We start from the raw sequence: 144,179 nt of genomic DNA, 5'->3' as shown, positions 1-144,179 counted from the left end.
AACCGAAGTATGAACATTAATGATCTATTTAAGATTCACTGTCAGAAATATTTCAGGCTGACAGAAAACCATCTAATATTTTACGCTGGTATATTTTAGTCATAGATGATGACATAACTTCAACTGATGTGTCAAGCACAATATTTAATATTCTTCTGGGAAGATTATTTCAAATTATAAATCAAAATCAAAATAAACAACAGTGCTTCGCTTGAAAATCATAAATATCCGCCAAATGTCAATGAAAGGTTTATTATACAGAAGACAAATATTGATAGATTGAGTGGCTTGTACATTTGTTATAGCTATTTTCAAAACTGTCCATTCCTAGAAGACCCTTGATGTGATCAATAAGCATATTAATAGGGCAGCCAAGAACTGTAGGAAAGCTTTTTTTTTTTTTTTATTTTTTCACCTCTACTACTCTCTTCTACACTTTTTGTTATAAAGTTTTCTGTTTCCTATTTGTAATATATTTCAAGTAGAGACTTAAACTTCTTATGGCCTAAAGGAGAAACAAAAACTTTTGGAATAGCTATAGTTGTAATGGTACAAGGCGGAAAACAGCTGCTTGCATCTTCTCTCTTCCCCTAAACATTAAGGCAAGACCCTATTCATGTTGATGAGGAAAAAACAGCTCAAGCCTCTTGGTAACTCTATGCTGTCATTGCATCTCATTGCAAAGCAGACAATATTTATGCTTACATTCTGAACAAGTAAAAGACAGCCTTTGATAAAAGATCTCAGCATTAGAATTACTGAATTGTCCAATCTGTGTACTGTTGATCTTCATCACTTCATTCCGATTTACTTTTACCCTATGATAGAACAAAACAAATAGTTATTGGTGTAATCCTCTCCCACTTTTTTAATCTGGTAAAGGAGAAATGGATGCCCTGCACCTCTTAACTCACAAATATACAAATTATATGGTATTAAATTGCATTGATTTTGAAATAATGTTAATAATGCAACATGATTCATATAACTTAAGAGGCTAAGGGATCACATTGTTGGCAACACATGAAAAAGTTAATGTTATTGTTGGGGTCCAACAGAACCTCCACTTGAAAGTACCTTTTTCCAATTGATCTTGAATTCTCTATATTCTCTCTATGTACAAAAATGAAAATGATTAGTTTGCACATATGCTTTAGGCAGCAGTAGGGTATATTTCATTATATAATTTTCATAGCATTGATGGATGAGAAACAGAGGTAAAATGCCAATAGTACTACAAGAGAAGTAGCTTTATTATAGAATAAAATTTCATATGAATCCTGTGAATGAGGAATTCAGTGTATATGTCTATATATGTGCATGTGTCTCTAAAATGATTTGAGTGAACCATAAAGAAGAACACAAAGTAGACATATAGCATGCATATAAAACATTCCACCCCTCCTCTCCCAGGCTGGAGAGCAAATGCATGTTGTATCTATCTACCTGCCTATGTTAAAACTGTAGTTTCACTGGAGTCATCATAAACAGTTTTGAGTGTACTCTAGTATAGTGGACCATCTTTATTCAGGTTAATAAATTATTCACTCACAATTGGTTGGGTAGGGATGGTGGTAGAAACTTAACTAGCCAAGCTTCATCCTAAGTCTCAGAGTTACCATTGACAATGGATGATCCTTCTTACAAAGCAAAAAGAGAGAAAGGTTAGTGCTTGAGTAAACTTCCACAGATAATATTTTTCTAGTTTTTCTTTGAGACTATGTATTTGGATCTATTTTGTGCTGTATGTATGCCCTCTTTCCTCTCTACATGAGGAAAAACATAATTATCTGCAGGCTGTTTGTTGAAGGAAAGGGGCTTTTGTTGTACACCTGGAAGAAGTTACATGTATGAGGAGGAAATGTGGAGAGTTAGGAGTGGATAGGGACAGCATCATAATAGACTTCCGGACTAATATTTAGAATGAATAACCCTCAGTATGGGAAAGTGTTAGATAATATTAAGCTCCAGTAACAGTTGCTTCTTGCCACGTTGATCTCTGTTATGTATTTGGCCAGCAGAATCAATGGCTATGTTTAAACATTTCCGTAGTGCAAAAAACCTTCTCATTCTAGGAAATTTCTGTCTGCAGGCCAGCTCCAATAGAAAGCCACACCAGGGGAGCTTTTAAGGGGATTTTCCTCTAGAACAACAACAACAAGAACTCCATTAACAAGAATTAACTTGCTTCTGAGCCAATCCCAGAATAGACTGTTTCATTTTAATACATGAAAATGTGCTTAAATATAACCTGGGATTTTTGAGGGTTGAACATTTAGTCTTAACCACTGCCCTGCTGGCCAAGAGCTGTGTTAGTAATGAAGATATTTCTGTGGGAAGAAAGGAGGTGTGATAATTGTGCTTCTAATTGAGTCTAAGATTAGAATTCAATGCACTTTGGCTGGTGTAAACCTTAGCAAACACGATATTAGCATTTCCCTTCATAGACAACCTATGATCCAGTCCTTTAAACACATAATGTAAGACAGGTGGACCACAGGTACAATTCCACACCAGTTATTTTGGAAGAAGTGGGCTTTTCTGTTCGTTCTAGTGAAAAAGTATTGAGATGATGAAGTGCAAATGCAATCTGTTCAGCATATGTGCTTTAGAATTCTTTCATGTTATAAATAGAACAGAGATCGTTTCTTTCACCCGGATTCAGTAGCTGAAGTAAAACATCTTGATTCAGTAATTAACAATAGCTCACAACTAAATGTCTGTGAGTTGCTTTGCATTCTCTTCTTTGTAAAATGGTATTTTTTTCTTCCTTTCTCCTCTTATTCTTCCTCTTGTTAGTTCTTCTTCTTCCTTTGAGCCACTGCTTTCTACGACCCTTCACTTTCTCCTCCTCCCTTTTCTTTTTCTTTTTTTTTTTGTTGAATATCAGTGGAAACGTGTATGAGGGAGATTATATACACAGTGCCTATGGTATTTGAAACACCAATGTTAGTTAGAGAGTCTATTCATTTTCTAGGGCTACTGTGACAAATTACCACACACTTGATGGCTTAAAATAACATTCATTTATTAACTCATAGTTTCTACATGTCATGAGTTTCTGCAGGCATAGATATATCCCAATTTCAGAAGTCAAGTGCGCAGGCTAATTCCTGTGATTAGTCTCACAATACAAAAATCTAGGTGTCAGCAATCCATGCTCCCTTCTGGAGACTCTAGTGAGCATCCATTTTCTGATTTATGCAGGTAATTGGCAAAATTCAGTCTGGGCAGTTGCAGGAATGTGGGCAGTGTGGTTTGTCTTCAGCTTCCGGAGCTGCCTGTGCTTTTTGGCTCATAGCCTGTATTTCTAAAGACAGCAGTGGGCGGGAGAGTCCTTCTCTTGCCTCTTCTTTCCTGCCTCTTCTTTTGCCACATCTCTCTCATCTACTCTTATGCTGTCTTTTTTTTTTTTTTTTTTTTTTTTTTTTTAACCACCCCTTCCTCAGAAGGGAGAAGGATGGAAAGTGGGTCTGGAGGAACAAATGGAAGACATCTAGCATACAATATTATCTCCTTTAAATAATTACTGTAAGGAACAAATGTTTAAAATGTATGTAAACCACTTCCATTTATAAAGGCAGTTGTGATTACATTGGGGTCCTACTGACAGCTCGGGATAATGTCCCTAATTTAAAGTCAGCTGATAAGCAGCTTTAATTCCATATGCAAACTCCCCTTGTCAGGTAAGGTAACACATTCACAAGTATAATACTGGGAGATAAAGATCATCTGGAAGAAAATCCTGGCTATTATACTGTATTCGTCTGTTTTCAGGCTGCTGATAAAGACGTACCTCAGACTGGGAAGAAAGAGAAATTTAATTAGACTTACAGTTTCACCTGGCTGGGGAGGCGTCAGAATCATGGAGGGAGGTGAAAGGCACTTCTTACGCAGTGGCGGCAAGAGAAAAATGAGGAAGAAGCAAAAGCGGAAACCCATGATAAACCCATCAGATCTCGGGAGACTTATTCACTATCATGAGAACAGCACAGGAAAGACCAGCCCCCATGATTTATTTACCTCCCCCTGAGTCCCTCCCACAACACAAGGGGAATTCTGGGAGACACAATTCAAGTTGAGATTCGGGTGGGGACACAGCCAAATCATATTATACACTAATCTTGTTTTATTGGCTTAATGACAGAGCATAGGCTTTAGGAACCAGACAGGTAGGAGATGAGTTTATAAACGTTCAGGGAAAATTAAAAAGTTTAATCTGGTCTCCTTTACAAGTCTGTAGCTAATAGAATGCCTGAAAGCAAAGCTAGGTTTTCTTTTTCAAGACTTTTGTATGTGTATGTGAGTGTGTGTCCAATTCGACCTATGAATAATTACTTGAGTTCCTCAAATTTTACTCAGTAGTGCATGACTCATTTTACTTGTGCCTGAAAAGAAATTTAATGTCTTGTTTCTGGTTAATCATTACAATCCTAGAAGAGCATTCATGATACTTTCAAGAATGATCAATTTGGGGTAACATGACTTTCCATATGCTCACCAAATTGAATGTTATTATATGACATACATAAGTCTGCTTTATACAATATACAGATCAATTGAGCTTTAGAAAAATATAGCTGTCAAAATCAGACATGCAATTATTTAGAATAATCAACATTAAGCTTAATTTTCTCACTATACACTTTTATAGTGACTTTTTAACAAAGGCATCATTGTATTGTTTCATATTCTTTGCAAGTAGTTTAATGACCACATAAATCTCTTTAATAGCATAATATTATTTTCTTATCCAGCTCTTTACTCTTGTACATGTTATGGTTTGCTTTTTTTTTTTTTTTTTTTTTAGTTTTCTTTTAAAATGTCAAAAGGTATGCTATGTTAAATCTCATCTGCAGGCATTGAGGTTTTTCTTTTCCTTCGAAAACATTTTTTTTTCTTTACTTATGATACATTTTAATATATAAGATTATTTGAGGGGGAATGATACATACTTTCTAGTTTTCTTTCAAAATATTTAATCAATATTATCACCAGTAATATAGAAGAATATCGATTTCCCTATCTTACTGATATATGATTACCATTTTTTGAAGTTTTACCTATTTTGAAAAAAGCCCCTTTAAGTATGATAAACTTTATATTAGATAAGTTCCTGCTCTTTAATATTATTTTCATGAGGTTTTCTTGTTTTTCTGTTTTGTTTTGTTTTCATCAGGATTCTGGGAACAGAGACAAGAGTAGATGGTTTCCTTGGGGAATTTTATATAAATATCTGCCGTGGGCTAAAAATAGTTACACATCCCAAAGGAAGTTGGTCAATTCAGGCTTAGAAATGACTAAACTGAACAATGTTAGTCACAGCCTGAATTATTAAAGTACTATCCTTTATATAAAAAAGATGTGCTTGACATTTTTTCAGCCTTATTCTAAAAAATGATGTTGGAAGGGATGAGATAATGTCTCTAAAAAGCTTTTGATTTATGATGGAAATAATCACAAAAACTACGCTATTATTGTTTTGTTTTAAATTTAGCCAAAACGAAATATTACATAGGGATTTGTTCCTCTGTTTGATATGAAATTAATAAGCCCAACTTCTTTTTTATGTGTTCTCCTCTCAAAAGTATAAAAATAGTAAAAAGTAATTTTTAAAATTAGTAAACCAGGCTACAATAAAATATTACCTTTTTAATCAATTTATTTATATATTAAGCATTTATTCTATATCTAAAACATAAACACATTTAAATACACTTCAGAAACATTTATTTAACATTTATGATAAATGTTTCTGAAGTGTGTTTAAATCTTCACTCTCAGCAAACTTATCATTTGTCTATCTATATAGTCTAGTGTGTATGGTTTTCCTGAAGTTTTCTTTTTAACTAACTTGTTAATTTTAGTATAGTTTTATCTTAACAGAACAGTTGCAAAAACAACGCAGAGATTTCCCATATACCCAATGACAGATGCAGGAGGCAGATAAAGGGGGTACACAGAGAATCGCTGACCCACCCCACAAATGTTCACATCATATCCATTTGTGCAGATGAGGGAACCACCCAGAGTGTTGTATGAACATGTCCATCATGGATTGGGGATCTGCCTGTGCACCGAGATGATGGAGTGGAGCCATGGGAGGATCACACCTTGTGCAGGAGAGAGGAGCCTGGCCTCTTCAGCTCATGTGTGGTGGCCTGGTATTCAAAGTGTAAGGTGGTGGGAACCCATTGGCAGGACTCCCTCTCACTTTGCTGAGTGCTTTCTTTCCTTTTTCCTTTTCACCCAATAAATTCTGTTCTCCTTACCCTTCAATGTGTCTGTGTGCCTAATTTCTCATGGTCATGACACAAGAACCAGGATTTAGCTGAACTAAGGAGCAAAAGTTCTGCATTACCAACACCCAATCTCTCCTATTGTTAATAATTTACATTAGTATGGTATATTTATAACAACTAATAAACCAATGTTGATAAATGATTGACTGAAGTTCATACTTTATTTAGATTGATTTGGTTTTTGTCTAGTGCCCTTTCTCTGTTCCAAGATCCCACCCAGGTTTCCACTATACTTTTAGTAACCTTATCTTATTGGGCTCTTAACTGAGACAATTTCTTAGACAGTTCTTATTTCTGATAACCTTAACAGTTTTGATGAGTACCAGTCAGGTATTTTGTAGAATGTCTATCAGTTGCTATTTGTCTCATATTTTTCTCATGATCAGACTGGAGTTGAGGGTTTGGGGAAGGAAGGGAGTCCACAGAGGAAAAGTGTCATTTTTATCACATCACGTCAGTGGTATACACTATAATGTGATTTACCACGGCTGATGTTAATCTTGATCACTTGGTCAAGTGTCAGGTTTCTCCAGTGTAAAGTTGTTCTTTTCTTTCCCTTTCCATACCATACTCTTTCAAAGGAAGTGACCCTGAGTATCCCACTGTTAAGGAATGAGACTTATGTTCTACCTCTTTGAGAGTAGAATAGCTACATAAATTATTTGAAATTATTCTGCAAGGGAGATTTGTCTCTTCTGCACCATTCATTTATTTATTCAATTATCTCTTTACATTAGTATGAATTCATGGATATTTTATACTTTGTATTATAATCCAGTACTATTTTATTTTGTTGCTCAAATTGTTCTCTGACCCTTAAGAACTCTTTTCAGTTGGCTTCTGTGCACCTTTGACATATTTCCATAATTGTGAGACATTTTTGTTATTTGAACACTTTCTTACTTTTGCATGCTACGAGATGCTACTCATCTTGTCTATTCTCTGCCTCAGCCCTAGACTCTGCCATTTCTTCAAGCAACCCTAGAACACTTAATTAGAAAATAATATTAAAAACCAAGAGCTAGAGTGTAGGTACCCTGGAGTATTTTTGATATCTAAGTCTGTCCTACAGGCAGAAATTCTTAAAACTTTATCCCATGTGTACTTTGATTAAGTCCCAAGAGTCTCCCTCTGATGAATGTTTCCAGGTTTGTGCAAATACAGGATAACAGTACTCAAGAGTGTGATGGTGGTTTTATCATCTTCTGACACTGCTAGCCATGAATATATACTGGTGAGTCATATATGTATCATGTCCTAACTTTGTCATCTTCCCTTTCTGAATCAGAACATGGATTGTGAAAGGTAAGACTGATTAGAAGAATGAAGGGCTAAGATTGCTGACTAAAGACTCTCTCTCAGCTCTCACCCAGGCACTTCTCTCTGGTGCCAGATACCAGAATATTCACAACTTCTAGTGTTGGCCAAACCCACAAAAGAATGGCCACAGTCTACACCATTTATTTTATTGAACAAAAATTGATTGAGCATTTACCATGTAACAAACCCTATTCTAGGCACTGTGAACACAGTGCAGAAAACAACAGAATAGTGGGCCTCTGTACCCAGAGAAATGACATTCTTATGGTGAAGACAGGCAACAAACAAGTAAACAAAGACACATGTAAGAGACTTTCAACTAATGGGAAATATCATGAAAAGATAAGGCAGTGGGGGTATTTAGATGTTCAGGAAAGGTGATTTCTAAAGAGATGGAAGTGACAGGAGATTTCAACCAAATGAAAATCTTACAGATGAGAGTTTTGGGAAATAAGAAGAGCAAGTACAAATACCTTGAGGCAGAAGCAAGCTTGATGTGTGAAAGAAATATATTAAGAGTCATTGTGACCAGAGAAATAAAGAAATATGAAAAGTGGCACAAAAGTGAGGCAGTAAAGTAATATAGGGCAACTGCATATGTGGAACTTTGAAATCTATTCTAAGGGTGGTTGGGTACCAGTGGATGGTATTAAACAGAGCATGATCTAATTTGAGTTGGCTGCTGCATGGTGAGGAAATTATAAGTGCGCAAATTTGTAGCTATTATAATTTACCTATCACTTATACTGTCTGTTCTCTTAAAAACTTGTAAATCAAAAAGGGACTGAGGCACATCTTATTGATTGAAGGTTTATTTTTACCAAGTCTGAGGATGCACCTAACAAAAAGAAACACAAGTCACAGTAGGATCTGTGACCTGTGCTTTTTCCAATGACGGTTTTGAGAACTTCAATATTTAAAGAGGAAAGAGTAAGCAGGAGGGGAAGAATAAAAAAGGAGAGTGGGTAGGCAATGATATAAGTAATTACATTCCTGTGAGGCTCTGATTAGTGCTCAGCAAATCTACATTTTACATGTGAGAAGAAGAGAGTGGGAGGATTTATTTTGTTTTGCCCAGTAAATCCACATTTTACATAAGATAAAGTAAGCATGTGAAATTAAAGCTGTTTCAGGACAAAAGAAAGTCAGTTTTTGCATGATTCAGTTCCCAAGCTTAACCTTCTCTTTGGCATAGTTAGTTTGGGGTCCTAAGATTCTGTTTTTCTTTCACTAACTTTACAAGTATCATTTTAATCATTACTTGAAATAATACTATGAGGTAGATGTTAATTATCCCCACTTATATTCTAGGAAATTGAGCCTCAAAGAGATTAGAAATGTAAATAAAGACCATCTAGCTAGTAGGTAGTAGAGCCAATATTCCAACCTTACTAAATTTCACAGGTTCAAATTTAAAACAAAAAAAAAATGTAATTAGGCTAGTTTAGAATTGCTATATTCTGTTAAATGTTGAATAAAGAATGTATTTAACTTGTGATCTAAAATAATTTTAAGACACATTTAGCCAGTGGTACTCACAATATTTTAATTCTGCCCTCATTCTAAACAACTTTTACTCACAAACCTCTAAGATAGATATACGCAGGAAGGAGACAAAATAGTAAATTGTTATTAGCTAGAGTGTTTTCTGAAATCCTAATGAAAAACTTGAGTGAGCTAGATTGGGCCAAATAGAGTCCAGAATCAAATATCAGAGGTAATCGCGCGGGTCTGTATAAAGAAAGAAAGAGGAGTCATTTTCTTGTTGGAGTTCCTTTGACCTGACTATACTATGCCCTTTCAGGTGGGAAAACTCATTCATGGAATAATTCATCTTATTCAGGATTACTGCTCACCACCTAATGGTAAACATCTAAAAGGAGGCTTTATAGATTTTATAGGAGGAAGACAGAGGATAGAGACTATGTTCTTAGATAATGTGGACAAGTCCGTATGGCATCCTTCAGCATGAAGACAGTTGTCTTTACACTGACTCATAGGATTGGGGCTTATGTTAAATACATAAAACTTGGACTTTCCACATAGTTAAATACATTTTGCAGACTGATGCACATTCATGTATTAAAGACTCCAAGATCCTTGTAGTAAAGGTATCACTTTCCTTTTTCAAACCATCCCTTACACATACACACACACACACACACACAATGAGAATATTTTCTTTTCTACATGGCACCTATTAACATTCTATTGGAAGGGAATGCTGTGTACCCACCCTGAGAAATCTTACCTTATATCACCCTATATCACTGAGGGCACCACCCAAAATCTGTCTCTTGGGGTTAAAGGTAATTCCCATTAAATAACACTTTCTCCAGCCAGTGCCTATTTTGGACAGTAAGATAGATCTGATGGTTTTGCATTCCAAGAGCAAACTCAGTATTTGTTAATATTGATTGAGAAATATATTGCATGCAGCATGAAAATTGATTAAATTCTCGAAATTTCCTAACAGTCTTGAGCAAGAAAAGGAAGAAAGTTGAGAGAGTGTGATCACTATAAGACTGGCACAACAGGGCCATAATAGGTTTTTGCTCTGGGATGAGAAGTGACCTCAGAGAGAGTGAGAGAGAAGCAATTTCAGCCTTAGATAAGGTAGAGAGTAGTAATTCTCCCAAATTTACTGTTGAATTTTCTCATTTCATAAAGAACTTTCTTCCAATTTCTAAAGATTAAAGAAATGTTACAAAATAATAACTGAGCAAAGTTCTCTTTATATATAAAATACATATATATTACATATATGTATGTTTTAAGAGTCAAGCAAATTAAAACAACAAATATACAACGTTGTTAGGAAGAGTAGCAACTGAGCAAGAATTGTATCTTTAGCCATTATTAGTTTGGAAAATAAGAACAATGGACTCTTACCAAAAGAAGATGTGTGACATTCCAGCAAAGTACAATTAATTAAATTAGAATAGATGGATTGTCATGATACCAAGAAAAAGATGACTATCTGAAACAAATTTTTATAACCTTGTAAACAGAAATTTAATTCTCGAATTTCCCTTGTAAGGTTAAACTACATTGAACTTTCTGATATGAGATCTAAGAAATATCCCAATTTTTAACACAGTCCGTCATTCGAAAATGATCTCTTACATTACCTAAACAAACTGAATGAAACATTTATATCCAAAGTTATTATTTGAATTTCTGAAATAAAATAGTGTGTTTTCTGAGGATCATTTTTCTTAATATAAAAAGAGAATGTAGGCTGAGAGCGGTGGCTCATGCCTGTAATCCCAGCACCTTGGGAGGCCGAGGCAGGCAGCTCATGAGGTCAGGAGATCGAGAACATCCTGACTAACACGGTGAAACCCCGTCTCTAGCAAAAATACAAAAAAATTAGCTGGGCGTGGTGGCGACTGTAGTCCTAGCTACTGGGTAGGCTGAGGCAGGAGACTGGCGTGAACCCAGGAGGCAGAGCTTACAGTGAGCCTGATTGCTCCACTGTACTCCAGCCTGGGTGACAGAGCGATACTCCATCAAAAAAAAAAAAAAAAAAAAAAAAAAAAAAAAAAAAAAAGAATGTGAAGAAGACTATAGAGTTTTACTAAAATCTCAAAATTCCTTTTCTTTTTCTTCCTTCTAGTCTGTTTATTATTATTTTTCTTTCTAAACATAGTGAATTTGTAAGAATCTCAATAAAGTTAAAAATACAATTTCCATGTGGAATGATAATGCTATAAAAAAACTGAAAACGAAAATACAAAATTCTTCTCAGAAATATTTCTCTGTTCATCTGCCCTCCATCCTCGCATCCTATTTTTCTAGCCTTCTTTTTTTTCTTAATGTAAGATTCAGGGGTATATGTGCAGGTCTGTTACATCTGCACATGTACCCCCTGAATTAAAATTAAGGAAAAATTAGTATATTGTAAGAGGTATATTATGTGATGTCTCTAGCTTTTTCTTTTTTAATAAAGTATTATGACAAGTAAAATCTTATTATAACAAAGTACATGATGTTTTCTGTCTGATTTTAATTCATTAATGGTTTATGTGAAAATAGAGGGTGAGTGACTTTCAACCTTTCATTCTCCTGCACTGAAATTGAAACTTAATGTTATATATTGACCATTTTCTAAAACACTGTGGTAGTTCTAAGTTTATGACACACACTATCTTCGAATACTATTTGATGCTCTCATTTCAGTATTTAGATCTTCTGGATTCATAAGACTACCTGGAAAACTGAGAGGTTAATATAGTGTATATAAACAAACTGTAGCACACACATAACTTTCATAAGACCTCTACTATGGTGATTTTGAATAACGTGTATATAATATATGTGTGTATCTTTATACTTGCATACATGTATATAAATATGAACTTTTAAGATTATTTATTCAACATATAGTTATAGGACAATTCTTAAGCAACCAGTATATACAAGTGTTGTTTGAGGTACTGAATGTCAACAAAAGAAACATGAAACTGAGTTGGGGAAATTGATCTTTAAGGAAACATAAAATTAAGTGATGTGTGCATGAGAAAAACAGACCAGTCCTAAAATCAAGAATTTTGGTTGCAATCGAATAAGAAAAATGGAAAGTAAGAGTGGAAGAGCCAGTGGTAACAGTAGCATTAGATTTATGAAAGAATTTCTATGTAAATATTGGAGTGCTGTTAAAATGATGTTCCAGGGTGGTCCAAAGGAAAATAACCAAGTGAAGCAGAATGTAATCAAAACAGAAGGCATATCTATTCTATATTAGGAAATGGTCTTGGACATATGCTTATACTAAGAAATTGGATGTGATTTAGAGTTTACATATTATTCAACAAGAAAGTTGAAGAATTTCCACTTTGCAATTGCATGAAAAAGCAGAGTGAAATGATGAGCTGTAAAAGACGTGTGAGAAAAGAAACAGACCCCAAATCCTTGCTGATTTGCTCCACTGGGATAGGCCTTGACTAACACAGCGAAAGCCAGAGTTTCATGCCTGTGGGGGTCTGTTAATTTTTGTGTACTTCATGGATACAAATTTTGTCCCTTTCCCTACAGTCATTTTACAAACTCATACTATTTGTTACACAATAGGGAAAAGGCAAGTAAAGGTATGTAAACCTAGAGTAATGATGTGTCAGCAGTTTTATTATTTTATACACAAGGCAAAATCATATTATTTTTCTATCTTACTTTTTTATCAAAGGGTATCAGAATAGATTCTGGAAAAATATTGCTAATATCTGAAATTCTAAATGTAATTTAAAAATATTTTTTAGTATTATATACACTATTTTCTGTGGTACAAATAGCTTGTTTTTTTTTAATTACTTTTCCTAATAAGAATATAAGAATTTTTATAAAGAAATCATTGGTTTAACATTTCTAGATATTGAAAACAAACATGTATTTGGTGTTTTTCATGGTTGTAAAGTATACTATATGATTTAATCAAACTGTCTCCTTCTACTTTGAAAGCAATATTGAAATCATATTAATTCATTAAACTGGTAGTTTTTCTGTTACTCCAATTGCAGAGAGTGAAGTGGTTCTTAATTAGATTTAGTAATATACCAAAGCAGACATGGACCCTGACTTCAAAGAACTTACAGTCTAAGTGATAAGAAAGATCTTCATTAACAGGTTTTTAAAAAGCACTATAAATAGTGTCATAATGTAACATAGTAGAAAACACAGCAAAGGAAAGGAACTGGATGGTGTGTATTAGAGTGACATAGAATATTTTGATATGTAGTTATTCTCCTTATACACAATATATTTATTTACATCTGGCCAAGTACACATATAAAAATATAATGAACACGTAAGAAGATAATATGTGTCATGTGCATCTTGTTTCAAAATTAAAACTTTTTAAATATTAAAGATGATCAAATATTAACATGATGCTGGCATCTATGCTGAAGTTTCTAAGGGTACAGAATAAAGCACATGCTTACTTAATAATCTAAATTTTATTTTACAGCAAAGAACTGCATCAACTTCCAGTTCATAGTCAAACGCAATTAAGGTGCTGCTTGCAATCTGTAAAGTTTTATTGCCTGAGTCTTGCTTACCTGGAGTTCCACTTATCTGTATTTCACAAAGCAAACATTGAAACAGTTCTGCTGACAGTTTCCCTGCCTAGATCTGAGGGACTGATGAGGCAGCACCACTCCTGGCAAAATGCTTGAGTTCTGGCACTTCTGTTATTCTGTCTTCAAGACCCAATCAATATTCTCTAATGTGAGGAGACACGCACTGCTGCTTAAATAGCAGTTGTAAACAAAGAAAAGTTAGTTTTGTTTTTGATAAATGGTGTGAAAATATTCTCTCTCATGAATCTGCAAATATTGACATGCAATAAATATATTACATATTACATATTAAAATATGCTATTTCTTAGAGAAGCTTTAAATTAGTTATTTCTAAAAAATTCAAAACACATAATATAAAAATTTGCCAATAATCAATCCATTCCATTACTAGGAAAAAAAGTGCAATGCTAACCATCTCTCAGAAATGATGGTTTCTTGATAATGTACTTTAAGTAACATTTTAAAATAAACTCATATAATTAATTCTGTTGAAAAAGTAAGTTTACACAATATTTTTGCTTCAATACCTAAAAATACTGATAGTAACTAAACAACATTACTGTAATTCATCTGAAACATTGGAAAAGAGGTTGAAAATTATAGGTTATAGATTATATTATTTTATTTGTTAAAATTGCCCCCAAACATTTCATGTCAATTCTACTAACAGGAAGAAAGTTGGCCAGGTGCAATAGCTCATGCCTGCAATCCCAGCACTTTGGGACGTAGAATTAGGAAATCACTTGAGGCTAGGAGTTCAAGACCATCCTGGGCAAAATGCCAACTTTACTGCAAATATATGCTTGTAATTCCAGCTACCTGAGAGACTGAGGCATGAGAATCACTTGAACCTGGGGGTGGAGGTTGCAGTGAGCTGAGATAGTGCCACTGCACTCCAGCCTGGGCAACAAAGCAAGATCCCATCTCAAAAAAAAGAAAAATCAATATTCTTTTTAAAAGCTGTATAGAAATTGATATAGTTGTGTACTCTTCTTATGATTTGTTTCTATGTAGTAATTGTGTCTTCTGTGTTTCTGTTTATTATATATAACATCTTTGGGAATACTCAACACTATTTTGAACTTTAAACTTCGAACTTGTTACTTTAGATTTAAAAAAATACACTATATAAAGTACCCAAAATGAACAGAAAAAATATTATTTCCACATCCTTTGGAATACTCACTGTAGTATGGTACACATGTATATTCTTAAAGACTGTTTTAATTAACTTTATTATTTTTTTCCACAACTACAATGGCTCTCAGGACACTAATTCATGATTATCCTGAGTGCCTAATTTTAGAACTCACATTACTGTAATACATACTCGACTGTCTTTTTTTTTTTTTTTTTTTTCTTAAGCAAACATCATTTTCTAAGTGGAGTAACAAATGTTTTAAGATGATAGGGAAAAAAATGCCAATTTTGGTTTTGTAGGAAGATTTATCTCTATACTTAGTTACCTCCACTATCTACTCTATCTCTGTTGAGCACAATCAATTTATTTCAGATCCGTGGTTATTGTTGCAGTACAGTGAAGCATGACAGTGTAGAATGAAACACTAGGAACAAAATGTAAAGGAGACCCGACAAATAAAGACTATAAATGATAGGTGGTCATGCATAGATGCTGTGTGATGATATTTGCATTTTAAGTTTTTTGCTTCAATATATGACTTGGCTACCCCTACAAAAATTACTAGATCTCATTTTGATCTTGCCTATTTGTTTACAGTGCAGCTAAAGAAATAGTTATGTAGAAATTTTTGTTAATGGGAAAATAATTCTATTATGAAGAAGTTGGATATATGGGACCATAATTGCAGGCTGAAATTTGAGGGAGAATGTGATGTACTCCATTCTCTTCTGCGTCAATAGATTAGATTCAAGAGTTTGGCAAGAATCATATCATGTAGAATGTGGCCCATCAAGATTATATTGTGAAATTAATGGGAGCATTCCCAGAATTTTATGCATCAAAAAGATTATATGACACTTTAGGAAGATCAATCTGACTGTTTTGCAGATTAATTATACAACAGCCAAGATGGTGCAGAAACTTGTTAAGGGACTATTACAACAGAGATTTTAAAATGATGGTGAGGCCAGGCATGGTGGCTCATGCCCACAATCCCAACACTTTGGGAGGCCAAGATGGGAGGATTGCTTGATGTCAGGAGTTGTAAAACAGTCTGAGCAACATAGCAAGACACTGTCTCTACAAAAATAAAATAAAATAAAATAAAATAAAATAAAATAAAATAAAATAATTTTCTGGATGTGGTGGGACGTGCCTGTAGTCCCAGCTACTTGGGAGGCTGAGGTGGGAAGATCACTTGAGTTCAGGAGTTTGAGGCTGCAGTAAGCTGTGATAGCACCGCTACAGTCCAGCCTGGATGACAAAGCAAGGCCTAAAAAAAAAAAAATTGAAAAAAAAGATGGTGAAATGAACTATAGTAATGGCAATAACATCAGCATATCCTGTAATTAAGTTACTCTTCCCGTCTTCATTTTACTGATATGGAAGGTGAGAGACAGAGAGGTTAAATAACTTACCCACCATTATGCAGGCAGCAAGAAGCAATTGTGCAGGTACCAACACTTGCACAGAGGGAGTTTGAGTCCAGAGCCCTTTATATTATACTGTTTTTCTGATAGAGGATAGAGATAAATAATAGATCCAAGTGAGATTTGTCAGTAAAATTGGCAGGAATCGGTCACTAAAAGGATACAAAAAGTGAGAGAAAACCACAGGCTATATGTGTAGATTTTGGAATCATCAGCATCTACCTTATTGCTAAAACCAGGGAAGATAAATAGAGAACATGTGCAGCTTAGAAAGAAAACAGTATCTAAAAATTATATCCTAGAAAACCCCAAGATTTAAAGTCTAATAGAAGAAGTGGAGCCCATAATGATGATTAGGCCAGAAGCAATAATGTCATAGAGACTAAGGAAGGATAAAGTTTCAAGGAGAGTGCTGCAAACAGATCCAAATTCTACAGAAAGTATAATAAATACATGGTGAAAACTGCTCATTGTTCTTTGAGTTAATAACAGGCAATTCATCAATGACCTTGCAAAATACAACTTCTGGGTGGTAGTTGAGGTTTGATTTAATTAAATCTAATAAAATCTAGTCATAGGCTTGAAACTGAGCCCTTATGAATTCTTTATTTTTATTTTTATTTTTTTACTATTATACTTTAAGTTCTAGGGTACATGTGCACAACATGCAGGTTTGTTACATATGTATACTTGTGCCATGTTGGTATGCTGCACCCATCAACTCGTCAGCACCCATCAACTCATCATTTACATCAGGTGTAACTCCCAAAGCAATCCCTCCCCCCTCCTCCCCATAATAGGCCCAAGTGTGTGATATTCCCCTTCCCGAGTCCAAGTGATCTCATTGTTCAGTTCCCACCTATGAGTGAGAACATGTGGTGTTTGGTTTTCTGTTCTTGCAATAGTTTGCTGAGAATGATGGTTTCCAGTTGCATCATGTCCCTATAAAGGACACAAACTCATCCTTTTTTATGGCTGTATAGTATTCCATGGTGTATATGTGCCACATTTTCTTAGTCCAGTCTGTCACTGATGGACATTTGGGTTGATTCCAAGTCTTTGCTATTGTGAATAGTGCCACAATGAACATATGTGTGCATGTGTCTTTATAGCAGCATGATTTATAATCCTCTGGGTATATACCCAGTAATGAGATGGCTGGGTCATATGGTACATCTAATTCTAGATCCTTGAGGAATCACCATACTTCTTCCATAATGGTTGAACTAGTTTACAATCTCACCAACAGTGTAAAAGTGTTCCTATTTCTCCACATCCTCTCCAGCACCTGTTGTTTCCTGACTTTTTAATGATTGCCATTCTAACTGGTGTGAGATGGTATCTCATTGTGGTTTTGATTTGCATTTCTCTGATGGCCAGTGATGACGAGCATTTTTTCATGTGTCTGTTGGTTGTATGCATGTCTTCTTTTGAGAAATGTCTGTTGATATCCTTTGCCTAATTTTTGATGAGGTTGCTTGTTTTTTTCTTGTAAATTTGTTTGAGTTCTTTGTAGGTTCTGGGTATTAGCCCTTTGTCAGATGAGTAGATTGCAAAAATTTTCTCCCATTCTGTAGGTTGCCTGTTCACTCTGATGGTAGTTTCTTTTGCTGTGCAGAAGCTCTTTAGTTTAATTAGATCTCATTTGTCAATTTTGGCTTTTTTTGCTGTTGCTTTTGATGTTTTAGACATGAAGTCCTTGCCCATGCCTATGTCCCGAATGGTATTACCTAGGTTTTCCTCTAGGGTTTTCATGGTGTTAGGTCTAGAGTGTCAGGCTAGAATAGAAAGAGTGTAACCACATATGCTAAAAACAGGTATCACGGAGGAAAAAGAAGAGGTTTGTTGGGAGAGAGAATGAAATAACAGGATAAAGCAGGTAAGGAAGTATTGAGTCATAGTTTGAAAAATAAGAGAGATATAGAAGATCTAGAAAGTGGAAAATAACTGATAAAAGGACGATACACTGAAGGAACCAAAGGAACCATGACATCTGAATTATCTGAGACACTTGTACTGCTGAAATTTATACCATATGGGATTGGTCATACACTGTGTCTTCTCTCAAGGATTTATCACTTTTGAAAAATAAATTCCTTTTCAGTCTTTGTACTGTCTCTTTGGTGTCTCCAAACAAGGTCTATCCTGAGAGATATTTTTTTTTGTGCAGAGAATAGCACTGATTCTCTCTCTCTCTCTCTCACTCACTCACTTTCTCTGTCTGTGTGTGTGTGTGTGTGCTAAAAATGTGTGCAGTTATATGAAAAGAATTTAAATTGTGAATGAGGTGCTGCATTTTATAGCATATCATTTAAAAATAATAATTATTTGAAGTCTGTTTCCAGAGTTATAATGGTTTGAGCCACACTGTTTTCTAAATACTCAAATTTGGTATGCAGCTTTATGACAGGAAGTTGGCTTTCAGAGCAGGAATGTATGTAAACAAAGAAATGTGGCTCACAGGAAAGTTTAGCTAAATGAAATCCCGAAGGCTGCCTCCATTCTGAGCTTCTTTCTGTATCTTGATTATTTGCAGATGCTTTGCATGAAGCTAGAGATGAAACCCAATAGTTAACCTCCCTAAAACTCCCAAGGCAATTCACAGTTAGCCCTGAGTGTTGACCAGCTAAACTAAACAAAGAGAAGGAAGTAGGAAATTTAATGCCATCCTGCTTCAAGATGCATGAAGTACTTTTTTCTCTCTCAGGAATCAAACCTCAAGACTAAACTTTTCAAAAACAGAGTAAAAAAATCAACTAATACAACTGCCTCGAATCATCACTATAAACATGAAGAGTTGAAAACTATTTGTTCCTTTGACATTATTACAAAATCACATGCCTGCTGAGCTTCAAATCCTATTGTCTTGCTCAAAGTGCACAGTTCTGCCTTTCTTGGCTGTAAAAATGCTAAGATGCCGAGAGTTATAAATTGTCTTATATAATAAGTCATGGAAACTTCACAGCACAAAGTAGATAAAAAAGAAGAGAAAGACATTTTTGTCAGCTTGAAAACTCCATCTATATGAATGAAAACAAAACATTACCTAATTTCTGCCGTGATACCCAATACAAAGATGTAACCCTAGTCTCTTGAAATCTAGTAGCTGCTTTATTTTTTCCCAAGCTAAGTAATTGGAGGGAAGACTCAGGAAAGTAAAACTTACTGTGTTACATTTTTGGAACTCTGGTTGTAAGCACGCCTTGTGCTAATGAAACAGTAGAGAAGCAAACTGTGGGAGAGCATGCTGGGAGAGGCCCAGCAGATGGGCCGGGGGCAGAGGCCACACTCTCACTTCCCAAGCAGTGTGGGATAGGATCCTGCGGGTGCCCACCCTAGAATTAACCCTAGCATGGATGCAATCAGGATCCAGTTTTGCTGAGACTGCTGCAGAGAGGATTTGCTACTTGAGACCATACACATCCTGGAGTTCTGCTGGAAGAACATGTGTAAACTCTCAAGAAACTACCAATGCCCAAGTCCACTGCTCAGAGTGAGTTGCCATATCTCTACATTGAACCTGTAAACAAAATACTAGAACAGTGGGGATGGGCAGTGGGTGGGGAGAGAGAGTGGTGTGTTGCTGCTGTCAGATAAGAAAGGATCTATGTTTTCCTTCTCTTTCTCTCCTCATCAATAACTGAGAAGCTGGTACCAAGAAAAGAAGATAGGAAGAAGTGTGAGAGCCACATCAAACCCATCCTATCTTGCAGCCATTCAAACTTCAGCTAATAGTTAACTGAAGGAAAAATAATATATTTTAATATATTAAAAAAATTTTAAAATGAATAGAAATGAGTACAAACTAAGATGAGACTGAATAATTAAAAGTGTATGAAAGTAAGGAGATTGGGCCAAAGAATTATTAACAAATACAATTTTTATCCACCAATAAAATGAGCTTCAATATTGCATAGACATGGACAGTTACTGAAAACAAAAGCAGTTTTGTGTTTATAACCAGTGATTTGAGATTGTTAAGTAAATTCATTACCTAAGACATCTCAGCTTTGGAAGCAGTGGCTGAAACTCCTTATGGTATCTTATTTTTTTGTTTTCTATTCATTGACATTGAAAATAATGAATTCTTTAGTCTCAGATAGGTAATGCTTTTCTATGTCTAGATATTTCCTGAATTTTCTGCGAAAATCAATATGGATATTATCTCTTAAAATTAATTGTGCTGCATTTCTCAGTGTCAGTGTTGCAGATTTTTCACTCCTGTTGTCCGGCAAGTGGAAGGGCATGTTATAGCTCTTTTACTCCTACCACTAGGGAGCTCTGGGTTCTTGTCCCATGGCAAGGAAGACTAAGGCATGCAGACAACCGACAGTGAGCAAGGCAGAGTTAGATTCATTAGGCAATAGAGAAGCTCTCAGTAAAGAGAGGGTTCCAAGCTATGAAGCTGAGTCCAGGGGTTTTTATGGACTGGGAAGAGGGAGGAATGTGCTGACTGGTCTTAAGCCCATCTTGGAGAAAGCACCTCTCAGAAAGAGGTATGATAGTGAAAAGAACCAGTTGGAAGCAGAGGTAAAGGCTTGGCCCAAGACTTTGGCCTAGGACCAATCAGGGGCTCTAATGAAGCCGTGACTGGGACCTTGGCCCAGGACCAGTAAGGAGCTGGAGTGATGATTCACTCTATGTAAATGAAGATTCTCTCAGCAGCCAGTCACAGAAAGGTAGGCGTATTTAAAATAGGTGAAAAGCAGTAGACTAAGGCAGGTCAAGGAGACAGAAATGTGTCTAAAAAAGAAGTGGAATTTGTTCATCTGTGTTCACAGAGGAAGCGTTTCCATTCAAAGACACAAGCTCACAGTTTGACTTTCAGGCTATTCTTGGTTTGAAGGAGTTTTACCAAGGACCCACCCTAACTGCCTGCTTGACCAGTTTCTTCCTTCCACCTCTCTCACTAACACGTTCAGAACTCTCAAAGCCTTTGAGTTTATTGATAGTTAAGACCTCATACTCCACTCACTCTGCCACCCATGAATTTATTTTTAGTTCTATTTGCATTTGAATAGAATAGCATGTATACACACATCTACACAAATGCACACATACTCTCTTTATTCCCCTCTCTCACATGCAGACACACAGTTTTAATTCCAGCTTTCCCCTATAGTGATGTAGTCCTTATAGTACAAGGGGGTCCATATATGTGGTATCGTGTAACCTAACCACAATGAGCAGTGGCCTGGCCTGACATTAGGTGTGCTTTTTCTATTAAGAGAAAACCCTACCATAAGAAGAGTAACAGCCACTGCTTCCTTACTGAGAAGAGGGCTTTTTCTATCTGAGCCAAGTTTTATAAAATCAGGTAATTTTTCATCCCTAGGAGATATTTTTTCTTAGAAACAACTAGAATATTTAAGATTGTATAATGATCAATCAAATTTGAGGAAAGTGATCACATACTGATCACAGCAGTGGCTACAGATGTGGGCCAACAAAGCTTAGCCTCAAATCTTTGTTTTGGTTTAGATGACAAAAATGTCAAAACAGCATTTGTTATTTTAATTCTTTTGCTAGAAGAAAATAACATTTCATTTCTAGATGCTTTAAGTTTACTAAGCCAATAATTATCTAAAACACGTATTTTAGTTTTTTCATGTGATGGATAGATTTTTATTTTTATTTTTGGTAACATATAAACATTTTTTTAAATTTAATTTGAGCATTTGTAGGTGAGTTCTTATAAGTAAGAATGTCGTAATCATGTAGACTTTTATTGTGAGTATTTTCATCTCCACTAGTAAAACCTATGGAGAACAGGTGAATTGCTAAAATTGGAAAATAGTAAGATTATACATAGAGTGTAATGGGGGGAAAAGGCAAATTATTCTAACTGAATATTTATATTCAGATAAAAAATAGCTAATAAAACTGAACATGACCATGTAATTAACTCCCACAATACCTTGTGCTGTTAAAACTAAGGCCTAGGGAGAACTTTTTTTCTGGGGTCACCCACTGAAATAGAAAGCCAATTCTCCTCCTTCCATGCCCCATGTTTTGTTTTTTTTTGGTTTTCTTTTTCCCTGGATTAAACAGCAAATCATCCACTGGACCTGGCTTTTTAAAAGTCTGCTGGATTTGTGTATTTAGTGAAGACTGGGAGGTTTTCTGAGAAGGAAAAATAGCCTTATAAAACCATGAACATGGCTGTGGAGAAGACGTTGAAAGTAATGATAAGTCAGGGTTCATACTGGGAAAAACAAGTAAAGAAACACTCTGTAAATTCTAAGTGTCCTTGCGTAAATATCACTTAGGGGGCAAAGTGGACTCACTGCAAATTCTTGAAAAACATTCTTCTTTGGAATCAGAAATTTGGCAGCAGGATTTTTGGGTCTTGGAACTGAAGCATCATTGAATAGTGAGGACTGGAAATGCTATTTGAGTCATCAGCATAGAGGAAATATTTAAAGCTGTGAAAATGTATGAACTCTCTGGGAAAGTGAACTTAAAGGGTCGTGGGTAAATACATGACCATAGAGAATCTTATACATATGGGATAGTAGGAGGGAGAGAAGAAATCAAAAGGGATAGAGTAGGACGAAAACATAAAAACTGAAAAGGGACTCAGGTTTGTGCAGTGTCAGAATAACAAACGAAGAGATTATTTCAAAGAGGCATCTATTAGGTTGAAGTGGTGGAGAATTAAAATAGACTCTTGGATTTTGTGAAAAAAAAAAAAAAAAAAAAACAATTGTGAGCTTCCAGACTCAGTATTTTCAATAAACTATAGCTTTTCAAATGTTTCAAAGAGGAAAAGTGAGTTAAAGTATTTTTTATTCTTTTATTTATTCAACAAATATTTGTTGAACAGCTACTCTATGCTAGGCATATTCTATCGATGCTTTTCATGTTATATATGACCAACCCCTTGGACAATCTCCCTCATCCTTGAGTTTTCCTGCATGTTTTTGTCTAACATGTGTATAAACCTTCCCTTTCATGTTATTCAATGATGCTATGATCTCTTTGGATCATTCAGTGAAAGAAACCCTCAGACGAAATGATCTTAGGTGATTTATATTTTTGGAATGTATTTTGGCCACAGTTGGGAAAACAATACTTAAGTATCGTTATTAAATTCCTGTTAAATTACTTGGAAGTACAATTGCTTTGGCTTGTGAGAAAGTTTTCATTTTTATTTGTACAGTTAGAGTAAGAATTTTAGAATAGGGACTTTGCTGTATGTCTTTTATAATCTCCTTTTTTGGTTTGGTAAAATATGACAGACTAGTAGCACAAGAAGCAAAGCTCAATTTGCATGAATATTCCTTTAACTCCTGGAACAAATACCTCTATGCAATGGATGCTTCTTAACCTCCAGGTCAATGTTCTTAAGAGACACTAAAATTCTTTTGAAAAGGAATGAATAAGAAGACACAGTGTGTTATCATAAGGAAGGGTAATTTTAAATATAACCAAGATGATTTTGCTCACTTTGTCTTTTGGTCCAGACTCTTAAGAGACTTAGGCTGGGCTTCTATGCCAAAGAATGTTCAATTTATTTACTCATTCCATAACAATTTATTGAGCACCTACTAGATGCTAGCTAATGAGGCTAAAGAAGTGGCTTGGAGACACAAGCTTATTTTTTAACGGCCCTCATTTTCTTATTTATTTATTTATTTATTTATTTATTTATTTATTTATTTATTTATTTTGAGATGGAGTTTCACTCTTGCTGACCAGGCTGGAGTGCAATAGGGTGATCTTGGCTCACTGCAACCTCCGTCTCCTGGGTTCAAGAGATTCTCCCGCCTCAGCCTCCTGAGTAGCTGCTATTACAGGCATGCGCCAGCCACACCTGGCTAATTTTGTATTTTAGTAGAGACAGGGTTTCTCCATTTTGGTCAGGCTGGTCTTGAACTCCCGACCTCAGGTGATCCGCCCACCTCAGGCTCCCAAAGTGTTGGGATTACAAGCGTGAGCCACTGGGCCTGGCCAATGGCTCTCATTTTCTTTCTTTCTTTCTTTTTTTTTTTTTTTTTTTTTTTTGAGACGGAGTCTCGCTCTGTCACCCAGGCTGGAGTGCTGTGGCCGGATCTCAGCTCACTGCAAGCTCCGCCTCCCGGGTTCACGCCATTCTCCTGCCTCAGCCTCCCGGGTAGCTGGGACTACAGGCGCCGCCACCTCGCCTGGCTAGTTTTTTGTAGTTTTTAGTAGAGACGGGGTTTCACCGTGTTAGCCAGGATGGTCTCGATCTCCTGACCTCACGATCCGCCCGTCTCGGCCTCCCAAAGTGCTGGGATTACAGGCTTGAGCCACCGCGCCCGGCCTACTCTCATTTTCTAATGTGTAGAGTTATACAACAAATAACTAGTTTGGGGTATTTAGAATGAGTATTAAGGAAAATAAAGAAAGATAAGGAGATAAAAGTAAAGTGTGTAAAGTGTATATGGGGCTAGGTGATGACTTATTACATATACAGTGTGGTTAGCAAAATAATCTCTGAAGCAGTAATAGCAGAGCCTGGACTTGAATGAAGACAGCAAATGAGCAATGAAAAAACAATCTGCAGAAAAAAGTTCCATAGAGAATAAACAGCCCAGCCTGGCCAACATGGTGACAGTCCATCTCTACTAAAAATACAAAAATTTTCCAGGCATGGTGGTATATGTCTTCCAGCTACTTGGGAGGCTGAGGCAGGAGAATTGCTTGAACCTGGAAGGCAGAGGTTTCAGTGAGCAGAGATTGCACCACTGCACTGCAGCTTGGGTGACAGAATGAGACCCTGTCTCAAAAAAAAAAAAACAAAAAGAAAAAAAGAAAGGAAAGGAAAGGAAAGGGGAAAGGAAAGGAGAAAGGGAAGGGGGAAGGGCAGGGAAGGGGGCAGGGAAGGGGGCAGGGAAGGGGGAAGGGAAGGGGGAAGGGAGAAGGGAAGGGAAGGGAAGGGAAGGGAAGGGAAGGGAAGGGAAGGGAAGGGAAGGGAAGGGAAGGGAAGGGAAGGGAAGGGAAGGGAAGGGAAGGGAAGGGAACAGCAAGATAATGCCCTGCAGAGGGGATGAACCATGGGCACATTAGAGAAACCAGAGACAGTGTGGGGAGGTAGTGATAGAAATCAAGCTCAAGAAGTACTAAAGTCTAAATCATTAGGGCTTGGTCATTAATTGGGATTTTATTCTAAGGGTGATGAGAGTTCACTAGAAGGTTTTGAATAAGGAAGTGATACTATCCGATTGTAATTTTAAAATATCAGAGAGCTACTTCGTGTAAACAGAAGTGGAACAACAGTTAAAGGAGAAGAATCAGTTAAGAGGCTGTTACAGCTGTATAGGAGACAGTAAATTGGAACAAGGTGGTAGCTATCAAGGGCCTACGTTGTTAAAGTCAAGATGGCCATTATAATCAGTAGTAAATTGAGAGCACAAGCCTATTTTGGGGGGGCATAGATTTTATTACAAATAATAGCAGAGCAGGTTTTCTTACTTCAATGTGGTGGTGATTGGGCCAAAGCAGAAAAAGAACTATAATCTTTTGGACATGGGTTATCAAGTAAAACGGTGGGGATGTTGACAATGGGAGAGGCTATGCGGACATTTTCCACCTTAAACAATTGCTTGATTTACGATTTTGCAACTTTAATATGGTGTGAAAGCAATACACATTTAGTACTGTCTTCGATTTGTGGTGGGGTTAAATCCTGATAAACCCAGGCTAAATTTAAAATATCAGAAGTTGAAAATGCACGTTAGACTTACTGTATTCAACTTAGGACAGGTTTATCTGGATGTAGCCCTATCCTAAGTTGAAGAACATCAGTACATGCGTAGGGCAGAAGTCACATGAGAAATCGCTGTACCTGCCGCTCAATTTTTCTGTGAATCTTAAACTGCTATAAAATATAAAGAATGTGTGTGTGTGTGTGTGTGTGTTCATCAAATTTTTCTTATTTTAACGCTAACCAGACACAGAACAATATGATTTCAGATGATGAAAAAATATCAGTAGTATTGAGTAGTACTAACACATCTTGATTTTACAGACCTGAAAAAGAAGGACCAATGTTGTAATGTCGTCTTTTTTTATTGCATCAACTAAGGATATTTTAAAACAATAAGAAGATGTTATTGCTTCTAAAGTTCATTTATTTAATCGAATTGTTCTCCTTTTATTACAAATTTAATCCATTATTTTTATTTTTCTTGCTGTTCATTGGACAAATAAAAGCTTCATCTTCTTGCCCCCAAACACTGATTACTTGGTTCCTAATACTTGGTATATTAGTTTTGAAGTCAATTTAGTACTTGCAGTTACTAATAGTATTGCTTTTACACTTTTTTTATACCAAAATTAGGGTTAACAGATAATATATGGAACATCCAGTTAAATTTCAGACAAACGAGAGTTTAGTACTGTAAGTGCATTTCCAAATAGTCATAGAAGTACTTGCATTTAAAAAATTTTGTAATTTACACAGAATTGAAATTTAACTGTGTTCTGTATTTTTACTTGCCAAATATGACTATCCTAACCCAAGTTATTTCAAGAAGCTCTTATGTGCATTTTCCTTTGTGGTTTACTCTGAATTGCTTACTGTCCAAATGTATCTATCTGTATTGTCACCAAGAGTATATATATACACTACAATTTTTAGACTCCTAAAAAGATTATTATCCTCATTCCTCAACCAATCTCAGTTTCCTTATCAGCATTTTCTAGTTTAAAAAGCATTGCAGTGGCTGGACACGGTGGCTCACGCCTGAAATCCCAGCATTTTGGGAGGCCAAGTGCCTCCTCACGAGGTCAGGAGATCGAGACCATCCTGGACAACATGGTGAAATCCCGTCTCTACTAAAAATACAAAAATTAGCTGGGTGTGGTGGTGTGCACCTATAATCCCAGTTACTAGGGAGGCTGAGGCAGGAGAATCGCTTGAACCTGGGAAGTGGAGGTTACTGTGAGCTGACATCATGCCACTGCACTCCAGCCTGGCAACAGAGCAAGAGTCCGCCAAAAAAAACAAAAACAAAAACAATAACAAAAACAAAAACAAACACTGCAGTGTATTTACTGGAGTGAAACCATCTTAACTTCTAACTCGTGTCAGTGACAGGTACAATGGTGCATATGAATTGACGCATCTGAAGCCTGTAAGTCAAGTGCTACAAGGAAGGGCATCCTTAATTCTTTTTTAAGACAAATTTATTAGTAGTTTGACCAAGCTAGCACTTGGAATAATACATTCTCTTTTTTCTTGGGTTCTGTGTCCACATCATACACCTCCTGCAAGGCATGAAATGACTAGGTGCATGTTCTTAAATAATTGAGATGCAGTGAGTTTTCTTCACTCATGTACACATGATTATTTTTCCATTGCTCTTGGTATTGCTTTGAATATTTTTCTTCCTCACATTAAATGCAAATACAATAGACCATTTGGAGATATTTCCAGCTAGTGAACAGCACGAGACTTACAATTCTTGAAAAGAAATGCTTCTAATCCAAACCCACTTCTGCATTTTTATGTCTGATTCTATTTTCTGTTTTAAAATGGCATCTTGAATGATCTTCATACAGAAGCAATCTTTTTCCCTATTCAAAGGTGCTGATTTTGCAGGAAAGGAGAAAAAAGGCTATTCTTTAAATTATACCTTTCATCAACCTGAAATAAACACGAGTAGTCAGTCTGAAAGTCTTTTAAAAGAGAGAGACACAGAGCAAGAGAAAGAGAGAAATTTTATTTCCTTGCAGTTTGCAGATGTTAATTACCCTGAATATTGTAAAGGAAGCTGAAGCAGCTGGCATGGATTTTTGACAACCACATTTACATTGTTTATAAGAAACTCTGTCTGGTAAACATGGGTGTTTTAGATGCAAAGAGAGATTGCGGCATCTAAAATCTGAGAAAGAAAACCAAAAACGTTGGGTATGCTCAGAGAGTGTGCAGTAGGATGCAAGGTCATTTATAAACAGAATGAAAATCAGACAGGTCAAGGCCAGGCCTCTTGAACAAACCTTGAATATTTACACCATGTTCAATGTGTGCAAATCTTGGATGAAACTCATTATAGAGATCTATAGAGAGAAAGGCCCAGGTATATCATCCTAAAAAGAAAATATTAATATAAATTTCTAAAATCCTTATTCAGAAATGCCTAAGAAAGCAAAGGAATTTTATGGAAGATATTCACCACCAACGAGAAAGTCACACTTCCAATCCTCCAGAATAGATTACATCTGATTTGAGAGGTAAATCTTATAGCATATCACTTAATAGTTTATGAGACATTTATTATATTGATATACCGTATTTACCGCTTGAGGAACGTTTGCTTTTTTAATTCATATTTTCCTAAAGAAATAGAATACCATGAGAAGAGACAACCTACTATGATGCAAGATTGTGCAATAGAGGAGACAGAACTTGGGTTTCCAGGCACCTATTTATATATGCCTTATAAATGTGTGTCGAGTGTCTACTCTATACAAGACACAAGTCATAGATGCAGAAGAGGTAATGGAGAAAGCTTATCCAATTGTGTAGAGTTCATGGTCTCGGGGCCGATCAAGTGGAGGTTTAGTACACTCACTGTGACCTTGTGCAAGTTATTCAAGTTCAACCTCAGTCTGTTCTTAAAAAAAAAAAAAAAAGATAGATGTATAACATTCATCTCAAGTGATTTTTTTAACTCTCAAAATCAACTTTATTGGTATATTCTTTTTATACAATATAAAGTTGGTCTTTTTGTGATGACTTTTGATAAATGTATATAGTAGCATGACTGCCAACACAAACATGATACAGAATATTTGGATTTCCCTGAAAAGTTCCCAGTTGCCACTTTGTAGTCACTTCTTCCCTGAAGCCCAGTCCCTGGCAACCACTGATCTTCTTGTCACCGTAGTTTCATCTTTTAAGAATTCATATGGGCCAGGCGCAGTGGCTTACACCTGTAATCCCAGAACTTTGGGAGGCTGAGGCGGGCGGATCAGGAGGTCAGGAGATTGAGAGCATCCTGGCCAACATGGGGAAACCCCGTCTCTACTAAAAATTAGCTGGGTGTGGTGGTACGTGCCTGTAATCCCAGCTACTTGGGATACTGAGGCAGAAAAATCGCTTGAACCGGGAGGCGGAGGTTGCAGTGAGCTGAAATCATGCCCTTGCACTCCAGCCTGGCCACAGAGCAAGACTCTGTCTCAAAAAGAAAAAAAAAAAAAAAAAAAGAATTCATATGAAGGCAATCATCTATTACATACACATTGGTGTCCAACTTTCTTCACTTAGAAAGCGTTAAGAATCTACCCTTGTTGTTTTGTGTGATATAATTATTCCATCTTATGGATATTCAGGTGTTGTTTTGATAATTAAGCAGGAAAATTTAGGTAAAGGCTAGTGAACAGTTTATATTTGGTAGAAATCATTGCATGAGTGTTAACTATTAAATAATAAATGATTCTGGCTTTATTTTCTCTCGAGATTTAAGGAATGATACCATATTCAAGAAGTAAAACTTTGGGCTAATGCACAGAAGCTTTGTTTATAAATAAAATGAAAAATTTGAAAATTTAGACATGATCTAGAAAATTTGAGACTGCCCTTGATTCAAATAGCAAGCATGTTCTTTAGACTGATTTATCCAGTCACACGTCTTGTCTCAATTCTATTTTCACTCTGTGTGTGTAGATAATAGCACATTTAGAAATATATAATCTCCAAGGGTCAGTTTTTATTGTCACAGACATGACAATTTATGCTGTTGCAACTTCAGCAATCAAAGATTCTGTTAATGGCATCATAAAACTTGGCACACCATTTTTTTTTTTCTACAGGGAAGAAAATTAAGAAACTTAATTTCGATATATAAATGGAACTCAGAAAAGTGACCACAGATAAATCTAGAAGCTATTTTCAGAAAGAGGTTTTATTTTCTATGTCTTATTGACTAAGAGCATATGTCTCTGAAATTAACTCATTTTTTATGTGTGATCAAAATCCAAAGCAATATTCATGTTATGGTTTTTATAATCCCCAAATTATATAGTCTCTTCTGTGCCTAGAACTGGGAGGCTAACTTTGGTCAGAGAGCTTGATCTGTAATGTTTTTCTAATTCAAAAGAGAATGTACACTAGCTCAGAGTTTGGAATTTGGATTTGGATTTTGCTTCTGAGCACTGGTGATCAGGATTTGCAGTTTGCAACCTCAACTCTCAAATAAATCCAGGATTTATTATTGAGATCAGTAGACTGCCTGCAATGCAACCCTTAGGCTTGCTACTTACACTTAATACTACTTAGCTGAAAACAGCTTAATCAGAACCTGTGGGAATGCCTTTGCCTTTTGTATGTTAAAAATTTACTCCATCATCTATTGCATTTGTGCCCCCAATATTATTTTGCGTGTTAGTTTTACCATTACTGTTATTGATTATCAGAAGTCTTAGTCCCAAATTTTGATTTTTAACCCTTCATATACTCTCCTCTGGAGACAGCTGATCGTTATTGTGTACTGGCTACAGCATTAGTGGAGGACCTGCATTAGAGTACATGTGTCCTCTTTTAATCCCATCTCCTCAGTGTATAAAAGAGAAGAGGAACATCAGTAGGCTGAGCAATGGCTGTCATTTGCATCAAGGAAGAGAGCCAGCATTCATTTTTCATTTCAAGATAGATCCAGTTCATCTATTTGAAAAGCTCCTATTAAAAGGCTTGTAATCCAATGCTTGCAGCTGATAATAATATAAAATAAAATCATCTTCTTCACTCTTTCAACACCAGCATGAAGAAGTGCCAAGAACTCGTCTCTCATTATTGACATTATCATCAGGAACCAATGGGAGGGTGGCGGTGGTATGTTTTTTCATATACTTCATGCTTTTATAATTTTCTTTTGGCTCAGTTTGTGAATGCTGGAGGTGAGTTGTGAACAAACAGCCTCAAAAAAGCATAATTACTATGAAAAAACTGATGGGGAGACAGAGATCTCGTCTCTACAACACAAACTATCTCCGTAATGTAAAACTCTTGGAGATGGCTTGCCATGATGCATTTAATTAGCAAAATAGTCTATCATTCAATTTCCAAGGACATTTTCTATGAATATATATTGTATTTTACTGTCATTGTATTTCTTTCAACTTATCATCACACTTTGTTTTCTTATTTTTTTCCACCTCACATAGGATAAATTTCTTAGGGAAATCAGTGGTAAGTGGCTTTGAAACTTTTTTAGTTTCATTTTACTATGACTATAGTAAAAGTTATATTTTTACATTACAATTGGATATGCAGATATATGCTTAAATTAAATAAAGTTAAACATACAAGTTAAATGAAAGTTAAGAAATAGCTTTACAAAACAAAACTTACCCTAAGCATAAGTAATGCACTCTGTTATTTTTATATTCTATTCTATTTGTTTTTGTTTTTTTTTTCTTAAACGGGTCTTTATGACCTACTATATTGATCTCACAATTCACTAATGTTTTGCAAACCATGTATTGCAAAACACTGATATAAGTGATAACGTTTGTATCATTCAACAGATTGGTAGAATCTATGTAGACTTGCAAAATTTGAATTCATACTTTTAAAACATAGCCCCTCTATAATATATATTCTGTCCTTATTTTAGTAGGAAATAAAAACTGTTAATTTTTTTTTACTGTTGTCACATTGATATGTCCATGTGAATACACATACAAACACACATGCAATGTAAATTATATATGTACATGTGTGTTTGAATTCATTTGGATGTTTTTTATCATATGCTTGTATTATGCCTATAAAAATATAAATTAAAATGAATAAATTGAGCTGGATTACTTGTAAACTTCTGTTTAGTTTAAAAACCAAGCATTCTATTACTTATCTTCAGTAAATTATAACCATGTAGTTGTTTCTCTAGTGGAGGTAGCAGAATTGCCCAGCTCAGTGGGCTTTTTTTGGGGGGGGTGGGGCAGGATCTTACTCTAACATCCAAGCTGTAGTGCAGTGGTGCAAATCACAGCTCACTGCAACCTCTGCCCTCCTGATTCAAGCAATCCTGCCACCTCAGTCTCCTGAATAGCTGAAACCACAGGCGTGCACCACCATGCCTGCTGCGCTTTCTCTCTCTCTCTTTTTTAGTAAAGAGAGGGTCTTACCATGTTGCCCAGGCTGGTCGTGAACTCCTGAGCCTAAGCCATTTGCTTTATGTGGCCTCCAAAAATGTCAAAATTACAGGCGAGAGCCAACATGCCTGACCTCCACAGGCTTCTTCTTGATTACTATCATGTGATGCTTAGGGTTTGTATTTTTTTAAATATCCAGTCAGAGCTAATTTGTAATGGTTTGGAAAAGTGCAAGCTTTGCTAGAATCCAGCACATAATCTCTACTTAATGTCTAGCTAGTAGCCTCTAACTACTGCCTTAACATTATTTTTTTAATTTCTTTCTTTTGCTCCGTAAAGAGACCCATGCTTTTTATTTGTTAAGTCTGAAACTTCTTTATATGACAAAGTGAAATGTGAACCATTATACACAATACTTTCCTCTATTGCATTAATTTATTTTTAGTTTTTATGTCTTTGTTTAGAGATTTTATATATTTTTTAAGCTTTAGGTTCACAGCAAAATTAAGAGGAAGATACAGAGTTTTCCCAAATTCCTCCTGCCCTCACAAATGTTTAGCCTCCCCCATTATCAACGTTCCCCACAAGGGTAGTACGTTTGTTACAATTGGTGAACTGACACTGACACATCATAATCGCCCAAAGTCCACAGTTTACTTTAGGGGACATTCTTAGTGTACATTCTATGGGTTTGGCCAAATGTATAGTGATATGTATGCATCAATGTAGTATCATACAGAATATTTTCATTGCTCTGAAAATCCTCTGTATTGCATCTATTGAACCCATCCCCCACTCAACCTCATCAACCCCTGATCATTTTAGTGTTCCCATCATTTTACCATTTCCAGAATGTCATTTAGTTGGAATTATGTGGTATTCATTGAATGAATAAACTGTAGGACATTTTGGTTGTTTCCAACTTTTGGCAATTATAAATAAAACTGCTTCAAACATCTATGTGCAGACTTTTGTGTGGACATATTTTCACTTCCTTTCGGTAAATACCAAGGAGCACAATTGCTGGATCATATAGTGAGATTTTGTTTAGTTTTATAAAAAGCCACCCAACTGCCTTTCAAAATTGCCATACCATTTTGCATTTCCGCCACTAATGAATGGGAGTTCCTATAACTCCACATCCTTGCTAGCATTTGGTGTTGTCAGTGTTTTGGATTTCAGCCATTCTAATAATTATTTTAATTTACATTTCCCTGATGACATATAAGGTGGATAATTATTTAAAATGCCTATTTCCCATCTTCTTGGATGAGGTGTCTGTGAAGGTCTTCGGTCCATTTTTTATTCTGGCTATTTATTTTTTAATTGTTGAATTTTAAGAATCTTTGCAAATTTTGGATAACAGTTCTTTATCAAATATGTCTTTTGCAAATATTTCCTCCCAGACTTTGGGTCATTTTTTTTGTTGTTGTTGCTGTTGTTGTTGTTGTTCTCTTGACATTGTTTTTTGCAGAGCAGAAATTACAGTACATTAATTTTTCAAGAACAAGTATTAGTTAAGAGATACTAAAATGTGGTTAACTCTTAATAATAGTTCCAATACATGGATAAATTTCCCTTGTATGTTCTTTTAAATACCCTTTTTCAGTAAGTGATATGTAATTGAAAGTAATAAAAAGCATCATAAATGTAAAACTCCTCTTAATCTGTCACTGCAAACTCTACTTAACATTTTGTTCCCAGAAGTTTTGATGTAAAAACTTTCAGGTTTTCTTAGAAATTATACTTTAGACATGATGGATAAGATGTCTCTATTAAATTGGTTGATCCCTATTCAAGGCCTAGAATTTTTTGTTTGACCAAACGCATATACACATACAGCGATATGAACTTTGTGTTTCTGTGCTGTATTTAAGCCTGCTTTAGACATCAAAGATTCTCATTATACTGTTGTGAACTGAACTACGGAGCTAAAGAATAGCCTTTTGTTGGGACAAATGGAGCTTAAAAGACATAGCTAAGTGGTTATGCTTTGCACTGTGAGACACCAGACTTCATATTCAGTACCATGAGATGGTCTTTCAAAAGCCTTCATTTCATGTGCCTGTTGCAGTGAGATAGCTTGTCTCACACAGGTTAGGAAACTCCTTGGAAGTTGTGAGACTGTTAATGTACATACCCATACCTCTCAGTCTGTGAGAGTAGAGAAATTAAGTCCAATTGGAAATGTATATTGAATATTTGTTCACGTAAATGACTTGAGGGTAAAGTTTTGAATCACTGCTTTTATAGCATTGGTTACATGAAAACTGTGTGACAGGCTTGGAAGTCTGAAAGAGCAGGAGAGAGGCTAAGCACACACATATTGTGATTTTAGAAATCTCAGGGTATGCTTCTCTATCTCTTTATATAACTTTAAAAAGTTCTTATATTTACTTGTAAATTCTTTATATACCACATTAAGTGATGCATTATTACTCATAAATCTGTAAACTACACCAAGAAAAGAATAACCAAAAACTAAAATAAGCTAATATGTGCTTAGCACTAAACTGCCTTGTTTGACAAAGGAATACCTAAGACTGGTAAGATGTTTGTTTTAGTCACGAACAATTCACCTACAATGGTGATTCTGTCCAAAATGAAGGGGGTGTGAGAAGGAAGTTGTAACAAGAATTCTAAATTGAGCTACTTTAACTTTTTAAACACATCCCAGAATTTGCTTAACTACATTTTCCTTTCCAAAGCATTCGTGCAGATGCCAAAGGCATAAATAAGCTATAATAGAGTTTGAGACTCTATAAGTGTATCATGAAATCAGGAAGAGTGTCAATGTGGATTCAAACCTTCAAGTGTTAAAAACTTGGAATTGTATGATTTCACTTATGATTATCAAATCTAATAAAATAACAGCTGTCATCTAATTAATTATCTAATTAATTAAAATGATGTTCATTAAATTATTGTTATATTTCAGTCATGACCAGTTATGCATCTGTTAGGAAAATAGAAACTATGCTAGGTAATTTGAACAGAAGAAGATTTAATGCATAAATGTGGGGACTTAGAGAAATCACTAAAAGTCTTAAGGAAGTGAAAGTTGCGATGTGAGTGGGATGTCACAAGGTTTTAGTCTGGGTGCCTCACTTTTGTCCTGGGAGTTAGAAATGTGCTACATCCACCCCAGCTTAGAAGTAGGAAACAGGTGCCAATGACAGAGCTGACCAGTAATCTCAAAACTGGGTGTTGGAGAGGGGAAGTGGAGTTTGTCTGGCTGTAATAAAACTTCAAATCTGCCAAAGCCCATATGCCCACTGATCTCTGCAGCTAGAACGGATGCCATCAGGTGGCAGCGTGGTTGGCCTGTTTGTGCTTGGTATAAGAAATTTACCAACTAAAGCAATTACTCTTAGAAATATCCCAGAAGAAAATTCACTAAAGCATTATCTATGTCATCTATGTTTTAAGAGTAAATATTTTGGTCAATAATGTAGGAGCAAAGTATCTTATCTATGTTGTAAGCGAAAATATTTTGGTCTATGATGTATGTTAATTATTTTAATTGGATGGAAAACTCTTAAAAGAGTTTTTTATTACTATATAACAAATTACCACAAACTTAATAGCTTAAAACAACTCATGTGGTATCTCACAGTTTCCATGAGTCAGGAGTCTGGGCACAGTCGAACTGGGTCCTCTACTCAGGATCTCACAGACCACAATAAAGGTATCAGTCATCATTGATTAGGCCAATGGCTAATGTGAGGACTTGACTGGGGAAGAATCCACTTCTTTAATTGTCGGTAGAATTGATTTTCTTGCCAACGTAGAACTCATGGGAGCTTGCTTCTCTTTTTTTTTTTTCACTTTAATTTTTGGAGATTGCTTTTTTAAGGCTTCTCTGAACTCAGAGAAAGCCTAAGCTTGCTTTTAAATGGTTCACCTGATTATACGTCAGACCCACCCCAGATTAAGGTTCTTAATTACATTATTTAAACTTTACCATATAAAGTAACTATCATAGGAATTATATCCCATGAGTCTGCCCGTGATTCATATTCTTAGATTCTACTCACACTTAAAGAGAAGAGATTATAAAAGGGCATGGGTCACTGTGGATCCTTTTAGAATTCTGCCTACTGTAACTGTTAAAAGTGAGATTTTACTTTACTGGGATTTTCTGTCTCACACTGAAGGACACACCCTTTCTAGGGTTTTCTTCCCCACCATTGACTTTATTAAATTTTTAGGATAATAAATTTCTGAATGAGAGATTATAAGAAATACTACTTTTCTCCAAAGCAGAATGATAATTTAGATTAGTATACTTTAATTCCAGAATCTCAGATTACATTATTCCAGAACTAGAAGTTGCTATAAAATGCACCTTGCTATTTTCCATTATTAAAAAAATAAAGAAACTGAGAATCAGAATCAGAATATGGATTGTACATTGTCATGGCAAAAATGTGGGCATCTCCCTGGGTAAAACTGGGAAGTATCTATTTATTACAGAAATAAGGAAAAAATTCAAGTGGTTTCGAAAATTGGGTAGCATAGGATTTTAGACTCACTGATTTAGGTAACATAAAGTTATCACTTGACTGCTCTGTCCTGAAGACTTTGGAATGTAGGTTGAGTATTCCTTATTGGATTTGCTTGGGACAATAATTATTTTAGATTTTGGAATTTTTGGATTTTGGAATATTTGCATATATACAATGGGATATATTGGGGATGAAACCCAAATTTAAACACAAAACTCACTTATGTCTCATATATATGTTACGTAAATAGTGAGAATATAATTTTATACAATATTTTAAATTATCTTGAGCATGAGACAATGTTTTGAGCATGAAACAAAAAATATTTGTTAAAAAAATAATTTTAACAAAATTTTACTGATTTTGAGCATGTGTATATTGAATCATCATAAGGCAAAGGTATCCCTATCTCAGCCCCCCATGGGGACAATCTGTGGTTCTTTAGCATCACCATCATTCCTGACTCTGAATTTATATGCTGCTGCTAAGTAATCACTTTTGTATACTTACATACACATAAATAAGTACTTAACATTAAAATGTATGATATACCATTAAATACAGTGAAAAAATAATGTGTTCAGGGTAAGTAAGCAGCACAGTCGCATCACCAGATGACTATATCAGCTGTTAAACAACAGCAGCAACAAACAACAGCAGGATCTCCACCTATGATGCTGTGTTTTGATTAAAAGGTTAATGTACACTGTATGTTTTCAGGTGAGAAGAAACATCAGAAGCAGTTGAGAGACCAGGATGTGGGTCCTCAAGGGATGAACAGAAGTTCTTTTTATTATTATTATTATTATACTTTAAGTTCTGGGGTACATGTGCACAACATGCAGGTTTGTTACATATGTATACATGTGCCCTGTTGGTGTGCTGCACCCGTTAACTCGTCATTTACATTACGTATATTTCCTAATGCTATCCCTCCCCCCTTCCCCCTCCCCACAATAGGCCCCAGTGTGTGATGTTCCCCTTTCTGTGTCCAAGTGATCTCATTGGGGATGAACAGAAGTTCTTTCGGATAACATTTTTAAATGTTTCCTCCAGAGTTGTCTGCCTCATTAACAATGGTTCGCGTCTCAAGAGTCTCTCTTCGATTTTACACACATGATTTGTTGTTCTGCTATAAATGCATGCGGCTCTAGTCCTTCAATAAGCCCACAACACATTTTTGCCATGTTGCCTATAGATACTTTTTCTGTAGTGTTAACAACATCACCATTATCATCACTATTGTCACCATCACCTTGATTCAAAGCCATTTCAGCCATTTCACCATCAGTCAATGAATGAATAATTGAAGCCTCATAATCCATGTTAGAAACTTGAATACACACTTCTTTCAGATTACCAATAGAGTCTAAAGCAGGGGTGTCCAATCTTTTGGCTTCCCTGGGCCACATTGCAAGATGAATTGTCTTGGGCCATGCATAATATACACTAACAATAAGGACAGCTGATGAGCTAAAAAAAATTGCAGAAAAACTCATAATGTTTTAAGCCAGTGTATAATTTGTGTTGGGCTGCATTCAAAGCCATCCTGGGCCTGTGGGCTACAGATTGCACAAGCTTGTTCTACAGGTGTATCTTTTACATATATGAGGAGGTCAGACATCATTTTTTTTTCTCCCTTGACATACAAAATCCTTTGACGTCAAGACCTTGTTTATCATTACCACTGAACATAGTCACAAGCCAGAGGTTGTGCCAGGCATGCACAACTGTCCTTATTCACTGTGTTCCAAGTATTGGCAACAGCATAGATGGCATCTTTCTTGCTAAACTCCTTTTGAAAACCTTCCACACACTCACCCTGTTCACTGGTGCTAGGCTGCTGTTCAAGAAAGTGATTTTACATTTGCTCTTCATTGATCTAAGGACACCCTAGTCACATGGATGAATTATGAAGTCACATTTGGGAGAAATTACGTGGCATAACCATTAATTTTTATGAGAATTTCAGCTGTAGGATGAGCAGAACAGCTGCTAAGGAATAACAAACTCTTTCAGTTATCATCCAGCCCAGCTTTTCTGCATGAGCATGAACCACTGGTAACAATATTCATGAAACCATTTAGAAAGATGTCCCTGGCTAGTCAGGCCTTTTTGTTAGCATAATAAGAGACTGGTAAAAAATTTACTCCTTGAAAACAATGAGAAAGAAAACTTTTGCCTGTTGCAGCAAGTTTATAGTAATACGAATACATGGGTGCTGCATTAACATATTCTAGCACAGTTATTTGGCTGTTCCCATTTTTAATTACTGTATGGACTCTTTTATCAACTATAGTCCATGTCTTTCTGGAACAATAATCCCAATACAGCAATATTTTATTAGCCAAATAGCCTTGTTCTGGCATCAGATTTTCATCATCACAACCTTGGCAAACTTGTCAGAATTTATCAGCAGCTTTGTGATGAACAGACGTTTTATTGTCACAAATCTTTAAAAATATAATGCTGCGTCTTTTCTTAAATATCTGCAACCATCCTGTTGAATGTTCATAGTTCCCTTCAATTTTCAGTTGATTGTGATAGATCTGTGTCCTTTTCATGATCAGCATACCATCATATCATATATTCACCATTTTGCTGATGGATCTACTCTTTTAATACATGACTGAGATCTTCATTTTTATTGTTCTGCAGTGCTGTCCTATTTTTCATTAACTTCTGTTCATCACTTTTAACATAGAACATCAATAGTTTATCCTTTGGTTTCTTTGAGTCATCTATGGTGGACATTCCATCACCATACTCTTCTGTAAGATGTTTCACACTTACACTGCTGCCCAGTGTTTTTCCAGCATCTTGACTTTCTGTGCTATAAATAAACATGAATACTTCCTTTTGTATATCACTGTTACCAACAGGGGTATCTGCAAAACTTTTTAATGTTTTCAGCAATATCGTTACAACATAGGGATGAAAGTAATCAAAAAACAAACAAAAAACAGTGAGTAATTCACGTAGGTCTTGGCCCCATGTGAGGTATCATGGGGAACTTACCATTGGGGCATTTGGCCTGCACAAATGTCATTTTATTACCCTTTGTGGGTGTGCTTATATGGGGGAATCTGGGCATGAATGGGAAAGATATATGACAGCTAAAGGGGGCTGAGAGGATCTTTTTTTTCAAGGGGATGCTGAATTAAATGTGTGTTGTATGCCTGAATTTGGACTGTGATCTGTCACATGAGGTTGAGTGTAGGATTTTCCACTCATGAAGTCATTTTGGCACTCAAGAAGTTTCAGATCTTGGGATATGTTGGATTTCTGATTTTCAGATTAGGGATACTCTACCTGTACCAAGAAGTAAGGCTTTTAGTAAGACCCCTGATCAAATGATCAATCTCTAACTCTGCTATCCAGGTTCTATTAAATGTCTAGCAGAAAGGAATCATCATTATAGGATGATATCTTAAAGAGACATATTACCTATTTATTCAATTATTTTAGACATACAACTGTCTAGAAAGTTTTATCAGCTCTTTAGATGACCACAAAATTACTTTTACTTAATTACTTTGACCTATCCTCTCTCTTACCAGGTTTAGGTCTTTCTGTTTCCACAGATCAAGGTAAGGACTAGCGGTTTAGGTCCTATTTCTGTTGCTGTTGTTGTTTTTTGAGAAATGGACAGAATTCTGCATATTACTTATTACTTAGTACCTCTTGAATACTGCTTACCCTGACTAACTTTTTTTTCAAATTTAAAAGTTGGCAAACACACACACACACACACACACACACACACACACACACACACACACATACACCCCTCACACCCCAAGTTCCACAGGAGAACTGGTATATTTTGTTTCTCATAATAATGAGTTATGATAAACAGCATTTTTCATCTTTGTCTTGGCTGGCAGAATAGTTAGAACTATCATCATCTTCCTAGGATGAGCCACTGCCCTGATTTGCCTGGAATTGTTGGGTTTCTTGGGACTTGAGACTCATTAGTAAAACCAGACAGTTTCAGACTAATTGGGATAGTTGTTTACTTCTTCTTATAAGGGGAATATATGTTTGTCTTTGAAATTTAAAAAATTATACAAAAAATAGAAAAAAATGTAAATAAACAACCTAAGTAGGAAATTCTATTTGACTGATTGGATTAAGGAGCCAGAACTGAGGGTAAGAGAATGACGAAAGGAAAGAGTGTGAAAGTCATTGATGTTGATGGGGCAGCTGAAGAACAGATGGTCCCTTTATGTGCCATGTAGAGAAAAGTGGGAGACATAGAATAAGTGGTAGGGGAATAAAAGAAAATAGTTTAGAGAATAGGAAAGAAAACTTCTATTTTCATGATTGACTAAAGCTCTTCTATTTCTTTGTAATTTTTTTATCAATATTTTGTGTTTCTAGATAATTTTTTTTAATTTTTAAAACTTATTTTCATTTTTTTAATGGAGACTATCCACTTTTTAAACAGTGTTAAAAATTAGTCAATTATGTATTTGCTATGTTAGGAGAAAAAGTCTACATTAAGATATTAATCTACAAAGTTTTGGCCTGAGTATTGTCAGAGTAAAGTGACAAAGCTCTGAGTAGAGATGTTTTGGTTGGAAATGGTGCAGAAAGAATTCCAGCCACTGCTACATATTGCAAAGTACCCCCTCGTGCCCCTGCATCACCACTTTCTCAGCCTGTACTAAGCCAACATATTGTTTTTCTGTCCAAGTAATTTTCAGTAACACCCACAGAATCCCCAGCGGTGACTGCATCTAACATAACACCTGGCAAAAATTCAACTTAATGTGAGCAAAATGGCATCATAGAACACATGCTTCTGAATAAAAATCTTGCTTCAAATTCAGAAAAAGAGGAAAGGAAATAAAGAAGTCCATGGTTATGAAATTAAGATGTCTTTAGCCACTAATTCTAAGACAAAATAAATAACGACAACATGCATATTTTATAACACGGTTTCAGCATCACTAAAAAAAAACAAAATTATACAATTCTACCCAGAGAGCATTGTGATAGCAGTGTGATAGCAGCAGACTAATAATTAAAACCAAGTCTCTTTAAAATGAGCTTGTTCTATCAAATTCAAGAAACATTTAAGAAGTCTGTCTTAGGTTTCAGGAACTGTGCTAGCTCCTTTCATTTACATTATTATTTTTAACCAGATGAATTTCACCAAACATGAATGTCTTATAAGTTTTAAATTTCCCTTTGTATCATAACATTATTTATACACTGTAAATTCACCATTCCACTTAGTTTATCATTCAATGAATGCATCATTTTTTGACAAAGCAGAGATATGAAGGAAAAGGGAACTGAAATTTGCCAGAACAGTTATACCATTTTGCTCAGTTTCTGATTTATTAAATTGCTCTGTCACATGGAAAATTCATCACCTAAATGTAGATTTTTCATGCACAAGACTTGATGCTCACAAATCCCATTACTACATAATAGGATCAATGAGGCCTCATTTGAAAATGTGCCCCCTATGGTCTGAGCTGAATCTTGTCATGTGCATTGTCAAATGAATAGTCCCGCTGTTGGCTCCATCTCCACAAGCTGACAGCTCAGACTTGGCTCTGGTATAATGTGGTTTTTTGTTTTGTTTTTGTTTTAGGTAGAGTTCTTAATCACATTAAAAGCTATTGTAATTCCCTGGCCAATCAGACAGCTTGCTTTTGGTGTGGCTATTCTTTCTGAGTACGAATGCTTTATGAGTAATAGACTTCCATGACATTGGTGAGATGACATTATCCTGGCAACATAGTTCCTTTTGTCCAACATTTGATGCTGCCTTCTTCACCATTTATAAGTCTGGAACACATAGGAAAGTGGTCAAAGAGTGGGAAACAAGAAAACTTTTTCTCCACCCATTATTACTTATGATGTTGTTCTATTTATCCCGTACTTTGTGAAAGCCACCCTTAGTATCAACCCACTTTTCTATTTCTTATTTTAGAATGGGGGAAAAAAAAACACTTTAAAAGAGTAAAATCTGCACTCATGTTATGCTGAAGTTTCATGTCAAGTATAATGATTAAGAAAATGGCCTATGATGTTAGATGACTCTGGTTTTGAAACCTGGCTCTTTCTTTCATTACCTGTATTACTTTAGAAAGCCACGCAAAGTCTCCAAATAGGAGTTAAACATCTACACTGTATAAATAATAATAAATATCTACATCCAACATGTTTCAAAAAGTCAAGAAAATAATGCAAGATGACTTAATATGCCTGTCACATATTAAGTGCGATCAAATGATTGCAATTATTTTTATTAGAAGGCATAGAAAAGTAATTTAGTTTTTTATGCATCTAGAAAATTAATAGGTTTATTCATTATTAATTACATTAAATATTAATTAAATTATTATTAATAGTTATTACTTTTAATAAAAGTAATATTAATACCTTTATTGAAGGTATGAATTGTTATTTTATAACAATTTCAAATAAATTGTTCTATGGTAAAGCTGTGCATTTTTTAAAGAAAGGTCACACAAAACACACTTGCGAAGAAAATGTAGACACCTACATTAATAAAAATATTTTGATTTTAGCAAATTTATTCCTATAACATCTGCTGAATTTGTTTCCATGGATTTTCTTAAAATCTTGTAATAACTGAAACTTTAAAACATTATTATTCCTGAAGCAAACTATGTAATGACCTATTAGTCAGAGATACTTATCTACCCTAGGCACACATTGATACATACCTAAGGGTCCTCTATAAAAATAACATATGGGGAGATAAGGAAGAATTCCTCCCTGAAACTTCCCAGGGGAACTCAAATTATATCCATCAGGAATGAAATAGAAGTCTTAGAAGCACCGAAAACACCTGCAAGATTATGAAACATGGGCCACTATTTTTTTTCTATGACTATGTAAAAATCACATTTTTCAGAGTTCCAGCATCACACATGAAAGTGATTGATACTGAGCACCTATTCTGGCACATTAGACCTGTGGTAGCTCCAGACACCGATTGATGTATGTATCTTAGAAAGCACTCCACTTCTCACAACAGCACCAGTGTTTTCAAAGAGCTCATGTCCATATCCTTTAAAGTCATACAAAATAGCACAACACAACACAACAGCACAAGAGAAATCTCATGACCACTTGTATCTGGAAAAATAAGATGGGACATGAATAGTGCATAATACAGAGACACCTACTCAGCCTCCTTCTTTCTGGCTCATTGCTGAGAGGCAGACACTAATTAGGATCAGGGTGTATAGGTGGTTATGCGACATTTGCACGGGTTTGCCACACAGTATGCAGAAAAGCAGTCAAACAAGAACACCTACCTTCGTTCTATGCTTTGTGGTTTGAAGAATAGCCACCACACCACCCTCAACACCACACACATACCAATACCAGAGGTTTTGTTTGTTCGTTTATTTCTTCCCAGGCCAGGAGGAACTTTGAGCCAATTATTTTCTGCTTCTGCAGATAGTAAATTCTTTGGGAAGCCTCATTACCAAATATGTCCAAAGCTCCCAAAGCCTCACGCAAATGAAAGCATGGATTACATTCAGTGTCACCATCTGATTTCCTTCCAGCTCTTATTATCTGTCTCTCAAGTAGAGGGAGAAGATAGCTAGATTTGGGTTCCAGGCAATAACATGGAAGGTGAGGACCAATTATATTAGATAGATGTTAGAACCCTTAGCGAGAGGTATGAAAAGAGGTATGGAGAAGTGAAGAGGTTTCAGAAAAGAGAAAAATGAAAAATGAAGAGGAAATGGAGAACTTAAGGTTTTGACCATTTCTAAAATAAGCAAAGTGACCTAAACTAAGTGGGTTCACCAGTAAATTGGCATGATTAGGCCAGGCACTTTGGGAGGCTGAGGCAGGCAGATCATCTGAGGTCCCGAGTTTGAGACCCAGCCTGGCCCACATTGAGAAACACTGTCTCTACTAAAAATACAAAATGAGCTGGGCGTGGTGGCACATGCCTGTAATCCCAGCTACTCAGGAGGCTGAGGCTGGAGAATCGCTTGAACCCAGGAGGCAGAGGTTATGGTAAGCTGAGATGGCACCATTGCACTCCAGCCTAGACAATGAGAGTGAAACTCTGTCTCAAAAAAAAAAAAAAAAAAAAATGGCATACTTAATCTTATATAACAAAATTATTTTGAAACAATTGAGATAATAGATTGAACTAATAAATGTGAGAACATTCCATGAAAATTCAAGCACAATATGAATGTGAAATTTTATTTGTAAGTTATTATAGCTATTTTACAAAATGAAAAGCCTAGGGACATAGAAAAGGTTTACATTAGTAGAACAGTAATTATTCTGTATTTTGGTCATTTCAAATTTCTGTTCTGATGCAAAAAAAGAGAGAGAATGTCTGTGGTGCAGGTGTTGAAAACTCCATTTATCTAAGATGTCACATACCTCTTAATCTTTCAGGTCCCATGGCAATTGCCTCAGTATCTCTTTAAGTTTTACAAACTCTGTAAGAATGCAATTGCCTAAAGATCCCTCAACCCACTGGCAATTGAGTTTTGTAAGACCCCACAGGCTATACTCACTCAGCTGATAAATTATTCAACTTTCTGGCCTAGCTTCAGACAATTTTTTTAGTCTTTTTTCTCCAGGTGGAGATTATGCTGACTGTAGCATATTGCATTACTGACCCCAGTGCTTCACCTGTTGTGTTATGCCTTCTCTTCACTGCGTGACTCTGTAGTTCCTTCTTCCAGAATTTGAATACAGTATATTTTGTTTCCACTGACTTTGGGTTTGGCCATGTGGCTTAATTTGGCAAATGGAATATGGCAGAAATGATGGTGTGCCATCTCTAGGTCTATGCCTCAGAAAGCCTTGCAGCTTTCAAGTTGCTTTCCTAATCCTCTGCCGTAGCCTTGAGAGGAACTTGCCTTGGATACCCAGCTTGTCCAAAGAGGATGACTGACATGAAGAAAAGCTGTGTCAGCCTAGGTTAACCATCCTCAAGATATCCCACAGATGCATGAGTTAGAACAATTTTTATTTTGTGTTCTATTGATAACTTGTAGGTAAATGTTATGCAGGATTATCATAGCAATAATTAACCGGTACATCGAGCCTCCAGAATCAGTCATCTCCTTGGGAGCCATGGGAGTGAGGGAAGCAACAAATCCTTTAGGCTAGCTTCCTCTTGGTCTCTTTATTTATCTGTCTCTCTATCCTCTCTACACTAACATAGACACTTCCCTAATCAGTTTACAGATTTCCTTTCTTCAGCTTTGGTTTAAAAAATATTCACTTGAAAAAATAGTGGAGAAAATACATGGTCTATTTTAAGGTAAACAATGAAAAAAAAAAAAACTTTATATGGTCTCCATGTACAATGTCTTACAAGTGATCTCTAATCTGTAATTTAAATCCAGTTTAAGATTATTCAAATATGTAGCCACTAAAACAAAACAAAACAAAAGAGACTTACAACTTGCCGTTACATTAGCAGTCAGACCTCTTGGCATGATACATATTTGAATGGGTTAAGAGTGACTAAATTGCACTCCTTTTGTGTGTGTGTGTGTGTGTGTGTGTGTGTGAGATGGAGTCTCACTCTGTCTCCCAGGCTGGAGCGCAGTGGCATGATCTCAGCTCACTGCAACCTCCATCTCCCGGATTTAAGTGATTTTCCTGCCTCAGCCTCCTGAGTAGCTAGGATTACAGGCATGTGCCACCATGCCTGGCTAATTTTTGTATTTTTAGTAGTGACTGGTTTTCACCATATTGGTCAGGCTGTTCTCGAACTCCTGACCTTGTGATCCGCCCGCCTTGGCCTCCCAAAGTGCTGGGATTACAGGTGTCAGCCACTGCATCCAGCCTAAATTGCACTCTTGGATGAATACAGAGGTATCTTTGGAACTAGGCGGAAGCAGGTTACTCTAGCTGGGCACCTACTAACTTTGTAAGCTTGGGAAGGCTAAGTAACTTTTCCAAACATCTTTTTCTTTTTTTGCCAAAATATAGATAATATCTATTTTCTCAGTTTACTATGAGTATAAATGAGAAAGATGTATTTGAGGTCATTTGACTAGTTATAGGAATCAGTAAATGGCAGCTGAAATGGGATCAGTAAATTCCAACAAGATATGTATCCTGTACGTGTCCTGTAGTATCTGTATCCTTATTATCCCCTTATATTTGTTTAAATAAGTGACATTGTATTTTATTTGGTACTACTACTACCAAAAAGTACAGCTTACCATAGATTTTAAGGAATTTATGATGATGCCAGATGGAACTGTGTAAAACTAAGCTGAATAAGCCTAAGGCACAAATAATTCCCTCAACCCCTTCTACAGGTCCATGCTCAAGGGATAAACCCATTACATTTTGCTTTGATTTTGGATTCAACTGAAACTGAAAATTCAAAACAACACTCACAAAAGCCTGCCAAGTTTATTCTTCAAAATTTTGATTGAGGATCTTATACATTTCTTCTAAAATAGATGCTGGCTGAGAACCTGATGCTCCTTTTCTTGCCCATCATCTCTTGAAAAGTTCATGATCTTCAATTGGCCTTTGGACCCAAAGACAGACTTTTATTTTCCCATGAAAATCCAAATTGGTAACATTATCTTGGATACCCACTGTAGGCAAACAAGTTGTGCTAACTTTATTGTATTAAAAAATAAATATTAGAATATTTAAAAATACCTTAGGATAATATTGCTTGTTCTGATAGTTTAAAGGTATATTAGAATCTATGTGTTTCTTTCTTTCTTTCCCTTAGAGCTTTTCCCAATAAGTTCTAAAAACATGAATAACTTTATTTCAATAATTTTCTCTTCTATATAATCCCCCGTTAGATGTTTTCAGACACTAAAGACGTTTTCAAAGATTAACCTTTGGAAAATGTCTTTTTAGAGAGGAATAAACAAAAGGAAACGAAAACTATGTGCAATTTCCCAGAGAAACTTCTTCTAATTTACACTAATGGGTATGCAGGTCATATGGAAAATTAAACACCAAAATCTAAGTTTTCAGGGCAAGAGAATTTATGCATACAAATCCTATTACCAGTTAATGGGATTTGTGTGGATCCCCAGTGACCTATTTAGAAAATTTACCCCCTGCTTTTCAAGATGAATATATCATGTGAACTAAACCTGAAAACAGAGTCCTACTGTTGGCTTCATCCCCAATCTGTCAAGCAAGCCCTTTATGATTTCCACAGGATTCTGGCAACAATTTCAGTATGTATATCTGACTGACAACGCAAAATGATATCTGTATTTTCTCATTGAAGTTATCTGAAATGTGTTTCAAATATGTTTTTTCAGTCTTCTTCCTTCCCTCCCTCCTCTTCCTCCTTCTTTTTCTTTTTCCTCTCCCTCTCCTTCTCTTTCTCCTCCTTCTCTTTTTCCTCCCATTTGCCTTCCTCCTTTTCTTGTTCTTGAATATTGAAAGGAAATAAAGCAAGCATTAATATTCTGTTTGCCTGGTTTTTGTTAAAGAGATTGAGGTTTGTGTTACAACTGAAGAACATATAGCTGATGTGGGTTCAGAATCCTCTCTGTGATATACATACACAAAATTCAGAGAATTCTTTGTAAGTCAGGCCTATCAGACATTGAGAAACCAAATCTCTGAGGCAACCAAAAATGTAATGTTTGCTGTGAGTGACTTTGCCTTCCTTCTTGAGCAACACTCCTTTTCCCAACACCTATTCTCTCTGGGACTCAGACACTAAGTACGCTTATCTGTCCTCTCTCTGGACACAGAATCACACTCCAGATGGCATTGCTCCATCCTTCAAAGTGGCGTGTTTCTGCTGGCCAGGCAACGAAAGCATCCATTTACTTAAAGTATATATTTCAGCTTCTTTTTTCGAACATACAATCTAAACCAAACCAAACAAAATCTAACTAATACATGATTGAATTATCTCTCCTTAAATATCTGAATTCTAGATGTTTTTATAACTAAAGAATTAAACTGCTTGATAATAGTGAAATACCAGATAATATCACAAGAAATGTGGGGTAAGGAAAGACTCTTGCCTAGGAGTTTTTAATATCACTCAGATCACTCAGGTTGTTAAATTGAGAGCTTTCTAACTTTTTGAAGTGGAAATTTCATGCCTTAAATTTCACTCCTAACATTGCCTTTTCTGTGTCTCAGAGATTCTAGCATGCTGTATCTCTGTTCTCATTAGTTTCAAATAACTTCTTTATTTCGGCTTTAATTTTATTATTTACCTAAAAGTCATGCAGGAGGTGAGGAGAGGTGGCCCACACCTGTAATCCCAGCACTTTGGGAGGCTGAGGCAGGTGGATCACTTGAGTCCAGTAGTTTGAGACCAGCCTGGCCAACATAGTGAAACCCCGTTTCTACTAAAACCATAAAAATTAGCTGGGCACAGTGGTGCATACCTGTCGTCACAGCTACTTGGGAGGCTGAGGCAGGAGAATTGCTTGAATCTGGAGGTGGAGGTTGCAGTGAGCCGAGATTGTGCCACTGCATTCCAACCTGGGTGACAGAGCAAGATTCTGTCTCAGAGAGGGAAAAAAGTCATTCATGAGTAGATTAATTTAATTTTCATGAAATCATATGGCTTTGATCAGTTTTCTTAGGCTTGATTTCTAATTTTATTGTGTGACGTTCCAAAAGAGTGGTTCTTATAACTTTGGTTCTTTTGCATTTGCTGACAATTGTTTTATGTCCAATTATTTGGTCAATTTTAGCGTATGTGCCATGCGGTGATAAGAAGAATGTATATTCTGTTGTTTTGGGGAGCAAAGTTCTGTAGAGGCCTATCAGGTCCATTTGATCCAGTTCTGAGTTCAAGTCCTTAATATCTTTGTTAATTTTCTGCCTCAATCATCTAGCACTTTCAGTGTGGTGTTAAATGAAGTCTCCCAGTATTATTGTGTGGTTATGTAAGTCTCTTCCTATGTTTCTAAGACCTTGCTTTATGAATCTGGGTGCTCTTGTGTTGTATATATAAAGGGGTGTGTGTGTGTGTGTGTGTATATATATATACACACACACACACACACCTATATATGGTTAGTTCTTGTTAAATCGAGTCCTTTACCATTATATAATATCCTTCTTTGTCTTTTTTATCTTTGTTCGTTTAATGTCTGTTTTGTCTGAAATTAGAATAGCAGTGTATCAGTCAGGGTTCTCCCAAGTGACAGAACTAATAGGATATATGTATATATGGAAGGCAGTTTATTAGGGAGAATGGACCCACATAATCACAAGGTGAAGTCCCACAATAGGCTGTCTGCAAGCTGAGGAGCAAGGAAGCCAGTAGTGGCTCAGTCCAAGTCTCAAAGCCTCAAAAGTAGGGAAGGTGTCAGTGCAGCTTCAGTCTGTGGCTGAAAGCATGAGAGCCCCTGGCAAACCACTGCTGTAAGTCCAAGAGTCCAAAGACTGAAGAACCTGGAGCCTGATATTCAAGGGCAGGAAGCATCCAGCATGGGAGAAAGATGAAAACTGGAAGACTCAGAAAACTAGCTTATCCCACCTTCTTCCACCTGCTTTTTCTAGCTGTGTTGGCAACTGATTAGATGGTGCCCACCCACACTGAGGATGGATCTTCCTCTCCCAGTCCACTGACTTAAATGTTAATCTCTTCTGGCAACATCCTCACAGACACACCCAGAAACAATACTTTGCGTCCTTCAGTACAATCAAATTGACATTTAATATTAACCATCACAGCAGCCTCTGCTTTTCTCTGTTTTCCATTTGCTTGGTACATTATTCTCCATCCCTTTACTTATGGATGTCATTGCATGTGAGATGGGTGTTTTGAAGACAGTATACTGTTGGGTGTTGCTTCTTTATCCAACTTGCCACTCTGTGCCTTTTCATTAAGGTATTTTACCTGTTTAGTCTCCAGTTATTATTGATATGTGTGGATTTGTTCCTGTCATCATGTCGTTAGCTGGTTATATGCAGACTTGTTTGTGTGATTGCTTTATAACATCACTGGTCTATGTGCTTAAGTGTGTTTTGCTAGTGGCCAGTAGTGTTCTTTCTTTTCCATGTTTAGCACTCCCTTCAGGATCTCTTGTAAGGCAGATCTGGTGTTAACAATATCCATTAGAATTTGCTTGTATGAGAAGGATCTTATTTTTCCTTCACTTAAGAAGCTTAATTGGACTGGATATGAAATTATTGGTTGAAAATTCTTTTCTTTCTTTTATCTTCATTGATGTCCTTGGAGGCTTGATTATGGTATAGGATGGGTTTAGTCAACTGGCTTCACTTCTAGTAGATTTTTGGAGGGTCAAGGCTCAGCATAGCCTCCTTGAGCTGTGTGCTCTAACTCTGGAGGGCTGGTATGGGACCTCCAGCTTTATTCTCTGGTCCCTCAAGTTTAGAAACCTACTGGATTGGAGGGGCCAAGGTGTTCCTGGACCTCTGGCCACATTTCAAAGGGTGGTGCCAGCCAAACTGCTTCATTGGGCAGTGGCAGCAGGATCTATGCTCACTGGCTTATGCCAGCAGCAGCAGCAGCAGCATGGGGGTGCACACTCCCCAGCTGGGGCAGGGCACTAGCAGGTCTGAGCTACTGGCTTTCAGGCAAGCACTTGCAGTTGATGGTGGCAGTGATGGTATGGTTGGGGGGCAGGCAGGGCCACTGATGTCCATGTATACATTCACCCCCACAGCAGTGTTGGTGCAGGGGTGTGCACTGGTGGGCACAGTGCTGGCAATTGTGTGCATGTTTGTACCAGTGGTGGTGGTGGTGCAGGACAGGTAGTATGGCTACTGGCGTCCCTGTGGATGTTCATGGCAGTGGCAGTGGCAGCACAGAGCAGGGGGGCAATGCTGCTGTTGTTCATGCATGTGTTTGTATCAGCAATGACTGTGTAGCAGTGGCACCCACGCACTTGCAGGGGAGGAGGCCGTGGTGGGTCGAGGGAAGATCTAGGTGGGCTGGTGCTTATCAGTGGGGTCCACTATGCTGGAGCTCTCTGATAGTAAGGCACTGTTTGCCAATGTAGCAGCTATGATGCAGGCTCACCGGAGGCACCCTGATTGGACATCTGAGGCTGCACTGAAAGCAGTCATGGCCAGGCTGGGGACCCAGGAGAGGCTAGCAGACAAAAGGACACTCAGGTTGGACTGGCCTGATCTCACTAGAAAGATCCAAGATTATCCTTCTCTGTTCAGGTCTGACAGTTCCGGCCAGACTTGGGGGTTGGGCATCCTTGGCCATGCTCTCCTGCAGACATTTCCACATCAAACCCTCTGGGCTTCACACAAGCTGGAGTCCTGCCCCTATCACCTCTCAAAGCAGCTTCCCTGCCAGCTTGAGCATCCATGGGAGTTGTGGGGTTTAACAATGCTAGGATTTCAGAAGCCCGTGGTGACAGCAGGTTGCTTCTTGCCTCTTCAACTCATCCCTTCCCCAGGAGTCACTGGGGACCAAGAGCAAGTCCCTGTGTGTAGTAACCCTATGCAAGGTTCCCAGCTTTCTCACCCTTCAGCCCAGCATCTGTGACCTTCCTCTGTTCACTCTCAATGCCTTTCTTCCTAAGGTCTGTTTAGAGTGCACCAGTCTTCTTGGTGTGCTGCTCCCTTGGTGGTCCCATGTCCCTCTGAACCATTAGATGTTTCTCCTAGCTGCATCTAGTGGGTCATCTTGCCTCCAACTCATGATATATGTATCTCTGTCACCTCTTAGTTTCATTCCTTTAACTCTGAATGTGCATAAGGAATCATTGGACTCAATTTTCATTTTTAAATTTTATTTTTTGAGCATTTTATAAAAATTGATATTTTATGACTTTTATTTATTCTTAAAGTTTTCCTAAGTTCAAAGGGAAAAAAGTTAACAGAATAAAGCTTATTATATTTTTAATTACATATGGATTTGTCAACGCTTTTATTTTTAAAAGGATATATTTTAACATATTAATAACCTATGTTTTTGTATTCCTTTAAACATTTTGCTATTTCATAAACCTAAGAATTATTTTATCTGCACTCTTCATTACTCATCAGTTATCTTCAGCTATGATGAAAAACCTCAGATGATAAGAAGTTTAAAAAATGATGAAATCGGCTGGGCGTGGTGGCTCAAGTCTGTAATCCCAGCACTTTGGGAGGCCGAGGCACGCAGATCACCTGAGGTCAGGAGTTCGAGAACAGCTTGGCCAACATGGTGAAACCCTGTCTCTACTAAAAATACAAAAATTAGCCAGGCGTGGTGGCAGGTGCCTGTAATCACAGCTAGTCAGGAGGCTAAGGCAGGAGAATCGCTTGAACCCAGGAGGCGGAGGTTGCAGTGAACCAAGATCATGTGTCATTGCACTCCAGCCTGGGGAACCAGAGTGAGACTCCATCTCAAAAAAGAAAAAAAAGAAAAAAAAAGATGAAATCAATTCAAGGATGATCAAAAAGTGAAATAAATTGTAATCCTTCAGCTTATTAATATGTTGCCCAAAGTATTGTGTTATCTCTTAAAAAGGTATAAAATAAATTTGTGAATATTGTGTAGTCTGCTTTAGCCTTCACTAAACACAATAAAAATTCTGAAGTTTTGTTTTCTGCTTATTTTGGTCAAGTGCAGAGGAAGACAATTCACAATAATTAGATAAATAGGAAGATGAACACAAAGAAACAGAATAACACTGTGGATTACATGGTAATAAAATTGGTCATAGAAGCAAAAATCTTAGACCGGGTTTTCAGATTGATGGTACTTTACAATAATTTTCTTAAACTCAAAATTGATGACTAAGCAATATATTTCTGAGGCAAAAGGTAATATGGTTTTCTCATCCAGTTAGTCAATCAACAGGAAGAAGGAGTTCATAATATACAGATTTTGAGAGGAATCTAGACCACCCCATTTTACCAAAATATATGACTATAGTATTTTATATTTTATGATGTTTTGTGCCAAAATTTACTTGACATGCAGTTTTGCTATGACTAAATTCTGATGAATGTTATCATAAAAATTAATTTTTTTTGATTTAAAAGTTTTGCAGATTACTTGTAAAAAGACTTAAAGTATTTTGAAAATTAAAGCATTCATGAGACCCAGATGGTAAATGGTTATGACTGTTTTCCCTAGAAAATTAAGGGTTCAGGTGGATACATTCTAAATGAGGGAGTTTACGTATTCTAAATGAAAACTTTCTGGCAAATACAATAAAAGTGCACTTCCTCATCTTGCCTTCTAATGTTGGCTAAGGGTAGAAAGGACTCACAGGCCGATTGCGGCTATCCTCGGACCTGCGGGATGTGAGAAAAGACATGGCAAGGAGCCCAAAGGAGAGGGTGAAGATGCTGGAGTGACCCAAATTATCTCTAAATGTATTTGTGCTTCACATACAATGCTCCATATTTATTTCATGTGGAATATATTACTGTCAAGTTTGGCATTTGAAAGAAAAATGCTGCTGATCAAATTACCAACTAGTTTGGTTTCAGAAATTTTCAATAATATTTTTTAGACCCTACACCTCAGTTCATCCCAGGGCAGCAACATCAGCACTTATGACAGAAAAAAGAATAACATAAAAGGATCCTTTGTTGTTTTATGAGCATGTGGCAAGCCAAAATTCCCATTGTGCACCTACACATCCAATTATCAAAATCAACATGTCAGTTCAAACACAGTCCACATATATTTTTCCTTATTTGTTGATTTGTAATTACTTACATTCAGCTCATACTTCTGAGAAAACAGCCATAAAAATGGTTATGGGTTGTACACATACTAGTAGACCACAATTAAGCTGTTGAATAAAATTTATCGATCTTATTAAATTAACCCAGAAGCCCTACCGAGTGGCAGAGGTCTAGATAAACCAATCGTTTTGATTATGTGGTAGCACAACACATTCATCAGAATCCTCATCCCACTCACATGTGTCAAGGACATTAAGTCATACAGATAGCTCAGTTACATTGCATCTACTTGGTTTCTGTTCATTAAGTTCTCTCAACTCTGAACCATTAGTAGCAGGAATCAATTTTAAGTTTTTGAGCTATAGTGCCTCCAGTCTGACCCAATCTCTTAGTTCCTTTATAAATTTCTAAGCTTATCCTTCATGGGTTCCCAACAATAAGCTCAATATTCAAAGCTAGAAGTATCTTATTGCTCCTTCTTAGGGAGACAAACTGAAACCCTAAGATCATGTCCTTTGCTTCTCCCCAGTTCTCTACAGTTCTCTAGGTTACTTACGCAAATTGTAACTGGATTATTTTGTATTTTCCAATGAACTTCTGTAAGAGAAAAGATATAGAAATAAAACTCATATATGGGAATGTATACTATAGCAAACAATACAGAAGAACCTGATTTTTCTAATTTAAGAACAAATTTTGAGAACCTATTATGTATTGGGTTCTGTGCTAGTCTCCTGAGAAAGATGAAATATAGTACCGATACTCAAAACAACACAGTAACATGTAATAACAGAAGTTTTTATCAGACTTCTTTAGTGTTCTCTGGGATCATGAAAGAGGCAGCATCAAGCTTTCACGACAGTTCAGGTAAGGATTCACAGGGAAGATGACTATTTCTGTTTGTCACTACTGTTCCAATCACTTATCTATCAAGCTGTTCAATTTTCCTTTTCACCTGGTAATACTGCATCATCCTCTCTTACTGGGATCATGATGTTTCCTTTTGTTTTTAGACCAGAGCCATCTTCTGCAAAAATCACTGTAATAGTTATCTTGTCCACTGGAACAAAACCATTATTTCTTTGCAAGTTTACACGGCCTAGCCTCACACTTCCTTCTTAGGAAAAAAAAAAAAAAAAAGTGTCTATAATTTTGGACCTTTTCCTGACTAAATTGCTCTTACTCAGTCTATCTAAATGTAATTGTTATTGACTACAACTTTTCTGCTTTTTAAGGAAATCCACATGCCCCGTCATTCCCATTTCCTTTCAATAACCTCTTTTCATCTGAGCCTCCATCTCTTGCAACAGTTTGTGGCTTGCCAGTTTATCATTAAGTAAACCTTCTAAACCCATTTTTGTATTTGATAACTTTTACAACACAAAATCATAATCCCCAATAAATCTAGGTAAAAGATGATTACTATTTATAAATGCTTCAGGGTTTATCCAAATAGCTCTATATATTTTTTTAAACTTCCATGCTCTTGATAGGCAAGTTGAATGAATGTTGATTCACAACCATTTGTATGAGTATGCATTTCACTTTTCAAAGAAATGTAGTGCCATATGTAGAAAAAAAAAGTTGCACAAAAGCAGCTAATTAGTAAGAAATAACCCAGAGGAAACAAGCCTGAAATTAGTGATGGTTGGCAACCCAAAGAAGCAAATGTCATTCTACCATAAAATCTCAGAACATTCTTTTCTTTTTCTGAAGATCTCAGGATCAAAACATTCCTTTCTTTTTCTGAAGATCTCAGGATCAAAAGAAACGAACGCTGCAAAGGTAAATAGAAATCCATGTAGCCACAGCATATGTTGTTTGCGGAGAACAGACCCAAACAACTACATTGGCATCAGACTTGAGCTTTTTAATTGGAGACCAATTGTGCCCAACTAAAGATGCCTTAATGAGACAGAGCCACAAAAGGGAATGTACGTTAACACAAAGCTTGTTTATGAGTCAGCTGAGGAACGTTATTTTCGTAGGAAAGTTTCCATGTTTTGTCATTTTCTGCTAAAACTACATGACAACTGAGTAATTTGCAAATCGAAAAATAAGAGTAAGTTACAGAACTCTCAACAGTGCAGAATTGCTTTTTGAAAACGTTATTTAAAAATTCAAGCAAAACCAGTCACATATGTGAATATGCAAAAACTCGTCTTCTTTTTCATTTGTGTCTTCTTGTTATTAGGTTATAAAATAGAAGATGAGTGGCTTCCTTCAACTAATGAAAGTTTACAGTCCATCTTGTCAAGGCTGTATTAGCATTTAATTCACTAAAAACATTTAGATAGATTACGATTTTTCTCTTCAATACAGACAAAGATTCAAAACCACTTTCATTCAGTCAAAGACAAGCATATAGTTTAAGAGACAAATTAAACACAACACCTTTATCCCAGTTACTACTCAAGAATGCTTGCTCTAGTGTGGCCTCATTTGAACAAATAGCCTATTCAAAGGATTTGACCTTATTTACCAAGTCTTAGAAATAAAGAGAAAGTAAGACTCTGAGAGGTAATGGGAATCACTATAAATATTTTTGTCATTTCCTTTATCTTTGCCTTTCTCAACTTCAAGTACATTTCACCAAGGTTTTATACAGCACTGTTTCTGCTCTACTTTTCTATTCTGGGAAACTCACCATTCTAAAGGGAAAGGAATACTATATATTTTTTACCTCAAAGTCCAGCTGAAACAAGTTTGGAACTCAGATGTCTTTAGGAAAGGAAGGTTTAGCAAATCCCTAAAGTTTTCATTGAATTAACCCCAGGGTATATAATAGCAAAGAGTTTTCTTATTTTGGAGAATGTAATTCCTAGTAAGTTTGGTTGGGAAGTGGAAAGGAGGAATATGAGGTGCTCACTTTGACTTTATAACAGGGTCAATTTATTTAATTCAAGACAAAAAGACATTGGCCTGGTAGTTTCTGAGCCAACATACACACACACACACACACAGACACACACACACACACACACACACACTCTCATGCACGCATGCGTGCATGATGATAAAAAAAAAGCAATACGTCACATTACTCTTGGAAAAATCTACTTTAGAGTAGGACCATAGCAACTCTTCTGATCTGCTTTTAAAATATAATTTAACCATTTGAAGCTATGTACTGAGACAACATAGGTAATAATTTCCTCTTATATTTTGTATATACTTCTATTACTTAGCACTAAATATTCCATTATAAAAAATATTATTGCATATAATAGTGTATAACTTTCATGCCAAATAGATATTGTAGAAAAATATGATGCCATATACTTATTTGTATATTCAATATAGCATAATGCCTTGTGATATATAGGTGTTTAATAAATGAGATGAGATGTCTCTGAATTTAAGAGATCATGTTAAGGTTGGGTATAGGCTTTTAAATGAAAATAAAACCTCCCAACCACCATTTCCCTTAACAAATTGTGAAGTTCTACTTTAATTATTAGTTTGGTTTTATAATAGAACAAACACTGACTTGAATTCTATGATGCCACAATTTCTTGACTATATCAGTAATGAAATGCATCAAAGCAGATGTCTAATTGTTTAACACATACTCTTTGAGATGTATATCACACAATATAGTTTTAAAATCTATATATATACATAGATTTTAACTATCTATATAGTTAAAAAATATCTTTTTTTTCCATACTTAGAACTTTTTAATTTCAAAGTACACTATAATTTACTATGGAAAAATGTAAATACCAAAAAATAAGATGAAATCAAAATCAGGTGAAGTAACTGATTTAATTAGTTATTAAACCTACTCCCTTAAATGAAGATGCCTACAGAAATAGTAACATTTTCAGAAGAAATGAGAGGCCTCAAAATGAAACCATATGTCCTACTGAAGCTAGTCCTTAAGCTCAGGAAATACCAATTATTTTTGTTGTTGTTTTTTCTTTCAACTTCTAAAAATTTAGAGATGGTTTTGAATTCCAGTTTGGCAACTAATGCAATTCCCCATCAAAGTCACTTATTCTTATGCCTTTAACTTTTTTTAAGTTATATTTTATGTTTCCTCAAATAATATTTTTCTGAATGGAAAACAATGTGATTTTTAGTTGATAGTTTAATTTTGTATCTTTTTTCACATACACAAGCTGACTATGAGCAGAATTAAAAATATCTTTTGTTTATCATATAAGCTATTTTTTGACTGCTGAAGATTTGTCTTCTATTTTCAACTTTACAAGATTTTATGAACTAGAGTGTGCTATTCTTAAATACTAATTTATTACAAGTTATTTATATGTCAGTTCTAATAAATAATTTAAAAAATTAGAAATAAAGAAATATATCACATTGCTGTTTCTCATTGAAAGATGCCTTAAAATCTTCTTGCCAAAATACCATGTCTAATATTTCTAAAATTACCCAGTTCTGGCCTCTCTATGCCTTTAAAGAATAAATATTCTGAGTCAATATTCTTTCATTTAGAAAAGATTTATTTACCAAAATATGAGATGAGGAAGATGGTAGTCGAGCATCTATATACAGACTCTCTAGCTTGTGCACTACTATTATTGGATAGTGAAGGATTTTTATTTTTTTCTCATTCACCCTTTCACTTTCATGTAAACCAGCAGGTGGCATATTTTTGAATTTCTTCTGCAAGCTACTCTTGTTATTATTGCTGATTTTATTATTTAGTTTTCAAGTATTTCAGTTTCATTTGTACATTTGAAATTAATGGTTTAACAATATAGAAACAACAAAAGCTAATGGCAGTCACTAATATTGGTGTGGTTTTGTACACTTTACCACTTGTTCTTCACAAATACTAGTTGATTTAATTCTCACTGAAATTGTGTGGGATTGGATTGTTATTATTTCTTCTTGTCAAAGTTGAGTTAATGTCATCCAGTTAGATATGATTCTACTGATCCAGTAGAATCAGCGTTGAATCCAGTATTTGTGATTTGTAATTATATTATTTAAATGTCTTCTTATGGTCTCTTCTGTCTCTGAGTTACTACATCAACGCAATCCAGTAAATCTTAGAAAAGTAGGGAAAATACATTTGATGTCTAACCTTTAGTATCTTACTTATAAAGTATGATAAATGTAAGTATTATCATACTTTATAAGTATTATTATACGTATGTATACCAAAGATGTAAAGTTTTTAGACTTCAATTTTTCTACATATGAGCATAATTATTTTGAACTTTTCTCTTTTATATCTCATTCATCATGTATCTGATCATGAATTACAGAACTTTAAAAATGCAAGAATATGGCCGGGCGCGGTGGCTCAAGCCTGTAATCCCAGCACTTTGGGAGGCCGAGACGGGCGGATCACGAGGTCAGGAGATCGAGACCATCCTGGCTAATATGGTGAAACCCCGTCTCTACTAAAAAATACAAAAAACTAGCCGGGCGAGGTGGCGGGCGCCTGTAGTCCCAGCTACTAGGGAGGCTGAGGCAGGAGAATGGCGTAAACCCGGGAGGCGGAGCTTGCAGTGAGCTGAGATCCGGCCACTGCACTCCAAAAAAAAAAAAAAAAAAAAAAAAAAAAAGCAAGAATATTAGAAATGATCATGCTCATAATTCATTTTTAGAATAAAATTGTGAATAAAGCATTATCATATGTATACAACACATAGAGGGATATATGGTTTTTGTGTCATAAAACCCCACACTCATCGTGGTGTAGAGGGAATCCCATGCTATTAAAGGAAAGCTTCAGTTTTCCTTTTGTAAAATTAGGAATAAAATCATCTGCTCTACCTTTTTTAGTTTTTTTTTCATTTTGAGGATCTGATGACCTAAATTGTGTAAAATAACTTTGTAAAATGTAAAGTGTCTTAAAAATAGAATCCTTTATGGAGAATGCTTACAGTGATATTTCTGAAATATTTTACTTCTAGATAGCACATGCATTTCTCTCACAGAGTAGAAATTTCACTTACAGAGTAGATTAGAAAACATAATTTTTTTTTTTTTTTGTCAAAAGAAGGCAAACTGACATTGAGTAATGAGCAGAACTGGGAAAATAGTACCATCTACTACCCTCCTGAAGAAACTTATTATGTCTGTTAAATTTATTTTAAAAATTAATGAGAATGTTGGAGTTTATAACCCTCATTAGAACTCCAACTGGATAGACTAGAAAAGAGACCAACTGCTATCTGTAAGCCTGTTTTTCAAATTTCGGTTTTACGAAACAGATTTGAATCCCTAGCTCTTAAGGAAAAAAAAAAAAAAAAGAAAGAAAGAAAGAAAAGTCTTCCAAGCTGCCAGCCGCTCAGAGCTGTGTAAAATAAAATGGAGGTAGGAGGACAAAACCTTTCAGGATTGAGCAGAGGCCATGTAAACAGATGTGGGTGCAGTGAATAGAAAAGGTTGAATAGTTGCTTTGTTTCCTGCTTTCTGTTTGTACCACAGAGGGTTCTCTCTACACAAGTCTTTCTGACAGATGATGTACCACATAACTCTTACTGCTGTAGAAACGTGCAGAGTCCTGATATTTGCTAAACACAGGCACCCTTAGCTCTTGGTTTTGTTTATTTAGTGAATGTTTATTTTAATGAATGTTTCATGTAAAACCAAACATTTATGGCAATTATGAAAGAGAATTTATGAAGAATATAATTGAAAAGCCAATGAAATTTTACTTTTTCATCAACTGACAGATAACCATCAGTCTCAGATGCATTGTACAAAGAAAAGTATTGTATATGAATTTTTAAAAGTTGCTTTTATTGTTGAAAAGCATTAAATAACATTATAGCTAAAAGAGAGGGAGGGTGTCTTCATAATAAAAATGTTCCTGAAGAGAAGCCCTGTTATGAATATGGACAATGTGTGGAACTGAGCAATATAACCTTCACTTTCTTCTTAAAGATTGAAGCAAAAAATAGTACATGGCATTGTAGAAGTACTCTACATATGTCCATTGATTTATTTCATGAGGAACTATTATTGTTGCCTCCGTGTAATTTGGAACCTGCCCAGGTTTCTTTAAATAACCACAGTGATCTGGCATTTTGTGATCCAAGATACCTTGTTGGGTGGGTGGGTGGGTGGGCGACTGAGTGGTGGGCGATGTCTGCTTTACTTTTTATGTACTTTTATTTTGAATCAAATAAAATCAACATCAGCCCCTAAGGCCAGTAGTAGCCTACAGCAGTAAAGTATAAAATGTTCCTTCATAAATGTATATGGTCATATTCAACTCTTCCCCTGTAGTAGATTTTTATTTCATATGGAACAGAATAAATGAGTCTCCTGAAAGCTGGTGGATTTACAGCTTGAATTTACTATTCTTCTAGCATGGTGTTAACTTCACTAATAAAAATGTTGTGTCTGCTTTGCAGAAATTCGCCACTGAAACAAATCATGCATATCCAGGCATAGAAGAGGGGTAACAACTACAAGAAGAACAAGGAATAGGGAAGAAGGTAAACAGTGAGAAGGTGCTCCTTTTCTTGAATAACATAATAACCAATAATAAATGTTAAAAGACATAATCTTAGAAACTACAGTTAACTTGTTATTATCACAGAGAATTCTCACAGTCCTGCCTGTATCCTCTCGTATTATCCAGATTTTTTTTTTCATGAGTTAATTTGTGTAAGTATGTATAATTTTTCTTTAGAAGAAAGGGAAAAATAATATGGTCTTTGGGCACAAAAATACAGTCAGGTAGAAGGAACAAGTTCTACTGTTTGATAGTACAGTAGGAAAATTATAGGTAACAATAATTTATTATGTATTTCAAAGTAGCTAAAAGAGAAAAATTGCAATGTTCCCAGCACAAAGAAAAGATAAATGTTTGAGGTGATGAATAGTTCAGTTACTCTGATTTAATCATTACACATTGTATACACGTATCAAAATATGGCAGGTACCTCAAAATATGAACAGCTATGATATATCAATAAAAATAAATAAATAAACATTTTAAAAGGATACCATCTCCTTGAAATTTATCAGTTTTCCCCTTATATGTTGAAATACTTGTGTAATTACTGATATGTTGTTTGGGGCTATTTAGAAGTGTATGAATAAGATAGCTTGCTTTAATTTCTTGTTCTGCCACACATTCTGACTTTGTCATTAATAAACTAATCTGATTTGGGCACAGAAACAAGCAAACAAAAAACACTGAAAACGGAGGGAAGGAGAGGAGGGAAAGGGACACTGAGGAAGAGTTTACTGGTTCCTCTCCTTATCTGGAGGCAGCTCCATCACCCTTCCATTTAGTCTCGCTGACAGGGCTGGAGGCCCTTCTATACATGACCGTGTCTCATGCATTCAAGGGCCGCTGTGACACCACAGCGCCTTTTGTTCAGAGCCAGATAATTGCTCTCCCCTTCTCTCAGCTGCCATATGGTGCAATGGAGACCAACTTACAAAGACAGACAGGGAGAGAAAGAGAGTGAAAGAGGAAGGGAAGAAAGAAATGCAAGAGACAGCAGATGAAACTGATTTATACTCAGTGTTAATGGGGCAAGTGAGCAAGGTGGGGCTAAGAAGTGAGAGGGTTACAGGGGGCAAAAGGAGGGCGTGTGAAACTTTTCACAGGCAGGCAACCAGGCTGCTTCCTGCGAGGCAGGCTCTGGTTCTCCAAATATAGGGCTTGAAATGGAACACTTACACTTCAGTTCCTTATTTTTTGCTATTAATATGAAAATTACTTCCATGATTCCTAATGGTCAAGGCTTACATTCTTTTATTTTATCGTAATAGTTAAAAAATCAGACATATTTGTGTTTCTATGTATATTTAGTAGGTATTATAGTCAGTACTTTGTGGAGCCACTTTCAGTAAGAAAATTAAAATGCACATGTGTTTTTCTTAATCATCAAATGAACTACCAAGTAGTTCTATTAACACCATATTATGTTTTGAGGATTTGAGAGCCTACCTTTTCAGGAGTCTGCCATATCCTATCATGGCATAGTCTGTGCTTTCCTGATAAAGCTCATGAACATTCCTAATTTATAGGTTTGTATGTGAGGGTTTTAGATTTTTATGTTATTTTATTTTATTTATTTATTTTGAGACAGAGTCTCGCTGAGTCTCCCAGGCAATGGCGTAATCTCAGGTCACTACAACCTCCTCCCCTAGGGCTCAAGCAATTCTCCTGCCTCAGCCTCCCGAGTAGCTGGGATTACAACCATGAGCCACCATGCCTGGCTAATTTTTGTATTTTTAGTAGAGACGGGTTTTCGCAATGTTGTCCAGGCTGGCCTCAAACTCCTGACCTCAAGTGATCCGCCAGCCTCAACCTCCCAAAGTTCTGGGATTACAATTATGAGCCACCGTGCCCAGATTTTTAGATTTTAAAGATACAGTGGCCTGAATCCATAACGCAAATGCATTTTGGCAATTTCAAAAAAGTGTATATTAATTATGGCAAGAAAACTGATTTTCCCTCCATTTGTTTTCTATATATTAAGAATACAATATATTGCCATATTGATCATGTTTTATAAGTCAAAAGTGACAGAAGTACAGCACTTTTTAATATAAGAATAGCTTGATTTTGTTGATTTCTTCAATGAAACAGAAAGTAACACAGCTGCCCAATATTTCATATTTAATCCTGACCTAATGTGTAATAACATAATGTTATATGAAACTATTAATTATTATTACACAAACATAGTTAAATGTCCTTAAATAACAGGGTGAGATAAGTTATGATGTATTTATTTCAGATATAATTATCCAACTTATTATAAAGTCTATAGCCTTGTTTGCTTGAATTCTGTTTTTCTCTTGGCATCCATTATATGACACTCTGCTAATTTTACACTTGCTCATTGGCAATTACTTCTCAGTTTATATTGTTGATTTTCCTTAAACTACCTTATAGTTGGAGGGTACCAGTGCTTGAACTTTGAATTTCTTTTTTTTTTTTTTTTGAGGTGGAGTTTCGCTCTTGTTGCCCAGGCTGGAGTGCAATGGCACTATCTTGGTTCACCACAATCTCCACCTCTCAGGTTCAAGCGATTCTCCTGCCTCAGCCTCCCTAGTAACTGGGATTACAGGCATGTGCCACCACACCTGGCTAAATTTGTATTTTTAGTAGAGACAGGGTTTCTCCATGGTGGTCAGGCTGGTCTCGAACTCCCGAACTCAGGTGATCTGCCCAAGTCTGCCTCCCAAGGTGCTGGGATTACAGGCATGAACCACCGCGCCCGGCCTGGATTTCCTTTTGTCTCTAGCTACACTTACTGCTTTGAAGATCTTGCCTAATCTCATGACTTTACATACCATCTATATGATGATAACACCCACATTCACATTGCCTGAACTGTATCCATATATTTCTAGCTGCCGCCCTAACATATTCTTGTGTTTGTCTGATGGACCTCTTAAATTAGCATATCCAGAACTAAATTCTTGATCTGCACCAAATAAACCTCCTTTTCCCATAGACTTCCCCACCTCAATTAATAAGAATTCTATAATGTTTGTCCATCAGGCTAAAATTCTTTTTTTTTTTTTTTTCTTTTTTTGAGATGGAGTCTCACTCTCTCACCCAGGCTGGAGTGCAGTGGCACAGTCTCGGGTCACTGCAACCTCTGCCTTCCAAGTAAAAGCAATTCTCCTGCCTCAGCCTCCCCAGTAGTTGGGATTATAGGCGCCTGCCACCACACCCAGCAAATTTTTGTATTTTTAGTAGAGACGGGGTTTCACCATGTTGGCCAGGCTGGTCTCGAACTCCTGAACTCAAGTGATCCGCCCACCTCGGCCTCCCAAAGAGCTGAGATGACAGGCATGAGCCACTGCACCCGGTTGAAAATTCTTGAAATCATTAATTTTTTTCTTTCTTTTATAACATATGTCCAAAATATCCACAATCACTGTTGATTTTAATGCATTCAAAATCCAATGCTTTAACTACTTCCATTGCTATTATTTTGGGCCAAGTCCCCATTGTTTCTTTGTTGAATTATTTAAATATTTGCTTACTGGTCTTCCTGATTCTATTATTGCTCTTATACTATACTCTCAACAAAGCATCCAGGGTAACTCTTGTCATACTTTTTATGTAATTTCATGTCCTTATGTGTATAAAAACCTGTGAGCAATCTGGCCACCCATTACATCTTTAACCTTGTTTCAGCCATACTGGCTTCCTTCCTAGTCTGCGAATGCACTAATAACACTCCTGCCTCAATACTTTTATACCAGCTTTTCTGTCTGTCTGGTAGATGCTGTTTCCCAAGATTTACTCACTTCCTGCAAGGTTTTTCTTATATGCCGTCGTCTTGGTGAGACCTTACCTGACTCTCCATTTAAAATGTTTACCCTCCCCTAAACCTACATTTTTCCCCTTCCTTGTTATATTATTTCCATAGCACCTTTAACTTTCTAACTTCCAAATTAGAAAAGAGAAAAGGAGAGAAGAGAAAAGAAGAAAAGAAAAGAAAAATATTTCTTCCTGTAGAGTGGCAGCATGAGGCAATTGGTGTTATTGAAAATGCACGATATGTCTTTTTGAGAAGTCTAAATTATAGTTACCGTGTCAAGTTACTGTCAGAAACAGATCACCTGGAGAGAAATAAGTGGTTTTGTTTTCTTTCTGTCTAAATATATGTGATTTATCAAAATATATTGTACATTTACTACTCTTTTTTCTCGACCATTTCCAAATATTGAAGAATTGATATATGTTGGATGCCAGGAGCTACTAGACAGTGCTTTCCAAACAGAACTGATGCTGAGACAAAAGGAAAACTACTAATAATGGAGAAAAAAATAAAAAAAATTAATACCCTATAAAGAAAAAAGTAACTGATAATAGATAAATAAAAGTAGCAACCTAAATTTGGCTATTACCACTTTAAAAAGTAAAGTTAGCTGGGTGCAGTGGCTCATACCTGTAATCCCAGCACTTTGGGAGGCCGAGGTGGGCAGATCACCTGAGGTCAGGAGTTCAAGACCAGCCTGACCAACATGGAGAAACCCCGTCTCTACTAAAAATACAAAATTAGCCAGGTGTGGTGGCACATGCCTGTAATCCCAGTTACTCGGGAGGCTGAGGCAGGAAAATTACTTGAGCCCTGGGGGAGGAGGCTGTAGTGACCTGAGATTATGCCATTGCACTCCAGCTGGGGAGACTCAGTGAGACTCTGTCTCAAAATAAATAAATAAAATAGGCCGGGCGCGGTGGCTCACGCTTGTAATCCCAGCACTTTGGGAGGCCGAGACGGGCAGATCACAAGGTCAGGAGATCGAGACCATGGTGAAACCCCGTCTCTACTAAAAATACAAAAAATTAGCCGGGCGCGGTGGCGGGCGCCTGTAGTCCCAGCTACTCAGGAGGCTGAGGCAGGAGAATGGCGTGAACCCGGGAGGCGGAGCTTGCAGTGAGCCGAGATCGTGCCACTGCACTCCAGCCTGGGCGACAGAGCGAGACTCCGTCTCAAAAATAAAATAAAATAAAATAAAATAAAATAAAATAAAATAAAATAAAATAAGATAAAAATCTAAAACCCTCACACACAAACCTATAAATTAGGAATGTTCATGAACTAGTGGCAATTATTGCTAATAACAATGTGGATGCTGACTTCAGATTGCAGACCCCATTCTTAAATGGATCCTTTCTTTATACGTTTGCTCTTTATGCTTGTAGTTATTATCTCGATTTTGCTTAATATATCCACTATTTTTATCTGCTTGTCAAATTATTCTTTTTGTTTGTTTATTTGTGTTTGTTTGTTTGTTTGAGACAGAGTTTTGCTCTTGTGGCCCAGGCTGGAATGCCTTGGGGTGATCTCGGCTCACTACAACCTCCACCTTCTGGGTTCAAGCTATTCTTCTGCCTCAGCCTCCCGAGTACCTGGGATTACAGGTGTGCGCCACCACACCCAGCAAATTTTGTATTTTTAGTAGTGACGGGATTTCTCCATGTTGGTCAGGTTGGTCTTGAACTCCCGACCTCAGATGATCCACCCGCCTCAGCCTCCCAAAGTGCTGGGATTACAGGTGTGAGCCACTGCGTCTTGCCTTGTCGAATTATTCTAAGTACTGCTGTTATTTTTTAGCACCCTAAAGCTTCACGGTGTTTTTATTTATTTATTTATTTATTTTTTGAGACAGAGTCTTGCTCTGTCACCAGGTTGGAGTGCAGTGGCATGATCTCGGCTCACTGCAAGCTCTGCCTCCTGGGTTCACACCATTCTCCTGCCTCAGCCTCCTGAGTAGCTGGGACTATAGGCGCCCACCACCACGCCCGGCTAATTTGTTTTTGTATTTTTAGTAGAGATGGGGTTTCACCATGGTCTCGATCTCCTGACCTTGTGATCCACCCACCTCGGCCTCCCAAAATGCTGGGATTATAGGCATGAGCCACCGTGCCCGGCCCATGGTGTTTTTTTTTTTTTTTTTTTTTTTAAAGCAGATGTTGACAGTTTATGTGTGGTTCCTCTTTTCTCTCTTTTTGTGATAGTTTTTGTTTCGCTAACTAAACTAAGTAGCCACAATCTAACCTGGGCAAATGACCAGTAATATATTTCAAAGATGGCCAAAAGACTAAGCTCCAAGGTCTTGTTATTGGAACAACTCACCCTGGTGTCTTGTGACATATACTAAGCTCTGTGTACAAGGCATTAAACTGGGTATTTTTATTGACTCTCTGTCATTTAATACTTGTATTAATTTTTTTGGTTTGGTTTTGTTCTTGACAGTGTCTCACTCCATCACCCAGGCTGAAGTGGCGTGGTGTGATCTCAACTCATTGCCACTTCTGCCTCCCAGCTTCAAGAGATTCTTGCGCCTCAGCCACCCAAGGAGCTGGGATTACAGGGGTGTGCCATCACACCATCTAATTTTTGTGTTTTTAGTAGAGACAGGGTTTTGCCATGTTGGCCAGGCTGGTCTTGATCTTCTGGCCTCAAGTGATCGGCCTGCCTCGGCCTCCCAAAGTGATAGGATTACAGGCGTGAGCCACCTTGCCTGGCCTAATTCTTGTGTTAACTTTTAAGACATGTATTTCAGCCACAGAACCTGAGATCAGCTGTGATTAAAGTATCTTGTCCTAAATCGCATACGTGACATAAAAAGAAAACCACCCATATCTTGTGACTTCAAGTCCAAGCAATTTCACTAAAATGAGTTTAATGTCAAATAGTACTGATAAACAACACAAATGATATTTTATCTTGATAAAATCAGATCCTTTAGTCATCTGGAAGGTTGGATGCTACCACTGCATCATAGTGTTTACATTTGGAGCTCTTGTTTCCCCACAGAGCATTCTAACCTTGACTTACTGAATATTCATTTCAGCCATGCATTATTACATAATGTACTATCTAAATAACAATGCAACACTGAATTGATAGTAATAAGCGTTTGAATCCTTGGTTATCTTCAATTTCACCTATCCTTAATTATAACCCAAAGAAAGGCCACTTGAGCTAAGTCTTAAAAGATAAGAAGGGTTGATGCTCTAGTGCAGATTAAAGTTACATACAATTTATTTGAAGGTCATGTCCTTTCAGCTTCATTTTGACCCACATGGACTCTATGTCTATTTGTTATGTGCTATGTGAAAATCAGCCCGTTTTATTCCCCAGATGTTACTGGGGACGCTACAACCAGTTCTTGTGAAGTCTGAGTTTTTCCTCATTAAGGAATGAATAGGTAGAATATGAAAAATGTAGCCAAGGAATTAAGTGGGGAAAAGAGTAGCAGAGGAGAGGGCTTTGGTATAGAACAAAGAACTATGGTTTGAAGATCAAATACCCTGGTTCAAAACCTAGGTCCAGCATTTATTAGTAATATGATCTTGGGGCTCTTTAAACTTTACTGTCCTTATGTTCAAAATAGGTGCCTTAGTAGCACTTAGAGCCCCAAACAATTTTACAATGCTCAAGTTCATGTAGTTTATGTGCAGATGTGTGTAAAATATAATAGGTGCTCAAAAAGTATTAGTTTCTCTTTTCATGCATGTATACTTATTTCCCTATTCATAGTATAAATTCCATCAGACCAAGGTCTCTATTTTACCATTCTTTATTAAACAAGGTTTAACCTGGCATTTCTCACACGATAGTGACACAGTAAGTAAAATGACATAAAATTTTAAAAGAGAAGAACAGATGGGTAGAGAGGCAAGAAGGGTTGATATAGTAGGATATCTTTTGTAGAGGGCTCTGAAATTTGCTTAGTTGAAAAATAGAATAGTTGCAATTGCAGAGTTTTCAATCAGAAGATTTTTTTCCCTAACCTGTTCAATAATGGATCCAGTTCCAAAGACCAGACTTAAAAAACAAAACAAAACAAATACATTTTCATTTTTAATTTATTTAAAATAGGAAAATGGGAATTTGTGCTATTTACTGAAAGATAGGGGATTCCCATGCTACATCATAAGTCACACATACAGCAACCACACATTTCAAACTGTGTTGGTAAATTTATTCCTCACAAAAACATTTGAAACACAAGATGTATAGAGAAACTCACAAATTAGCTAAGGTGAAATAATTGCTTTCATTTTCTTCTGTTTTTCTAAAAGGGCTGACACAAGCTGAGATGAGGAAATATGACCTCCTACACGTGTTTTCCATGAGGAATATGTTTGCTGTGCAGTCACTGAGTTAAAAGCAAGCTGCATTCCCTTGTGCACCAAGGTAATTTGGAAAACAAGCCAGAGAAGTCAGGACTGCTATTTCTCAGTCTTATTTAACCATTGACAGGCTGTTTTTACATCCACTATGGAGATGTTCAGGTGAGGTAAACACCCCAGAGAATACTGAGGAAACACTTACTTTCACATGAGTAATACATTATGATAACTCACATCTTCTAATAATATAATCTTGTTTTGAATTCAAACAACTTTCATACTATTTGGTATAGTGCCTGAATCTAATCCTGTTTCTACCATCTAGCTTTCTCATACAGAATACCTAATGAAATTTTCCCTTCACTGTTACTTGAATTCAATTAAGGTGATGTTATCTCTGTTCCGTGTTCTGATAAACTAACTGAAGTATCACTTTCTCTGATAAATATCCAGGTATCTTAATGAGGTCAATGTCACTACTTGTTTAATTAACTTTTATTTTCTGTAATTCACATACTGGTAGTTTCCACTGGGATGTCTTATTAAAAGAAAGTGCTGTTATTAAATATAGAGTAAAAATCATTCCTGTATAACTCCATAGTTGAGCGTATTGAAGATCTTATACAATTCTTTCAATGAAATGTATTGTGAAATTATAAACTAATGCTCACTATTTCAAAGATACTAAGTAAAGTTGTGTCTGTGTTTTGAAAAAGAAATTATTTACCATGTTTTACCTTAACTCTTTGCTAGAAGCTGTCTGAATATTCTGATCAAAAACCTAGGTGGGATGCAATTTATTAACCATAATAGCTCGTTAAGCCTTGGATTACTCAACATTGTTCATAAAATTGTTGAGCAGTTTAGTGTGTTGGAAAGAGAACTTTAGCTTTAAAAGTGATATTACTGAATATGAAAATATAGAATCTATTGCTAATCCATGAGGAGAGGCAAATGTCCTCTGGGTGTGTATGGCAGATGCTCCTGACAGCAATAACTTAACCATACCCTGAGGATGACCCTACATTCTAAGGAGAATGTGTGTTTGGAGTTCCAAGCAAGAAACCTGGGGGTAGCCAACTGGAGATTCATTCCTTATCTTTGAAGGACATCTGATCCATTGGCCTATCCCTTGGAATGCAGACCATACAGGGGATTGAAGCCCTTTGTTTGGGGTTAAATGGGGGTTTCTACGTGGAGTGTGCAAAGTGAAAATTGCCATATAGACCACATGCTTTTACAAAGGGTAGCATCTGTCCTGTCCAGCCCACTACCACTGGACCATCCCATACGTAAGTCTTCAATAAACTTGACATCTCATTTGCAGGCTCTGGGTCTCTTTTCTGGCCTCTCAGAGACAGGGTCATTCCTAGTGGAGTCAGTAGGGGTCCAACATGACAGGGTCTTTAAATACTTTTTTAAAATCTAGCATTTATCTCTTTGATTATGTATGTCCACATAAAACCTTTAGACTCATTTTAAATCCAAAAGAAGAAACAAGTATTTTCTTTTTTTTTTTTTCAGTTTTTTAAAATTTTATTTTATTTACTTTTTATTATTATACTTTAAGTTCTAGGGTACATGTGCACAACATGCAGGTTTTTTACATATGTATACATGTGCCATGTTGGTGTGCTGCACCCATTAACTTGTCATTTACATTAAGTATATCTCCTAATGCTATCCCTATCCCCTCTCTCCACCCCACGACAGGCCCTGGTATGTGATATTCCTCTTCCTGTGTCCAAGTGTTCTCATTGTTCAATTTCCACCTATGAGTGAGGACATGTGGTGTTTGGTTTTCTGTCCTTGTGAAAGTTTGCTCAGAATAATGGTTTCCAGCTTCATCCATGTCCCTACAAAGGACATGAACTCATCCTTTTTCATGGCTGCATAGTATTCCATGGTGTATATGTGTCACATTTTCTTAATCCAGTCTGTCACTGATGGACATTTGGGTTGGCTCTAAGCCTTTGCTATTGTGAATAGTGCCAAAATAAACATACATGTGCATGTGTCTTTATAGCAGCATGATTTATAATCCTTTGGGTTTATGTCCAGTAATGGGATGACTGGGTCAAATGGTATTTCTAGTTCTAGATCCTTGAGGAATCACCACACTGTCTTCCACAATAGTTGAACTAGGTTACAGTCCCACCAACAGTGTAAAAGTGTTCCTATTTCTCCACATCCTCTCCAGCACCTGTTGTTTCCTGACATTTTAATGATCGCCATTCTAACTGGTGTGAGATGGTATCTCATTGTGGTTTTGATTTGCATTTCTCTGATGACCAGTGATGGTGAGCATTTTTTCATGTATCTGTTGGCTGTGTGAATGTCTTCTTTTGAGAAGTGTCTGTTCATATCCTTTGCCCACTTTTTGATGGGGTTGTTTGATTTTTTTCTTGTAAATTTGTTTAAGTTCTTTGTAGAATCTGGATATTAGCCCTTTATCAGATGGGTAGATTGTAAAAATTTTCTCCCATTCTGTAGGTTGCCTGTTCACTCTGATGGTAGTTTCTTTTGCTGTGCAGAAGCTCTTTAGTTTAATTAGATCCCATTTGTCAATTTTGGCTTTTGTTGCCATTGCTTTTGGTGTTTTAGACATGAAGTCCTTGCCCATGCCTATGCCCTGAATGGTATTGCCTAGGTTTCCTTCTAGGGTTTTTATGGTTTTAGGACTAACATTTAAGTCTTTAATCCATCTTGAATTAATTTTTGTATAAGGTGTAAGGAAGGGATCCAGTTTCAGCTTTCTACATACGGCTAGGGAGTTTTCCCAGCACCATTTATTAAATAGGGAATCCTTTCCCCATTTCTTGTTTTTGTCAGATTTGTCAAAGATCAGATGGTTGTACATGTGTGGTATTATTTCTGAGGGCTCTGTTCTGTTCCATTGGTCTATTTCTCTGTTTTGGTACCAGTACCATGCTGTTTTGGTTACTGTAGCCTTGTAGTATAGTTTGAAGTCAGGTAGCGTGAGGCCTCCAGCTTTGTTCTTTTTGCTTAGGATTATCTTGGCAATGTGGGCTCTTTTTTGGTTCCATATGAACTTTAAAGTAGTTTTTTCAATTCTGTGAAGAAAGTCATTGGTAGCTTGATGGGGATGGCATTGAATCTATATATTACCTTGGGCAGTAGGAATCCAACTTACAAGGGGTATGAAGGACCTCTTCAAGGAGAACTACAAACCACTGCTCAGCGAAATAAAAGAGGACACAAACAAATGGAAGAACATTCCATGCTCATGGATAGGATTAATCAACATCGTTAAACAAATATTTTCTTTTAAAATGATGTTAATAATCCCTTGAGCAGTTACTTTTCCTTATGAACACACAGATAGATGTTTATATGGCTATTTGTCTGTGCCTGAAATTTAAACATATTTTATCTAATGGGGAAAATCAGTCACACTAAGGAAATTTAAAAGTGAAGGTAAGCTTGTATGGTAAGAGTCACATCAAGATTTTGTGCAACTTTTGCAGGCACATATTTTCACTGAACTGAAGTTTATGCAGTGAGACATATCTGAGGATAATTTTTTTTAAAAAAGATATTTCTCCTCTCCCCTTTTTTCCCCCAAAGTGTTTACTACTTTAAATATTTTAAATATCATTCTACTCAAGCCACTTGTTTAATGGTGGTAACTATCTGGAATTGCATGCTCATGATTTACTGGTTTATGGCAATGACAAAAAACAAACAAACAAAAACTGCTATCGATTTCATTAATTGCTTATTATCACCAAAGCCTGTTGTAGCAATATTCCTTAAGTATGATTTTTATTGCTGAAAAGAATATCAATATTCTATGTATGAATATATGTACTACAGTAGAAACCTGTACTTTTAAATCTCATCTTTAATGCATTGAAGCTAACCTTTAACTCTGGATTAGCAGTTATTTGATGTCTCAATAATTGAAAAATTTTTATGCCTACTAGCCAAAAATTATTTTTCCCTTAGACATTGAGATAAGAAACAGATCAACTCCAGAGAATTGAAATTATTAAGTCATTTAGATTCATCCAACTTCCACCCAAGCAGCAACCATTCTAGACTAACAACTTCCTCCCTCCTCCACAGCCTGCTCCTACCTCCTCCCAGTAACTCCAAACTAAAAACAGATTTTGAAAATATAAACCAATACTTTAGGAAGAGAGTCTTTTCTCACATAACATAAATCTTCTAGAAATGTTAGAAAGGGTAGTTCATGAGAAGGAGAATTGTTTTTCCTGGGCTTATGGATTTTAATGTTAAAACTAAAGCAGAGCAATTACATTCTTCATAAAATTACAATTTAGTGACTTCTGACCTTTTCCTCATCCGGTCCCCAAGTATTCCTCATTCCAATAGTAATAGCATTGGGGGAAAAAAAGGGCCCACATTTACAAGAATTTAGCTTCTGGCAAGCATCATTTTAAAGAATTCACTTCCTGGCTCATGGTTTACATGACCTGTCTTTGGTTGCTTATTTCTTTCCCTCCACCCTTCCCCCTCTCCTCTTCAAAGCAAGCTGAATTTCAACTATTGCATTCACTGCTGCTTCCTGCCTTTTTTGCTTTCTATTTTCATAGCCATGGGAATGGAATCTACTCAGAATTATCTGGTCAATATCTCCTCATTCCCCATCTCCACCCACCACTGCTGTTACTGCTAATGCCAGCCACTTTTGACTTAGAGAAAAGCTAGCATAATTAATTCAGAAGTAAATGTGCATCATAAAATACTAGTTGATTGAATCCTTTCGGTATTCCTTGTTTTTAGAAGCTGTTAGTGCCAAAGAAAAACTTTAATTATGTTAATACCTAATTTTTTGTGAGGATGGGGGGACAAGTACGTAAAATATGTGGTCCTACTCTTAAAACATTATTTTATCTTATTTCTATTGCTAATTCATACTTCTTGTACTCCATTATTTTAATAACAACAACAATAACTCACTCAAAAGTTACATGTATGCTGAATCAAATTTCCATTATTTATTTTACTAGGAAATGAGAGAATGAACTTTTAGGCAAAAAATTGAGGAAAAAATTTGTTAGTGGAGGTAAATCTCAGTTTATACTATGTGTATTTGAAAGTTGAAGAACAACACGCAAGAGAATTACACCAGAGAATGTGGAGAAACATTTTACTGGCTTTACTTTTAGGTAAATAGGATTCCTAATTTCTCCAGTTTAAGAAAATTTTCAACTAAATGTGAAATTACTAACTGTAAAACATTCATTCAAAAGAAAAAGAGTAACAAAAATTTAGCCTGGAAATCATGTTTTATGTTATCTATAACAATTTTTTTCAAGTTAGAGTTTAAAAACCACCTGTTTTCAATATGGTAAGTCAAATTATGCTACCAGTTATTAGACAATTATGCTCCCAGACTCTATGGCTCAAAAGTAAAAGCAGACACCAGAGCCCATGGCAGGGTGAGGGAGCAGTCACTCCCTCTGTGTCCTTAGAAAGTGTTGCAAAATCTGTTTTTCTACAACTAAGTAAAATAACAGTTCCTGGAAACAACTGCAGCTGAGAAGTCCCTAACTGACTATAAAAGAACCACTCGGCACAAGCCAACCAACCATCAGCCACCTGGAACCAGCCAACTAAGAGAGAGTGGTGATTTGGATCTTAAATGCCATCCGATTAAGACTCTGTTTCACACTCCCCTGACTCTTCCTGCAACTTTTGCCTTTTAATCTCTAACTTTCCAATCCCCAACCCCAGAGTGCTTTATTGGTTTGCACCAAAGGCTGTGTCTCCCCAGTCTGCAGACTGTTTTAAAAAAGTAAAGTTCTCGTTTTTCCTCCAAAGATCTCATAGTCTTTTGTTAACAGGTACGATAGAGTACAATTGTCTTCATTTATTTAATGTATGAAAAGAAAGTAATGCTTTCCTTATTTTAGTTTTGTTAATATGATCATCCTCCACTCTTGTTCTCTGCTCTTTATGATCTATTTTCTTGTTTCTATTTCTGCTATGCGTGATTGGTTATCTTCACAATTTTCCACTGAAATTCCAAAGAAATAATTCCAAATTCATATGTGAATAATCCAGCATATTACCATTTTTTCTCTTACTCATGATTTTCTGTGCAAGATGCTACCAGATTTGCTGACTTAGATACCACTGTCCGGTAAAATCGGTTGCCACTTTTCCAAGGGATATCCTAGGTTCTCCTTCTTCAGTAGGTTTTTCAGCAGTGTAGTTTCCCTTAAAGCACTTGAGTGGACATAGCAACTTTTGAATAGGACAGGTTTTGAACAGTGGTGTATCCGTGGGGGGACTGCAAATAGTTTTTTGAGCTGAAGCGAAGTTGTCCTGAGAAGAAAAATGTTGGAGATGAGGCTAGAGAAGAACCATGAAAGTCCTTGCATGTGATGATGGGCAATTGGAAATTCATCCTAAGCACTAAGGGAAAACTGTTCTCATTACCCCACATTTGCATTTAAAAACAGACATTCATACAAGTTAAATGTATTCCTTCAATTTCAAGCATGGAATAAATAAGTTTCAGAGTCAGGAGAAATAACTCAATTGTCTTTCTACTACATCAAAATTTTGTCATCTCGGCCTAAATCTACCAAGGTAAGGTGCTCAATATCGATAGTTATTTTCTATGCTTAACTTAAATGGAAGTGTCTTATGTCATTGTTTCTTTTTAGCAAATGATTTAAGATCTTAAAAATTGTCTCATATACTGTGTTCTTAATCTTGCATTTTATTCTTTCATTCATTTTTTGCTTATGATTTTTTTCATTTTTTTCTTGACATTTTCTAACTTGATTTAGATTAATGTCTTTTGTTCCTTGATGAATTTAAACTTCTACATCTATTTCTATTCTGAGTGGTTACTCAAAAATTTAATAATTTTATTTTCCTGTTGATGTCTAAAATTAATAATACTTCATAACCCAAAAAATAAGCAAGTTTATAAGGAATCCTCTCTGTTTTATCCTAAAATCATCTGAAAATTTACCTGCAGGAAATTATTTTTAAATGCTTTTAAAAATTTTAATAATATTTTCTTTCCAGATAACGTTATTGCCTCATTATTGCTAACATTTCATACAGTGGAGATTTTAACACTATACACTAATCCATTTGTAATAATAATACATCACTTATCTGTCCTACATGTAACTGTTGCAAACAATATGGCAACTGAAATATAATTCCTACCTCATAAGGTATATGCTTTAGTTTCAATTGATATGATATATTTATTTACTCAATTAGTTACAGAAATGCAATATATAAGATTTTTCAAATGCTTGCCACCGGGTGCGGTGGCTCAAGCCTGTTATCCCAGCACTTTGAGAGGCTGAGATGGGTGGATCACGAGGTCAGGAGATCGAGACCATCCTGGCTAACACGGTAAAACCCCGTCTCTACTAAAAAATACAAAAAACTAGCCGGGCGAGGTGGCAGGCACCTGTAGTGCCAGCTACTTGGGAGGCTGAGGCAGGAGAATGGCGTAAACCCGGGAAGTGGAGCTTGCAGTGAGCTGAGATCTGGCCACTGCACTCCAGCCTGGGCGACAGAGCGAGACTCCGTCTCAAAAAAAAAAAAAAAAAAATTATTTTTATTTTTCTGATTGGTAGGAAATCCTTTTATAAGATGATAACCATTCAAATTTTTGTCTTCTGTGAATTGCCTAATCATATCCTTTTAATACTTTCTGTTAGATTGCTGCCTTTTTCATGTTGACCTAGAAAATTTCTTTACATATTTGTGCTCTAATACATTCTTTCAGTCTATGGTCTAATCCTGTTTATAGTATCATTTGTCAAAATGAAGTTTTAATATTAACATGGCCATACTAGAGTACATTAATAGTAGTAGAATTCTAGTAATGTTAGCCTATTTGCTCTATTTTTGTTTCTTTTCATGTGCTAAAACCATGCATCTCTAGAATATGACCGCACGCACATACACACACACATATATATATATATACCCACATATACATTCTTTTACCAATTCTTATTTTTAAATTCATCCTGGATTTACATTTTTTTAAATTTACATTTTAATACTTTTCTTTTAATATATTGTAATTTTAGAAATTAAGAACTTTTTTTAACTATTGCTGGAAATTTTTCAATGATTACTTTTCCAAATATTGCTTTGTCTTTATTTTCCCTATTCTCTATTCTCAAATTCCTATTAAAAATATGTTGACCAGGTGTGGTGGCTCACACCTATAATCCCAGCACTTCGGGAGGCCAAAGTGAGAGGACTGCTTGAGTCCAGGAGTTCAAGATCCACCTGGGCAATATAGGGAGACTGCCATCTCTACAAAAACTTAAAAAAAAAAAAAAAAAAAAAAATTAGCCAGGCATAGTGGCCTGAGCCTGTAGTCCTAGCTACTTGGAGGCTGAGGTGGGAAGATCACTTGCACATGGGCCCTAGAGGTCGAGGCTCCAATGAGTTGATTGCACCACTGCACTCAAGCCTGCGCAACAGAGTGAGACTCTGTCTCCAAAAAAAAAAAAAAAAAAAAAAGTTGGCCTTCCACTTTACCCTTTATATCTCTTAATTTCTGTTTTGTATGTCTCATCTCTTTATGTCATTTTGCCGCTTCTGGAGAGTTTCTTCAGATTTATATTCTAGTTCTTCAGTATTCTTTTCCCATATTCAGTTATTTGGCCTGTCTACAGAGTATATATTTTTCATTTCTATATATTCAATTCTAAAATATTGTCTGTTTTCCTTTTCATATCTGCCTATTTTTATTCACTCTTTTTCAATATTGGTTATCTTCATTTTTCCAACACTTAATAATTATATTCATAAATTGCAAAAGGATATTTTATACTGTTCTACTGTCTCAGACACTTGGAGAGCTAATCTTACTCTCATCTGTTGACTTTACTTCATGGTACATTGCTTCTCCTGTGGTTCAAAAGTATGTACAGAGATATCATTTCAAAGAATTTTCCTTTCCTCCTGACAATCCTCATTGCACTGGATTGTGGAAGTGTTCCTATATAATCATTTTGCTTTGCTTTTCCTACTAAGTAGTTCAGGATGGCTTCCCCTAGATAAATTTATTCAATGTAATTCCCACATTTATTCCTTCCTCCTGCCTTTACCTTCTCCAATCCATGACAGAAACTAATTGAAGTTTTCTCTTCCTACAGAATACCTATTAGCATGACAAACATCCTAAATCTACCCGTATTATTTTTTTTTCTAATCCAGTTTGGGACACCAAGCTTGCTAGGAGGATGGATATACAGTTCAATACACTTACAGAAAAAAAAAAAAAAGTTTTTAAATAGAGAAAATACTGCATTTCTTCTTAATTATGAAAACAATCATTAAGAAGGCAATACACTAAATAACCATAATAGGAAGGAATATTATTTATAGCTGTGACAGTTGAGATTCTATATCAAAGTAATGATTCTCAATTACTGCCTCTTTAAAGAGAACATTTAAATTTTATGGACTCTCTGGCAGACTATTTGGAAGTAACTCATTGATGGTGCTACCACTGGACCCTGTTTCTAAATCTTTAGGCAGTGATATAATCTTAACTCTTTCTTTTCTATTCTAAAAGAAATAAACAATGAAGTACATAATCTGAAATATTTTGGTTTGTATGTAATAAAGTGGTTGATCTATTTTAGCCATACAACTACTGTGTTTTTTGACATGGTTTTTCTCCATCCAATTTTAAATTAGATTACATTTCCTGAGAGTACACACATCCCTGTTTGGAGAAGGAATGAAATGTGGTTGTAGTCTCAACTGAGAAAATCAGCCATGTATGAAAAATGCTCACCAGTAATGTAGTTAATGAGAATCCATTAAGATGAAAATAGGTTTGATTTTCCCTTCTGACATAAGTTCCTTATTTTAGGTAATGCCTCTCCAGAGCTGTAGATGTCTTCCCAAGATATTCCATCATTCTACACAGCATTTAATTCTTAGAACTCACAGTCCAAGACTGTTATCAGTCCATTTTCACACTGTTGATCAATACATACCCCAGCCTGGGTAATTTATAAAGAAAATGAATGGACTCACAGTTTCACGTTGCTGGGGAGGCCTCACAGTCCAAGCAATCACAGTCTTACATGGCAGCAAGCAAGAGCGAATGAGAACCAAGCAAAAGGGAAACTCATTATAAAACTGTCAACTATCATGAGACTTCTTTACTACCACAAGAACAGTATGGGGCAAACCTCCCCTATGATTCAATTATCTCCCACCAGTTTCCTCCCAGAGCATGTGGGAATTATGGGAACTACAATTCAAGATGAGATTTGGGTGGGGACACAGCCAAACTATATCAGTGACTCATCTAGAATTTTATTCATAAAGGTTTAAACAATGGTTACATGTAAGATCATTCTCATTTACAAATTTAATGTTTACAACAATTCTAAAAGTCAGGTACAGCTTTTAAGCATAATTTTAGAGATGAAGAATCTTTCCCAAGATTACACAGCTGGAAAGTGGTACAGTGAGGCTTTGACCCGCATGTTTTGCCTCCAGATCCCCTGCACTTAGGGGTTGTGCTGTACTGTTTGTTGAGTGCAACTGGTCATTTCACTATACGAGAAAATTGTAGCTACTCTATCGAATTGAATGATCTTGCCTGCAATTTAGATTCAGGTCTAGTCTTTGTGAAATATTGCTGATGAAAAACTTACTGATATGATTAATTGTATCTCTGTTAGAGTTATTTTATCAGACTCAATATTTGCAAAAGCATTGGAAAAAATCTATTATCCAAGTAATCTCTTTATGCAGGAACATAAGTTGGGTATTGATTCTCCCTTAACTTATGACACCAGAACAAAACTGATTAGAAAACTTAGGATTTAATCCATGAATTCAATTTTAAAAAAGAAATGGTTAATTGTGTTAATGCACATTCCTCCTTGTAACATGCAGATGTTCTAAAGTAATTGAAGAAATAAATTTTCTGTCTCCAACTGATGAAATGTACTCACTACTAGTTGGTCCCCCTGCTGCAACTTTTTATTTATCTGACTGTAGGAGCTGGGAACCAGTCAACCAGTATAAGAAACTCCCCCAGCTAAACAGAGGGAAAAATCTTTTTATAAACTGCAGACTCCAGTGATCAGTGTTATCATAAACTCTTATGATGAAAAACAACAGGCACTATGCTACATCCATGAGTTTAATTCTAATGTTTGAAGACATGCTTGTCATTATCATATAACTCAAGTTACATAAAATATTATTCAGATTCCCTAAGGAAACATTTCAAAATGTTGTATGGTTAGGTTCTCTCATTTCCCAAAAAGTAATTAGAAGAATGAGTAGTAGAAAAATGGTATGCTTGGCAAATCTTTGACTTTCACACCCCCATCACCCATTTTTTTGCATTTAAGCTGATCATTTGCTGGCAGCAGATGGGTAATAGGATGAAAGTTTTCAATATGGTGTGGTGGGGATATATCTTTCCAGACACAACATGAAAGAGTACAAAGCAGAGTTCTTAATGTGATTAACAAAGAGGCATGGAAGCTGCTATCAATCTTCCTTGTTACTGGCGTAGTACTTCGAGGACTGTTAAAGAAACTTTACAATAGCTGAATACATGTTACACATACAGATGAAGAAGTGCCCTGGGCAGTGTAGCAAAATTTACTGCAAGTGCATTTTTTGGATTTCTGCCTTCTGAGTCACTACTGTCAGTCTGACATTTTTATCTCAGAAGTCTTGCTACCTTAATGTTGACAAGGCAAATAAAGGCTATGCCATCAGTCTATAACAATATTTGCTGCATTTGAAAATATCCTGAAAAGTATATTTCACTGATATTAACACTAAGTTACAAGATAAAAGTGTATTGTTATCTTTTAATTTCCTCATTCATCTTCCATTTTTATAATTGTAGACAGAAACTAAAGCATATTTCTATCACAGTAATTTTATTTCACTTATGTTAACACAATTTAACCTATGAAGTTTTAGTTTTGGTTATGCATTAATCTCTGGTTTTATTTATTTATTTATTTATTTATTTTTTGAGACGGAGTCTCGCTCTGTCGCCCAGACTGGAGTGCAGTGGCCGGATCTCAGCTCACTGCAAGCTCCGCTTCCCGGGCTCATGCCATTCTCCTGCCTCAGCCTCCCGAGTAGCTGGGACTACAGACGCCTGCCACCTCGCCCGGCTAGTTTTTTGTAGTTTTTAGTAGAGACAGGGTTTCACCGTGTTAGCCAGGATGGTCTTGATCTCCTGACCTCGTGATCCGCCCGTCTCGGCCTCCCAAAGTGCTGGGATTACAGGCTTGAGCCACCGCACCCGGCCTTAATCTCTGGTTTTAATAAGCATCATAATATTAAAGGGTTGACTTTAAATGCCTGAATTTCCTGAAGAGTCTTAGAATAATGTTGATGCATTTTCTACACAGGTAAACAGTGGAAAAATTTTCTTTGCTGTTGTTGCTGTTTTGAGATGGAGTCTCACTCTGTCTCCCAGGCTGGTGTGCAATGGCAGGATCTCTGCTCACTGCAACCTCCGCCTCACAGGTTCAAGCAATTCTCCCGCCTCAGCCTCCTGAGTAGCTGGGATTACAGGCGCCTACCATCATGCCCGGCTAATTTCTGTATTTTCAGTAGAAACGGGGTTTCACCACGTTGGCCAAGCTGATCTCGAACTCCTGACCTCAGGTGATCCACTCATCTTGGCAACCCAAATGCTAGGATTACAGGTGTGAGCCACCACACTCAGCCTAACAGTGGAAGAATTTCCTTCAGCTTGCATTACTGCTTAACTAGGGTCCTATTTAACTCATCAGTATTTTTAGTTTCAATCTGGAAGAGAAAGAAGATAAAATTAAGAGCTTTGGTGGAGGGTCTGGCATGCATTCAGAGAGATGGAAATTGAAAAAAAATGAGTGACAGGCAACATACGTTTTGGACTGAAACGGAGAAGCTAATGTACACCGTTTCATTTAACATTAATAGTCCATATAGAGTAGGGAGATAGAATAATTTCACAGTATGTATGGAAGCTCGGGCTAGAGTTAAAGAAATGTGGAAGAAGTTTGAAAGGGAAAATGCTGAAATTTGGAAATCCCAAATAGAATTTTGGCTCAATAAGAGAAAAATAGAAAGTTTATTTAGCAGTAAGGCAGGTCAAAATGAAATTTGATAGATTGTGTTTGTAATGTATCCAATTTTGTGTGTGTGTGTGTGTAGCTTTCTCCTGCAATAGTCAGAAGATGAAGGAAAAAGTTGAGAGATTAAGTGGGAAGTTAGGACAGACAATCGAGACTATGGAAATTCTGGTCAATCAGAAGAGTGGAAGATCAAATCCCTGGCTTGAAGATTGAGGACAAAATCCAGCTTATGAGAGAGTAAGAAAACTCAGATTAGTAATGTAAGATCAGAGAAGAAATTTCAGAAATGATGATGTTGGAAGAGAGATATTGGAATAATGATGACAACGAATGCGTGGCCTGTTTATATTACACCATAAACATTATATCGTTGTAAAAATTCATTGACATTTAGAAATTACAGAGTTGGGGGTCTAATTATGAAGTCACCATATTTAAATAAGGTTTGATGTTTATTTTTAAAGGTTATACTTATTTACAAAGTTCTAGCCCTAATTATCAAATATATTCTTTTTTTTTTTTTTTTTTATTATACTTTAAGTTCTAGGGTACATGTGCATAACGTGCAGGTTTGTTACATATGTATACTTATGCCATGTTGGTGTGCTGCACCCATCAACTCGTCAGCACCCATCAATTCATCATTTATATCATGTATAACTCCCCAATGCAATCCCTCCCTCCTCCCCCCTCCCCCCTCCCCATGATAGACCCCAGTGTGTGATGTTCCCCTTCCCGAGTCCAAGTGATCTCATTGTTCAGTTCCCACCTATGAGTGAGAACATGCGGTGTTTGGTTTTCTCTTCTTGTGATAGTTTGCTAAGAATGATGGTTTCCAGCTGCATCCATGTCCCTACAAAGGACGCAAACTCATCCTTTTTTATGGCTGCATAGTATTCCATGGTGTATATGTGCCACATTTTCTTAATCCAGTCTGTCACAGATGGACATTTGGGTTGATTCCAAGTCTTTGCTATTGTGAATAGTGCCGCAATAAACATACGTGTACATGTTATTTATAGATTCAATGCCATCCCCATCAAGCTACCAATGACTTTCTTCACAGAATTGGAAAAAACTGCTTTAAAGTTCATATGGAACCAAAAAAGAGCCCGCATTGCCAAGACAATCCTAAGTCAAAAGGACAAAGCTGGAGGCGTCACGCTACCTGACTTCAAACTATACTACAAGGCTACAGTAACCAAAACAGCATGGTACTGGTACCAAAACAGAGATATAGACCAATGGAACAGAACAGAGTCCTCAGAAATAATACCGCACGTCTACAGCCATCTGATCTTTGACAAACCTGAGAGAAACAAGAAATGGGGAAAGGATTCCCTATTTAATAAATGGTGCTGGGAAAATTGGCTAGCCATAAGTAGAAAGCTGAAACTGGATCCTTTCCTTACCCCTTATACGAAGATTAATTCAAGATGGATTAGAGACTTAAATGTTAGACCTAATACCATCAAAACCCTAGAAGAAAATCTAGGTAGTACCATTCAGGACATAGGCATGGGCAAGGACTTCATGTCTAAAACACCAAAAGCAACGGCAGCAAAAGCCATAATTGACAAATGGGATCTAATTAAACTAAAGAGCTTTTGCACAGCAAAAGAAACTACCATCAGAGTGAACAGGCAACCTACAGAATGGGAGAAAATTTTTGCAACCTACTCATCTGACAAAGGGCTAATTTCCAGAATCTACAAAGAACTCAAACAAATATACGAGAAAAAAACAAACAACCCCATCAAAAAGTGGGGAAAGGATATGAACAGACATTTCTCAAAAGAAGATATTCATACAGCCAACAGACACATGAAAAAATGCTCATCATCACTGGCCATCAGAGAAATGCAAATCAAAACCACAATGAGATACCATCTCACACCAGTTAGAATGGCAATCATTAAGAAGTCAGGAAACAACAGGTGTTGGAGAGGATGTGGAGAAATAGGAACACTTTTACACTGTTGGTGGGATTGTAAACTAGTTCAACCATTATGGAAAACAGTATGGCAATTCCTCAAGGATCTAGAACTAGATGTACCATATGACCCAGCCATCCCACTACTGGGTATATACCCAAAGGATTATAAATTAGTCTACTACAAAGACACATGTACACGTATGTTTATCAAATATATTCTTGAATATTAATTTTACTCAAAGGTTATTTGAAGGGCACAAAATTATTTTTATGCATCCTTATTTCACTCAAGGCATAAAACCAGCTCAAACTATTCACTAGGAGAGGACAGTGTTTTCCTAAATTAGGAGATATTATATGGATGGGGATAACATTTTTTCTTACCGGGGAAAAGAGAGAATCAGACATTTTTTATATTTTTAAAAATAATAAAGTTACCCTTCCCTTTAATTACATATTTTTTCAATCTCATCCTTCTCCAAAAGTACTGGTTGGTGTATTTGCTTTTTATATTCATTAGTGACCATTTGGTAAGTAGTTCACCTTCTCTTAGCTTTTTTTTTTTTTTTTTTTTTTTTTTTTTTTGCTTTTTGCTTTCATACTTTAATCCTGCTGACATCTTTCAATGCATAATGAAAAACAGCTCTGCCTTTTCCTGGCTTCCTTATTTCTGAGTACTATGGCAACGGATGCTAGTTGACTTAGTAAAACTTGAAAATGTCACATTGCTCTTCATTCTTTGATGAATGCACATTCATGAATATAGCTGTATGCAAAAGCAATTAAAGGCAGCCTTAAAAAGCACCATAACCAAAGTCACCCTCAGATGATATTCCCCAGGTGGTGTATTCAGAGCAACCCATTCCTAGTATTAAAAATACACATCTTCTTTGTCTCTGAGAATGATTAGCAATCACTTTTAGTAACATTTCTTATGAAACAAAATGATTTCTGTAAATAAATCTTAATTCCAAATCACTGAATTCACTCAGAATGTATTTTTCCTCCAAAACGAGGGAAACATATCAAAAACATAAAATAAGAAGAAACAAATGGACAAATTATTTAACACAGATATAAATTACAACATAAACCTTTGTTGACTCGTATAAAACAAACATGAATACACGCACACATGCATACACATATGCATGCAACTTTAAGGTACCAGATTTTAACAATAAATTTCAATGCAAAACTATATTTAAGAATGTTTATGGTGTAATGGAAAATGTTTACTCATAAAATGACATTGATTCTATGTTTAATAATCTACACCCCCCCCAAAATTGGCTATATAGAATTACAACAACAGCAATATTGGATTCCTATTTTTTATTTAAATAAAAATAATTCATTACACTTATAGTGGCTAAATGTTTTGTCATTGTCAATATACATCTTCTGGTATTGCTATAATTTTTATTGATGATTTTATATTGAATAACAAATAGAATCTCATGTTTATATAGGGTGCTTTATAATAAAATTCTTTCACCCACCATTACTTGATGTCTATTGTAATTATTTCAATATCTGTGCCATATATAAATGGCATATTCTATTATTTACAATGTAAAGTTGAGGAAACCAAGATTTGAAAGCCTAATATTTGAAATCACAACATTATGAAGTAAAAAATAAAATGCTACCTAAGCCTTCCGACTTTATATTCAGAGCTCTTTTTTCATCATATTACTTCATCCATGTATATAGTTTAATTAAATAAATTTTCTAAATAATGTTCCTTAGAAAAATTAAGCTGTTGAATAAGAATATTCTAAAGTCACCAGTGATGAAGACAATGACTCAGTGAATATCAGCCATAACATTGTGAAGATCAATGAATATCAGCCACAACACTGTGTGACGTGATCTTTAACTTTGCAATACAGAGAAGTCTTTGAAATCTGTAAAAATGCCATATTTGAAAGAAGTAAAGTACTGATAAGTACACCCAGGACTTGTTCACAATTATTAATTAATCAGTCATATTTAATGGAATGACATAATAAAATGTACAATAAACTTAAAACTTTAGAGAGAAAGCTACATTTCTATGTACATAATTCAAATGTATCAAATAATGTCATTCTATTTAGAGTCAGCATTTAAGAGTACCGAGACAAAGGAATTAAAAGAAAATTTCCTTCTGATAATTCCTAGTGGTCCAAAGAAAGACAAAAAGCTTAAAGTGAGCCTATAACAGAAGCTAGACATGGAAATTAGTGCAGCTTTAAAATGTGATCATTCTCTTCAGGAAAAGGTCATAAATGAGGTTCATGTAAGTGAAGCTTAAAATAAACAGTTCGAGCTTCCAAAAGAAATGCATCTTGGCCACACAATCACTCAAGGGACCTACCAGGAAGCTCATTAAAAAGACTGCCAAAACTTGCTCTAGAGGCAATAATAGTGAAGGGTTAAGTGTGTGAACTCTGAAATAAGACAGATTGGGTTTAAAGCTCAGCTCTCCCAATTTCTACCTAAGTTTGCATAAACTTATTTCTAAGTTGGCATAATCTTAGAACAACATCTTAACCTCTTGTGCTCTAGATTCCTCATATGTAAGACAGGAATGATAATGGTAACCTATACCATGGAATTTTTGTAGAAAATAAATGTGTTAATCGAGTGAAAACAAATGGATTGAGTACTTGGCTCCATCTACAGAAATAACTTCAGGCTATGTAGCACTCTGGGGATAGTCAAATTAATAGAGCAGCTGTCAACAGCTGATATCCCTGATGCTTCCACAGTATTCCCCACTAGCCTGCAAAATAATATGAAAACCAACAATTAGATTGCACTGAATGTATTTCCAAAGGTATTCCAATCTTAAAAAATAAAATGAGAAAAATGATTTTGAGATATAGAAATAAATATGAATGGCTAAAAAATACTACAATCAAGATTGAAAAACAAGTGAAACATTGGAAATGTGAATTTGTAGCAAATAAGAAAAAGAAATTTGAACACTTTTAATATATAAAACACTTGATAAGTCAGTTAAAATGAACATAATTTCAAGAGATGGACAGAGGCTTCATAAAATTTGACATATAAATGGGCAAAGAGATGTGAATACATTTTCCACTGTATGGTCTAAAGTTAAACATTAAAACACTGTAAGAGAGCATTATTGATCACTACAAACGACAAAAATTTTAAATAATTTTAAATAAACGTGTTTTGCCATTCATTTAAGAGACTAAGAATGAATAGAGAAGAAGATATAAGGCACTCTTGTAGTTTTTTGGTAGAAATATACAATTAAAATAAACTTTCCAAAGGGCAATTTGGCTAAATTGATCAGTAATCCAAACATCTCCATACTGATTTACCTATGCATTCTATTGTTAAAATTTACCATTAAAAATGACCAGCTTTAGAATATTATTTACAATGTTTATAGTTTTAAAAACATGGAAACAAAACAAGAATACTTCAATAGAGGATTGATTAAATATTCTGAATATATATATATTAATGTAATAAAATAGTTACTATACAAAAAATATAAATTGATATTTATTATGGTTTAGAAAAAAATTAATGAGTAGGTGGTCTTCTTTAAAAAATTTATAGTTTTAGACACATTGATAATAAAAATGAGAGTAATTATTAATATCTACTTGTCCACATACATACAGGCTTGCTTAAGTGACTATATATTGCTAGACCAACTTTTAAAATTGATTTGAAAAATCAATTTTCCCCAGACAGAAACAACTAGAACCAATGCCACAAAAACATTTTTTAAAACTGACTTAATATAAATAAAATTATTTTAATGAAAAACAGACACTCAGTATTTAGTGAATTTTATTTTCAAAGTAAAAGTTGTAAGTAGCAACTAACTATAGAAAATTAAGTTTGAGAAATGAATACAGATCATCAATTCTGAAGGATACCAATTTTTTGAGATGTTTAGTTCATTTATATATTTAGAAAATAAACATCTGTGGTCATCGTTATCATCAGAGAAAGCATTTTAACAGGTATTTTCCAGAAATAAGAAAATACATGGGATAATTAGTGGATCAGAGAACATTTCTGTATGCTAATATAAGCGAACAGTTTTACAGTGCACTAGTTCCCCTGAACAACTCTCTTCTTTTTCTTTTCTTTTTTTTTCTTTTTTCTTTTTCTTTTTTTTCTTTTTTTTTTTTTTTTTGAGACGGAGTCTCGCTCTGTCGCCCAGGTTGGAGAGCAGTGGCGCGATCTCGGCTCACTGCAAGCTCGGCCTCCCGGGTTCACGGCATTCTCCTGCCTCAACCTCCCAAGTAGCTGGGACTACAGGAGCCCGCCGCCACGCCCAGGTAATGTTTTTGCATTTTTAGTGGAGATGGGGTTTCACCGTGTTAGCCAGGATGGTCTCGATCTCCTGACGTCGTGATCCGCCCGCCTCGGCCTCCCAAAGTGCTGGGATTACAGGCGTCAGCCACAGCACCCGGCCAACTATTTTACTTTAAATCCAATTTTATTAATTTCTAGCCTCTTTGAAAGCCACTATTAATATAGTGTAAAAATTATATACATCGACATTGATGTTGAAATCTAGTATTTTAAGATCCTGCCAGAATCAAATCTTTGTCATTAAAGTAGACTATATATATTCTCTGTGACTTTCCCTTTCTCTCACCAAGGTGACATACATAAGGCATTTGTTGCATGATTTAATTAGTTTGGATCCAATAAGTAAATTCCCCTTACCTATGCCCTTTCTTTTCCAAATCATCTCACGCAACCATGCTCTACCTTACCTGCAGTTTTCAATGGAAGTTAGAAGATTCAAGCGGTCTGGACTTTCTTACTGGCTCAACATGAAATATGGGTAAGTTGGTCCCTTTTCCTTTGCAGAATGTTATATAATTCAGAATAATATCAAACTGTTTGTGCAAACCTGAGGAATAATATGAGGCTGTTTCAATAGAGTCATTCTTTTCTGTTCCCTGACATCTTGGTTCTTTCTATCTCATAGTAAGTACAGTAAGTAAAGTCACTTAATAAGTGTAAGACCTGAGCTATTCCTGAAAATAGCAGATGCTGTTCTCTCCCATATCTTTTTTCACCTTTTCCTAGACTTATCACTTCTCAACCACTTTGACTTAAAAGTCAAAAGATCTACCTAAGAGACTTTAAGAGAGTCATTTAATGATATTCAGTGTCTCTGTAAGAACAATAGTATTAAATGGCTAGATTACAGAGTTCTTAGGAAAACTTAATTGAATTATGTACCTGAAAACACTTTATAAACTGTAAAGAATTCAATAAGTTAGTAATATCATAAATGGTTCTTTTCTTTGTTATTTCTTTATTATTCCATGATAAAAGCATTATTTTTATAGACTTTCACATTTCTGTTGCATAACACCCATATATTACAAAGCCATTCAACATTTCATTCATGTATGAGACTGTACGCCAGATATGACATTTCATTCAGAAGTACTGAATGAAATAATGCAACCATTGTCTAATCCTGTTTTTTCACTTTAGCAAGTTGCTTATTGAGAAGAATGCTTTAACATGAAAAATGACTAGACTTTTATCAGTTATGCTTCCACAAAGAATATTTAAAAAGCAGTCTTTTAAAAAACGACGTGGGTTATTTATAACTTCCCGTATTCCTTTCATCTTATTGGCAACACAATATATGATATTTTATAACCCCTGTAATTTCCATTATCAGTCTGCAACTCTGCATTTCTTTCTTTGTGGACTCATATATTTTCAAATTATTTATTCCTCCCAAGGTATAGTCATGCAGTTGAAAGAAAAAAGTAATGTTAAGGGTGAGCATGAGTAAAAGTGGTTCAGTAAAAGGCACATAAATCTCGCCTTTTCCTACCCATGTCATGAATTAGAGTATCACCAAAGTTTTAGAACAACTTTTGAAAATACTGAAAGATAATTTCTGTGGATTAAGGGTCATCTTGCAGACTAAAATGTCAGTTTCTTTTCTACCTTGCTAATATTAGTTCTTCTTCATTCTCTATTCCAGGGAGTGTTTAAATGTGTTTTGAATAATCCTGTTTTGCCATTCATTTGAAGTTTTCCATGAAAGCTTGAATTCCTCTTTTTTGGATTTTTATTTGTTTTCAGAAATTAAGCAATTCACATGGATTTCTTTTGATAATAACTTTTCAGATGTCTTTGTTTTTAAGACTATTGTTTCTATAAACGTCCTTAGCCTTTATTTTGTTTCTTTCTACAACAATGGGTTTCATTTGATTTTTTTAATTTATGATTCATGCTCTTAAAGATCACCATCTTCAAACTTATTTCCTTGAGAATGTTCCAGTTTCACAGATAGTATTTATAAGCCTATAACTGGCACTCGAATATTATCTAATAATACTATTATAATGCTCTACTACAGGGTGTTCAAAAAGCATTGGATCCTAGAATTGTTTCTGTGTAGCTGTTCTTTGGAAGTAAAGCTCTGTACGCTGACATTGAACTGAGTCTAGAACATAAATAAACTAGTTTAATTCACAATTTATTATCTTCATGAGAGAGAGCTATATATTTCTATCAATAGCACTAACTCACATTTGACTGTTCTTAGAATTGTGATGCCCTTCTTGCATGAAGCTGATGTAATTTTCCAATTACATATGTAGTCTATAAGTGTTTATGCACATGCCTAAATCCAGTTTATTTTTTCAAATTTATAACAAACTACAAATGTATAGGAGAATAAAATATAATAAAAACACATAAAGAAACTAGCTAATTTCATACATATTAAGGTATCCAATGTACATCATAAACTTTCAGGTAGAGGAAATAATTCTTATAGGAAGTGGATTGCACCTGGAATATGAAAGTAGTTAAGCATTGTAGAACAGCACGAAGAAGAGGAAGATCATTGTATTCCACTGAACTAACATCTATCATGAGCAAGACATAACTAGAAAATAAAGTGGATATAAAGATAAGGAAGATATTGCGTTTGTTCCTAAGAAGCTCATAAGAAGATACAGAGGTGGCTCAATACATTGCATTGCATGTTGTACTGTAATGAAATCTAATGTAGAGGAACAAGACAAGTGCTTCATAAACAGGGAGAAGGAAAAAATTAATTATGACATGGGACATCAGAAAAGACTAGAGATGTGTGAATGGATAAGACTCTCACTAGCAAGATGGAAGAGATGTTCCATTCAAAGACAATGGTATGCCCAAAACCCCATCAGTACATCACCATCATCAAAGACCAAAGGCAGATAACACCACAAAGATGGGGGAAAAGCAGTGCAGAAAAGCTGGAAATTCAAAAAATAAGAGTGCATCTCCCCCTCCAGAGGAATGCAGCTCATTGCCAGCAACAGAACAAAGTTGGACGGAGAATGACTTTGATGAGTTGAGAGAAGAAGGCTTCAGTCGATCAAACTTCTCAGAGCTAAAGGAGGAACTATGTAACCAGTGCAAATAAACTAAATACCTTGAAAAAAGAATGGAATAATGGATAACTAGAATAATCAATGCAGAGAAGACCATAAACGAACTGATAGAGATGAAAACCGTGATTTGAGAACTACGTGACAAATGCACAAACTTCAGTAACCGATTCAATCAACTGGAAGAAAGAGTATCAGTGATTGAAGATCAAATGAATGAAATGAAGTGAGAAGTGTAGAAAAAAAAGAGTAAAAAGAAATGAACAAAGGCTCCAAGAAATATGGGATTATGTGAAAAGACCAAATCTACGTCTGATTGGTGTGCCTGAAAGTGACGGAGAAAATGGAACCAAGTTGGAAAACACTCCGCAGGATATCATCCAGGAGAACTTCCCCAACTAGTAAGGCAGGCCAACATTCAAATTCAGGAAATACAGAGAACTCCACAAAGATACTCCTCGAGAAGAGCAACTCCAACACACATAATTATCAGATTCACCAAAGTTGAAATGAAGGAAAAAATGTTAAGGGCAACCAGAGAGAAAGGTCGGGTTACCCACAAAGGGAAGCCCATCAGACTAACAGAAGATATCTCAGCAGAAACTCTCCAAACCAGAAGAGAGTGGGGGCCAATATTCAACATTCTTAAAGAAAGGAATTTTCAAACCAGAATTTCATATGCAGCCAAACTAAGTTTCATAAGTGAAGGAGAAATAAAATCCTTTACAGACAAGCAAATGCTGAGAGATTTTGTCACCACCAGGCCTGCCCCACAAGAGCACCTGAAGGAAGCACTAAACATGAAAAGGAACAACTGGTACCACCTATTGCAAACACATGCCAAAGTGTAAAGACCATTGATGCTAGGAAGAAACTGCATCAACTAACGAGCAAAATAACCAGTTAATATCATAATGACAGGATCAGTTTCACACATAGCAATATTAACCTTAAATGTAAATGGACTAAATGGTCCAATTGAAAGACACAAACTGGCAAATTGGATAAAGAGTCAAGACTCATCAGTTTGCTGTATTCAGGAGACCCATCTCATGTGCAGAGACACACGTAGGCTCAAAATAAAGGGATGGAGGAAGATCTATCAAGCAAATGGAAAACAAAAAAAAGCAGGGGTTGCAATCCTAGTCTCTGATAAAACAGACTTTAAACCATCAAAGATCAAAAGAGACAAAGAAGGCCATTACATAATGGTAAAGAGATCAATTCATCAGGAAGAGCTAACTACCCTAAATATGTATGCACCCAATACAGGAGCACCCAGATTCATAAAGCAAGTACTTAGAGACTTACAAAGAGACTTAGACTCCCATACAATAATTGTGGGAGACTTTAACACCCTACTGTCAACATTAGACAGATCAACAAGACAAAAAGTTAACAAGCATATCCAGGAATTGAACTCAACTCTGCACCAAGCAGACCTAATAGACATCAATAGAACTCTCCATCCCAAATCAAAAGAATATACATTCTTCTCAGAATCACATCACATTTATTCCAAAATTGACCACATAGTTGGAAGTAAAGCACTCCTCAGCAAATGTAAAAGAGCAGAAATTATAACAAAGTGTCTCTCAGACCACAGTGCAATCAAACTAGAACTCAGGACTAAGAAACTCAATCAAAACCACTCAACTACATGGAAACTGAACAACCTGCTCCTGAATGACTACTGGGTGCATAATGAAATGAAGGCAGAAATAAATATGTTCTTTGAAACCAATGAGAACAAAGATACAACATATCAGAATCTCTGAGACACATTTAAAGCAGTCTGTAGAAGGAAATTTATAGCACTAAATGCCCACAAGAGAAAACAGGAAAGATCTAAAATTGACACCCTCACATCACAACTAAAAGAACTGCAGAAGCAAGAGCAAACACATTCAAAAGCTAGCAGAAGGCAAGAAATAACGAAAATCAGAGCAGAACTGAAGGAGATAGACACACACACAAAAAAAAACCCTCAAAAAATCAATGAATCCAGGAGCTAGTGTTTTGAAAAGATCAACAAAATTGATAGACTGCTAGCAAGACTAATAAAGAAGAAAAGAGAGAAGAATCAAACAGATACAATAAAAAATGATAAAGGGGATATCACCACCAACCACACAGAAATACAAACTACCATCAGAGAATACTATAAACACCTCTATGCAAATAAACTAGAAAACCTAGAAGAAATGGATAAATTTCTGGACACATATACCCTCCCAAGACTAAACCAGGAAGAAGTTGAATCCCTGAATAGACCAATAACAGTCTCTGAAATTAAGGCAATAATTAACAGCCTACCAACGAAACAAAGTACAGGACCAGACGGATTCACTCATGATTTGGGTCGCTGTTTGTCTGTTATTGGTGTATAGAATGCTTGTGATTTTTGCACCTTGATTTTGTATCCTGAGACTTTGCTGAAGTTGCTTATCAGCTTAAGGAGATTTTGGGCTGAGACGATGGGGTTTTCTAAATATACAATCATGTCATCTGCAAACAGGGACAATTTGACTTCTTCTTTTCCTAACTGAATACCCTTTATTTCTTTCTCTTGCCTGATTGCCCTAGCCAGGACTTCCAACACTATGTTGAATAGGAGTGGTGAGAGAGGGCATCCCTGTCTTGTGTCAGTTTTCAAAGGGAATTTTTCCAGTTTTTGCCCATTCAGTATGATATTAGCTGTGGGTTTGTCATAAATAACTCTTATTATTTTGAGGTACGTTCCATCAATACCGAATTTATTGAGCGTTTTTAGCATGAAGGGCTGTTGAATTTTGTCAAAAGCCTTTTCTGCATCTATTGAGATAATCATGTGGTTCTTGACTTTGGTTCTGTTTATATGCTGGATTATGTTTATTGATTTGCGAATGTTGAACCAGCCTTGCATCTCAGGGATGAAGCCCACTTGATCATGGTGGATAAGCTTTTTGATGTGCTGCTGAATCCGATTTGCCAGTATTTTATTGAGGGTTTTTGCATCGATGTTCATCAGGGATATTGGTCTAAAATTCTCTTTTTTTGTTGTGTCTCTGCCAGGCTTTGGTGTCAGGATGATGTTGGCCTCATAAAATGAGTTAGGGAGGATTCCCTCTTTTTGTATTGATTGGAATAGTTTCAGAAGGAATGGTACCAGCTCCTCCTTGTACCTCTGGTAGAATTCAGCTGTGAATCCATCTGGTCCTGGACTTTTTTTGGTGGGTAGGCTATTAATTGTTGCCTCAATTTCAGAGCCTGCTATTGGTCTATTCAGGGATTCAACTTCTTCCTGGTTTAGTCTTGGAAGAGTGTAAGTGTCCAGGAAATTATCCATTTCTTCTAGATTTTCTAGTTGATTTGCATAGAGGTGTTTATAGTATTCTCTGATGGCAGTTTGTATTTCTGTGGGGTTGGTGGTGATATCCCCTTTATCATTTTTTATTGCATCTATTTGATTCCTCTCTCTTTTCTTCTTTATTAGTCTTGCTAATGGTCTGTCAATTTTGTTGATCTTTTCAAAAAACCAACTCCTGGATTCATTGATTTTTTGGAGGGTTTTTTGTGTCTCTATCTCCTTCAGTTCTGCTCTGGTCTTAGTTATTTCTTGCCTTCTGCTAGCTTTTGAATGTGTTTGCTCTTGCCTCTCTAGTTCTTTTAATTGTGATGTTAGAGTGTCAATTTTAGATCTTTCCTGCTTTCTCTTGTGGGCATTTAGTGCTATAAATTTCCCTCTACAGACTGCTTTAAATGTGTCCCAGAGATTCTGATATGTTGTATCTTTGTTCTCATTGGTTTCAAAGAACATCTTTATTTCTGCCTTCATTTCATTATGTACCCAGTAGTCATTCAGCAGCAGGTTGTTCAGTTTCCATGTAGTGGAGCAGTTTTGATTGAGTTTCTTAGTCCTGAGTTCTAGTTTGATTGCACTGTGGTCTGAGAGACACTTTGTTATAATTTCTGCTCTTTTACATTTGCTGAGGAGTGCTTTACTTCCAATTATGTGGTCAATTTTGGAATAAGTGCGATGTGGTGCTGAGAAGAATGTATATTCTGTTGATTTGGGGTGGAGAGTTCTATAGATGTCTATTAGGTCCACTTGGTGCAGAGATGAGTTCAATTCCTGGATATCCTTGTTAACTTTCTGTCTCGTTGTTCTGTCTAATGCTGACAGTGGAGTGTTGAGGTCTCCCATTATTATTGTATGGGAGTCTAAGTCTCTTTGTAAGTCTCTAAGGACTTGCTTTATGAATCTGGGTGCTCCTGTATTGCGTGCATATATATTTAGGAGAGTTAGCTCTTCCTGTTGAATTGATCCCTTTACCATTATGTAATGGCCTTCTTTGTCTCTTTTGATCTTTGATGGTTTAAAGTCTGTTTTATCAGAGACTAGGATTGCAACCCCTGCTTTTTTTTTGTTCTCCATTTGCTTGGTAGATCTTCCTCCATCCCTTTATTTTGAGCCTATGTATGTCTCTGCATGTGAGATGGGTCTCCTGAATACAGCAGACTGATGGGTCTTGACTCTTTATCCAGTTTGCCAGTCTGTGTCTTTTAATTGGAGCATTTAGTCCATTTACATATAAGGTTAATATTGTTATGTGTGAACTTGATCCTGCCATTATGATATTAACTGGTTATTTTGCTCGTTAGTTGATGCAGTTTCTTCCTAGCCTCGATGGTCTTTACATTTTGGCATGTTTTTGCAATGTCTGGTACCAGTTGTTCCCTTCCATGTTTAGGGCTTCCTTCAGGGTCTCTGGTAAGGCAGGCCTGGTGGTGACAAAATCTCTAAGCATTTGCTTATCTGTAAAGGATTTTATTTCTCCTTCACTTATGAAACTTAGTTTGGCCGGATATGAAATTCTGGGTTGAAAATTCTTTTCTTTAAGAACGTTGAATATTGGCCCCCACTCTCTTCTGGCTTATAGAGTTTCTGCTGAGAGATCTGCCGTTAGTCTGATGGGCTTCCCTTTGTGGGTAACCCTACCTTTCTCTCTGGCTGCCCTTAAGATTTTTTCCTTCATTTCAACTTTGGTGAATCTGGCAATTATGTGTGTTGGAGTTGCTCTTCTGGAGGAGTATCTTTGTGGCGTTCTCTGTATTTCCTGAATTTGAATGTTGGCCTGCCCTACTAGGTTGGGGAAGTTCTCCTGGATGATATCCTGCAGAGTGTTTTCCAGCTTGGATCCATTTTCCCCCTCATTTTCAGGCACCCCAATCAGACGTAGATTTGGTCTTTTTACATAATCCCATACTTCTTGCAGGCTTTGTTCATTTCTTTTTCTTCTTTTTTCTTTTGGTTTCTCTTCTCGCTTCATTTCATTCATTTGATCCTCAATCGCTGATACTCTTTCTTCCAGTTGATCGAGTCGGTTACTGAAGCTTGTGCATTTGTCACGTATTTCTCGTGTCATGGTTTTCATCTCTGTCATTTCGTTTATGACCTTCTCTGCATTAATTAGTCTAGCTGTCAATTCTTCCACTCTTTTTTCAAGATTTTTAGTTTCTTTGCTCTGGGTACGTAATTCCTCCTTTAGCTCTGAGAAGTTTGATGGACTAAAGCCTTCTTCTCTCATCTCGTCAAAGTCATTCTCTGACCAGCTTCGATCGTTGCTGGCGATGGGCTGCGCCCCTTTGCAGGGGGAGATGCGCTCTTATTTTTTGAATTTCCAGCTTTTCTGCCCTGCTTTTTCCCCATCTTTTTGGTTTTATCTGTCTCTGGTCTTTGATGATGGTGACGTACTGATGGGATTTTGGTATAGGTGTCCTTCCTGTTTGATAGTTTTCCTTCTGACTGTCAGGACCCTCAGCTATAGGTCTGTTGGAGATTGCTTGAGGTCCACTCCAGACCCTGTTTGCCTGGGTATCAGCAGCAGAGGTTGCCGAAGATAGAATATTGCTGAACAGCGAGTGTACCTGTCTGATTCTTCCTTTGGAAGTTTCCTCTCAGGGGTGTACTCCACCCTGTGAGGTGTGGGGTGTCAGACTGCCCCTAGTGGGGGATGTCTCCCAGTGAGGCTACTCAGGGGTCAGTGACCCACTTGAGCAGGCAGTCTGTCCGTTCTCAGATCTCAACCTCCGTGTTGGGAGATCCACTGCTCTCTTCAAAGCTGTCAGACAGAGTTGTTCGCGTCTGCTCAGGCCTCTGCTCCTTCCCCTGTTGTTTTTTTAGCTGAGCCCTGCCCCCAGAGGTGGAGTCTATAGAGACAGGCAGGTTTCCTTGAGCTGCTGTGAGCTCCACCCAGTTCGAGCTTCCCAGTGGCTTTGTTTACCTACTTAAGCCTCAGCAATGGCGGGCGCCCCTCCCCCAGCCTCGCTGCTGCCTTGCGGTTAGATCGCCGCAGACTGCTGTGTTAACAATGAGGGAGGCTCCGTGGGCGTGGGACCCTCCCGGTCAGGTGAGGGATATATTCTTCTGGTGTGCCCGCTTGCTTAGAGCGCGGTATTGGGGTGGGAGTTACCCGATTTTCCAGGTGTTCTGTGTCTCAGTTCCCCTGGCTAGGAAAAGGGATACCCTTCCCCCTTGCGCTTCCCAGGTGAGGCGATGCCTCGCCCTGCTTCAGCTCTCGCTGGTCAGGCTGCAGCAACTGACCAGCACCGATTGTCCGGCACTCCCTAGTGAGATGACCCCAGTACCTCAGTTGAAGATGCAGAAATCACCGGTCTTCTGTGTCGCTCGCGCTGGGAGTTGGAGACTGGAGCTGTTCCTATTCGGCCATCTTGCTCCGCCCCCAAACTCTAACATTCCAGTTCCCAGTAAGATTGTACTAAAGTATTCCTGGCTCAATCTTTACCAGGTTGTGTTTGCAAGTAGCTCCAGTGTCCCGTTTCCACTAAATAAAAGCGTGAACTCCCACTCACAGACTCAGAAACTATAGTCTTTTGCATAAATGGCACACTCCCATTTTGCTCCTTGAACTTCATTTGATGCCAGTTACTCCAAGCATATGAAACATCACTCTCAACTGTTTATTTTAAAAATTACTAGAGTCATTACTATGTCTGCTAGGTCTTCTTTTACCCTTAACTTACTCTCTCTAGAATCTTGACTTATTATCAAAATTTTAATGTAACAGTACAGTCCTGAATTCAACCTCAGGACCTTAATGTCATTATATTATTTTTTTGCTCTTACTTTTTTTCTCAGAATTATTTTTTTTTTCTATTTTGAATACGATTAACTTTTTCTAATCCCAGACCCTGAGATTTGCCTACCATTTTAGTAAATGTCCAGTCTGATGAGTGCTATATAGATGTTTTGCGACTTGTTAAAAGAGAAATGAATTAAAGTGTCAAACATGCATAGCTATTACTTTTAAAGGCATCTCTTTTAATGGCAACAATGATTAATTTTCATGGCAAAAACCGCAATTACTTTTGCGCCAAACTAACAGTTTACTTCTCTGGAGTTAGTCTAAGTGTCTGTCAGTATCTGTCCCGTCTTTGTGGTTGTCATTCTAGGTGCATATCTAGCATATCTAGCATAAAGCAAGAATATTGAAATTTAATTCCTGAAAACACTAAAATAGGAAGAATTAGAATTTAGAAACATTTGGGTGCGCAAGAAAGTAATGTTGAGAAGCAGGCCTGATTAAAAAGAGATGTCTTGGAAGTCCAGAAATGTACAAATTCGTAGGAATTGTCAGACAGATTACAGATGGCCAAAATAAAATAACAGAGTTAAGTAATTAATTCAGAGGTCTAAATTTAAGTACTTGGGACTTCCAGGAAGGGAGACAAAAGTAAATAGGAGACAATTTATCAGATACAATATAGGAAATTTTTTCAGAATTGAAGAATATGAGTTTCCATAATAAAAATAATCCATGGGGTATCAGACAAGTATGAAATTATTAACATGAGGGCATAGCATTACACATTTTCTAAGATAAAGGGAAAAGGAGAAAAGATTGATAAGTACATAACTAATAAATAAATACTTTAAAATCTGAAGAGATTAAAACAGGGCACAAATACAAGCATTAGGAAAACAAGATGGCATGGCACTGGGCTTTTCAATAACAATACCGGACCCTAAAGGACAATGAAAGAATAACTTTACATTATCGTGACTAAATATTATACAACTTCCAATCTAGGAACCTAGAATTCCAACACAGTCAGCACAACTTTCAAACTATGTGGGAGTGGAATAGATTTTCATATACACAGTGGCTCAGAAAATTTAATCTCTGATTAGGAATCTAATGGAGAAAATGTGTTTCGTATTCTAATACTGGAAGCCAGCTTGATTTTATCTATGGGCCAAATCATTGCTGTCCCTGTATCCATACCCTTCGGTACTATGCTCCCAAACCTTGTTTACACTTGGCTATGTGACTTTCTTTGGACAGTGGTATAATAGTAACTGTGATGCAAGCAGGACTTTGAAAGACTGCTTGCACATTTTCCCATCCTCTTGCTTCTGTAAAATGCCATCTGAGTATGTCATGAGAATAGGGCTTGGCTGCTATGAGAGATTTGAGTATGTAAGAGATGTGTAAAGGGTAGTGGAGTCACCCAGCAGAGACCATACCAGACTGGCATGTCCCAAGCTGACCTACCAGTTAAACTTAAATACATGAGTGAGCCCAGCCCAGATCAGTCAAGTCCATCCCAACCAGCAGTCAGTTCAGCAAACCCATAGCCTGGAGAAGAATTGGAACAACTTATTTAAAAGATTTTACACCACTAAATCACTAAATTTTTGAATAGTTTTATATCTATTGGATGCAATGTCAAAAACAGCAAATCAACAGGGAGTAAGTAGTATGTATATACTGCAAAAGGGTGGTCAATGAAGAGAAATGAAAACTAAACGGTGTTAGGCTATGGGGAATGAACTGGTGGGTGGGATTAGTATATTTTATTTCATTCTAGCCTTTTAGTAGCAAGTGATTTTTTAAACCCATGAACACGTTTTAAGTTTTTAAAGTGATGACAGATTAGGTTCTACACAGAGTTTTATGTCAAAGCAGTTTTGTTGTTTATATTGCTGTTTTGTGAGTTTTGAATGAGAGAGAAAAATTAGAAGTCTAGGAAAAGATTTGGACTAAGGGAGGTGACTACAAATGCTGTCTTGTAGCCTGAAAATATGAGGGTACAGAATAATAAGTAGCTGACAGGAACCCACTATCCCTCAGGAATATGGACAGGTTTCTATTGGGGCAAAGACTGAAACTGATTGAGTTTGTACTCTAGGAAACAGAGCTTCCCGGGGAACACAGATCACTGTGGGTAAGGGAGTTCTGGAGACAAAATTTGACAGTAAGGGACTGTATTTTTGCCTTTGACTGAGGAATTGGCATGAACGATATGATCAATTTAACTGGCTTGCCAATCCTCAACACATGTCTCTTTAAAGTATTTTTGTGTGTATGTGAGAATTACTTGAAAATCCCAGGTTTTTCTGGGCCTGGATTTCTGCAAAAATTTTTATGAAGAAAGAGTTAACCATGAAAAAGTTAATTTTAGCTCAGACTCTAATTTCAGTATTACATATAATACCGATTCTGAATTAATAAGCTAGTGTTTAGACATGAATGCATGAATTACAGCTGTTATCCACGAAAAAGTGTTTCTTTTAAGATAGTGAAAATGGAAGCTTTTCCTTTATCTGAAGAGTATATGGGAAGAAAATACATGATTGGAAATTCAAACGTATCATTTAAAAAAGTAAAGTTAGGCTTCAAAGTCTCATTTAACTAAAGGATGAAGCTTTTAAGTATAGTGTGATGTAAATGTGTCCAAGTAAATCATTGTGCTTTGATGGAGTAAAGATTATCATTTAAAGTAAACTTGTTTCTCCTTCTGTATGAAACAGACATTACAACAAGAGATAAATAAGCTAACAACACAGTCATTATATGAGAACAAAAGTGTTCAGTGATACTGTATTTTATGAGAATATATTAATAATAACTTCAAGTGTGTCAGCCCCCGTAACTTCCTTTAGTTTCCCTCAAATACACAAAGAAGCCTTCAATTTGAGTAAGAATAGGAAAACACAAGTTTACAAGAAACCAACTATTCTCTATTGTCCACATTCCTATCCTCAGCCACCTCACATAGATGATGAATAAGAGATTTTTCTGCCACCCAGCTCATTTCCAATCACATCATGAGCTCCCAAACTCCTATATTTATGTATGTACATATTCAAACCACCGCTAATCTTATTTTATCTACATTTGATAGCCTATATAATTCAAGTTGATCTCATATAATTTTTTTAAATAGTTGATGCTCTTCAATAAATAACACTTTGGCAATATGGTATCAAGTAGTTACACAGACAAAGTAAGGCAGTGTGAGTGACTGCACCACTTTGTAACATATATCTGCTTATGTATGATTTCCCATGGGAACAATGTAAAGAACTGTGATGAATATTTGTTTTCTCAGCAAGATGCTTAATGAGATTCCCTACTCTTGCAAGTTACAGTAGATGCTACAGACAGAATTCAACTAAAATGTGTATTATTTACTACTGAGAGAGAGTAAAAGACCTGAGCAAAGTTAAGAGATAATAGATGACTCAGAACACTTCTCAAGCCATCAAAATTCATCTAAGAAATGTATAAACTTCAATATGAAATAAGATACAGTAAAAAAATTAAGATTACAATACACAAATCTCAACTTTACTTAAACGACACTAGAACTTAACATAAATGAGCTGTTTCAATCATGAGTATGTTGAGAAATTTTTATTTTGATTATACCTTAATTATGTGTATGCTCATGAGACAAAAGTGAATCATTATTATATTATCACGTGAAGGACCTTCTCAAGATCCTTGTTTTCTTGTAAAGTTACTATCCTGGATATAATCAAAGTTATTGGATAATTCAAACTGAATTTTCACATTTTTCAGTGCTCATGAACTGTTGATAAACTGTTATTTGATCACAACTACTTCTAAATGATCTCATGAAAGAGTTGTTTAATGAGAACCACAATGAGACATAGTTTCAGGTGAATTGTGGGCTTGGTTGACCTTCTTAATAAAAATTGTGTTAAAATTACTTTAACATTCGGCAAGACTGGCTGGTGAGCCATCATTGTGCTATGTTGCTTGGTTCTGTGAGTGTGTACATATATACTTGTGGAAGGATGGGGGTTGTCAAAAGAGCAAAAATCAGCTGTAGTCAGCATACTCTCAATCTATAAGAGAGGACATTTTGCATCAAAACTAAGAATTTATATATATATTAAAATTTTAAAAGTGAACACATTTAACTTAACTGAAAATTCTCCATACTGTCCTTAGTTTTCCAGTTTTACCACACACCAGTGAATACTTGGTCTACACAGTGGTGCAGGGGCAAGCACAGATCAATGGCCATGTTTGCATTGGTCTCTTCACCAATGGCAGAGAAATAAGCTCTGATGAAAAATGACCATAAACTGAGTAGATACTATAATTCTATCACAGGAGTGCCACTGTCACTCTGCACAGGTAGAACTGGTGATCAATTAGTCTGATAAGCAGCTTTATTACATGTATGACCCCATTTTGGAAAAAAAAAAAAAAAAAGAAAAAGAAAAACATTGTAGGATTTAATATGATAATGGGAGTGAAGTAATGAAGGTCATTATTAATGGGGGAAGTGGCAGAAATATCACACAAGGAATCCTCTAAACCACTGTTTTATAAGCTAAAGCACTTTTTAAAAAATCACACTATTTAAAAGTATACCCAAATCAGCTCTTATTTCTGAGAATGTTATCTTACATTTCTATTAGAAATTTCTGACTTTCTCTCCCCTGTTTTTTATATATTTAGATCAAAAGTCTATGATCTGTGTGAACTACAAAACATCTATGTTCACATAGAGTTCAATGACAAAGAGGAATTTTGTGAATTCCTTTAGGCTTGAACAGCTCAAGGTCAAAGGAAAAGGCTAAAGGAACTAATTTATATGGGATTATTTTATGTAAAAGAAAACAAACTAATACAAACTCTTATTGTTTGTTCATTCAGATTTAATAATTCCCACCCGCCATTTCCTTACAATAATAATTCCTGTTTTTTTCTTTTTTTAAATCTGTTCTGTCTTTTCCAGAGTTGAGTATTGACAATTTTTAAAATGATTAAATCATTGCTAAAGCATGGGGCTTTTAATATTTATATTGAGACATCCCTCTTCTTCTTGACCTACATTTATTTGATATTTTCAAGTATGTCTTATGCATAGATGGAATATTAAAAGATTATATCATCTGTTTCTCTCATATCAAAGTGTATGTATTAACTTACAAATTTCTAGAAGGGTAGAAAATAAGCAAGCTAACAAAGATGGGAAAGATTCTACTAACACATGCCATAAAAGAGCATTTTAGTGATTTATTAGAAATTGAAAGCTGTTCTTTCTCTCGTAGTCTTAGGATTTATCATTCTCTAGAATTAATTAAGTTTTCTATACAGAAAAGATAAAGTTGAGAACCCAAGAATCTGTTGAAAATGGAAAAAAAATTAAAACTGCTTTTTTCTTGCTTGCTCTCAAAATATATTTTTTCTGCCTTAGTTGACTCAAGTTTAGCAAATGAAAACTTAATAGACATCAGAGAGCACAATATGTCTTCACAAGTGTTTACAGAACAAATTGCTCCATTTCTGCAGCTGGAAATAAGAGTTCAGAGGGACTCCAAATGTCAGAAAACTTACAAAATTGAGGCACTTTTAGAAATTCAGGATTTTTTGTATATTGAGTAATCTCAAGATTTTTCTCATTCCCCCTACTGATTTCATTGTATTTTACATATTCCTAAATACTGCAATAGAAAAATTAAACATATATTGAGATATGTCAACTTAAAAAAAACTGATAGAGTATGGAATATTTAAACTATTACGTATCTTTTTATATGCTTTAAATTATGTTTGTGATTAGGGTAATGTTCAAATAGCCTTAAAATAATTTTAGTAGTAAGAGCTTTATATTACTAATCCTGTTTAGGAAATAAGCCAATGCAGTCAAAATGATCAACGGTATTATTATAAAGTTGTCAAAGTATTATAAGTTATTTATGATATATCAGGTGTGGTAAATACATTTAAGGTAATGTAACAAATAATATGGTTGAGAGCTAAGTTAAAAAGGGATGTAAGGCTGTCTCTTTTTTTTTTTTTTTTTTTTTTTTTTTTTTTTTTTTTTTTAGGAATGAACTCAAAGATTGATAACCAATACCTGCTGTGGGAGGGAAGTAACAGCACTTCTGCTTCTTATTTGTCATTCCTGATATAAAGTTAAGTTTAGAATGATTTATTACATTGAAAGTAAGCTATATATGATCAGTTTCTATTCAAAAGATGTCCATATTTGCCACAATATTTTCAATGTCTTCCTTTAACTGGTGCTTTTCTCTGTGTCTTCAAGTATTTGTTGATTCAGCATTCAAAGGAAACTTTTATTCACTTACATCCATAACCCATCCTGGAAATTTTCATTGGCTGTTAACTCCTCTGCCTTCAAAAAATGTAATCCTACCCATTCTCTAGCTCAGTTACATCTAAGGTTATTCTTTGTCTTCATGAAGGCTACACATCTTGATTGCCATGTTTCATACCATTCTATCAACCTTCTCTGATAGCCATACTTCTTCCCATATAGCTTAGATGCTCTCATTTTAGATCTTTCATTTTAGACATGAGATTGCCATAGAGAATAAAGACTATCAGGATGGCTGTTTCCTTTTCCATGATTCTGTCACTTCCTTCAACTTCAACATTTTGCTTCTTTACACCCATCCTTTTGCCATGCTCTTCTGACCCACAAGAGAATGCATCCATCTTTACAGCCTGTTTCTCTAACTGTGCTTTAGATTCCATTTCTTCCAGCTTCTTCATCATCATATTCTATGAATTTTCCTACTCTTCCTTGTCTTCAGCTCTACCAACATATTGCCCTGAGTAAACAAGCAGTCTCAAATCTACTCCCTTTTAAAATTTAAACTACAGAAATTTACCTCCCCAAATTTTACTCTTGTAATAGGCCTGTCTCTTTCTCTACTTTCTCAGGCAAAATTCTCTAAAGTGGGGTTTATATTATCTGATTCACAAAAGAGAGAGTATACCATGATGTTAAAAAAAAATGGGCTTTGAAATCAGTGTGGGCTGGAATCCTTTTCAACCAATTCCTTGCCATATAACACTGGGCAAGTTATTTAATTGTCTTTGAAACTTTCCATATCTATAAAAGGAGATAACACATGTTCACCATAGTATGTGAGGATGAAATAATTTAAATTTAGTAAGGATTTTAGTATATATGAGTGGTGGTTTGGTATTAACTAGACAATTCTTCCTTAACAATTTCCATATATTTTGTCTACTTCCAGCAGTGCCATAGGTGAGACTTTTATCATTTCTCACCTAGATTATTTAACAACTCCTAATTTGTATTAGTTCCTATTAACAACTTGTTCTTATCCATTTCTTCACCCAAATGTCAGAGAATTTATTATTTTCAAAAGAAATGTGTCCTTGTTTTTCCTTGGTGAACACTTTCAAGACTCTCATTACCAAGCAATGTTTCAAAAGTTTTATCTAATAAATAATATCTAATAAATTTAAGGCAAATAGCCTCAAAAATCACCTGAGTTGTTTGCTAAAAATGAATATGCCAAAGCCTTACCTACTGAATCAGGATCTTTAGGCAATGATTATGTAATATTACATTAAAGATTTGATTCTCATTTGCTTTGCATTAAATATGAGGTTCATTATTATCTGGCCACTATTCCTCTTGAACATAATATTGCACCATACCAAAATCTTCTTGAAGTTCCCCAAACATAGAACATTCTGACATATTTTACTGCCTTTGTATGGCACTCCAGCAACCTGGAATATTCCCACCTTTATTTACTTAATTTTGCAAGATTCCGCAGCTTCAGGAAATTTCTATTGACCATCAACTCCCATCTCTCTTTTTTCACCTTTATGTGGGTTCAAGGGCCTTTATACATCCTATTCTTATAGTTATCATTATACTTATTACTTTAGAGTCTTTTCTCCTATTAAATGTGATTTGATGAAAAAAAATCCTATCGTATTGTTTACAATAAAAACTGCATATTTATCTCTTTATCAATCAACGAAGTTATTTATATATATATTTACTTATGTAGTTGTCTCTGTGTCTATTTATTTATATAATTGTTTATCTGTTCATAGATGTGTTACAGTAAGATCAATGAGTTCATATGACTATATCAAGTACATAATAAATTTATCATCTATGTAAAGTGGAACGAACAAAGAAAGTGAGACAACTTTACTGAAGATAAGGTATATCCAGTTCTAAATCTAATGGTGCCTTCCATAATGACTTACATACCTACATTATGACAAATGAAATTTGTCCTTTCCAAAATAGCCTGTTCATGAGAAACAATGTTTGAAAGAAAATGAATATAATCAGATTTCTCAGTGAGAACTCTCCTAGAGCTTCGAAATGATGAAATTAATAAAGAACATCATCTGCAATAAGATTGTTACTAAACTGTGCCATGTTTTTACAGAGTGTCAGCTATTCTGGGCTGGGCACAGTGGCTCATGCCTATAATCTAGCACTTTAAAAGGTCGATGTTGGGGCATCACTTGAGGTCAGGAATTTGAGACCATCCTGGCCAACTTGGTGAAACTGCAGCTCTACTAAAAATATAAAAATTAGCTGACTGTGGTGGCGGGTACCTGTAATTCCAGTTACTTGGGAGGCCGAGGCAGGAAAATCACTTGAACCCAGGAGGCAGAAGTTGCAGTGAGCCAAGATCATGCCACTGCACTCCAGTCTGGGCGACAGAGTCAGACTATCTCAAAAAAAAAAAAAAAAAAAAAAAAAAAATTCTACATTACACACTAGTTTGATGGAGCCATTTGATTGAGGCTTGTTTAAATAATAAATATGGAAAGAAGTAATTTCATCCAGCTTAGGCACAGCCTCTAAAATACCTTCCATGAGCCTTCCCATACTTGCTCTCCTTTCTCTCTAGTCCCAATGCACAGGGTCTGGCAGATCGTTACAGTAAGATCTGAGGCGCTTATAGTGGGAGAGCCACTAGATAGAATTACCTTGAGTCTCTCAATCACCACACAGAAGGTTGTGCAAGTAGACTGAGATGGAAGACATAAATATAAAGTTCCACTGTATTAAACAACTAAAACATTATTTGCTCTTGTTTTTAATTTTATAGCAAATGGCTTGTAATAGCTAACCACAGTAGATACTTCAGTGAGTTTCTTAAGATTTTTGTTTTTACAATAACTCTTGCCTTTTGACAAATATTGTTTGACTGTGAATCAGTGGTTGCCCCTGAAGTTTAGATAAAATAGTGAATTAATTTAATACCTCTACTTTTAAGGTTTGTGTGTGTGTGTGGCTATTGGTACAAGAGTAAAGAAAAAAAAAATGATGGAGGATAAAATAGAGGTCAAAAATCTTTCACATATGAAGATAGAACACCTGCTTTACACTGATTTAAGAACAGAATTTTAGGCCGGGCACGGTGGCTCACGCCTGTAATCCCAGCACTTTTGGAGGCTGAGGTGGATGGATCATGAGGTTGGGAGATGGAGACCATCCTGGCTAACACGGTGAAACCCCGTCTATACTAAAACTACAAAAAATTAGCTGGGTGTGGTGGAGGGGCGCCTGTAGTCCCAGCTACTCGGGAGGCTGTGGCAAGAAAGTGGCATGAACCCGGGAAGAGGAGCTTGCAGTGACCAGAGATTGCGCCACTGCACTCCAGCCTGGACCACAAAGCGAGACTTCGTCTCAAACAAACAAATAAAAAAACAAACAAACATCCAGAATTTTAGAAATGGTTCTCTCTACTTTAAAACTGTAGCATTAATCTTTCTGTTAATTCTGATTTCAGCTGCATTTTTTTTTTTTTTTTTTTTTTTTAGACAGAATCTCACTCTGTTGCCCAGGCTAGAGTGCAGTGGCCCATTCCCAGGTTCAAGCAATCCTCGTGCCTCAGCCACCTGAGTATCTGGGATTACAAGCATGTGCTACCACTCTTGGCCTCAACTGTGTTCTTGATGTAAGCTCTAAAATGCTCTGAAGATATGGAGTGACATTAGATATAAATCTAGCTAGTGATTGGAGAAAATCAGATTTCTCTTCTATTGTAATCCTAATGGTATTATAGACACTTAAATAATGGGGGAAAATCTTACAAACAGCAATATCTTTATGTCACTTTTGTCTGCAATAGCTTTACAAGGTAACTTGTGTGTTTTGGAGGACACTGGCAACTTGAAGCACATGCAGAAATGTAGTTCCGACATATTCAGTGTAAATGCATTCAAATCAGGAACGAAAACACTGACAGATAAGCCTTTTAAGGATTAGTGATTGGGTGAAATGTCAGTGATTAGTAAATTTTATATCCTTTTTCAAAACATTTTCACCTTTAACCAAATGAAGATTGAAAAGAAAAAGAAAAAAAAAAAGCTTGCATTATAATCATCACCTCTTTCACCACACGTGATGCTGTAATTCTCTTATCATTCAGATTTTCTCATGAGATTTTGAGTACTTTGTGTTTACTGTTAATAATCTGGAGTGTGTGACAGGAAGTTCTTCCCAATTCTTCCCGCTATTCTTTTTCCCCTACAAATGCTAAGGAAAGGTGTAGGCGTGTGAAAGCAAAAACTAATGGGGAAAAAAAGGGTAATAAATATTTGCTGTGTTTCAAGTAAAAGATTGGGTCCATTTTTCAGTTCATTCTATAAAAATCCCACTGGTCCTTAGAGATTTTAAAATAACCCAGCTGCAAGGTTCAAAGCAATGACAGGAAATCACAATACATAATACAAGTTTACATAATGAGATTTGGTATCTTATCATTTTCTTCATTTATCAAAATAGAAAAAAAAACTATAGCTTTTTTTAATCCTTTAAATAAGTGTAATGACTAATTATTTCATTAGGCCAAAGAAAAGTTGTATCTACAAAGTTGTGAAAGCAGTATCCATAGACTATCCACAGAAAGCAGTCTTAGTCTCACTGCCCTAGCCTAAGGGAAGAAAAACATAGGTACAAGTCGCCCTACTTGCCTATTTTAAATACCAAGTATGGTTACTACCTTACCAGTCTTTCTCTTATTTGCATGCATGCATCTTGGACTTCATTTCATTAAGCTGTCAGTGTCAGGCTAAAAGAAACTTTTCCTTTATCTGAGCTGATAGATAGCAGTGAAGCTTGTTCCCTTGTGTCTGCATCTTTCAGTGAGGAAGCATGATTGGGAAAGAGATTTATAACAATACATGGATGCACTGAATTAGAAAAGACAGTTTCAGAGCAATGACATGCTTTTTTTCCCCTCTGATGCACATTCCACTGAGATATGTCAAGTACAGTGTATAAGAAGTTTACAAGTTTTGAAAGCCTTACCAACCCCTTTCCATTGTTGTTTTTGTTGCTGTTGTTCTTTTGACTTTCCCTTGTTTTGTTTTGTTTGTATTTCCTCTGAATTAGAAGCACCTTTTCTAGATTGCTGTGTTAGGGAGAAGGTTATAAATTATAGTTTATCCTCTTACATTCGAAGCTTAATTGCTATATTTCTTGAGGAAAAGCTTACAAAAAAGCAAATCTGTCATGTCAGCAGAGGAACCCATATCTATCAGTGAAAGAGGAAGTTATCCCAGTTCATCATAAACAGCCACTGCTGGAATAAAATTGCTTTGAGGACAATCCCCCCCCCCCCCCCCCAAAAAAAATGAACTTACTCGCTCACTTGGAGGAAGTGAAAAGTTCAGTACAGCCCAGCTTTATTTAAAATTTTCAATCTTCATAGCCACCATAATGAAAGACTGGGAATTTGACTGATGACATTTTCTAATGAGTATTACCTGCATTCACAAGTTCTGTTTAAATATCAAGGTTATTCAATTCTTATATATAATGAGACAATAAATGCTCTATTTTCAGATTTTATTTACCCAGATATTACATTTTTCTGAGCAAAATCAAACTAGGTAATAAATTTCTATTTGGTGCCTGGAAATGTTCTTGAGTCCAATATTTCTTCTAATATATGAAACTTTTCAACAATATTCCAGACAGACAGTGCAGGCAGTCTGTTTTGTCTTTCCTACTGGGGAACGCTATTAAACTGAAAGGCAGTAGAGAGAGTTAAAACACTCACATGCCTGTTGGGTTAATAATGGCCTTCCATCCATTGTAGATCCAATTTGGGTTGCAATACTGAAACAACTGCCAAGAAGTTTACCACTCCTACATCCCCATTATTTCTTTGTACTCCAAGCACATTCATTCAGAACCACTTATTGGAAATCCATTGTGGTCTAGAAATGTGGCACCTGCTGTGAACCCATGGGTGAGCAGCCCAAATCTCATATTACCCTTAAGAATCTTATAGTTGGCTGGGGGTGGTAGCTTACACCTGTAATCCCAGCACTCAGGGAGGCCAGGGCAGGCGGCTCACCTGAGGTCAGGAGTTTGAGACCAGCCTGGTCAATATGGTGAAACCTCGTCTCTACCAAAAATACAAAAATTAGTCCAGTGTGGTGGCAGGCACCTGTAATCCCAGCTACTTGTTAGACTGAGGCAGGAGAACTGCTTGAACCCAGGAGGTGGAGGTTGCAGTGAGCTGCGCCATTGCACTTCAGCATGGGTGAAAAGAGCGAGACTCCGTCTCCAAAAAATAAAAAATAAAAAAAAAAGAACCTTATAGTCTGATTTGGGATGTAAAATATATGTAATTACAAAAAAATGTGATTTGTTATATGGTGATGTATACAGATAGCTATGTGAGTATGTGTGGAAATGATACTTCATTTTGTACTGAGGTTGCAGGGAAGGTTTCTTGGGAAGAAGGATGTATAATCAGATTGCTAAATTATAAGGAAGAATTTAAAAAATGAAGCAAAAAAAACCAAAACTAACCAAAATTGTGGCTGAAAGTCAAATCCAAAATGACTGCTAGTAACTGTGTTAAACAAATCACAATATTTCTGCATTTATTCTTTACAACAGTCTAATATATTAAGAAATTTAAAATCCTATTTACATATAAAAAAACTAAAGCTCAGGGAAATAAGCAGATTACTCAGTGTTACACAACTAATAAGTAGAATATCCAACCGATGAATACATTTATCCGGGAAAAACTATAAACTCCAGGAATTATGGTCACTTCACAGAGTGTGCACTCAATTTTTGATTGTTAAATTAAAGAATGTATGAATTATTTAACTGTCATTCACTTATTGTAATGTTGTCTTTATTTTATTAGGCAGAGAAAGCAGTTTGTATAAATGCTTGGAGGCTAGATAATACATGATTGATGCTTTTAGAGATTTGAAAGTGCTTTAGCCTAACATAAACTTTTGCTTCTTATTTAAAAATCCCAAATGTAATATAACACATATTTTTTCTTTTTAAATTTTATCTGCATTGCACAGTAAGACAGAAGCCTGGCACATATTATTAGGTGTCTCCTGCAAATGTGATTTAAAAAGTTAAAAGTTAGATTTTAGTTTCAGGGGAGCCATTTACTAGAATTGTGATCATGGAGAAATAAAAATACGAAAGTTTTTCCCATGTGTAAAATGCCATAAAATAATATCTCTCCACAAGCTTATTGTAAGGTTTAAGCTGAACTGCCTATGTACGTTCTCTATCATAGTACCTGCCAATATTGAACGCTCAATGTTAGTATCCTTTCCTTTGCTCAATTTTCAAATTGAATGTATTGCTTTTCATGAATTGTTAATATTTTGTCATTTTACAGATTAGAAAAGCTGCAAGTTGGGTGTTTCCAACCTATACAATTACTATTATGAATTCTAAACTTTTGGTGGTAGAAAACATATCATGTAGAGTTGGATTTTATAGTATCTAAAATATGACTTTAATATTATTTTACTTCTAGTGTCTTGTAATTTTTGTTGAAGGGAAGCTCCCAACTATAGCTTATGTGGCTTTGAAAAATAAGGACCATATTATAAATTTTTGCACCTGTGTATACAACTTACTTCAACAACTACATGTGTTACGCCTAACTGATATAAGGCATTATACAAAGTACTGCAAGCATAATACCATGAGATGTACCTATAGTCTGGTAAAGAATTTGTAATAAGTAGGGCAATATTGAAAATAAATAATAAAGAGAGGATAGGAAAGATATTTTGGAATTTAGAATCACGTGATTTAAATATTAAATTACTGTGGTTAGCTCAAGAGAGTAAGGACTTAAATATGACTAGGGTTTTACACCTCACAGTAGGAGGGCTGGCATCAGTAATTGAAAGAAGGAACTAAGAAGATGAAAGGTTTTGAGACGATACTGAGTTTAGTTCATTACAAAATGGACTATCAATAGGACAAGTGATGTAAGTTGTAAAATAAGTTCATCTGGAGTTTGATCTCGAAATGAGAATTTTAATGCCACCTGAAAAATGGTGAGAGGGTGGGGCCAACATGGCTGACAAACCATGGCTGCTTCTGAGAAGCAGTGGCAATCAGAGGCTGCCACTGAAAAGAACCATAATAGCGTGTGAATAGTGCACTAGCAACCAAGGTAAACATATTCTCTCATCAGAACCGACCAGGCAGCTGGCATGATCCACAGGGAGGAAAGAAGAGCAGTGTGGGGCGGTGGCCCACTGGAGAGCCACACGGGACAGGGGAGCCCCCACCCCACAACGAAGGAAGGCAGTGAGTGAGGGTGCTACCCAGCCAGGGAAACCATGCTTTTTCCACAGAACTGTGTAACCCACGGATCGGAAGATCCCACTCGCGAACCCATGCCATTGAGGCCTAGGGTCCCAATCCCCGAGCCATGCAGATACTCAACAGCCTCTCAGCTAGAATCTGCTTAGGCCTGCCAGGTTCCCAGGGAGAAGGGGCGACCAACTTCACAGCTGCCCCTGCCTGCTAGCTAAGCAGTTTGAACTCCTGCGGGGAGGGGCAGCAGCCAGCACTGGGACTCATAACTGCCTCACACACCAAGCTCCCTGGGTTGGGGAAAGGCAGCATCCATCTCTATAGCTATAGGCCATGCTTTTCCCTGGATGGAGCCAGGAAGGCTGGATGGCTTGGTCCCAAGAGGTGCCACCCACAGCCCAACACACCAGCTATGGCAGACTGCAGCCAGAGTGCCTCTTCAGGCCTGACCCTGACTCATCCTTTCTCACTGGGTGTGGAACTCCAACAACTTCAGCCAGAGGGTCAGGGACAGATCCCTGATCTCCCTGGGCCTGAGCCCCTAGCAGGAAGGGTGGCCACAGTCTACGGACCAGCAGATTTAGCCTTTCCCCCTGGTAGTTTCAAGGAATCTGGGCACCCCAGACAACTGGGTTTTCCCCTAGCAAAGCACACCCCCTCTACCAAGGGACAGTCAAAGTGCTTTGTTAATGGGTCCTGTTCCCTGTGCCACCCAGCTGGGTGAGACCCTCCTATACAGGAGCTATCCCACTGATATCAGGTTAGTGCCCATCAAGGTCAGAGATTCCAGAAGAAGGAGCAGGCACCCAACTTTGCTGTTCTCCATCCTCCTTGAGTGACATCTCCAGGTGCAGGAGTAAAGCTGATGAATAGGGAACCCCCAGCAAACCGCAGGAGTCCTACAGAAGGAGGGCCTGACCACTGAAAGAAAAACAAACAGACAGAAAACAAAACTAACAGCATCAACAACACCAACAAAAAAATGCCCACACAAACCCCAACCAAGTGTCAGCAACCTCAAAGATCAAAATAAGAAAAAGTCATGAATACGAGAAAGAATCAATGAAAAAAAGCTGAAAATCCCAAAGGCCAGAGTGCCTCCTCTCCTCCAAATGATTGCAAGGCCTCTCCAGCTAGGATGAGGGTGAGATGGACAAATTGACAGAAGTAAGCTTCAGAAGATGGATAATAAAAAAACACATTGCCTAGCCAAAGGAGCATATTGCAACCCAACACAAAGAAGCTAAAAACCTTGATAAAAAGGTTGGAGGAGCTGCTAACTAGAATAACCAGTTTAGAGATGAACACAAATGACCCGATGGAGTTGAAAAACACAGAACAAGAACTTTGTGAAGCATACACAAGTGTCAACAGTCAAATCGACAGAGTGGAAGAATGGATATCAGAGTCGGAGGACCACCTTGTTGAAATAAGGCATGCAGACAAGATTAGAGAAAAAAAGAACGAAAAGGAATGAGCAAAGGCTCCACGAAATACAGGACTACATAAAAAGACCAAACCTATGATTGATTGGAGTGCCTGAAGAAGATGCACACAATGGAAACAAGCTGGAAAACACACTTCAGGATATTACCAAGGAAAACTTCCCCAACCTAGCAAGACAGGCCAACATGCAAATTTAGGAAACACAGAGAACACCACTGAGAACTCCATGAGAAGATCCACCCCAAGACACATAGTCATCAGCTTCTCCAAGCTTGAAAGAAGGAAAAAATGTTAAGGGCAGCCAGAAAGAAAGGCCAGATCCCCTACAAAGAGAAGCCCATCAGACTAACAGCAGAGCTTTCAGCAGAAACCCTAAAAGGCAGAAGAGATTGGGGGCCTATATTCAACATTCTCAAAGAAAAGGATTTTCAGCCTAGAATTTCAGATCCAGCCAAACTAAGCTTCATAAGCAAAGGAGAAATAAAATCCTTTCCAGACAAGCAAATGCTGAGTGATTTCATCACCTCCAGGCCTGCCTTGCAAGAGCTCTTGAAGGAGGCACTAAATATGGAAAGAAAAAACTGGTACCAGTCACTACAGAAAACACCCCAAAATATAAAGACCAATGACACTATGAAGAAACTGCATCAACTGGTGTGCAAAAAAACCAGATAGCATCACGACGATAGGATCAAATTCACACATAACGGTACTAACTTTAAATGTAAATGGGCTAACTGCCCCAGTTAAAAGACAGAGACTGGCAAATTGGAAAGAGCACTCTTAGGAGTGCTGTATTCAGGACATCCATCTCACATGCAAAGACACACAGAGTCTCAAAATAAGGAGATGGAGGAAAATTTACCAAGCAAATGGAAAGCAAAAAAAAAAAAAAAAAAAAAGCAGGGGTTGCAATCCAACCTCTGACAAAACTTCAAACCAACAAAGATCAAAAAAGACAAAGAAGGGCTTTACATAATGATAAAGGGATCAATTCAACAAGAAGAGCTAACTCCCCTAAATATATGTGCACCCAGATTCATAAAATAAGTTCTTAGAGACCTAAAAAGAGACTTAGACTCCCACACTATAATAATGGGAGACTTTAACATCCCGCTGTCAATATTAGACAGATCAAGACATAAAGTTAACAAGGATATTCAGGACTTGAATTCAGCTCTGGATCAAGTGGACTCAATAGACATCTACAGAACTCTCCACCCCAAAGCAACATAGTATACATTCTTCTCAGTGCCACATGGCACTTATTCTAAAATAAACCACATAATTGGAAGGAAAACACTCCAAAGCAAATGCAAAAGAAGTGAAGGCATAACAAACAGTCTCCCAGACCACAGTGCAATCAAATTAGAAGTCAGGATTAAGAAACTCACTCAAAATCACACATTTACACTAAAATTGAACAACCTGATCCTGAATGACTCTTGGGTAAATAATGAAATTTAAGGCAGAAATCAAGAATTTCTTTGAAACCAATGAGAACACAGAGACAATATACCAGAATTTCTGGGACACAGCTAAAGCAGTGTTAAGAGGAAAATTTATGGCACTAAATGCCCACATCAGAAAGCTAGAAAGATCTGAAATCGACACCCTATCATCACAATTAAAAGAGCTAGAGAATCAAGAGCAGACTAATCCAAAAGCTAGCAGAAGACAAGAAATAACTAAGCTCGAGCAAGATTGAAGGAGATAGAGACACGAAAAAGCTGCCAAAAATCAATCAATCTGAGATCTAGATTTTAGAAGAAATTAACAAAATAGGTAAAGCACTAGCTAGACTAATAAAGAAGAAAAGAGAAAGGAAGCAAATAGATACAAAACAAGATAAAGGGGATATCACCACTGACTCCAAAGAAATATAAACTAGTATCAGAGAATACTATGAACACCTCTACCAAATAAACTAGAAAATTGAAAAGAAATGGATAAATTCCTGGACACATACACCCTCCCAAGACTAAACCTAGAAGAAGTTGAATAGACCTGAATAGACCAATAACAAGTTCTGAAATTGAGGCAGTAATTAATAGCCTACTCACCAAAAAAAGCCCAGGACCAGATGGATTCACAGGCAAATTCTACCAGAAGTACAAAGAGGAGTTGGTACCATTCCTTCTGAAACTATTCTAAACAATTGAAAAGGAGGGATAACCCATTTTATGAAGCAAGCATCATCCTGATACCAAAACCTGGCAGAGACACAACAAAGAAAGAAAACTTCAGGTCAATATCCCCGATGAACATCAACACGAAAATATTCAGCTAAATCCTGGCAAACCAAATTCAGCAACACATTAAAAAACTTATTCACCATGATCAAGTCAGCTTCAACCCCGGGATGCAAGTTTGGGTCAACATATGCAAATCAATAAATGTAATCCATCACCCAAACAGAACCAAAGACAAAAACCACATGATTATCTCAATAGATGCAGAAAGGGCCTTTGATAAAATTCAACATCCCTTCATGTTAACAAGTCTCAATAAACTAGGACTTAATGGAACATATCTCAAAATAATAAGAGATATTTATGAAAAACCCACAGCTAGTATCATATTAAATGAGCAAAAGTAGGAAGCGTTCCCTTTGAAAACCAGCACAAGACAAGGATGCCCTCTTTCACCACTCCTATTCAACACAGTATTGGAAATTCTGCCCAGAACAATCAGGCAAGAGAAAGAAACAAAGGGTATTAAAATAGGAAAACAGAAAGTCAAATTATCTCTGCTTGCACATGACATGATTCCACATTTAGAAAACCCCATCATCTCAGCCCCAAATCTCCTAAAGCTGATAAGCAACTTCAGCAAAGTCTCAGGATACAAAATCAATGTGCAAAAACACAAGCATTCCTATACACCAACAGTAGACAAGCAGAGAGCCAAATCATAAACAAACTCCCATTCATGATTGTTAAAAAGAGAATAAAATACCTAGGAATACAGTTAACAAGGGATTTGAAGAACCTCTTCAGGGAGAGCTACAAACTGCTGCTCAGCAAATAAGAGAGGACACAAACAAATGGAAAAATATTCCATTCTCATGGATAGGAAGAATCAATATTGTGAAAATGGTCATACTGCCCAAAGTAATTTACAGATTCAGTGCTAGTCCCATCATAATACCACTGACATTTTTCATAGAATTTGAAAAAAACTCCTTTAAATTTCATATAGAATCAAAGAAGACCCCGTATAGCAAAGACAACTGTAAACAATACGAACAAAGTTGGAGGCATCATGCTACCTGACTTCAAACTATACTACAAGGCTACAGTAATCAAAAGAGCTTGGTACTGGTACTGAAACAGACATATAGACCATTAGAACAGAACAGAGACCACAGAAATAACATCACACATCTACAACTATCTGATCTTTGACAAACTTGACAAAAACCAGCAATGGGGAAAGATCTCCTATTCAATAAATGTTGCTGATATAACTGGCTAGCTGTATGAGGAAAACTGAAACTGGACTCCTTTCTTATACCCTATGCAAAAATTAACCCAAGATAACTAGAAGGAAACCTAGCCAACACCATTCAGGACATAGGCATAGGCAAAGACTTCATGACAAAAATGCAAAAATCTATTGCAACGAAAACCAAAATTGACGTGTGGGATCTAATTAAACTAAAGCGCTTCTGTACAGCAAAAGAAACTACCATCAGAGTGAACAAGCAACCTAGAGAATGGGAGAAAATTTTTGCAATCTACCCATCTGATAAAGGTCTAATATCCAGAATTTACAAGGAACTGAAACAAATGTACAAGAAAAAAACAACCGCTTAAAAATTGGGCAAAGGCTATGAAAAGACGCTTCTCAAAAGAAGACATTTACACAGCCAAGAAAAAATATGAAAATAAACACAACATCACTGATCATTAGAGAAATGCAAATCAAAACCACAATGAGATGCCATCTCATGCCAGTCAGAATGGCAATTATTAAAAATTCAAGAAAATAGATGCTGATGAGGCTGTGGAGAAATAGGAATGCTTTTACACTGTTGGTGTAAATGTAAATTAGTTCAACCATTGTGGAAGACAGTGTGGTGATTCCTCAAGGATCTAGAATCAGAAATATCATTTGACCCAGCAATCACATTACTGGGTATATACCCAAAGGCATATAAATCATTCTACTATAAAGACACAGACACACGTATGTTTATTGCAGCACTATTTACAATACCAAAGACATGGAACGAACCCAAATGCCCATCAGTGATAGACTGGATAAAGAAAATGTGGTACATATACACCATGGAATACTATGCAGCCATTAAAAGGAATTAGATCATGTGTTTGCAGGGACATCGATGAAGCTAGAAGCCATCATTCTCAGCAAACTAACACAGGAACAGAAAACCAAACACGGCATGTTCTCACTCATAAGTGGGAGCTGAACAGTAAGAACACTTGGACACAGGGAAGGAAACAACACACACCAGGCCTGTTGTGCGGTGGGGGATGAGGGAGGGAACTTCTTAGAGGATGGGTCAATAGGTGCAGCAAACCACCATGGCACACATATATCTATGTAACAAACCTGCACGTTCTGCACATGTATCCTGGAATTTAAAGTGAAAAAAAAGAAAAAAAAAATGTTCTGAAAGAAGAAAAAACCTGGTTAAGTGGAGAAATAGAATTTCAATGGGAAAAGATAGGTAGATACTTAGATAGATAGATAGATAGATAGATAGATAGATAGATAGATAGATAGATAGATAGACAGATAGATAGATTTTTTTTTTTTTTTTTTTTTTTTTTTTTGAGACAGAGTCTCACTCTGTCACCCAGGCTGAAGTGCAGTGGCGCGATCTTGGCACACTGCCACCTCCATCTCCCAGGTTCAAACAACTGTCATGTCTCAGTCTCCCAAGTAGTTAGGATTTCAGGCCTGCATCACCACATCTGGCTAATTTTTGTTGTTGTTGTTGTTGTTGCTGTTGTTTGTTTTGTTTTTTTTTTTTTGTAGAGATGGGATTTCACCATGTTGACCAGGCTGGTCTTGAACTCCTGATCTCAAGTGATCCGTCCACCTCAGCCTCCCAAAGTGCTGGGATTACAGGAGTGAGCCACTGTGCCTGGCCTAGACAGATAAATTTTAAAAGCCAAAGATAGAACCTAAACTGGAGTATTTGTACTTACAGAAAATAATTACTTTAAATTGTCAGGATTTTTCTTCCCAAAACATGTATGTTTTTTATTTTCCAAGGGTCCCCAAAACATACTTTATTTCAGGAAGTTACTATCTCTAATTTTGTGCCACTGTGTTACTAATGCAGATAAGAGCAAGAGAAGCAAGTAAGGAAATGAGAGAAGGAGTAATAAAGAAGAAAAGAAGAAAAAGAATGGTAGAAAAGATAAGATTGTTATCAGTTAATTAAAGACTAAAAATTTTAAGAGTAAAACTAAAAAGGGACAACTAGATTTGGCAAATATACTTTTGTTCATTACACAGTAATGAGTTTTTACTGCTTACTTCATAGCATTTATTATGAAATTATTACTACTATCAATATGATGGAGATTTAATGATGTTTGCAAATAACAAAGAGTAAATAACCCTCTTAGGTTTTTTTTTCTCCACATTTCCGAACTAGGGTATGATCATTAGAGCAGATTCTACTTATCTTCATTAATCTAATTTTAGAAAACTGTAAGGAAAGGGTATTCCACATATGTAGAATAAGTAAGTTTTCTGCAGTGTGAATTCACTGAGATTTTTATATTGATTTGTTATAGATTAAATCTGTTATTAGTCTATTCCTCCATTGCTAGAAATACCCAAGACTGGATAATTTATAAAGAAAAGAGATTTTTAATTGGCTTAAGGTGCTGCAGGCTGTACAGGAAGCATAGTGACATCTGCTGCTGAGGAGGCCTCAGAAAACTATAATCAGAAAGGAAGGCAAAGGGAGAGCAGGTATGTCACATGGTGAAACCAGCAACAAGAGCGAGACAGAGGGTCCCACATGCTTTCAAATAACCAGATCTTGAGAGAATTCACTCACTATCGCAAGAACAGCACCAAGGGGATGGTGCTAAGCCATTCATGAGAACTTTGCCCCCATGATCCAACCAGCTCCCACCAGGCCCAACCTCCAACACTGGGGATTATATTTCAACATGAGATTTGGGCCGTGTCATGCAATCAAGCTACATCAAATCCTATTTTATTATCAAGACACACTAGAATAAAGAGTAGTAGGAAAGCTCTAAGTCAGGAGAAACTCTCTTCATTAAAATTACAATGTTAGTCATCATTAAAACAATCTCGGCCAGGCGTGGTGGCTTATGCCTGTAATCCCAGCACTTTGGGAGGCCGAGGCTGGTGGATCACCTGAGATTGGGAGTTCGAGACCAGCCTGACTAACATGGAGAAACCCTGTCTCTACTAAAAATACAAAATTGGCCAAGCGTGGTGGCACATGCCTATAATCCCAGCTACTTGGGAGGCTGAGGCAGGAGAATCACTTGAATCCGGGCAGAGGAGGTTGTGGTGAGCCGAGATTGGGCCATTGCACTCCAGCCTGGGCAACAAGAGCAAAACTCCGTCTCAAAACAAAACAAAACAAAACAAAAATAAAAAATAAAACAATCTCTACTTGAATCTTTTCTATATTTCATAATTAAGCGTAGTGTACAATGTAAGCTTTTCTTTCTATGGTGGTGGTGGTTGTAAATAATCAAACTTTATGTAAACTTGAATAATAATAAAATTGTCTCATTCTACTATATTGTTTTGGCTGTTTGGCAGGATTTTTCTTCCCAAAACATGTGTTTTTTATTTTCCAAGGGTCCCCAAAACATACTTTCTTTCAGAAAATTACTATCTCTAATTTGGTGCCCCTGTGTTATGCAGATAAGCAGCTTAGAGGAATAGATCTTAGCTAAGTATTTTTTTTTAAAATATGGATTATTTTCCCTAGACTCCTTTGGTTTATGTGAGAATTTGTATTGTTAAGATACAATTGCATTCTCTTCTTGCCTTCAGCGGATACCTTCCAAGACCATCTCCTGCAGTGAATACCAAAAATGCTGGATAGTACCAAACCCTGTATATACTAATGTTTGCTCCTATACATACATACCTATAGTAAAGCTTAATTCATAATTAGGCCTAGTGAGAGAGTAACAATAACAAATTAGAACAAATAAGACAATATTCCAGCATCACGACCCTTGCACTTTCAAGTTATTACTAAGTAAAATATGGGTTACTTGAACACAAGTACTGTGATACCACTAAGTCAGTCTGATAACAGGAACAACTACTAAGTGGCTAATGGGCAGGTTAGTGCATACAGGGTGGATATTCTAGGCAAAGAAATAATTCATGTCTCAGGCAGGATGGAGCAGGACAGCATGGGATTTCATCATGCTACTCAAGACTGGTACTCAATTTAAAGAAAGAATTGTTTACTTCTGGAATTTTTTATTTAATATTTTCAGACGTCTGTTGACTCTGGGTAACTGAAACCACAGAAAACAAAACCATAAACAGGAGAGAAATACTGTCTACATTCCCCTAAATTGTTAGGCTTCTTTAGAAAATGTTCTAGCCAATGTTGGCAAACTAAGGATTAATGTTTTATACAATCCAGAATCTACATATTGATAATTGATATCTTTAGAATTAAGAAATGTATCTTTACCATCATGGGTATTTGTTTATTCTACACATATGTCAGAGAAAATGTGCAAGTATTCACAAGCACATCTACAAATGGAAATAAGCCTGTATAAGTTTAAAATAGAAATGGGTGTAACAGTTTAATGAAGAACCAACTGCATTGTTCATGTCTCATGTCTCATTTAATATCACTGAGTGTGAAATGGAGCATAAACATTTTAGAACATTTAAACTTTCCAACTTTCTTGCCTCGTGGCTAAGTTCAACCCAAGTTGAACAGTTATCCCGAAGGCTGAACCAGTTATGTCACCATCCGGGATCAGAAGGAAGGTGAAATACACCTGGATCTGTCTTTCCAACGTTAGTTTAACTTTAGATTCGCTTATTGCAAGTGGTTTTGAATGGCTGGCATGTTTCCTACAATGAGCCACTGAAAAGGGCACATTATGGCTTGGTGGCCTTTAAGTGAACTTTCTTCTTTCCTGAGCTTTAATTTTTGAGCCATTCCTTCTCTTCCTCTCTATGTGGGTCTGCTGGGATGGTCACACAAGGACATGCCTACTTCCTCCATTATTGAGATGGGCTCATATTTTGGGGTGGAGCAAAACAATAACTTGGGAGCACCTCTATGTACACTGTGTGAGAGGGAGCTTCTTTCTTTACCCTGAGATCACTAACTGTAAGCCTGGGGTAGCTAGCAGTCATATTAATACTAACTATAGAGACACGATCTAAAAATAAAGTTAACAGAGTTAAAAGGAGAGGGAGAAAGAGGCAGGGGAAGAGAGACTGAGAGAGAGAGAGAAAGAGAAGCAGCCAACAGTGTTTTAACTTCAAGTCCAGGTTGAATGCCACGTCACTTTTTGAGTATCTCAGACACTAGAGCTGACAAATTACATTTTAGTGTAAGGTAGTTTGAGTTGAGTTTGTGTCATTTGCAGTGGAAAGACTCCTGCCTATTTCCAGCATATTAGATTTCAGTTTTTCTTAGAAACATTTTTAGTTAAGAATAAAAGGTAATGATACTGAGCCATTATTCTAAAAGTTCTGTGAAAGTCCAGAATAAATACATTTATTCATTTACTCATTTTTTTTTTTTTTTTTTAATTTAGGGTCTACTTCGCACCAGGTATTGTTCCAGGAACTGCAAATACAGTTATGATCTAGGAAAAATTCTAAAACCTCTGGTGTGGAGTGGTACACATGGAACACATAAACAATTTCAGTAGCAAATAAATGCCACAAAGAAAAAAAAAAAAAAAGACTATTACCTCTTAGGGATGGTAGCTGGGGAAAGCAGAACTTTCCTTGAATGATGAGGCAGCATAACACAATGATCAGGATTCCAAAGAAAGGAATGAGCTTGTCTTGTTCAAGAAACTTAAAAAAGGGGCCAGGCGCCATGGCTTACACCTGTAATCCCAGCCCTCTGGGAGGCCCAGGGGGTCAGATCACTTAAGGTCAAGATTTCAAGACCAGCTAGCATGGCAAAAACCCATTTCTACTAAAAATACAAAAAAAATTTGCCGGGAGTGGTGGCGCACATCTGTAGTCCCAGCTACTGGCACAAGAATCACTTGAATCCGGGGGACAGAGGTTGCAGTGAGCCGAGATCGCGCCACTGCAGTCCAGCCTGAGCGACAGCGTGAGACTCCATCTCAAAAAACAAACAAACAAAACTTAAAAAAGGCTGGAACACTGAGAAGCGCTAAATGAGGGGGAGTGCAGAAAGCAATATCAGAGAATACGATTTTGTTGGTTATTCTAATGATTTTTATATTTATTCTAATTGCAAAGGAAAATGATAGAAAAATTTTTCCTTAAGGCAATATTATGATTCTTTTCTTTTTAATTTCTACCAGCTGTTCTGTGGAGAATATATCAAGAGAGAAAGAGTGAAACAAACAAAAAAAAATCAATAAGAAGACTGTGTTATAGCATAAAAAATAAAGACATTATCTTGGGCTAAGGTAGCAATGAATATGAAAGTAAGTGATTGGGCTAATTATGTAATTTGGAAATGGTACAATAAAATTGACCAATAGTTCAGGGTGCTGGAAGAGAGGATGGTCAACAGTGAGAGAAAAATCAAATGTGAAATTGATGTGGGAAGACTGGTGGAGAAGCTTGTATTCCTTGGCTGCCCTTATATTCTTAGGATTAGAGATTCCTTCAGATTATAAAAGGAAATAGTCATAGTGATTTCAAGCTTTGCTTTTCATTCAGTAAGATCTGAGTTCAGTTCCTCACTACCGTTTCTTAGATGTGTGACTCTTCTTTCACTCATTCAATACTTGTTAATCACATATTGCTCTCTGTTGTCATACTAGGCACAGAGGAGACACACGTGAACAAGATAGCTATATTCTCTGTCTCTTCTACTGGAAAGACAGGCAAATGGCAAGTAGAAAAACCTGTGTAGATAAAATAATTCGAGATTATAGATAAGTGCTATGCAGGGAATAAATAAGGAATAAGGGAAACTGATTCTAGATGACCTGATAACCACAAAAGTGCTCTTTGATGAAGTGACAGCTAGAATTAAAGCCCAATGTTTGGAGGAAACAAATCAAGCAGAGGCTGAAGGGAATGTTCATGGGATAGGAGAGCATACAAAAAAGGCTTGTGGCTTGAGTTTCCTCATCTGTTAAAGGAGAATGATAATAATCTTTACACAAATATTTGAGAGTTAATAGAAAGCATATGTAGGAGTAACTACAGTTATAGAAGTATCTTCAAAATGAAATAAATGGGTATTAAAATTTCCTAATTAGTAGAATTATTAAAACAGGGAGTTAGTCATTGGTGTTGTGAGCACTTGTTTAATTTTAGACAGTGCTCCTAGCTATGAAGCCCAAGTCTCCCATATACAAGTTTTGTTTCAGAAAAACTCCTTATTAAGGTCATAGAATCTCAGGTTTCTTTTCTGCAACATAAGATTAGTCCTGTGGGTCGGTCTCCCAGTCAGGGAAGACAAGGGTGGAGATAATCTGGAGGAGCAAAATAAAATAATCAGCATAAGAACATTATTTCAGCTTTACAGATTAGGAAACTGTGGTGAACTTTCATGTAATTACTAAGTACTAGAATTGGAGTTCAGGCCCAGGCAGGCAGTCTGAATCCAAAATCTGTGGTCAGTTTTCAGGTATATAACTGCCTCTTACTGCCCATGTACTTTAACACTATCTTTTATTAAGTTCTCCTTGAAGGAAAATTTAAAGCTGAAAGCTATGTAAGTGATCTTATATATCTTCTTAGGAAACAACTTTCTCCATGCTTTATGTCAGTAGTTTTCAAACAGAGGGTAATTTTTGCCACCCTCTTTGCCCACAGACATTTGGCAATGAGTGGAGGCATTTTTACTTGTCATAACTTGGGGATGGGGAGAGAGTAGTATCGCTAGCACCTAATGTAGAGACCAGGGATGCTTCTAAACATCCTGCAATACTCAAAACAGCTCCCTCACAACAAATAATTATCCAGCTCAATATGTCACTAGTGCTGAGATTGGGAAACTGTGGGTTAAGACAATAAAGAGGTAAATATTCTACTAATGGTAGAGAAGGTAGTGTACAAAACAAAAACAACAACTAACTACAAGCAGGCTGAAGGGGACAAGATAAAATGACTGAGGAACATACAGAAAGAAATTTCCTAAACCACAATGGATGAGTTTTTACTTTCTCTAGGGATGTAATCTTTAAGAATGGCATGAGGGATGGCCTCTGTGAATAATCGCTTTTTGATATAACTCATTCTTGAAGATATGATATTGCTTTTCAGAATTTGTAATATGGAAAAAGGAAATACGTTTTACAAACTAGATATTTTGCAAACTCACGGTTCTTATGAATAATTTTTCCAGTATTTGATGACAAGTAGATGAAAGATCAATGAGCTCTCTCTTCCAGGGATGAGGTCTAAAAAGTCAGAAGGTCTATATTAAATCTTACTGATATATATGCGTCAGAATAAGAGGTTGACATTTTAATACTTCAAAATCTTGTTTCCACCCTGCAGTGGCTCTTTGTCAAATTTTAGCCCTTGAGTATTTAAAATTTCTTCTATGTCCTTACATTCTGGCAGGACATCTTTTGGTGGGATCTATCTATTTCAGATACTGTGGGCTAGTGAAATGGGTCGTGAAAGTGCATTGACTCCATTAAAACTCAGTCATACAATCTCGTCAAGTTCTGACAAAAAATAGGAAGAGTCTCAGTTAAAATGGACATCTGCTAAAGTTAAGTTGAGTCATGGTTAAAATCATGGGCTCTAGATCCAGACTTTCTTGATTCAAATACAAATATAACTTTTTATTAGCTGCATATCCTGGAGAAAGTTACTCAGTAGAGCTCCACCTTAGTTTCTTGAACACTAAAATGGGCATTAATAATAGTACCTGCCTCATAAAGTTTTTGTAAGAAGCAGATTATATAATATACAAAGGTTACTAAAAGAGGGTTTAATACATTTCCATAAGTATTGTCTTTATATACAAGTGGGCAGTCAGTTAATAGAACAACCAATGTATTCCAGATGTATCCCAACAAAAGACCACATACTCAAAATATGTTTCTATATATGGATGAATCCAAATTAGTGCTATTGAGTATGTTATTTCAAGAAAGGCTAACCAGGATCTTCTGGAATTCAACAACATATTTAGTAGCAATCAGAATAAAGAACCATTACCAATGTATTGAACCAAACAGAATATCATTAAGTAATATTTATTTTGAGTTTAATATAAAGGATCAAAAGTAATGTGGTTTTAACTGGCTTAAAATCTAGAGTCCTTGAAAGGAATGATACTATGGGTAAAGATGAACAATGGCAAACTCTAAAGTAGGCTCTTCCTTCGTAAACCAGTCTATGTATGATAGGAAGGGGTCTCCTTCTTCCTTTGAATGGAGGACATGGATTTGCCTAAGTAATAATGTCCCATTGGGATGCTTTGAGGAAAGGACTAGGACTTCCTTACTATTATCCCACTTTTCCTAATAGGTGAGATAGGTTATGCTTTGGGAAGAAGAAAGCTGTGAAGGAGCTGTCTCCTGGGAGTGAAGCCAAAAAATACATGGGTTTGGGAGGGTTGTGAGCTCATTTGTTCCTGAACTGGGGAGCTATCTTATACTGGATGAGATTCCTAATAGTTGGATTGGGAGAACTGGACATGAAGTGATTCAAATGCCAGTAGTCAGCACTTTCTTACTCTTTCCATATTTGAAGAAGAGCATGGAAAGCTTGTAAACATCTCACACCAGATTTAGGTGCCTAGGGTCCTAACACACCTTAGACCATTTACAGGGCATTGGCTTTTTGGTCTTAGTTTTGCCACTTATGATAGAAGAATAAGGGTTTATCTGAAACTCAAAGACAGGCAAAGTGTCTCGCTACAGAATCAATAAGAGGTCAGCTGAAAAGGCAGACGATTGAATTCTGAAAGGGAAGAGTGGGTCAGACAATGCAGGAAGAGTTGTGTGCAGCTGGTGAGCAGAAGCAAGAGCTTAGAATCAAAACTAGGCTACTGGAGACAGTACAAGAAGGCTATTTTATTTTACTGGATACTCAGTGCCTTGACTCATATCCAGGATTAGTGTAAAATGACAATAACACTGTAATGAAAGTAGCACAACTATAATGGAAGTTATTTTTTGTTTGTTTTTCTCTGAAATAGAGGGAAAATAGGAATGATCCGTCATTCTGTGATGAATACAGAACATGAGAAAATCACTTCCCATCTGTTAGCTAAATAGACAAATAACCATAAATCTTTTAAATGATGAAAACAAGAAAATATAGTAAATATATCAAGAAAACTCTTTTTACATCTCCTACCAAACACCAAAGAGGAAATTTTTGTTTAATTTTTAATGGACTGATTCTTGGTAGTGAAATTAATGCTGTTGACATTTTTTAAGAAAGAAAAAATATTGATAAACACAGAATTTTAAATTTGTTCTAATTGTACTACTCTTTAGGACAGGGGCTTCAGGGTGGACAAAAAAAATTCTTTAGCTCATGGTTGTGCAGATTGACTATCACTTATCCAAAAAGCTTGAGACCAGAAGTGTTTCAGATTTGGGATTTGGGGGAACTTTTGGAATATTTGCATTATACCTGTTGAGCATTCCTATTCTGAAAATCTGAAATCTGAAATGTTGCAATGAGGATTTCCTTTCAGCATCACTTCAGCTCTCAGAAAGTTTCAAATTTGGGAGCATTTTGGATTTTGGTTTCAGATTTTCAGATTTGAGATGCTCAAACTTACTGATATTTGTAAACAATATTTGTATCTATTTTAAAGTACATTAAAAGTTTCACATGATTCATTTTTTCATGCTATTTTAGAGTCAGCTTTGTTGATGTTTGGTTTACATTTTTGTTTACCCTTTTAAGTGCAAGCTTTTATTAGTTTTAACAAATATATATTGTTGTGTTTAGTTAACATTTTAATACTGGTTTCTAGAGTCTTTGAGGAAAAAAATTGCCAATAAAATATAAGATCTTCAATTCTCAACTTTTAAAAGTTGACTCTGAAGATTGCTTGAAAATATTGAAGAGAATTTCCAAGTTGAACCTTTTAGAGATTAAATATGCATATTTAGTTCTCTCCCTAGCCTAACATAAAGAAAAAACACCACACATATATATATACATACTAATATTAAAAATATGTTAGCATCCAAGCATAACACTTAGAAAATGATCACTATTTATTATACGTTTTGGCTTTAAAATTAAACCTTTGATAATGCCTGTGTAAATTATTACTTATTTTATGTCAATAATTTGATGTATTAATTGTGTACATGTTTCTTGCTCTTAAAAAATATATATTGTATTAACTAAATATTGGTTAATTATTTCTCTAATATACTTCAAGTTGCCATACTAAATATTCAGTGCATGTATGTATAACTTAAAATATAAATGACTTTCATAGCTTAACAGTTTCAAGAAAAAGACACACATTCTTTATTAAGATCCATAAATGATAAAATTGATAAATGCTTCAAATGTTTTAGGTTGGTTGCACAAAAAAAAATAATGATAATGATGTGATGTCAGAATAATGCTATATATTATGGCAAACTAATAACCTCCAGGGTGCTCAACTTCCATGAAATTCATTTTATATCTCATCTATTATTGAGGATCTGTGAAAAATAGTTTACTATTTCCCTCCTGAGATATTTGGCAATGCAGGCTAGGCTCATGAAAGCAAAGAGATTAGATATTGTCATTTTCAAAGGGTAAAATCTGTGAAAGCTCTTTTCTAATTCTAGAAATGTCTGAGTGATAAAAATCCCTTTATGCAAATAACATGGGAGGAACAAAACTCAGTCATTTTTCTCAGCTTTCAAAATATGTATATTATGCTTCTTTAAACTAGCACACTTATCGGGGGGCTCTTTCTACAAACACAGAATCGGAGATATATACTCACATAGATGATATTTAGTTTTTAAAAGCATTTACCCTTGGCATTGTGTAAACCTCTCCAGAGAAATGTTTTAATCTTTTCACACCTGGGAAGACCATTGCAATTTTAAATCCATGTTGTATCCAGAGTTGTAGATGGTGATGATGAGTTTCACATGAAATAAAAAAATTGCTTGCAGTTTATCAGAAAATGTGTGCTCTTAGAAACTTACTTTCATATTTTCATTGATTTCCCATTGCCTATGAGTAAGGATTATTGATAGCTCAAGGCCTTCTGTGAAACTATAAACAGTGTACAAAACATTACTGAACGTGCATATGTGCGTGAGAAGCAACAACTTTAATCGGATCTCCGCAAGAGTTTGTAACCAATATAATACAATATCTTTCAACAAGGCCTTCCAAAGACCTTCTGAATGTCCATATTTCCTTTTGACCTGAATTACCAGTTTTGTCGCCCACAAAAAGCACCCGCCCTAAGACCTGCCTTCCATTTTAAAATTTCTGGGATTCTCTTGATTCCCTTCTGCTCCAGTTCCACCAATACAAATTCTACACAGTCATCAGAGTCCTAACTACATATGATCCCGTTTTAAAAGTCTGTGATACCCCTAAGAAGAATTAAACCTTTTTGCTCCCATAGGCTCCTTTCCCAACCATGGCACTAATGGACACTGGTGTTTTGTGTTACTCTATCCTGGATACAGTGAATGTTCTATGAAGCCTTGTTTATTTTGTATCTTCAAAAACACCTAATTCAGAGCATTGGACAGGATGTCATAGTTATTGATTCAAATCAAATTAGGCTCTCAATTTATTCCAAGCCATCTATTCTCCATGCATTCCATGATGATATAAGGTGAGGAGAAAAAAAGCAAAATAATGACCATCTAATGTTAGCAGCTTTTGTTTTTCTAGCTTTCTCTATTTTTTCTGTTTTCATCTAGCAATATTTTTTCTTTCCTCTGCTCCTTTTTTCCTTGGGCAATGGTAGTGGGGCATAGGCTTTGTTGAATTTCATTACTTTTTCCTATCCTTTGCTACCCTGTATGGAACAACACAATAACTTATTTCATGGAACTTAATGGCAAAATTTTTTCATTCCTTGAATTCAAAATGTAACTATAAGATTGGACATGTCGTAATTTGGTTTCATAAATTTACTTTCAAAATTTCACCAGATGTAAAAATGCCTCTCTCTCTCTATATGCATATCTGTATTTATATACATATGTGTATATTTACATATATGAGTATATATGTGTGTGTGTATATATATAATGTGTGTGTATACACACATGCACACACACACAGAAAGAGAGAGAGGTTCTCACCCATTTGTGGCTTTCCTTGTCATTTTCATGGCCACAAAGGTAACAAAAATCTCTTCCTTTGAACTATGTCTTTTAAATATATTATCTCTATATTATTGGGCTTTTCTTTCTCTCCAGATCTCAAGGCTATTCTGCAAAAGGTACAAACTCCTAAGTTGGTAATTGTTCACCTATCCCCCCCAACGCAATCTCTCAGAACCAGCTCCTTCTTAAGCCCTCAGGGAGGACGTCCTCCTTCTCCACACCTTCCTCCACCCCCGAATCTCGTTTCTGACAGCTCAAAGTTATTTTCTCTACCATCCTCTTTATTGTAGCCTGCTCCCTCTATATCATAGGAAAGTAGCCTCAGACATTTCATAGAATGATAAACTTCCTTGGCATAACTAATACTTGCCTCTCCCTTAAAATTGATGATATATTACGGATCACTTGAGTCTAGTACCCTAATCCTATGTGTGTCAGGAATATTTTCATTAAGAGGTAGCATTGGTATTCTCCTACATTGCATTGACACTTTTACATCATTAATCTTCCACCTGAGACAGATCATTTCTTCCTTGATATTTACTGTATTTTATTATATTATAAATTATTATGTTTTCTCTTTTCATTATTTCTCTCTACAAATATTGCAATACTCCCCATGATTCATGAAATCTTTTGTACACCAAAACTTTTATTCTTTTCTAACCAAACTTCTTCCATTACCATACTTGATTTGTCTACATGGAGGTCCTCAAGACAATGACTGGAAAATTCCTTGACTTTCATTAATCTCTAGTCCACTTTAATAACCCAGTCCTTACAACACTAAGCTTCTATAGTCAGAACACTTACCATAAACTACTATTAAGATCGTGGCCATTTTACTAAGTCATCACATTTATTTAACTGGGGATAAGCATACTTGCTCTGCTCAAATTTTAGTATTTGTGGAAGGGTCAAAACACATAATATATGTAAAAATGCCATAGGCATCATCAAATCTTCATGAATCTAAAGTAATGTGATTTTGAAAACTTCAAAAGCCTTTAGTCTAGTGTTCATCATTATGGAAGTATAAGATTTTAGGTATTATATGGAGGGACTTCGATTTTTATTTCAATAGTTGTGAAATTTTCTTGTTGAATTTACAAGCTATACATTTCTTTAATGTAAAAATTAAAGATCTAATATGAAAATAACAGTGTTCCAGTATTGAAATGACACTATCTGAGAAAATCTGGCAAACTCAGAGAACTCTGAAGCTCAAAATTCTAAACCACAAAATCATGTTGACAGTCTTTCTTTTACCTGACAAAGGAGATACAACCTTTCACAGGAAAAATGGTCAATATCACAAAACTCACACCTAATTTTCACTTGGCTGGTTATAAAATCCAAATTTAACATGGTTAGAAGTGGGAAAAAATGCAATTAGAGGAATAAAGGATGTGGTTATTTTCTTTAACTATAGAAATATTCTTCCTCATGTTTTCAAAAACATGGTACAAATATATTTATTATTTTATTCATTTATTTAACAAAATATAATCACCATTCCTTGTGGGATGGGCATGTACTAGTTGCTAGAGATAAAATTATATGACTAACCATTAATTATTACAGCCCTTTAGAAACTTCGAATCTAACAAGAAAGAAAAAAAATCAGTAAATCACAAAACATGTGAAAACCCACAATTTTGACAAAAGTTAAATAGGAGAACCTATTATAGGATAATTTGACTTGCTTAGGGAGATCCGAGAAGATTTCTTTGAGAAAGCATGCTCCAGCTAAGGTGTAAAAGGATAACCATTGACTACATATAGAGAGGAGAAAAATGTACCAAGTAGAGCTAGTAAATACAAAGACCCTGTGGTAAGAGATCCTAGATAATACACAGGATTGAATGACATTTAGTGTTCTTACAAAAGAGAGACAGAAGGAAAGCAAAATAAGAGAAGAACTAGGAGTTAACCAATGTATGGATCGTGAAAGGTCTTATAAAATTCCACACAGAGGGAAATTGATATAATCATTATCTTATTTTTTATTTTAAAATTATATATTGTTTTTATTGAGCATGTGTGTATATATATATATATATATATATATATATATATATATTTATTAATATGGCAACTGATTTGGTTTTCCATTCGTTTTGCTCTACTACAATTTACAATGGTGATGTAAAATTTTTTTTTTTTTTTTTTTTTTTTTTGAGACACGGTCTCACTTTGTTGCCCAAGCTGGAGTGTAATGGCGTGAAAATGGTTTGCTGCAGCCTCAACCTCCCAGGCTCAAGTGATCTTCCCACCTAAAGTAGCTGGTATTTCAGGCATGTACCACCAAGCCCGGTTAATTTTGTTTTTTAATTTTTTGCAGAGATGGATGTCCCACCATATTGACCAGGCTGGCCTCAAACTCCCAAGCTCAAGAGATCCGCCTGCCTTCTCTTTCCAAGGTATTGGGATTGTAGGTGTTAGCTACCACACTTGGCCAAATCTTCTCCTTTTGAAATTTTTAAGTGAAAATACTAAGTCAGTTTGAAGAAAAAATAATTTAGTAAATAATGATATAGGTGATGCTCAGATACACAAAAACCCACATAGTTGTTACAAGAATGACTAAAGTGTGTGAAACACTGCTTTAGTCTAATATATGAATTTTTTGAAGAATTGAGACTTTTCAGAGATTGCTTATTATTGTTTGGTATTATAATACATCAAATTTGTTGAAGGAAAATGTAATGATAACAGTAATGCCAACACCATTTTTAAATATGTTGTGATTATTTGTAAATAGATAGATTATTTGTAAATAGAAATTCTGTATTTTCAGGAACCAATTTTTTCTTATATGAGGTATTGAACCAAATATTGGTCCCTTTATGTTGTTACAGACACTCTGTGACATAACAGAGTTGTGTGTGTGTGTGTATATATATATATATATATATATATATATATATATATATAAACAATATATAACATGTATATTCCTGTGGAAATTTTTGAATGGGTTCTAGACTGAGAGTCCTGTGGCAAAACTAAAGCATAAGTTTGACCATTAAGTATGCTACTTCTAAGGGCTGAAAGTGCTCACAGAATCTAGATGTTTTACAGCAATATTGGTTTGGCATAAAATTTTTCAGGCTCATTAAAGATAATCCAGGTAAAGGAAATTAAAATATTGAGAAAATTCTTCTCAAAATTCAACCCTCCATATTGTATTCTCTTAAAGTGTATTTTTAAAAACCAGAATTTAGATTATTCATGCTTGTGGTATCACTTGCTGAGCAGCTGACTAGGTGCCAGGAAATGTGCTAAATTCTACAAACTTATTATGTCACCCAATGCAACAAACTGTAATGTTCAGATCTTATTAGCCCAATGTAAAAAATAAAATAATTAAGAATTAGTAAATATCAGTAATTTGGCCAATAGTGCAAGACTGGTAAGTGCCAATGCTAGAACTGGGAATTAAACCCAAGAAAATCTAATTCCAAAATGTCTGCTGTTAATCACTGTAAGATTTCTCTCCTTTCTTTGTCTCTCTTTCTCTAGCACACACACTCATTTCCATATACTCATGTGCACACGCATATATAAACATGTATAAATATATTCACTTAGGCATTTATAAAATATAAATATCTGGAAATAACATAAACTAATTTATTGTAAATTCATGACCTTGGATGATTAAATGAAAATCTTAAAGATGGAGCTTGATTGATCATGAATGTGCTTCAGCGATCCTTTACTATTCACTGCCTTGTATTCCATTTACTCTGGGATCTACTGCCTACATATTAATTGCACAGTATCAAATGTTGTATTTCTACCTGAACAAAACACAAACATGGGCACCAGTAGCCTGAACATTACTAGTTAGTATATAAATCAATAAGAGATTTTAAATTCCTAGTACCTTCAGGTTGTATGTCAGATTCAGGAAGGACAGTTGCCAGAAAGCCACATTGCTTGGAACAATTTCTGAATTACTGGCACTAGATATTGTCATATTGATTCATTGATTAAAACAACAACAATAATCTACAGGCTTAAGTGGCAAATGAAACAAGTGAGTGATTATTCTTGGCATTCATTGTGTCTGTATATTTTTTAAATATAAAATTTTTACCATTCACTTAACTTATTTTTATAAAAATTATCTTTTAGGGTACTTCTCTGAAAAATACTAAGGTTTAAAGTGATGCTTTTTCACTGAATCGATTTTTTGAATGAGGATTCTTTAATCAAATTAGCTACAATATCATTATCACATCTTTAAAATTCCTTGAAATAAACATTTCCTAATTGTTTATCTTTTATTAAGAATGTCTTTGCTTAAAATGTGAACGAAAAGAAGAGACATATTTTAAGATGAACTGAAATGTCTTTTAATGTAGAGTTAACCATGTACACTCTTGAACCTTTCTGGAATTTCTTGTTGAAGATCTGTTTTGATTTTTTTTAACAGAATTTTCTATCCCACATTGTGAGTTTTGCTGATCGCATCCCAGCAGTGTCTTTAGCATGATTTTCTTCCCCCGTATTCCCTGTAATTTGGTAATTAGATCCAGAAGGTTGATTAGATTTGTTTTAGGTGTTTTGGGAAAGTGTACTTTTTAAGTGTGTATTTTCATCAAGAGGCAAATAATGTCTCTGGTTGTCTTCTTGTGATATCATCAGTCATTGATGTTTATAGCCTAGATCTTTTATTTCATTACAGATTGAAAAATGATGACATTCAATTTTTAACATTCCTTTTCTTTTGTTGACTAGAATAATTCTAAAAGGAGAAATGTTCCCATATCAACTCTTTGGTTAACTAGAAGTACAAGTTATTTAGAAAAGGCAGGGTAATTCTTAATTCCTTTCTTTTATGTGCAAGATATGTTGTTTCTTAGCATCTTTAAAAGTTGACTAGTAAAATTTTTGGTTTTTATTATCATTATGAATTCATGCAAACATGTTTCATGTATTTTAATACATTGTAGTTATTATTCTTCATAATGCTCAAATGATTTCATCTTTGGCCAGTGAGAGTTTATTCAAGCTTGATCATGGGTCCTTAAAACATTTTTCTTATAGGTTTTGCTGACATTTTTGCTTTTTGTTATGACAAAATGATACAGGTTCATCTTGCACATTTCCTGTCTCAGACTTTGAAGCAAATATTTCCCCAAGGAACCCTAGATCCTTTCAATGGAAAATGGTATTGAGAGACAACAATTAGGGCACTAAAAGAACTCATTTCTCTTGAGTTGGTCTTTGATTCTAGATCTTTTCAGTGGCAAGAAATAGGAAATATAAGTATAAATCAGTGTGTCTATTTTCTTTTTTATTTTATTTACTTTTCTTTGGCAGAGGGGAGGGACAGAGTCTCCCTCTGTCTCCCAGGCAGGTGTGCAGTGGTGCGATCTCACCTCACTGCAACCTCTGCCTCCCTGGTTCAAGTGAATCTCCTGCCTTGACCTCCCAAGTAGCTGGAATTACAGGCATGTGCCACAGTACCTGGCTAATTTTTTGTTGTTCGTTTTTTTTTTTTTTTTTTTTAATAGAGACAGGGTTTCACCATGCTGGCCAGGCTGGCCTCAAACTCCTGACCTCACGTGACCCACTTGCCTGGGCTTCCCAAAGTGCTGGGATTACAGGCATAAACAACTGTGCCCAGCCCAATGGATCTATTTTCCAAAAATAATATGAACACATTTCTGTTCATTTGTTCCATACAGGGTCACTCTATCACCGAGGCTGGAGTACAGCTCACTGCAGCCTCAACCTCCCAGGCTCAAGTGGTTCTGTTTTCTCAGCCTACTGAGTAGCTAGGATGCCTGGCTAATTAGTTTAATTTTTACAGAAATGGAATCCCCCTAGGTTGCTGAGGCTGGTCTTGAACTCCTGGGCTCAAGTGATCCTTCCACTTGGGCCTTTCAAAGTGCTGGGATTACAGACATGCACCACCATGCCCTTTCCTCTCCCTTCAAATTTTGATAAACTTACAATTTTTGTGAATATATTTCTGATATTTCCTTTCCCTTCAAATTTTGATATACTTAAAATTTTTGTGAATATATTTCTGATATTTCATAATATAAACAACTACCCTCACACACATTCTGAAATTTAACACTTCTTAGATAATTTGCAATATATTCCATATAATTTTCTCCATCTCAACAGGCACTAGGTGAATGACTACTCGTTCCAGAAACATAATCTGATACAAGAGAGATTTTTAAACATAGTTTATACAAAGTTTACTATTGATGAGTATGTCCATTGTTTCATTTGAAATTTACATTTTATAACTATAAATAGCATAATCCATATAATTTATTCTGTATTATTACTATTCAATGACTTGATTTTTATCATAACTATTTTAAGGTAGGTAGTCATTTCATTACACAAAGAAAGACTATTTGTCAGAAAATAAAGTGCTATGAAGATTTTAACTGATTGGACAACCCACTGATTAATCTAGCCAAATAACCATAATGCATACTGGTGAAAAAACTTAGAACAGGAGGAAAACAGCACCTTTTCACCTTTAATTTTGTCTGGAAGTCAAATCTCGAATCAGCAGCAGAGCCTGTAACAGATGAGAGCAACCTCTCAGCATGGTATCCAGCAGAAGTCTCCCCTAACTAGACTCTTGTCTGGAATTCTCTGATACCATGCCTCTGCTTTTATTGTGCTCATTTATTTTTTCTGTGCTTACCACTTGCCCCTTGCCTTTTTATGTCAATTGCCATCTATAATATACCATTTAAGAGAAAAATTAAAGTTTAATAATTTCAGTACTTGAGCTATAGAGTGAGATATCAATTTCACATTACTCAAGTAACTTGGCATACATTTAAGATGCTAAAGAGTCTTCCAGGCACTCCCCCATAGTGATGGGAAAAGAGAAATCTTAACTCTTTAAAACTCTACGTTCTGCCATCCCTGTTCAACTGGCCTCACCTAGATAACTCATCTCCCTTAGAAGATAGCCAAATCTATTTCCTTCAGAGAACCTCAGCTTTAATGCATGTTTGATAGGGCCATATTACTTCCCAATTTGCCTCAGAAAGTCCTCGTTTATTTAAAGTGTTACGTTTGTATTGTGGCTCATTTATCACCATTTTTCTTCATGATTGTTTCTGAATTGTTAGTTCATTTTTCAGTTTGAGTGAAGGTGACCTTTAAATTGAGATCAAAGATATGATTTTTACGCTGTTAAAATAGTTGAATGGAAACACAAATGTTCATATTAATATATGCATCTGTGAGTCCATACTTCTCCTTGGTCAAGAAGCAACTCATTATTTCTAGAGAATCACCAAAGGCAGGATTTGTTTATAATTAGTCTTTTTTTTTTTAATGCTGTAGTAGTTAATAGCTATAATATAATATTGATATTTTCTTATATTTGTCCTCCCAATATGCTATCATTTATGTATAATCTTCACATTTGTGTGAATAACACTAATATAAAGGAATGTAAGGTAGAAAGGGATTTACAGGGATGTTTTTTGCACCCTGTCCCTATTTTCCTCAAACACACATTGTCTACTCTCCTTTGCTGCCCTTCAGAAGGTGCTCATGTTTCTTCTCCTTCCATTTTTCTCACCACCACCCCTTTCCTTTATGTAGAAAGGGATTTACAGGGATGTTTTTTGCACCCTGTCCCTATTTTCCTCAAACACACATTGTCTGCTCTCCTTTGCTGCCCTTCAGAAGGTGCTCATGTTTCTTCTCCTTCCATTTTTCTCACCACCACCCCTTTCCTTTATGTGCGTCTTCTACTGCTATACTCCCATCTAGAAAGAGATTTAAATACAATTTTCTACCAACCCAGAAACGAGTTTATGTGTTTTAATACTTTATGCATAAGACAGACATCATTTTTCATAGCCAAAGTGCTTGCTTTTAGAAAGATTCTAGTGAAGGCCTGGCATGGTGACTTACACCTGTAACCCCAGCACTGTGGGAGGCTGAGGTGGGCAGATCACTTGAGGTCAGGAGTTTCAGACCAGCCTGGCCAACATGGTGAAACCCCGTCTCTACTAACAATACAAAAATTTAGCCAAGCGTGGTAGCTTGTGCCTGTAATCCCAGTTACTCAGGAGGCTGAGGCAGGAGAATCACTTGAACCCGGGAAACAGAGGTTGCAGTGAGTGGAGATTGCGCCACTGCACTCCAGGAAGACTCTGTCCAAAAAAACAAAAAAACAAAATTCTAGTGAAATAATTCTCAGCCTTGACTGTAGATTATAATCACCTGGGAAACTTTTCAAGATACTCAGGAAGCAAAACAGACCAATGAAGTCAGACCCTCTGGGGGTGGGACCCAGGCATCAGTGTTTTCTAAAGCTCCTCAGGTGATTCCAATGTGAAACCATAGGGAAGACCATGAAAAAAAAAAAAAACAAATGCATTTCTCTAAGGATCATACATCTGCTGTTCAGTATCACTACTGATTAAGGGTGAGTCGCTGTTAATTTGAGAGGCAATCATGACCCTGAGTAGAAAAAGTTTTGGGAATCAATGCCATCAGTTCAATAAAACAAGCATTCATCACAAACCTCATTAACCAAACTATCATTTATAATTATGAAATAGTTAAGGTAAAATAATACTTTGAAGGATAAAATAGAGCTCTGTATGGACTCTATATTGTGATTAACAAAAAAAAAAAAGTTAAGTGCTAATATTTAAACTACTGATTCAAGTTGCAGAATGAAAACCACTAGGAATGATATTCAACCTACCCAAGTAATTCGAATAGTGTGGCATTCATAACAGCTATCTTCCAAATCCATTTAGACTCTTGAGATTTCATTTTATAGAATTTTTACTTTTATCTACATACAAACTTCTTTAATGGAAATTGCCTATATGTCATAGAATACATGGTTGACTTATTTTACATTTGCTTAACAGCCTTATTCTTTATTTCATGATTTACAGAGACTTTGTAAGGGCAAAACAGTCAAACAATAACTTAATAACATGATGATTTTAAAAGGACACTCAAGGCAAAATGTGAATATGATATTTTAACACTGATTAGTAACATGAGTACAATGCAGATAGTCCGTCTAAAGACTGAATCCAGCACATCAATTTTGTTAGTAATATACATAGATTTTTTTTCCTTACTAGGTAATGGTAAGATTTTACTCTTCATCAGACAAGTAATTTTTCTAACACATGAAGAATAAGGTAGTATGTGTTTACATTTGTATGTGTGATAGAATTTGAAAATTCAGGTTACTTCTAACTCTCATCATGAAAATATTAAAATTTGTATATTCTTTAATTTATAAGAGGTGATACCAGCTGCTTCATTATGCATTGTGTTTGCTCAGAGATTTACTTCATGTGCCTGGGAGCATATGCTTTTTAGAAAACATTTTAGTAAACATTTGGATGTTATACTTATAACTCTGGAGAGAAAGTACACTCTATTATTTTAATTATATTTTAGCATGTGGCTGCATGGCATTATATTTCCTGAAAAGTTAAATTGACATATTAAATAAATAATGAAAGTACATATGAATTCACACATATCTATCTATATTAAAACTGATGCATATTAGAATCCTTAGAGAAAATATAGCAAATATCTTTGCTATAAAGGTTATGCCCGATTCTATTTGTTATAGCATAATAGGGAGTAAGTCAAGTACTGAGCTTGACTTGGTCCAAATATCTTGGCTCATTAATGTAGATTTGCTTTGTTTTAGGTACAATTTTAAAAATATTATCTGAGACAACATTGCTAACATGATAAACAAAGATAAACTACAATCTGTTGCTGTTGGAGATCTATTTGTATTAATAATATATATGCTTGCATTCTATTATTTTCAACAACATTCCATGCTATAGACTTCTGCAATAACTGAGATGTGTTTCAGCTTCTATGAAGTTCACATTTTTCGTAATGCATTAAGAAGAACTATTACTAAAAGCTCATTTATGTTATAGACATAGGCAAGTATGACAAGCAAGGTTTAGTTAACAACATGGTTGTGTAAAGCCATGAGGAGAGACAGCCTATAAACAAAAGTGTTGCAGGAGCACAGTAAATTCTAGGGGACTTATCCAAAAGCATTGAAAGAAAATCCAATGTGGTGAGTAGAACATTGGAGGATCTGACAGGACACTACAAACCATCACTCAATGAGCACTTGGCAGCGTAAGATGAGATTACTGGTACTCTCACAGTAGGTGATGCAAACAGTGGGGATTCCAGAGGAGATTCCAAAAATAGAGTCAGCATCATAGAATTTCACCAGCTGATGTAAAGACAACAGTCATAAAAGTTTGGAGGAGGATTGAGTAACTTGGAGTTGGAATGGTGGGAGAATAAAACTAGCAAAACCAAACAGTGTCTAAACGTCAATTATTGAACTGGGACAGTAGGCAAGGATGATGCATCAGATGTACACAAGTCTAACTAGAGTCACGCAGCAGGCCTAGTGTCAGTGTCAACATAAGCATCAATGATTGCTGAGCACCAACATTCATACCTCCTTCCTGACTCAGCCAAAATTGGTTTCGGATATACTGGGGCAGAGTTCAGAACTCTGGGGATGGAAAGGGAAGGGTTCAAGTGGTTTGAGACAGGAAAAAAGAGAAATACAAAGGCTGTGAAAGAGACAGCATTTCATGTGGGTAGCAGAACTCAAGAAACAAATAACAACATAAATTGTATTTGTGTGGATGCAACTTTTAGAAAAATCTGCAATAACACTTCCGCACCGTACGGAGAAGTCAGAATTGGCGTTTTACCACCTTACTGTGCAAGTCTTTGTGAATATTGTAAATAACCAGAGATGTTTATACTAGACTTCTAGCATAATAGAAAATGACTGAGTGTTTTATTCTGTTAAGAAATGTGGGTATGCACAATTTCTTCAATGGCATGTTATCACTTATATTAAGATAAATACATAAGGAACTCAGATACTCACTTTTATTTTGTCTAGGAAGCCAGGGGGCAATGCATTTTCTATAGATTCAAATATACATTACCTATCCTTCACACAAGAGTTATAACTATAACCATTCAAATATTTTAAAAAGAAGACTTTTTTCCTCCATCTACGTGTTGATGAGTTTGAATTATATCACATCCCAAACATTAATTTTATTTTTTCCTGGGTTTTATTTGAGAAGATTTGCATTTTGGAGAGAAGCAAAGAATGGTTTATAAAATTAGATAATTTAAAACAACCTATATAATCTTAACAAAAATTTCTTTTTTCCTAATGCTATATTAAAAATGTATACATAGTAATGAAATTTTAGGTTTTGATATATGGCATTCAAAGGAAAAGCAAGATAATCAGTATCAATAAGATCGTTTCCTGTTTCTATGAAAATATAAAGCTAAATATATACAAAATTTTCAATAGTGCTATCATAAATATGCATTTTTAATTGTAGTCATTGAAGTAAAAATTTACCTATTTTTCACTACATAATTTTTTTGTAAAAGTACAAATTAATCTTCACAGCTTTCACTATGTAGCACTGCTTTCACAGCTTTTAGCAGCCTAATCATTCTTCTGTTGTTCCAAACAAAGAGGCTTTTATTTCATTTGAACAGACTGTTTCAAATGCTTCTTTTAAAAAATTAAGTTATATCTTTAAGAGAAGGTGCAGTTTTTATATCGCTTATTTAACATCAAGGAAGGAGGTTTTCTTTTAACCTCTTTGTAGCCTATATGTCAATAAATAATAGGCTTCCGCTATTTAACCTAAAAAATATCATGTATATCACCTAACTCTTGTCCAACATAAACTTGTTAAAAACTGCAGTTTGTAAATATTTATCATGAGACAAAATGGTTAAAGGGACAGTACAATTTTAATTTTCAGGTAGCATGCTGGTATTTATGCAATTTAACATAATTGGACTGCTGAGGCTTTAAAAATACAGACCTTCCTGAATTTGTCGTCTTTTGTGAATCTTTCTCTCCTTGCATAGCAAAACACTCTGTTTACTCTCTATGGAAAATTACTCAAAATTTTTTTCAGACAGCTGTAGTTTTGGCCAAAGCTTCCACGAGATGCAAAATTGGACCTAGTATCAATGAGGAGAGTAGAAAGAACTAT

This window comes from Rhinopithecus roxellana, chromosome 2 (assembly GCF_007565055.1).
Source record: "Rhinopithecus roxellana isolate Shanxi Qingling chromosome 2, ASM756505v1, whole genome shotgun sequence".
NCBI lineage: Eukaryota > Metazoa > Chordata > Mammalia > Primates > Cercopithecidae > Rhinopithecus > Rhinopithecus roxellana.
The sequence above is the reverse complement of the archived record's forward strand: the minus strand, read 5'-3'. Positions refer to the sequence as shown.